This window comes from Aethalodelphis obliquidens, unplaced genomic scaffold (genome assembly GCF_003676395.1).
Source record: "Aethalodelphis obliquidens isolate GAN/ISIS:26980383/991018 unplaced genomic scaffold, ASM367639v1 scaffold12, whole genome shotgun sequence".
NCBI classification, from domain to species: Eukaryota; Metazoa; Chordata; class Mammalia; order Artiodactyla; family Delphinidae; genus Aethalodelphis; species Aethalodelphis obliquidens.
Genome location: NW_020837956.1, coordinates 17033417 through 17177595, shown reverse-complemented (window position 1 = coordinate 17177595; position 144179 = coordinate 17033417). Strand labels below are relative to the sequence as shown.

At 39.4% G+C, this 144179-nt stretch overlaps 1 protein-coding gene across 2 annotated transcripts; it reads left to right on the top strand.

The window, feature by feature from the left end:
- Positions 1-37877: 37877 nt before the first annotated feature.
- Positions 37878-141880, top strand: RASGRP3 (RAS guanyl releasing protein 3). 2 transcript variants are annotated; one of them, XM_027113412.1, is made up of 19 exons: positions 37878-38105; positions 65433-65667; positions 97855-97987; positions 100786-100977; positions 101991-102093; positions 103924-103986; positions 104524-104655; positions 106088-106235; positions 107693-107866; positions 108251-108367; positions 110349-110624; positions 117604-117681; positions 121058-121174; positions 127015-127130; positions 129705-129852; positions 134834-134870; positions 137351-137476; positions 137823-138187; positions 139752-141880. In XM_027113412.1, the coding sequence occupies exons 4-19, from the start codon at positions 100908-100910 to the stop codon at positions 139758-139760; spliced, it is 2079 nt and encodes a 692-aa protein (XP_026969213.1). In that variant the 5' UTR covers positions 37878-38105; positions 65433-65667; positions 97855-97987; positions 100786-100907; the 3' UTR covers positions 139761-141880. The 2 variants fall into 2 exon arrangements, with proteins under 2 accessions (XP_026969213.1, XP_026969212.1); XM_027113411.1 differs by lacking the exon at positions 65433-65667 and having other exon boundaries at positions 97855-97983.
- The last annotated feature ends 2299 nt before the right edge of the window (positions 141881-144179 follow it).

The window sequence follows — 144179 nt, the reverse complement described above, 5'->3', positions numbered from 1 at the left end:
CTCAAGAGTGGGAGAAAATATTTGCAAATGATGATCCCAACAAGGGCTTAATCTCTGAAATATACAAACAACCCATACAACTCAACAACAAGAAAACAAACAACCCAACTGAAAAATGGGCAGAAGACCTAAGTAGACATTTCTCCAAAGAAGAAATGCAAATGGCCAATAGACACATGAAAAGATGCTCAACATCACTAATTATTAGAGAAATGCAAATCAAAACTACAATGAGGTACCACCCACACTGGTCAGAATGGCCACCATTTAAAAAATCTATAAATAGCAAATGCTGGAGAGGATATGGAGAAAAGGGAACCCTCCTACACCGTTGGTTGGAATGTTAGTTGGTACAGCCACTATGGAAAACAGTAGGGAGGTTCCTCAGAAAACTAAAAACAGAATTACCATATGATCCAGCCATCCCACTCCTGGGCATATATCCAGACAAAACTCCAATCCAAAAAGATACATGCAGCCCTATGTTTATAGCAGCACTATTAACAATAGCCAAGACATGGAAACAACCTAAATGTCCATCAACAGAGGAATGGATAAAGAAGATGTGGTACGTATATATAATGGAATACTACTCAGCCATAAAAAGGAATGAAATAATGCCATTTGCAGCAACATGGATGCAACTAGAGATTATCATACTAAGTGAAGTAGGTCAGAAAGAGAAAGACAAAAACCATGTGATATCACTTATATGTGGACTCTAAAATATGACACAAATGAACCTATCTATGAAATAGAAACAGACTCATGGACATAGAGAACAGACTTGTGGTTGACAAGGGGGAGGGGGTTAGGGGAGGGGTGGAGTGGGATGTTGGGGTTAGCAGATGTAAGCTATTATCTATGGAATGAATAAACAAGGTCCTACTGTATAGCACAGAGAACTATATTCAGTTTCCTATGATAAACCACAATGGAAAATAATATTTAAAAAAGAAGTATATATATGTATAATTAAATCACTTGGCTGTACAGCAGAAATTAACACAACACTGTAAATCAACTATACTTCAATTTTAAAAAAAGATATAGGAGCACTTAAATACATAAAAATACTGACAGACATAAAAAGAGAAACTGATGAGAATACAATAACAGGAGACTTTAACACCTCACTGACATCAATGGACAGATCTTCCAGACAGAAAAAAATCAGAGAATACAATAACAGGAGACTTTAACACCTCACTGACATCAATGGACAGATCTTCCAGACAGAAAAAAATCAGTAAGGCAACAGAGATACTAAATGACAAAAGTTAGACTTAATTGGTATCTAAAGGACACTACATCCAAAAAAAGCAGAATACACATTCTTTTTAAGTGCACATGGAACACTCTCTGGGATAGACCACATCCTAGGACACAAAACGAACCTCAACAATTTAAGAGGATAGAAATCACTTCAAGCATCTTTTCTGACTACAACAGCATGAAACTAGAAATCAACGACAGAAAGAGAAACAAGAAAAAACAATAACATGGAGACTAAACATCCTACTTAAAAAAAAAAAAAAGGCTCAATGAGGAAACCAAAGAGGAAATTAAAAAATACTGAGACAAATGAAAATGAAAATACAACCAAAGTTTATGGGATGTAGCAAAAGCACTTCCTAGAGGGAAGTTCATAGTGATACAGGCCTTCCACAAAAAAGAAAAATCTCAAATAACCTAACCTGTCACCTAAAAGAAAAAGAACAAATAAAACCTAAAGTCAGCAGAAGGAAAGAAATAAAGATCAGAGAGGAAATAAATAAGAGGTTAAAAAATAGATAAAGTTAATAAAACCAAGAGCTGTTTTTGTTTGTTTGGTTTTGGGTTTTTTTTGCGGTATGCGGGCCTCTCACTGTTGTGGCCTCTCCCGTTGCGGAGCACAGGTTCCGGACGCACAGGCTCAGCGGCCATGGCTCACGGGCCCAGCCGCTCCGTGGCATGTGGGATCTTCCCGGACCGGGGCACAAACCCGTGTCCCCTGCATCGGCAGGCGGACTCTCAACCACTGCACCACCAGGGAAGCCCCAAGAGCTGGTTTTTTGAAAGGATAAACAAAAATCAACAAACCTCTGGCTAGGCTCACCAATGAAGAAAAGTGAGAGGACCCAAATATTGATATAAGAAATGAAAGGGGAGAAATAACAACTGATATGGCAGAAATACAAAAAAAATACTATGAACAGTTATATGCCAATAAAATGGACAACCTAGAAGAAAGAGATAAGTTTCTAGAAACATATAGCCTGCCATAACTGAATCAAGAAGAAACATAATTTGAACAGACTGATCACTAGAGTGAAATAGAATTGGTAATTAAAAAAAAAAAAAACTCCTGCAAGCAAAAGTCAAGGACCAGGGCTTCCCTGGTGGTGCAGTGGTTGAGAGTCCGCCTGCCGATGCAGGGGACACGGGTTCGTGCCCCGGTCTGGGAAGATCCCACATGCTGTGGAGCGGCTGGGCCTGTGAGCCCTGGCCGCTGGGCCTGCACGTCCAGAGCCTGTGCTCCACAATGGGAGAGGCCAGAACAGCGAAAGGCCCGTGTACTGCAAAAAAAAAAAAAAAATAGAAAAAAAGTACAGCAGTCCTAAACAGACATTTCTCCAAAGAAACATACAGATGGCCAAAAAGCACATGAAAATATGCTTGACACCACTATTTACTAGAGAAATGCAAATCAAAATTACAATGATTTATCATCTCACAATGGTCAGAATGGCCATCATCAAAAATAATAAATGCTGGAGAGAGTATGGAGAAAAGGGAACACTCCTACACTGTTGGTAGGAATGTAAATTGGTGCAGCCACTATGGAGAACAGTATGGAGGTTCCTTAAAAAACTCGAGTTACCACATGGGTCTGCCTATATAGGGTATTTTCAGTGGTAAATACCACAGTACTATACAATCAATGGTTGGTTGCATCCACAGATATGGAGGAACCACGGATATGGAGGGCCAACTATAAATTATAACTTAGATTTTTGACTGCCAGGAGGGTTGCACCCCTAACCCCTTCATTGCTCAATAGTCAACTGTACTCTTATGTGATATTATTCATAACCATGGCTCTACCACCTATAATGTTAGGCTGACTCCCAAACCGGCAACATGAATCCCAGCTTCTCGCCTGCTCTCTAAACCTTCTTTCTAACTGCTTATTTAATATCTTCACTTATACATCCCATAGTAATTTTAAACTCAGTATGTTCAAACAACTAATCCTCATCTTTCATCTAAAACCTTTTCCAGTGCATGGTTTCTCTTTTTTTGATCTTCCATAAAACAGGGCAACACAGAACACCATAACCTAGCTTCTTCTGCCTACCTTACCAGCCTCATCTCTAGTTTGTCCTGTGTGATCATGTTCTTGTCCAGTGTTCTGCAGGCTCCTTTTTAATTGAAGTATAGTTGATTTACAATGTTGTGTTAGTTTCAGGTGTACAGCAGAGTGATTCAGTTATACATATATATCTATTCTTTTTCAGATTCTTTTCTCTTATAGGTTATTACAAAATATTGAGTATAGTTCCCTGTGCTATACAGTAGGTCCTTGTTGGTTATTTTATATATAGTAACGTGTATATGTTAATCCCAAACCCCTAATTTATCTCTCCTCCACCTTTTCCCTTTGGTAACCACAAGTTTGTTTTCTATGTCTGTGGGTCTGTTTCTGTCTTGTATATAAGTTCATTTGCATCAATTTTTTTAGATTCCACATATAAGCAATATCATATGATATTTGTCTTTGTCTGGCTTATATCACTTAGTATGATAATCTCTAGGTCCATCCATGTTGCCGCAAATTGCATTATTTCATTCTTTTTATGGCTGTGTAATATTCCATTGTATGTCTGTTTACATACATACACACATACACACACCCCTTTATCTATTCATCTGTCAATGGAAATTTAGGTTGCTTCCACGTCTTGGCTATTGTGAACAGTGGGGTGCATGTATCTTTTTGAAGTATGATTTTCTCCAGACATATGCCTAGGAGTGCAATTGCAGGATCATATGGTAGCTCTATTTTTAGTTTAAGGAAACTCCATACTATTCTCCATAGTGGCTGTACCAATTTACATTCCCACCAACAGTGTAGGAGGGTTGCCTTTTCTCTACAACCTTTCCAGCATTTATCTGTAGACTTTTGGATGATGGCTATTCTGACTGGTGTGAGGTGATACCTCACTATAGTTTGTTTGTTTTTTTTTTAATAAATTTATTTATTTATTTTATCTTTGGCTGTGTTGGCTCTTCGTTGCTGCGCAGGCTTTCTCTAGTTGTGGCGAGTGGGGGCTACTCTTAGTTGCAGTGCGCGGGCTTCTCATTGCGGTGGCTTCTCTTGTTGTGGAGCATGGGCTCTAGGTGCACAGGCTTCAGTAGTTGTGGCAGGCAGGCTCAGTAGTTGTGGCTCACAGGCTCTAGAGCACAGGCTCAGTAGTTGTGGTGCACAGGCTTAGTTGCTGCGTGACCTGTGGGATCTTCCTGGACCAGGGCTCAAACCTGTGTCCCCGGCATTGGCAGGTGGATTCTTAACCACTGCACCACCAGGGAAGCCCCCTCATTATAGTTTTGATTTGCATTTCTCTAATAATTAGTGACGTTGAGCATCTTTTTATGTGCCTTTTGGCCATATGTCTTCTTTGGAGAAATGTCTATTCAGGTCTTCTAATCCATTTTTTGATTAGGTTTTTTTTTTTTGATATTGAGCTGCATGAGCTGTTTGTATATTTTGTAGATTAATCCCTTGTTGGTTACATCATTTGCAAATATTTTCTCTTATTCTGTAGGTTGTCTTTTCTTTTTGTTTATGATTTGCTGTGCAAAAGCTTTTAAGTTTAATTAGGTCCATTTGTTTATTTTTATTTCCATTAATCTAGGATCCAAAAAGATATTGCTGCGATTTATGTCCAAGAGTTTTCTGTCCCTCAGGCTCCTTTTTTTTTTTTTTTTTTTTTTTTTGCAGTATGCGGGCCTCTCACTGTTGTGGCCTCTCCCGTTGTGGAGCACAGGCTCCGGACCCGCAGGCTCAGCAGCCGTGGCTCACGGGCCCAGCCGCTCCGCGGCATGTGGGATCTTCCCAGACCGGGGCACGAACCCGTGTCCCCTGCATCGGCAGGCGGACTCTCAACCACTGCGCCACCAGGGAAGCTCCCAGGCTCCTTTTTGATAAACACTCTGATGGGGAGAGATTTCTACTTGTCCCAAGAGGCTCAATTTCTCCCTTTGTCTGCTTGTTTATCCTTAACATAGCTAAGATTTTTATTTAACTTAGCTTTTAAACAAGTTTTACTATGAAAATACCTTGTGCTTTCTAAAGTATAAAGATTTAAATCACAGACTGCCCATGCTCACCCCACCCCTTTTGGACCATCATGATCAATCGCAATCGTATTCCAGTTCCTTCCTCAACGTGCTGTGTGTTCCCCTACCCCCCCACCCCAATAACCTTTGCAGACCTTGTTACTTCTGCCTGGAATGCTTTGCCCTTCTTTGTGGCCAAGTGAATACCTACTTATTCTTTAGGACTCAGCTCCAGTGATACTGTATCCATAAGGATTTTTCCAGCCCTTTTCAGTCAAAGTTACATGTTCCTTTGTTCCTGCTCCCTTAGTCGCCCCCTCCCATGTTATCATAAAACACTGCTTTATAGTCGTTTTTCTTATAAGATGGCAAACTCCACATTTTAAAAATTTATCTTTATACACAGTGCTTAATGAATGGTAGGCCTTTAGTAATATTTCTTGAATTAATAAGAGACATTCTTAAGTGATGAACTCTGCACAAAAGGGGTACTGCTACTGGATTCCAAATTGCCATGCCCTCTATACCAGTGGTTGACAAGGCCAAGAGGCAATTACTCTGTAGAGGAGTAAACTATTTAGATTTAGAACCTGAGAAAACAAATTAATCTTCAGATGCTGGGAACTCCATTTTATATTTTTGGCCATGCCGCACGGCTTGCGGGATCTTAGTTCCCCAACCAAAGATCGAACCTGGGGCCCCTGTAGGGGCAGTATGAAGCCCTAACCATTAGACTGCCAGGGAATTCCCTGGGAACTCCATTTTAACCTCACAACCCTTGTGAACCACTTGGGTCTCTCACTGGTTGGTACACTGATGAGAGCACTTTTGGGTGCTTTTTGTACAGCTTTGTCATCCCCCCATACAATTGGAGAATAATTTGTTGGCCATAATAGTTATAATGCTTTTAACTCATGTATTTAAAAAAAACAATGAACAACAACAAAAAACCCCCCAGAGTTACCATATGATCCAACAATCCCACTCCTGGACATATATCCAGAAAAAATGAAAACTCAAAGATACCTGCACCCCTATGTTCACTGCAGAATTATTTAAAATAGCCAAGACATGGAAGCAAACTAAATGTCCATCAACAGATGAATGGATAAAGAAGATGAGATATATATATTATACATACACGCAAACAAAATGGACTATGACTTGGCCATAAAAATGAAATATTGCCATTTGAAGCAACATGAATGGACCTAGAGGTTATCATACTAAGTCAGACAAAGATAAATATATGATATCACTTGTAGGTGGAATCTAAAAATTACAAATAAACTTACTTACAAAATAGAAACAGATTCATAGAAAACAAAGTTTTGGTTACCAAAGGGGAAGGGGGGAGGAATAAATTAGGAGTATGGGATTAACAGATATACACTATTATATAAAACAGATGAACAACAAGGATTTACTGTATAGCACAAGGAACTATATTCAGTATCTTGTGATGACCTATAATGGAAAAGAATCTGAAAAAATACATGTAACTGAATCACTTTGCTGTACACCTGAAATAGTACTGTAAATCAACCATACTTCAAAAACAAAATGGGCAGAGGACCTGAATAGACATTTTTCCAAAGAGAAAATGCAGATGGCCAACTGGCACATGAAAAGATGCTCAACATCGCTGATCATCAGGGAAATGCAAATCAAAACCACTATGATATATCACCTCATATCCGTCAGAATGGCTGTCATCAAAAAGTCTACATATAATAAATGTTGGTGAGGATCTGGGGAAAAGGGACCCCTCATACTCTGTTGGTGGGAATGTAAATTGGTGCAGCCACTGTGGAAAACAGTATGAAGGTTTCTCAAAGCTAAAAATAAACCACCATATGACTCAGCAATTCCACTCCTGGATATATATCAAAAAAACAAAGAAAACACTAATTCAGAAAGATTCATGCACCCAATGTTCATAGCAGCATTATTTACAATGGCCAAGATATGGAAGCAACTTAACTGTCCATCAACAGATGAATGGATAAAGATGTGGTGTATATACAACGGAATATGACTTAGCCATAAAATAGAAGAAAATTTTGCCATTTGCAACAACATGGATGAACTTGGAGGTATTATGCTAAGTGAAATGTCAGGCAGAGAAAGAAATACTGTATGATGTCACTTATATGTGGAATCTAAAAATACAACAAACTAGTGAATATAACAACAAAGTAGCAGACTCACAGATATAGAGAACAAACTAGTGGTTACCAGTGGACAGGATTAAGAGGTACAAAGTATTGTGTATAAAATAAGCTACAAGGATATATTGTTCAACACAGGGAATATAGCCAATATTTTATAATCACTATAAATAGAGTATAACCTTTAAAAATTGTGAATCACTATATTGTACACCTATAACTTACATAATATTGTAAAACTAACTTTAAAAAATAGTTTAAAAAAGCAGATGTACAATATATGTTTGATAGGACACCAACAGCCTGTTTTACTTAGTATAAAATTCAAGTTAAGTCACGTGTAAGCGGAATGATTTTCCCATATATCAATATGTCAAAATTTCTTCTGTCAGTTCAAAACCCAAAGATTTTAGAAGGCTGAGAAATCTGTGCCTTTTTCTTTGACTCCTTATAGCCTCATTCAGCAAAAAGTTCAGTCAAAACTGTATTTTGGTCTGAGGTGTCCTTTCTCTTACTAGCAATCAGAGTATCATCCACATACTGGAGCAGGGCTCCCTCGTTTAGTCAAGGGTCCCTCAAATCTTTTGCCAGGATTTCTCCAAATATTGTGGAGGAATTTTTAAATCCTTGCAGTACTGTCTAGCAGTACTGTTGTTTAACTTTTGTATCTAGATCTTCACATTCGAAAGCAAACAACTCCTAGAATTCAAAACTGAAGGGTATACCAAAATAAAAGGTCGGGGGGGCATCCTTCAAATCCAATACGGTAAACCAACAAAAATCTCTGGACAGAGTAGTGAGCAGAGTGTATGGGTTAGGGACTACTGGATGAATATCTTCTAGAATTTGATTATTTGCTCTTAAGTCCTGCATAAACTGATATTCATCTGTGTCTGCTTTATGGACTGGTAAAATTGGAGTATTGCAAGGTGACCAGCAGGGGCATATTAAAACATATTCAAGCAAGTCTGTTAGCAGGGGTTGAACTCCATACTTTCCCTGCTCCTTTATGTTTGGAATTTTTGCCCCAGGGCCAAGACTAACCTTTATAGACATAGCCTCCTTGCTCTTGCTGGTGTCCCACCTACCCATACCTCTGGGCTCACCTTCTGTAGTATCTCTTCCAGAATGGTTGCTGGCCATTCTCTTTGGGTTTCGAGCAATAGAGTCTGCAATGCATAAGCCTGCTCTGGTGGTACTTCAATGTCCATTCGTCCAGGTGCAAATGTAATCTTGGCATTTAATTTAGTTAGTAAATTTCATCCCAGAAGAGGAATGGGGCATTCAGGCATGTATAGAAAGCTATGCTTCAAAAAAAAAAAAAAAAAAAAGCTATGCTTCAGATGGATCTCCCCTTTTGACAGTTTATCAACTGGAAAAAAGGGTTTTCCAAAATTTCTCTGGATACCCCAGTTACTAAGTCTCAGAAGAAAGTTTAGAAAGCCGGGTATTTAAAACCAAGTAAGTGGCCCCCCAATAGATCAGAAAGTCTAAAAGTTGATTTCCCACCAACATAGTCACCTGGGATTCCAATATTGATGTACTCAGTGGGATTTAAAGGAACCCCTGGGCCCCGTTGTCATTCACTGTCATTCTCATTTACATGGGCATCTGATGTGCCATCTGTTATTTACCTTCAAGAATCTTATTCAGGATGGGACAGTCTCTTTTCCAACGTCCCTCCTATTTGCAATATGCACATTGGCAGGTCCCTACTATCAGGTGCCTCATTCGAGTGGAAGGTAGGGGCTTGAGGCCTCCTACCTTTTGCTGAGTCCCTTGCTGGGGTGCTTCATTGGGCCTGGCTCTTCCCTGTATAAAGACAGCTTCAAGCAGAATAGCCTATTTCATTCTTTTTTTGTTCCTTTTTCCTGAACCTGGTCGCTGTCGTTAAAAACTTTGAAGGCAATTTCAACAAGTTGAGATGAGACAGGCTGGAACCTGGAACCCTTTGCTGCTGTGCTTCACCTGGACAAACGTATCCTCGAGCAACAGAATACAAAGAAATTATAAGGAACTAAAAATAACTGTGTGCAGTTGGGACAAATTATAGGCAACAAGATACAAAAAGACCAAAAGGACCCAACTGCCACTTCTGAAGAGCTGGGAGCAAAAGCAGGGTATCGAGCATGCTCCCTGTACACCCACCACAAAGGGCTGGGCAAAACACCTAAGCCACTCCTCCAGCCCAGCCCCTGGACACACCCCTACACTCACCCCATATAAGGAACCAGCTTGCCCCTCCTCGAGGAGTAACCAAGGGAACCTGTTACTTGCTTTTGCTCCCTTGTGCTGCAGCAGGAGCCCCAATAAAGCCTTGCCTGAATTTCTTGTCCAGCCTCTTATCAATTTCTATTGATTAAGGAGGCCAAGAACCCTGGTTGGTAACAGAGACATAGGCAGTCCTAAAGCCTCTTCCACCTTCTGCAATTTCTTCTGTGTATGGGGGCTCTCTGACCAATAAAAGCCATTAACCATATTTAAATTATCTGGTTGCCAAGTGGGGGTGGGGCAGGGGAGGGTTGGATTGGGAGTTTGGCACTAGCAGATGCAAACAATTGTATAGAAATGAGTAAACAACAAGGTCCCACTGTATAGCATGGGTAACTATATTCAATATCCTGTAATAAACCACAATGGAAAAGACAAAAATAAATTCTCTGGGCCTCAGGATGTAGATCTGTATATTGCTTCTAGGATTTAAAGACCTCTTCTAGAAATTCTGAAGGATCCTAATGCAGTTTCTGTTTTACCTCGTGTACTTCATTAGAATCCGCTGTTGGCACAGCTACTCTTGCAGCAGCCAGTACTGGGTTCCCAGGGGTTTCTTTATGAAGCCCACCTGCCTCTCTCCTAGCTTTATCCAGCACCATTCTACATTCTTCTCAAGTGAGGAGGTTATTTAATACATTTTGAACAGCTGCCTAGGTTGGGTTATGGGTTGCAGAAAAAAAAAAAAAAACTGATGAAAAGGATTTTCCATACTCTTTGGGTCATCTCTAAGTTGACATATTGTTCTTCCAACTAAATAAATCCAAAGTTGAAAAAGGGGAGTGGACCCAGATCAATCCCATCAGCTACCCAGTCTCAGCATTCACATCCCCAGTGGGGACTTGACTTAATGGAGATTGCTCCACCTGAGTTTGGGTAGCTCCCTGGCAGGTACGAGGGGGCAAGATCATTCCTATTTCTCCCTCTTCAGAGACAAGGGTGGGAGTCGGGGATGCTAAGCCTGTGGCTCAGGCCTTGGCAGCAAAGGAGCAGCGGCAGCATCTACGAAAGGTGGGAGAAGGAGCCTTCTGAGTGTCCAACTAAACAGCAAGTTGTCCTCCTTTTCATTAGAATCAAGAAAAACAGGTTTGCCTTTCCTTCCTGTTGGTTCATAATCTTATTTTCTTTGCACACATTTATTTTGATACAACATACAAGACGGTACATAGGTATTTCATCCCATTTTTCTCCCCATTTACAAAATACGTCTATTTGCAAAATTATATTGTAATTTAAGGGCCCATTTTCAGACCATTTTGCTCTGGAGTCTAAAAGCTATTATGGCCATGCAGTATTACCAAAAAATACCATCTTTTTCTTTTCCCCAGATTCATAATTGAATGTACCAGTTTTGGAGAATGCAGCAGAGAGGGCTGCAAGAGGGAATTGAATGAACGTTTCCCACCTTGAAGGGGCATTGCTTTCGAGGGTCACAGCAATGAAATCTTTCTGAGGGTCCTAGCCAAGAAGTTTAATCCCCAATAGCCAGTTTTTTTGTTGTTGTTTTTTGCGGTACGCAGGCCTCTCACTGCTGTGGCCTCTCCCGTTGCGGAGCACAGGCTCCAGACGCGCAGGCTCAGCGGCCATGGCTCACGGGCCCAGCCGCTCCGCGGCATGTGGGATCCTCCCGGACCGGGGCACGAACCCGTGTCCCCTGCATCGGCAGGCGGACTCTCAACCACTGCGCCACCAGGAAAGCCCCCCCACAGTAGCTAGCTCTTAACAATTAAGACAATCAGACGTAAATGGACATGGACAAACAAGATGAAAACAAAAACCAGAGCCCCAGGCCTTTAATCCAGGTAGTGAATATCTCAGCAGCTATAACTTTTTATACTGTCTGACAAAATCCAGACGAAACCAAACTGTTTTTGCCCAGCTGGGCCACCAACCCACTATCTGGTCAGCATTGCAAACACAATCTAGAAACGGGTGTGGTTCTTTATTGAAGTTACTCACCCAAAAGATGTCTTCCTAACCAAATCTCCAAAACCGTTTGTTTCTCCGCTGCAAAACTAAGCACTGAAGGTTGGCAGCACCTCACCGCGGAAAGCCAGGGATGGTGCCAGAGCTAATGGACGAGATGGCTGCTGGGACTTGTCCACAGGTTCTCAGTACCTGCATGGGGCTGAAGAGCCATGGGCAAATGGTCCATCCGGACTTCCCTCCTGGACTTGCCCTCAACAAATCTGTTACCAACTCAGGTTTGTTTTGCCTGACGCACAGCAAGCCAAAACACGGAGACGCAGAGGTTTGCAGCAAAGAGAAACCTTGCTCGCAAGGCAGCCAAGTGAGAAAACTGGAGAACAAATCTCAAATCCGCCTCCCAGAGGGCATGGGCTCCGAGTATTTGAGTTAAGGAATAAAGAGGCAGGCAGCGTAAGGAAACTGGTGGGGAGTGTTGGGAACGTGGGGGGCGTGGAAAGGCGTGGAGCCGTGATTGGAAAAAGGTGCGGGAATCATGGTAATCATCATTCTGCACAGGCGTAGCTAAACTACAGGTCTGTGTACTTTCAGGTCACCAGGTGGACACTTGCGCCTGCCCAGTTGAACAGTCAGTGGTCCCATCTTGTCTTAACCAGCTCAACTGAAATAGACACAGCTAACTCCAAGTTTCTGGAAGACACCTGGGCCAAACATCTTACTCTTTAAGTTACTTGCCCCTTGGAAGACATGTAAGTCTTCTGTGGCAACAATTAAAACGGCCTTGATAGGTCAAGGCAGGTTACAGGTGAATTGGATTTAACTAACGATTACCCTCCCCTTCATCACCAGCTTTCACCTATCTTTGAGAGTGTAGGACAGCCACTGTTGAAGGAGTAACAGTTATCTTCCAAGGCATTTGTGAAGAGGGTTTTTCTTTTTTATAGATGACTCTAAGCATAACTAGAACATGCAATGCTTTCTTGTGAACAAACACAGAATATTGAATAGGACTCTGATTATCCTGGTGCTTCCTCCCCACATGCTCCCCATGCCCACACATGTATTTACATAAGAATTCACTGCAGCCTGCATGAGAATTCCACCCCCTCCCCAAATACCCCTGAAGCCAGACACACTCAAAGTGTGGTCCTCAGACCAGCTGTATTTCCTGAGAAACCTTCAGAAATGCAGAATCTCTGGCCTACAAACAAGATTCCTCAGATGATTCCTCTGTATATTAAATTTTCAGAAGCATTGTTTTAAAGAAGTGGGTTTTGTTTAGCTGTGTATTGGAATCACTTGGGGAGCTTGAAAAACTGATGGCCCTATTTGCAGAAGTTCTGATTTAATTGGCCTGGGGTGCAGTGGAATTCTTAGAACTGTTACTCTTTGAACCATGTTCCTTATCTATAAAATAGGGACAATGATACCTGCCCTTACTACTTCACAGGAGTGTAGAAGGGATCAAAATAAGATCATATAGGAAAAGCTTTACAAACCAGGATTCATTGTGCGCAGATAAGGAATGATTATTCGTTGCCCCACGTCACTAAACACTTTAAAACCTTGACTCTTCTACATGATCCTTTTACTACAGCAAAGAATTAGTCTGGATTCCTTCTTCTCTCTTCCCTTCCCAGCTGCTTTCCTCCAAACCCGAGGCTTTGTTTTGATACACTTCCACTTAAACTCTCCACGTCTCCAGGATCTAGAGACCCTATTCCTTGCCCAGATACTGAAATAATTTTCTGGAGGAAATGGCTGCAATGGAGGATCAGAAACAAAAGATCTTGGAGGGTCAAACTAGAAAAGTTATATGTAAAATTTAGGAGTCATCTAAACCTTCTGACAAAAAGACATCGTATAGCACAGGGAACTCTGCTCAATATTCTGTAATAACCTAAATGGGAAAAGAATTTTTTTTTTTTCCAATACGCGGGCCTCCCACTGTTGTGGCCTCTCCCATTGTGGAGCACAGGCTCCGGACGCGCAGGCTCAGCGACCATGGCTCACGGGCCTAGTCGCTCCGTGGCATATGGGATCTTCCCGGACTGGGGCACGAACCCGCGTCCCCTGCATCGGCAGGTGGACTCTCAACCACTGCGCCACCAGGAAAGCCCCAGGAAAAGAATTTGAAAAAGAATAGATACAGGTATATGTATAACTGAGTCACTTTGCAGTACACCTGAAACTAGCATAACATTGTTAAAAACAAAAAAAAAAGCATGGGATTTTGGAGGCAGAATCTGTGTTAGAAGGTGTGGGAGAAAAAGGGAATTAATCAGAGAACAAAATGCCTTTAGCTGCACAGGCTGGTTAAGTGTCATTTGAGACACAGTTTAAAAGTATTCAATTTTCAAGGTCTTCTTGGATCCTCTCTTCTTTGGAGAAAAATGGCCACACTGACCCACATAATCTGAAGTGTACCTGAGGCTTTATTCTCCCACCCTGAACGGGATCGTGAGACATAGCCAGGGCCCTGGGAGGGAGGCCCTGCCATCAGTGTAGCCAGAGTCCTGCCATCACCAGAGTCCTGGTGATTCAGTGAGAATAGGCCAGAAACCTTCCACCACCATGTAGAGTGAGAGGCAAGCAATTCCTGGATAGCATGGTAGGCTCGGTCTGAGAACACCCAGCCTGTTTTCTTGGGACACCTTTCTTCCCAGCAAGGCCATGACATTGAGCTTGAGGACCAAGAAGCTGTGTGACCAAGAAACAATGTGTTGACCAGAAAAGCACTCAAATCATTGAGTGCAATTGCCATTCATGATTTTCAAGCTCTAATTGCAAAATTACTTAGCTGGACAAGGACCGGGACACCTTTGGACGACTTTCACCTTTGTTCACTAAATTGAAAACACTGCAGTTTCTGCAAATTGTCTGAGAGCACTTAAATGTCCTCCAAAATCTTCCCAGCCTGGTTGATGGGCCAGAAACTCACTTCCCGAGGGATATCACTCCTTCCCTCCTTTTCAAATCCTCCTTTGCATTCTCTTCATTAGTTCTCTGGACCAGTGCTGTCCCACAGAACTTCCTGCCATGATGGGAAGGTTCTATATCTGAGCTATCCTGTATGATAGCCACTAGCCACATGTGGCTATTGAGGACTTGAAAATTAGCTAGTGCAACTGAGGAACTGAGCTTTAGATTTCATCTACTTTTAGATAATTTTATCTAAATTTAAATAGGCACCTGTGGCTAGTGTGGACAGCACAGCCCTATGGTCTGACCGTACACTGGCCCTCACACTTCACGAGGATCCATTCTCTCCCAATTCCCTCCTCCAACCTGTGGCTCCCCAGTGAAGTACTAGGCAGAAAGTTGTTTATGGCAAAGGAAACAATGTCTTTGTGGCTACCACAGCCCTCCAAAGCAAATTTACAATCAATGTTGAAGAAAAACAACAAATGAACTCACATAAATCATCTTGTCTTACCTTCAGAGATCACTACACACATTTCACTTCTGCCAAATATAATCAATCATTTTTGGCATAGCAGCAAACAGGGGTAAAAGGAGGATTACGGAGCCCTGAACCCCAGAGAAAGAAAGCCAGAGATACCTGCCAAGACAGAGAAAACTCCATCTCTAGCTCCTCTGGCCGTCATTGCCATAACTCAGGTGTTCTCCAAGTGTGGGCCCCAAACAGCAACATCGGCATCACCTGGGAACTCATTAGAAATGCAAATTCTCAGCTCTACCCCAGACCTACTGGACCAGAAACTCCGGGGTTGCAGCCCAGAAATGTTTTAAGAAGCCCTCCAGAGAATTCTGATGCATGATAATGTTTGAGAATCGCTGCCATAAATAACCGTCTGTTTGGTGGGCAACAGGTGCCCACTAGGCTCCAGAAATCATGGGACTTCTTTCAAGAAGATCCTACACCCAATGAGCTCCCAGGCACAGATCTTGAGATAAAAGCTCAGTTTCATTCTCTTTTTCCTATTTCTGCCCCCCAACCCACCAGCTTTTCCTATTAACCAGCCTGAACTTCAACCCTCCAAGTGGGCCCAAAGTAAATGCCTTTTTTCTCCTTATCCAATAGTGCTGGATAGTATTTTATTTATTGATGGTCTACTAGAGCACTCCACTAATTATTTTTCATACATTTCACACTTAATCATCATAACAACCCTGTAACCTAAGTATTAAGAGGTGTTGCTGGAGCTGGCCGTTACCAGCTCATGAGAGCTAATCGTGCATATCTATTCCCAGCTCACTGGTGGCTGGAAACTGGCCATGTGAGAGTATTTACACCAAAGAAATTGGCAGATGGAGAGCAGATTATTAAACATTTACCAGTGCACCACTGAATGATCCTTTCTTATAAATGAGGGAAACAGGATCAATGAAGTTGAGTTGGCCAAGATTGCATATATAGGAATTTTAACCCAGGTCTTGTAACTCCCAAATCAGCCTGTTTTTGTTACAAGGCTCTCCTGGTGATACCTGAGTTTGTTTCAGTCAACTGGGGGGGCATCCAGAAGGCACTAGCCTCTGCCCTTGTGTAGGGCAGAAAGGGCTGTATCAGCTCAAACTGATAGAATTAGGTGGGGTGGAAGGGGAAATGTATTAATTGGATAACAATAAAGCCACGCCTTTGAGTACAGCCTTAACTATTTTTGAAATCATTCCCTTTTAAGAAGGTCTTTTATGTTTAAGGTTTTCTTGGCTCCTCTCTTGGAAAAATTGGCCACACTGACCTGCAGAAATCTCAAGTTTAACTGTGGATTTGTTCTCCCATCCTGAACAGGATCTTAAGACACAGACAGGGATTTTGATAGGGATTGCGCTGAATGTGTAGGTCAATTTGGAGAGCAATGCCATCTTAACAATATTAAGTCTTCCAAACCATGATCAATCTTTCCATTTACCTAAATCTTCTTTAATTTCTTTCAACAACTTTATGCAGTTTTCAGAATGTAAATTGTACATTGCTTGATTAAATTTATTCCTAAGTATTTTATTCTTTTTGGTGCTAATATAAATGGAATTGTTTTCTTAACTTCAATTTCAGTTTACTTATTGCTACTGTAGAGAAATACAGTAGTGTTCTACATATTGATCTTATGGGCCCCACTCACAGCAAAGCACTTTCTGCCACAGCTGCATTAACCATCCCTTTCTGTGCCATCTCTTTCTGGTCTCCTTTTCCAAACATTAAACCTGCTACTTATTGATCCCTTGTTCTGTGTCAAGCCTATCGTCTGATTTTCATGAGAACCTTACTCCATCTCCATATTATACATGAGGAACTGTGGCTTGGAGAGGTTAAAGAAAGGCCCAGGGTTCCACAAGGAATATTACCCAGAGCCTCAGCTGAGTTCCCAGCCCATACTCCCATCCATCATGTCTCAATTGCCCACAGTCTTGCATACTCTTGCTTAGGAAGAAAACATACACTCCTCAGTTTACATCAGGAAATTAAAATGGGTGTAGAGAATATTCTCCTGCAGAGTCTCTTAGGGCAAGTCTTTTATCAGACTCCTGGTTACTTAGCATTAATTAGCCCCAGGTCACAGAGGCTAAAGAACAATGTCAGGCTCAAGTGCATATATCTCCTCCCATTCATTCATTCCTTCATTCATTCCCTCAATAAAGATTTACTGAGTACTGCTATGTACTGGCTGGCATATGAGGTGCTAGGATCCAGCAGCAATCTTGTAAACAATAGTCCTGTCTTCATGGAACTTCCATTCTAGTGAGGGGGCAATAATAAGTATAACATCATGCTAGTAAAACCTCTCTAAAGTTAGATGGAGGGCGATGGAGACAGCTATTTCCTGTAATATCAGGGAAGGCATCTCCTGGGATTATATTTCAGCAAAGGCCTCAGTGAAGTAAGGGCATGAAAGGCCTGCAAATATCTTGGGGAAGGAACTGTTCTGTCTTAGAGGAAGTACAAAGAACCTCAGGTGGGGGTGTCTGGGGAACATTCGGGCCAGCAAGGCCGGTGTGGATGCAGTGGAAGGAGCACCGGGTAGAGCAGTAAGTGATGGCTTCAGAGAGGCAGAGGGAATCCTTCTCCTGTGAGGATTACGGGCCCGGGTAAGAAAGTTTTCCTACTTCTTAAGACTTGTTTTAAACGTTCCCCTTCAACCTTAGGCATCTCAACTTTTCATTCCATTTCCAGACTCAAATGTCCTTAAATGGTGAATCATTTTTCTGCTATTTGTAAGCAAACTCTGCTTCCTCGCCATAGGGGTGATCTCCGCTTGTTCCTTCCCTTGTGGCTTTTACAGTCCCCTACAGATTATTCTGGGCTATAAAGATCCCAGGGCATCCTACGGCATACAGAACAGGATGTCACGTTGCTCCTGAGCCTTAGGTGGCCAGCTCTTGGAAGAGAAAACAGCCCTTTCCTCTCACCATTTGGAAGCCCAAAGAGCAATTGCAAGGGGTGGTCACTAGGAAACACGCCCAGCAGGGTCCATTTCAGCTCCTTTCCTTTTAGACCCAGGAGTTCCTACCAGGTGGGATCCTTGGGGTGTTATGTACACCTTATCCACAGGTGGGCAGGGAGCAGAGGGAAAGTGGTTGAAAAGGGGGAAATGATTTGATTAGATTTTTCCCACATAGAACTGGATGGGCACTAATTAGCTTCTGCTGAGATTTTAAAGGCCAAAGAGAATTGTCATTATCTCATCTATCCAATAAACATGTGTTAAATGCTTATTTTACCAGGTATTGTGCTTGGCCCTGGGAACACAGAGATGAATAACTTGTAGTGTCTGACCCCACAGCTAGCTCAGAAAACAGATGTGAGCCCAACTAGCTGTACTACAACGAGGTAAGTAATTCAGTGGAAGCTAGAGCTCAGTGTTATGGAAACAAGGATGACACAATTGATTCTGCCTGGCTGCGGGGGTGGGGTGGGATGGGGTGGAAGCCCTAGGGAGAAGATGAGATGATTGAAATTGTATTGGACTTAAATTTCACTAGGAAAAAGAAAGCAACGTCACAGCCACTTCATCTGTCCTTCCTTAGAGCACCGAACTTGGCATCTTAGACTACCTACCTGGTCCTAATTTCTGGCTCTTCCACAGCCAGCTATGAGACCTTGAACAAGACCCTGTATCTCTTGTAACTTTGGTTTTTGATCAGTAACGTGAGCTCCGAAGTCCCTACCATGTCAAAAATTGTCTAATTCTTCGATTTCCTTTTATCGAAATGTCTTCTCTTTCCCAGCCTGATTTCTTAATCCTGTTAAGTGTGAGCACATACATGATTCCTTACTTTCGAATGGCTTAAGCAATCTCAGGAAAAATCTTTGGAAAGCTGGGTGTTTCTGTGTTCCACAGATGCATAAGAACAGGTGGTGAGTGCTCTAACAATACACTGCATTCTGCAGATTAGAGCTTCAACATTTGAAGGACTTGACATGAAAAACATTGATTAGACTCCAAACCCACTGGCATTATGACAAGAAATTTCAATTTTATATTTGCCAATGTGAAAAAGGAAGAACTTCTTTAAATATTCTTTTACATGTTTTAAATTTCTGAATGATTTTTAGAAGATTTAAAAATTTTTAGCCATCTATTTGTGCAAATTTTTCACTCAAGGTGACTGTTAAAGTCTGAGAGATCAAAGCAAAAGTCTTGATAAGAACTGCAGGTGGTCATTTAAAAGATAAAACATTAAAGTTTGCAGCTACAAGCTCGAGTTTCTCAATAAAACTTTAAAAGACATTTTATTAGGAAGGGTTAGGAAAATTGTCCCATACTTAATATTATACCTGCTGCTTTCATATTTTATCTTTCTTAAAAATGAGTATACGTATAATGTAAAGAAATTTTAATGAATTTTTTTCCTTCAAGCTCCATTTAGTGGCCTCAAATTTCCTCCCTCTTATCCCAGTGTGCCAAATAAATACCTGTGAAATAGGCTTTTTCCCATCATTTGAAAAACACTAGGAAGCATTATTTCAGGGTATTTTCCAGGCAATCGTTTTATTTAATAGTCATCCTTTACCCCACTGATCTGCAGTGACAGCTCTGACATAGATCAAGTTCCCACTATGCATGGTTCTACTTCTGAGCACTCTGTTCAATTCCATCACTTTTGGTTTATCTCTGAGTCTATACCATAGGTTTTTATTATTATAGCTTTTTCTTAAAGCTTTCATTTTTGGTAAGATCAATTCCTCCATCCCCCCCCCCTTTTTTGTTTTAAGGAGTATATTCACTATTGCTTTTGTTTTTTTTTTAATTAATAGACTTTGTTTGGGGGCAGCTTTATGTTTATTGAAAAATCGAGAGAAAGGACAGAGGGTTCTTGTCTACTGAGCTAGTTAAGACCTCCAGTACAATATTGAATTGTAGAGTGGTGAGAGCAGCCATCCTGATTTGAAAGAAAATCCTTTCACTGTCACCCTCTTTAATATGGTGTGTGCTTGTTTTCATGTATGCCTTTTATCTGGTGAATGTTCCTTCCTATTCCTAATTTGCTAGAGGGCTTAATATGAATATAAATGTTGAATTTTATTGAATTATTTTGCAGCTGAAGAAAATATTCCTTTTGGTTTTGTTGCCTACAGAAACCTCATGCAACTCAAGAATAAACCTTTAAGTCTGACATGCCTGAACTGGCCTCTGTTTGGGGGGAATACTCAGTGAGTCATCCAAGAAACCCAGGTCACATAGGATTATAAAAATGTTCATTGATCGATTGAGATAATAAAATCTTTTATTATTCTCCCTTTAAGCAGGCAACTAAGTTAGTCAATTACTGGAAATTATAACTTGACTTCTCAAACAGTATACAACTCTAAGTACATACATTGGTGCAAAATTAAAACCACGAGTGTATTGTATTTCCAGAGGGGCTTGTCTAGGAAGTCTTCAGTTCAGAGGCATAGAACAGTCAAATGCAGTGCCCTAGCATCTAGGAAGCACAGATTTACTTTATTTGCTCTGGCGGCATACATCCTCTCCACCCCATCCCCCAGTGTACCCATATTAAAGATGAAAGAGCCAACAATGTAGAGAGGAAGTAAGGAAGGGTGGAGTAAAAAACAGGAAGACAATAGCAATAATGAGATCTCCTAGTGAAAAGAGCATGGAGACACCAACATCAGAGCAAAGTGGATATTGTCCATCTAAGAGCCAGTGGAGGCATTGCTATGATGTTAGTGTCAAGGGTTTGCACTAGAATCCATTAATTTTTTTCTGCTGTTTACTGTATATAGTCGGCCCTCTATATCACAGGTTCTGCATTCTAAGATTCAAGAGTTGAATCCTCTGGGATATGGAACCTGCAGATACGGAGGGCCAATGGTCCTATGCCATTTTATCAATGTATGAGGCATCTGAGGATCTGTGGATGTCCTGGAACGAATCCCCCACGGATACGGAGGGATGACTGTACTAATATCCTGTGAAATATTTACTTTTACTATATGTATGAGTGTGAAATGGGCATTCTTTCACATTTATTTTCTTGCTGTGTGTTTTGTACCAAGTTTTTACTGACTCCTTTTGCAACCGTAGAAGAAACTGTTCTTATGTATTCTGTTTTGCTAGTTGATTTGTCTTAGCTTTTGTAAAAGTTTATTCAAATTTATCTCATGTTGTTATTAACTTTTGGTTTCCATTATTTGTTGGAAGAGTATATTGATATCTATTTATACAGAATTCCATGTGGGATATGGGATTTCACTTACCAGTGAATTTGTTTTGTTTTATAGCCTACTCAGTACCAAATGTCACTGATATATTTCTTTTTAACCATGTGAATTTATTTTTTTTCCAGGATTAGTAGAATATTCTTGCATAATCAAAACCAGTGATTTTCATCTGGACGTCTGTATATTGAATACTATATCTACAGAACCCCTTTAAAACTCTCTTTAAAACAAGTAAGATGAAAACTATTTCAATTTTTTCCTCCACCTTCCCATCTACCAAATTTCCTTGTAAAACTGGCATAAGTTATCTGCCAGTAAATACAATATATATTGACCTTTTATTGGATGCCAACTGCTTGCTTTGGTCTTTACATCCTTATGAATTATATAAGCAGAGCTTGCACAGCATTCTCTGGAGGTGGTTTGGGGTTTTTGTTGTTCTTGTTGTTTTGGTTTTGGTTTTTGGTCTGGGCCAGTCCCTGGAAGCCAGCTGCTCAAGCCACTAGATACAAGCAAAGCCCTGTGGTCTCCTGAGCCCCTACCCATTGGCATCTCTACAATGGACTACAAACCTGCAGGAGAAAGGAAACAGATCTGGGTGGTGTTTGTTTTTAGTGTCAAGGAATGACATCACTGCCAGAGATTATGGCATTGTACAAGCTGGTGTGTGGGCTTGGATTTATAGCACAGAAAGGTCAAACTTTGGTTAACAGGACACATCGTTAGTGCACAGAGAACACTATATGTGAATTTTAAAAGTAGGAAACATTAACGCTTTTATGAGCTTTGTGTAAACTGGATGGTGTTTGTCAAGGCCAAAAAGTGTGCTTTATATAAAACTTACATGATATGCTTGGGCCAATTTTTTTCTTTTATTCTAAATTTGGTGATAATTTTTTTTTTTTCTCCAGTAGGCAAAGGCTCTTGCTGGGTTAAAATTAATGAGTTGGACTTTGGCCAATTCCCTTTTTTATTTCCCTGGGTCTGAAATAGTCAATATAGGCGCTCACAGTTAAAATGTAGGCGCTCACAGATAAAAAATGACTTGGAAATGTCCAGTAGGGACTGAAAGGTGAATCAGTGATGTTCTCTCTCTCTAAGGGTGTGTAAATGGGCAGAGCTAGGGAGAACAGCGCAGGGGTTTGGGGTGTCATCAAGACAAGGGCTCTAATGGGCCAGATTCTCCCCACATTGAATAACTCTCAGAGTAAAGTGGTTGCTCTGGAAGCATATGATCTTCTTCAGGACCACAAGAGGACAAACTGAAGTCATTACTTTAAAATCAGAAAACCGTAATACAAATTTCATGGCAAGTTAGCATTGCAGTTTAGTCCCTAAGCTTGAATGAATGGCATTTGGGACTTTGCAGTGGAAAACAGAGATTAATGATGGGCTTTGAACCACCTTTATCTGAGAGCACCACCACTGGATGGCAGTAACAATCCTTGGAGTTCCCCCCCTCTTTTTTTTTTTCCCTTCTACTCATTAGCTAGTCCATCTTGTCCACTTACAAATGCCATGCTTTTAGAGTTAACTTCTACCAGAACACCTTAATGTGATATGCTTATGACTTGCTAGGCTAAAGTTCAAAAATAAAAAAAGGAAAGATAATTATGTGTACTGTGGTTAAAACAGGATACAGAAATTTGGATGCCCACAAAAGTCAGGCAATTTCTCCATCATTTAAGGTCAATACTCAGTCATTATGTCATTTAAAAATCAAATTAGGTCCAAAGAGATGAGATATTGTTTACACAAGGTCTCATAGGGACTTCAAACTTCTAAATGCTAGGGAGAATAATGGTCTCAAAAAAGGACACAGGAGTTATATCTTCACTTGTTACCTTCAGAATTGAGCAAAAGGTTATTCAGTCCCTAGAGTGGACTTTCAAAAGAGGACTCACAGGCACTCAAAGGTCTCCATATCCAAAATTGAACTCATTATCTTAACTTTCAAGGTTACTCATTAACTCATTCATTTACTCAATAAATATTTATCAAATACCTACAGACTGGAGCTGAGTGCTGGAAATATAATAACACCCAAGGGAATCAGAATCTCTGAGAATGGTATAAGGTCTAGTCATTTTACTTTGGTAATTTTTAATATTGATGTAAATTCAAACTTAAAAGTTGCAAGAAGTGTATAAATAACCTCCACAGTTTTTACCCACATTCGCCAATTGTTTCCATTTTGCCCTATTTTCTTCTTTTTGTCTGATCTTCCACCTCTCCATGTACAATTTTTTTCTAAATCATTTGAAATTAAGTTGCAGATATTGTGTGCCTTTATTCCTGTTTTTGTCAGTGTGTTTCCTAAGAACAAAAACATTCTCTTATATAAACACAATATATGATCAAAAATCAGGAAATTTAACATTGGTACAACCCCATTGTTTAAAAAAAGAGTCCATATTCAAATTTCATCAGGTGTCCCAGTGTTTTTGTAGTAGGGTGGGGTTCCCAGGAAGCAAAGTCTGGGATGGAGATCAGTGTGCAGAAATTTTTCTAGGGAGCACCCTCAGGATCAGGGAGAGAAGGAAGCAATAGAAGAAACTGCACTGTGATGTGGTCTCAGCAAAGGCTAGGCTAACCCTCTGGGGACCCTGAAGCTCTGATGTCCTTTAATGTCCTGAAATAAGGTGAGGGATTTGGGCCTTTATATTATACATTGACCAGTTATTAGATCTGAGCTGCCCTGGGGAAGGAAGCATGGGAACTTTGTGCAAGGCAGAACTCTCCAGCCTATAGTAATTTCTGAGGACTGTCAGCCAATGGTGCCCTTAATAGCTGGAGGAATAAGTCCTTCAGTCTTCGAGGAGACAGAGTGGCACATCACAGCTTCCACTATGGTCCACCATTTGCACTACTCAGATCCACTTCATATAAATTCTGGGAAGAGTTCCTCCAAGATTCTGTTGGATCTCTTTTCCTGGGGAATATGGATAAGAAGGTTAATAGATAAATTACACCCCTGGCTGTAAGCAGTTGGAGCCCAAACACTTGGGACCACAACTGATACTCATCATCTACTACCCATTCCAGATTGTCTCATTCTCAGCCACTGTTTTTGCCAAGTAGATGCTTTACCTGTTGGCAAGACCCAGATCTTCATTTCTGAGGCCTCTGAGCTCCTGATCTCCATGCCTTTCTTAAGTATTACTGCTGTGTTTATCCGTTTATCGTCAAGATGAGCAAGGAATTGTCAAGAGGCACTCCAGTGGATCAGAAGGATACCATCACATTCTTCTCTGTCCCATTATATAGAGCAGCCCTCCTCCTTCTGATGATCAGGGTCCTCACTGCTAGCTGGCTAGTCAGGTGGCAGCTTCAGAATCCCACATGAGCATCTGTTTTCTTGGACCACTCCTACCACTGTTGCAAGTTGAGTTTCCTGGGAAGCAGACTCATCACACAGGAATTGCATTAGGGAGTGTTTTTGGGAACGATGCTTGTAGAAGGGAAGAGAAGGAAGTGGTATTAGGTAGAAGAAGAAAATGGATTTTCAAAGTCAGCAGACTCTCCATCTCCTTACAATCTTGTAAAGTTCTACTGTTTAAAGGTTTTCATTAACACCAATCACATCGGTGGCATCAGGTAGTATCACTGGCACTTCTAGCCTCAATTTCTTCACTGAATTAGCTCCCCCAAAGAATGAAACATTGGATGAACACCACAGAGATGAACATCTCTGTCAGGGTTTCCAAAATCCTTGTATTCCTCTGCAGGAATACCTTTTATTCTTCGAATTCAGTGGTTACACTTCAATAGGTTTCCCATAAAAATATTGTTTTTATTTATGAAATCATTTATCACTGGGATATTCTTTGGTAGGATTTTTCAGTAAGATTTTTTAAATGCCTCACAAAAAAATCAGTTCTTTGGGAATGTAACTGTTGAAATAGAATCTAACAAGTACCATAGATGTAGACATGTTACAAACGTTTGTACTTTCACCCCAGTACATGGCCAATCTGTTCTAATATTTGTTTCTTCATATCTTCAGCAATGTTTTCTATGTGACTTCACCAAAAATGTGCTGACAAAGCAATGCTTTTGAGTTTGTTGGTCCTTTGTTTTATAATTACTTCAACCATCTTTTACTGTGGCAGGAAGAACCAGAGACACTGATGGTTCGTGGCTTTTGTTCCTTAATTGTAAACTGAAAAACCTCAAAAGAGGCTTCTAAGCAATTATCAGTAGGTTTCATGAGATTTGTCAAGAACTGGGTTTGTTCCACATAACTTTAAAAATCTCCAAAAAACTGCTGAAGTTCGTCTTCCTGTTCTGAATGCTTAGCTTTTAAATGTCTGGTTAATCACTGGAATTCATATTATTAATAGATAAGATCTCAAGACATAATATGCTAGCCAACTAGGGAGAATTTTATCATGAATGTATATGTCCATTAGTGTAAGTCGATGTAAATCCATATTTTAAATGGTCTTTTTGATAATTTTAGATTTGGAGGGACTCCTTCTTGCTGTTCTAATCGCATTATCATTCTTTTTTTTTTTTTTTTTTACCATAATGCAGCTGACTTGTACTCAGAGTAGAAAGGTTTGCTATGCCATTTTCTTTAAGTTCATTTTGCTGTTATCTTTCTTTCACCAGTTACTTTTTTGTAGAAAGCTTTTTAAACCATTTTTCCAAAATGAGTGTTAAACTAGTTAAAATGAGATATTATCTGAAAATCTCCTTACTGGGCACACGTTAATGGAATGTCTGAAGACTTGCTAGAAGCAGTCAATTGACTGAGCCAGGACTGTCATCTCTTTGGCACTTTTTCCTCCCTTGGATATCTTAAAACCACTGAGGCTTGGAAATTATAGCAATCAGCATACGCTGACTAATGTAACATCAACGACAAGTTTGAAAAGTATGGGATCCTGTTAAGCCATGTCTCCCCCTTCTGAATTTGTGCAACTGTTTTTTTTAACCTCAATGCAGAATTTTACCTTTGCTCCTATTAATTTCACTTTCTGTCATCTGTCCCTGTACTTTAGCCTGTCAAGATCTTTTGAGATTCTGATTCTGTCATTCAGTATGGTTGCTATCTCTTTCAAGTTTGCATACCCTCTACGTCTTTATTCACAACTTTAATATACATATTAAGAAGGATATCTCTTTAAGACAAAAATAAAACAATACAAAAAAACACAACTTCCTTCTGCTCCAGTTGCTCAGCCCCTTGTGTGGTGGACAATGGCAGGATGGTGTAGTCTGTACTCTCCACAGGGTTGCCTGCCAGGGCACTTCTGCATTTCAGAATCAGGCAACAGGAGTCAAACAACTCTTTGAATTTGTGTTCTCAAACTCCTCCTGCAGATCAGAGCTAGAGATCTTCAGAATTCTCTCCCCATGTTTCTAATCACCAGCCCCACCCCCCATTTGCTCATGATTCCCTTGTAAGAGAGACATTTGAATAAAAGTCTTTCCCAGATTTACCTTTCACTGATTTTTTTCCCAATTAGGCAACAAAATTTCATTTTATTCACTGATATGTCACATAGATTATCCAAGCAGTTTGAAGTCAGTAAGAGAGAGGAAAAAGGGAAGATTCTAGGATGACATCAGATTTCTGGTTTCAGTGGCTGCATTAAAGAAAGCTATTGCTTCTCACCTACTTCTCATGAGCAAAATTGAATGAAAAAGAAATGGAATCCAATCTTGAACATGATGAGTTTGAGATGCCCAGGAACATCCAAGTGGAGATGTTGAGATGCCATGAGATGAACCAGTCTAGAGCTTAAAAGGCCACTGGGATTAGTACTCTGCAATGTTCAGGTAGTAATTCTGAGGACACATTGAGTAAGTGCTCTCATAACTTCAGTCTCAAAGCAATTCTGGTCCTTGCAGTAAACATGGTGGGCCAGAAAGAGCCACGGGGCAAAAAAAATCCCTCTTTTCCAGGTGTGTCTTACTCTATGACCATAGGCAACACACATTAGGAATCATTTTGCAAGCTGCCTTTGGAATTCATCAACCCCAAATCTAGACAAATGGAGATTGCTACCTGAAGAGTTAGTTTCCGTCCTCAGCCTACACAACTCCAGGGGTGAACTGCAAGCCACAATAGCTGGTTATGGTCACCACTCTCTGCTGCCACCTCCAGGTGGGCACATAGCCATCCATGTATTGTGCTGGGGCACGTCACATATATGGGGACTGGTCTGAGCAGCACACATCTGCTACTGGGAAAATGAAGCTGGCCAGGCCCCACACACAGAGATCAGAACAATCAGTGCCCACCTCCAAGTTCAAGCCATAGTAGAATCAGAGGCTCCCAACAGCATCAAAATTTCCATGCATGACTTGGGGGTAGCAATTCAGCTGGGAGGGGGAGCTAAGGAGTCTGCCATTAAGCTGCTTTTGCATAACAAACATCCTATTTTTACTTACTTTGTATGCTTATTTGGGATGACTTTGGGTGTGGAGGCTAATGGATGTCATGGGAGCTAATGGCCCTCTTAAGACACCCTTTGGTGCTATGACTTGGACCACCAATTCTGCTATGAAAACCACGCCATAACTTAGGGATCCCAATAACCTATTAGCCAAAGAACTCTCAGACTTCCATATACCTCCCAGACTTCCTTGTTCCTTCTCAACCTTAGGATCCTTACCACATCTAATTCTTAGCAAGATGCTTTCATCATTGAGAAGAAAAATTGTGCCTCTGCACCAGGAGAGCATCTTCCTGTTACACAGCACTTGACCCATGTCCTTCCCCAGTAGGTAGTTATTGTTAGAATTTGAGGTGTAGATAGGGAAATTGATATTTAGATGGTTTAAAGCAGGGGTCCTCAAGCCCCCATCCGCGGCCTGTTAGGGACCGGGCCGCACATCAGGAGGTGAGTGGCGGGCGGGCAAGTGAAGCTTCATCTGCTGCTCTCCATCGCTCCCCATCGCTCGCATCACTGCCTGGACCATCCCCTCCCTTCCCCCGCCCCGCCCCACTGTGGAAAAATTGTCTTCCACAAAACCGGTCCCTGGTGCCAGAAAGGGTGGGAACCACTGGTTTAAAGGTCATCCGGATGGTAAGCGGCAGTAGAATTTGAAGTTGGGTGTGTCTGGCTTCAAAGTGTAGGCTCTTTCTACTTTTTCCATGCTTTCTTTCCTAGAGCATGGCTTGGATGAGCTTCAGAGCCACCCCAGCATACACAGCAGGAGAGGCGTCTAGTTCTCCAGATTGATTAGTTTAATGTCTTGGAGGAAACTTCATATAAGTTCTTGACTTCCTTCAGGCCATCTCCGCAGCCCTGTTGGATGATCCTGGCCTACTCAAAGCATTAACCATGGCCCTTCAGAACTTCTGATGGCTCTGTATTTCGAATGGTGCCTTTTGACACTTAATTCTAATGCCATCTGTGCCCAGAAAGCAGAGACCCACAATGCCCCACAGCCTGCCTCAAGCACTCCAGTCCTAGTAAACTATCACAGTGGGTTTTATCACAGATCTGCCCATCTCCCAAGTCTGCAGCAAATTTTGGAGGTGGTAAATATCCTTTATAATCCCCAGTCTTCATCTTCTGACCTCCTTCTCATCTACTTTCATCATAGTCATTTGTTCACCAAAGATGTAGGAAGATTATCTGATATGACAGTGGCTTACAGTTCTAATCTGGTTTCAGAGAGCACACCTCCCTGGCCTCCAACACGCACAGTCAGAAGGCCAAATTCTATCAACTCAGTTCTGGAAAATGCCTCTGCTTCTACATCCATCTGTCTTTGCTTTGCTCCTTCCTTCTGCTTTATGATCTCATTTCTTAACTCCAACCCCCAATTTTGGTGTTTAGACTCAACTCTCCTTGCTCTCTTTTTCTCAGACCTGACACTTTCTCATTGGATAGTGTTTTAAAAGTGGCTCCTTCATCTTAGAAACAGAAAGTAGCATGGTGGTTACCAAGGGCTTGGAGGAGGGTGGAAAGGGGGAGTTGTTGTTTTAAGGGTATAGAGTTTCAGTTTTGCAAGATAAAAAAGTTCTGGAGATCTGTTTCACAACAATGTGAATATACTTAACACTACTTAACTGTACTTAAAGTTTGTTAAGATTGCAAATTTTGTGTTAGGTGTTTTTTGCCACAATAAAAAAAATGCAGAAAAAAAATTTTTTTAGCACCCAGAAAAAAATAAATGGTCCCTCCATCCTGATTTTTTCTGAGAGACACAAATTAAATTTGCTACAAATTTGAACTTGTTTTAAGGGAAGTTTATGCTATAACATGTATTCCAATATGGAACCTTGATGTTGGCTACGGCTATAGTCAGAATTCATGCAGTAATTACATAACCTGATCCTTTGGATCACTCTCTTGTATTAGTTAAAAATATATGTTTTGACCCCTGGACCATGGGTTCTCAAACTTCAGTGTGTAATAACAATCACAGGCTTATTATATATGCATATTCCAAGGCTTACCCTATGCCTACAGAATTAGAAATCCTCTGAGTCTGAGGCCCAAAAATCTGCATGTTAAATAAACTCTATGTTATGTTGAAACAGGCTGTCATTGAACCACAGTTTGAGAAATTCTGTTTTAGAAGGTATGCTGTTTTTAAGGCAAGGACCAAATATTTAATTTTATTTTTTCTTCTATGGGCTCAATCTCAGAGATTTGTACTTAGTAAGGACTCCCATGTGGTTGAAAAAATACAGTAAAAAAAAAAAAAAAGCATTTTGCTGGACTTGTCCAAATAAAATACAATCTGTAGCATGTGGTTTATTTTAGAATTAATTGTGCATTAATATGTATTTGAGCAAGCCATATAATAAAGAGCTATAATGTGATGCTATCTCCAAAAATGTGGCTTTAGTGTTTAGTGTTTTGAAATCCAGACTCTGAGAGACTCTGATCTCATATAGCTCTAAAAATGTCATTTCCTTTTTGAACTTTTTATCCCGCTTCAGCCTCTAGATGGAAATGAAGCATTCCTAGTTTCAACCTGACTTGCAACTTTCAATGTGTTCTCAAGGAAGTATTGGAGAACATTTATAGCATTCATTTCATCGTGTAGTCTGTCCATACAAGAATAACTGTGAATATACTTTTAAATATCATATATTTTAGAATTTAACTTTTTGTCTGAAGAAAAAAAGTGTCATTTATCTAGTGAGCAAAGCAATTTGGAGTTGCCTCATTCAGATTAAATTCATAATTTTAATAGTCATTTACATTTATGATATCACAAGGATGTGCAATGACAGTCTTTTTACTTAGAAATTAATAAGACAATTTGTTCTTCATGTTCTGGAGGATTTTTGCCCATTAGATGGATGTTTAGATAAATGTCTGTGAAGGCTCTATCTAACCCTGAGAATCTGTGAATTTATACTGCCAAAGTAATTTTTGATACACTCAATATTACTTGGATGTAACGTGAAATGTAATTTGTTCCCCACGGAGAACATAGTTTTAGCCCAAAATTTGTCTGTACAAAGTGAATTGTCTAATAGTTTTATCTTCATGTATTTTTAGAATGATGTCATACTTTAGAAATATAAACATTCAAGTGGAAAATCAAACATTGGATCAGATAGTAACACCCCAACTGATTTGTCTTTTAAGTTTTCTAAGGGATTAAGCTTTTATATATGCTCTTCCCCACCCCCACCCCCATTTTAAGGTTTCAATAGTAACACAGTGGTCACCAAATGCATTGTATGAATACAGCCAGGATTTGTGACATTCCAAAATGTCTTGAGAGGCTTGAAGGGGCAGGTCCAAAGTCACAGAAGCTTAGAACTGAAAGGACCTCAGAGTTGGAGCAGAAGAACATTTAGGTTACTGAGTTGCTCAAGAGTCTATAATGGTGGAGAGATGACCTGCTTCTCTGTTGAGGCAGTGCACTTCCCACTGCTTTGAAGGAGGAAAAATTAAGTTGTTTTGTCTGTTCTGCCTGTGGATAACACTGTCCTCACTATCCTTTAGAAATCCACTTGGTATTATGTCTACTTGTTTCTTCTTTCTAGGTTGGTTACCCACTGTGGTAGACAAACTCTAGGGTGGCCACCATGATCCCCTGCCTCTTGGGATTCACACACTTTTATCCCCTTCCCCCCGAGTATAGGCAGGACCTATGACTTCCTGCTCACTAATAGAATGCAGCAAAGGTGATGGAATATACATGGTTATGTGTATATGATGACCTTACACATGACTATAAACCAACTTGATAGGAGACTCTCTTAGCCTGCCTGGCCAGACATGAAATAGCTGGGTCCACTGATTCAGAGTCTTACAAGGATGCAATCAAGTTATCAGCTGGGGCTTTGGTCTCATCTGAGGCTTGACTTGGGAAGGAGCTGTTTCCAGCTCATGTGGTTGTTGGCAGCGTCCAGTCCTTGCATGCTGCTGGATTGAAGGCCTCAGTTTCTTGCTGACTGTTGGAGGGAGGCTGTGTCAGTACCTTGCCACGTGGTGCTCTCCAGAAGCAGCTCACAACATGACAGCTTGCTTCTTCAAAGCCAGCAAGGGACAGTCTTTGGGTCACATTGGCTACAACCAGAAGACTCAGTTATTTTATTTTATCTTTTTTATTTTTTTAACATCTTTATTGGAGTATAATTGCTTTACAACAGTGTGTTAGTTTCTGCTTTATAACAAAGTGAATCAGCTATATATATACATATATGCCCATATCTCCTCCCTCTTGCGTCTCCCTCCCACCTCTCTAGGTGGTCACAAAGCATTGAGCTGATCTTCCTGTGCTATGCGACTGCCTCCCACTAGCTATCTATTTTACATTTGGTAGTATATATAAGTCCATGCCACTCTCTCACTTTGTCCCACCTTACCCTTCCACCTCCTTGTGCCCTCAAGTCCATTCCCTATGTCTGCTTCTTTATTCCTGTCCTGCCCCTAGGTTCTTCAGAACTGTTTTTTTTTTTTTTTTTTTTTTTTTTTCCATATATTTTTTTTTTTTTGTTTTTTTTTTTTTTTTTTTTTTTAGATTCCATATATATGTGTTATCATATGGTATTTATTTTTCTCTTTCTGACTTACTTCACTCTGTGTTACAGACTCTAGGTTCATCCACCTCACTACAAATAACTCAGTTTTGTACCTTTTTAGGGCTGAGTAATATTCCATTGTATATATGTGACACATCTTCTTTATCCATTCATCTGTGGATGGGCACCTAGGTTGCTTCCATGTCCCAGCCATTGTAAATAGAGCTGCAATGAACATTGTGGTACATGACTCTCTTTGAATTATGGTTTTCTCAGGGTATATGCCCAGTAGTGGGATCGCTGGGTCGTATGGTAGTTCTATTTGTAGTTTTTTAAGGAATCTCCATACTGTTCTCCATAGTGGCTGTATCAATTTACATTCCCACGAACAGTGCAAGAGGGTTCCCTTTTCTCCACACCCTCTCCAGAATTTATTGTTTGCAGATTTTTTGATGATGGCCATTCTGACTGGTGTGAGATGATACCTCATTGTAGTTTTGATTTGCATTTGTCTAATGATTAGTGATGTTGAGCATCCTTTCATGTGTGTTCGTTGGCAATCTGTACATCTTCTTTGGAGAAATGTCTATTTAGGTCTTCTGCCTATTTTTGGATTGGGTTGTTTGTTTTTTTGATATTGTGCTGCATGAGCTGCTTGTAAATTTTGGAGTTAATCCTTTGTCCACTGATGTGTTTGAAAATATTTTCTCCCATTGTCTTTTCATCTTGTTTATGGTTTCCTTTGCTGTGCAAAATCTTTTAAGTTTCATTATGTCCCATTTGTTTATTTTTGTTTCCATTTCTCTAGGAGGTGGGTCAAAAAGGATCTTGCTGTGATTTATGTCATACAGTGTTCTGTATATGTTTCCCTTGAAGAGTTTTATAGTGTCTGGCCTTACATTTAGGTCTTTAAATCAGACTCAGTTATTTTAACTTGCTGCATCTAACTGGTGTGAATTTGCACCCCGTAATTTTTTTTTTTTTTTTTTTCAGTACACGGGCCTCTCACTGTTGTGGCCTCTCCTGTTGCAGAGCACAGGCTCCGGACACGCAGGCTCAGCGGCCATGGCTCACGGGCCCAGCCGCTCTGCGGCATGTGGGATCTTCCTGGACCAGGGCACAAACCCGTGTCCCCTGCATCGGCAGGCAGACTCTCATCCACTGCGCCACCTGGGAAGCCCTGCACCCCGTAATTTATATTAGGATTCTAGAGCTTGTGATTGTGTTCACCTTGACAACATCAATATAAACTCAGTTTATAGTTTTTTCATTAATTGTATAGTCATATGTTTCAGGGGATTATGGAGTATATTGACTCTATTATGAATTCAAACTAATCTATTGTGTAAGCAAGGAACCTGTATGAACTATTAAATCAGCAACCAACCTACCTCTTGGCCTTCACTAGACTAGAGTGTCTGCCAAAGCAATAAATTTTACCTTAGGTAGGTAAATCAATTTCACTGCCATGTTCTCTCCCCTACTTCCTTCCCTTCTTTCCAAATGTTGCACCAAAATGTTATATTTGGGCACCAATGCTCTTGGAGCCCATGGCAATCTCCCTCTGTCTTCAGAAGTGTGCCATGCACTGTGCCTACAATGATCTGTTTTCTTTTCTGCATATTTTCCTCCCAGTGATGGTTTTGCTTCTTCTTGCCTCCACCAGTGATTAGCTTCACAAACCACCGTATGGTTGAGTCCAAAGGTTTTTCCCCAAAAGAACACACAACTGACAGAAACAATAAAATGAAAGTGTCCATGTTTTAAAATTAATAGAAAAACTTTTACTACAACACCAGTTAGAATTTCCTTTGGTTATTATGACATCAGATTTTAGTCTTGACAAAACTGATAAGCTCTAGACATTCATAACTGGAGAGTTTCAAGATCATTTTTTTTAAATCATCATTACACGGAAACTAGTGCTGTTTTATTTTAGGTACATGGCAAACTGACAGAATACTAATCCAGTCCAAAGCTAAATCCAGTGAGGGCAGTCTAATTTAGATTTCTCCACTGAATTTTAACCAAGGCTGGGCTTCTGCTGGGCGATACTGTGAACTGTTTCATTTGTGCCAGGATTACTGTAATTTTGCAAGGTAACTTTAACATTATCAGGCTAAGTAAAAAATAAACTACTGATGAACAAAATTTATGGAAATTAATGGAAAAGTTTCACCTTTATCCCACTAAGTCTTCTAATTCCTTCAAAGAGTTAACTTTTATATTTTATTTTTATAACATAGAGCTCATTCCTGACTTTCAACCAGCTTTTCAATGTTCCTGCTAAAATTTAGAGACCCATCCTTTACTGATGTCCTTTTGATTATTCATTCCAGCAGCTCTGATTTATTTTTATTAGTATGATACAACAATTCAAGTCAAAGGAACACAGTTCCCCACAATTTGGTAATACCTAGAACTTCTGCACTTTGTGAACGAAGACAGGCTTTTTAAAAAAATACCTGCAAGGCATACAGGCTCAGATACATGCAGTGCATTCAGGTCATTTGAGAAATAATATGCAGACTCCTTTCACATTTTCCTTGAGGACTTTTGCTTGGGTTTCCTTTATATTGTATACATTGAAATTCTTTGTAGATGACTGCAATAAAAAAGTGTATTTTCCTCCACTTGCAAAACCAAAGCAGTTGAAGAAATTTGCACATTACCTTTCCTTGCGAGGCCTTTGGCTTTTTCCCCTAATGCCTTTTAAGAGAGTCTATCGTTAATTTTAGATGAAGAGTACAGAGCCTTTCTGTTTCCATAAATGTTTTAATGCTTCGTTCCTAGAGATGGGCTATATGGGGAGCTCTGTGAAGTTGTTCTTTTTGAGAAGTAAAATATTTCCCCACAAAAAGAGAAGGAAAGTTTCCAGAGAACAATGAAAGCCTGGTAATTGTACTCGGAGTTTCTTAGAAGAGTTCATTCTTCGCACACGGGAGGGTGGTTTGCTCCCAGAAACTTATTACCCCGTTGCCAGTCATTTTTCTGCCAAAGTCAACTCATGTACCTTTTAGCCACTTCAGTACACTGCAGCTGTTATATCCTGACCACCGTGGACTTCCTTCTTCCTTTCTGCTGTTACAACGAGGTCATTCATTCCTTTCTCTCTCTCTCTCTCTCTCTTTTTTTTAAAAGAAATCTTTTCCTCCCCATCTGTGCCTGGGATGCAGATACTGTTGCTTTTCCCTCACCAGCTGGGGCTGCGCTCATTGTTCAACCTATTGTTTCTCAAAGAGAGGGCTTTGCATTAAGGCTAGGAATGGACAAAAAACGGCTGGCTCAGAAAACCGTCATCAAATTACTAAACAAAAATAGGGAGTGGAATATTTTGTCTGCATTTAGAGACTTTTCTTTTAATTTCTTCATATTTTCTTTGTTTTGCTTTATTTCAGGTAGCAACGATTTTCAAACATCCACATTAGTAAATTCTGCCTTGAATTCATCCTTTTTAATTACGATTAACCCCAAATGAGAGAGTGCTTTTGTCTCTCCCTTAAATACCATCAGCTTGCTCTTTCCACTGCTTTTGCCTTGCTTTAGCTTCCTCCTAAGTAACTGGGAAATTAGTATGTCTTCTTAACCTTTATGTGTAAGAACTCTTCTAACCTTCTAAACAGGAGTTACTGGCATTAAGTGTTTAAAGTTATCCTTATTTTTCCACAAAATAAAATCACTTGTCTCAAACCCTTTCATTTTCATTCATTTTTTGCTTATTTTAATTGAGGTATAATTGACATTTAACCTACCTAACCTACCTAATGGTTTGATATTTGTGTATATTGCGAAATGATCACCACTGTAAGTCTAGTTAACATCCCCACCATTCATAGTTACAAAAAATTTTCTTTCTTGTGATGAGGACTTTTAAGATTTCCTCTCTTAGTAACTTTCAAATATGCAGTATGGTATTATTAACCCTTGTCACCCAGCTGTGCTCTCAAATTCTTTTTAGAGGGTGGGATACTAATAAACAAACAAACAAAATAATTCTATAGGCTGGTGCTTCTCATACTTTAGTGAGCATGAGAACCATCTGGAGTTAAAATACAGATTGCTGGGCCCTGCCCTGGAGGCTCTGATCAAAGTGCTACTGATGCTATTGATCTGTGGACAGTGCTCTCAGTACTCAGCCCTTCCCCCGCAAAGAGATTCCTGGGTATTCCAGGGTTGCTTCTTAAAGCGTTACCCAATGTAAACCAATGAAAAGAAAAGCTTGTTGAGACGGTACGTGTATAATGATTGACAGATAGATGATGGATAATAAATAGATAATAGAATCCTATGAATCCTATGTTATTATTTATTACTTAAGTAATAACAGTTTTAAAAATTCTACCTTTTAATAAGTTTTTAAAGCATGGCATACACAGTATAAAAGTTAAAAGAGGGCTTCCCTGGTGGCACAGTGGTTGAGAGTCCGCCTGCCGTTGCAGGGGACACGGGTTCGTGCCCTGGTCCGGGAAGATCCCGCATGCCACGGAGCGGCTGGGCCCGTGAGCCATGGACGCTGAGCCTGCGCGTCCGGAGCCTGTGCTCCACAACGGGAGAGGCCACAACAGTGAGAGGCCCTCATACCGCATAAAAATAAATAAATAAAAAAGTTAAAAGAGCACAAAATATGTATATCAGAAACTAAACTGCTCCCCCTTTCTAGATCTCCACTCCCGCTTTGCAGAATCAAGCATGTTTAAGTATCTTGTTAGAGTATGTGCACTTAACATTTTGAAAGAGGTTGAGAATTGCCCTCTATCAAATAGTCTATGCCAGTTTACACCCCCATCTACTATTATACAGATGCTTATTTCTCCACACTTCAATGGTAGCAGACAATATCCCAAATTTTGATCTGCCATTCTGACATGTGAAAAATGACGTCTAATTTTTATTTTACTTTGTGTTGCATATAATTATAAGAGAAGTTAAACAACTTTGAGTAGCAAGACTGTGGACAACCTATTAATTTAGTACAAATAGCTGACTGGCTTATAAATTCGACGTCATACTTTCATCCAAGCAAAAGTATCTGCTTTTCTTGTTCACCTGATATTTTCCTTTTGTTGAATCTTGCTTCAAAAAGTACTGCTTCACCTCCTTTTGAATGAAAAGAAACAACTACGGGAACCCCCCTTGTCTGCCCCTTTCCTCAGTTCCCCCGGAAATTTTGATTTATTTGGCAATCCTTTGAAAAATGAAGGCTTAGATGTAGATTTTTTTATGGTCTGTAGAAAATAATAAGCTTTGCTTATGAGAAATGACAGCTTATAGCCAAACTGAGGTTATAGGAAATCAAAGAAAATATTGACTATGGTGCACACACCAAAGCTGAATTTTCCTTAACTTGTTTATTGGTGTTCACTTGAAAGAAACACACACACACACACACACACACACACACACACACCCCTAAGACTGCTTTTTGAAATCAAATGTATTTCCTGCCTTCTTCTTTCCTCCGGACTCTTACGACCAGCCTATTTATAGCCCAGGAAAGGAAAAAGCTCCGCTGGAGGCAGGAAAACTAAGTTCAGAAAGAATAGAAGGAAGTGTGCCTGCCATTTAGCCAAACAACCTTTAATTCAGTGAGCTCAAAGCTTAGCAGCTTCGCTGTCGTCGTTAGGCGTAAACAGCTTGCAAATTCGAATTTTTTACTCTCCCCATTTTTGAACTGGATTTGGGCAATGGAGGTGAACGCAGCATTTTAGAAGAGAGAACAGGAATCTCTAGGTGTTTAGATACGTGGAAGAGAAACTTGTAACGGGCTGGTGAAGCAGAAGAGAGGATTCAACAGAGGGATGCGCTTGAAATGATTCCACACCTGCGAGTTAAGGTAAGTGTCCTTTTTAAGACTGTCTATTGTTGTGTCTACATGCATATTATGCACTGTGGATATTAACCCCAGACGGTGCGTATAATTTGAGGGCGGTCACTCATGAAGAGCTCATAAGCTTTGCTTATATCTCTGAAAAAATGTGGAAATCAGCCTCACTTGTGACATCTTCGCTTTTTAACAATAATGTTTTTAAAGTAGTTGTTTCCTTAAGATAGCTTTATAGCCACTAAGTTTTCTTTGTTTCATTATCACCAGGGGATTAAACAGTATACATAATTTCATTGAAAATCATTTTTGAAAAATAATTTCTTGATATTTGTCTGTTTTTCTACCCTTTTCAAAGTGCTGATGAGTGATCCATATACCATTTTGGGGGTATCAATACTGGTTTAGAATACATTTAATAGAGAGGCCCTCAAGCAAAAGTGGTCTATTTTAGAAAAGCTATTTTAACTAAAAATTAAATTTTGTATAAAATTATGTGAAGATTAAATTTTTTTTAATACAGAGCTTCTCCTGAACATTCATCTTCAGACCAAGAAAAACCCTCTAGAAGCACAAAAAACAGCACTTAACAGCTCCAGTGATAGAAACTGTTCACAATAATTATTTACATTTAAGTTATTATTTCAAAACATTCATTCAACATATATTTTTGAGTGACCTGAAAAAATGTCCCTGGGTTTGGAAGTGGAAAGGTCAAAAGGGAATGGATTAAATCCAAGAGCAGTTGATGCTGCCCACAAACACTTGTAAAGCTCCTAGAGACATTCCAACTTCTGTTAACGTTCTTTGCCATCAAACAAGTACGTTTGTTTAGATGATGCACCGTATTTGCATTCACCGCTGATAATATCCACATTCGTGTCCTGGAGAAACGTGATTAATGTCACCATGATGTCAAACAAAGGAATAAGGTTCTGGTGGTTTATTGAAAAGGAAGAGCCAAAGGAAATGTGTTGCTGTTATTTTGGCTTATCCCAGTTTGAGACTGGTATGTTTAGAATCTGTCTTAAGAAGATAGCAAATCTGGAAGCCAGAAAAGCTGAGCCAGCCAGATTGCAACTAGTGCAGGAGGCCAAGGCTCAGTTCTGTCTCAATGTGGATCGCATTGGCTGTTCTCTTTCATGGAAGAATTTAAGGGTTATTTTCTTCTGATTAGAAAATTATAATTCATTCCATGGAAATATCAAAGTATAATATTCTTGAGTAGAAAGAGCGATATTTCTTAGTTAAAATTAGGTTGTAAAAAATAGAGTGAAATAAAATTAATCTGGACAAATATGATGGGTCTGAAGAAACAAATAAAATAAACTCTTAGCCCTTGTTTCCAGGACATTCCGGTGCTGCAAAGTCCTGAATTCAGTGCTGAATCCATTTTATTATTTCCACAAAGAAAAGTCTGAGGTAACCTAATTAATTGCTACTCCAGGTGGGTCAGCGATAGGGACATTGCTTACAGTGATCCTGATTTCTGTTCATGTTGAACCTTTCCTCTTATAATTTCAAAACAACATTCTCACTTGACACATTCATATGTTTACATGATGAGAATAAAAATGTTTTAAACACTATTGAAGGTTTAAATAATAGATAAAATAATGAGTTATGTATTTTATTCTAAGAATATGTATTTTTTCACTTTTAAAAGTCTTATTGTTGGTCATTGGTTTCTGGTTGCCCATAGATGCTTATAAATGTATCCATGAAATGCCAGTTATTTAAAATAGATTTCTTGGGAATGGCTTAATAGTTTCATAGCTTTCTTGATGTATTCTCAAGCTCCTGAGAATATGGTACGTTATTAGAGTTAGCTAATTCTGAAAAAAAAATTGCCAATTTTTAACTTCTCTATTAATTAAATAGTCATTTATTTCTTCATTTCCTGCATAACTCCTATAATCACTATATGTTTACAGGTTGCATAGTATAGCCACCCCGACTCTCACATAGAAATATAAGTGAAATCAGATTACTCTTCAGATAGAGTGGAGTTTTAAGAAATTTAGTCACCAATGTAATCCACAACTTGTAGGATGTATTGAAGGTGGGGTGTAGGAAGAAGCATGCCAAGGCCAGGCAGCCATACCCACCTGGCCTGATGCTATGGAAGGAGGGGGAATTGCAAATTGATTTTCGTGGGTCTATGAGCACCTTAAATCCAGATTAGTGGCCTCTGGATGTTCTCTTTCTCCTGTGCTCTCATCCTCTCACATCCTATATTACAGGTCAGCACAGCACCACACCACCAAAGCATATTTGTTAAGTTCTCCTACTTACAATAATACATTCTCTACCTTTGATAAACTCAACATTTACTTGGAGAGTGGGAGTTATACAGAACACAAGGCATACTATATATGGAACGAAATGAATGATGTAGATAATAAGCACAGATAAGGAAGGCCTGATCCAGGCAGTCTTCATGGAGGGAAGAGGCTGAGCTGAGCCTTGAAGGGCAGAGGGAGATCTCATGGGTACGGCAAGAGATAAGGGCATCCAAGACAAGAACGGAGCTGTGTGCATGGGAAGAGATAGGAATGTATTGATACTTGGGTTGCTGGATGAAATACAAGATTCCCACTGAAATATGAATTTCAGATAAACGACATATACTTTCTCTAGTAAGAGTATGTCCTATTTCACTGGTGTGTATGAGGCGTATTGCATGAGACATACTTATACAAAATATATTTGGTGTTTATCTGATTCACATTTAACTGAGTGTCCTGTGTTTTTTATTTCCTACTGGCAACCCTACCAGCGAACTCTGTGTCAACCAGCTTGATAGGAGCAGGGGCAATGCCCATACAGAACAAGAAGAAAGCATCTGGAGGAGGTTGAAGTCAGACTGCAGTGGGACAATAATGCCAGACTAAGGAATTTAGAATCTAATTTGAAGACACTGGGGAGTCACTGAGGATTTTGAGAAGGGAAATGACATCAATAAGACCTGCCCATTCAAGGCAGGACTTGCTGGGGCAAAGAGCAGGTCACTAAGGTCTGGGTGCTGGTGACAACAGAGACAAAGAAACCATCCCGATTGGGGACACATTAGAGAACATATCCCACATTTTTTGTAAACTGATTGGATATGGTTTTAGGAGGAGAAGAAGTGTTAGAGAGGATATTATGTTTTACTTAGAGTCCATTCAAAGAAATAGCCAAAGAGATAGAAGCAGGTCAGGGAGTTAGTGAGGGAAGCAAGGATTTTATTTTCAGACATATTGAATTTGAGGTGATGATGGGATAATCAAGTAGAAATAGTAAGTGGACAGCTGGAAATGGGAAACAGCTTAGGAGAAAGGTGAGGGCTGGAAATAATAACAACGGCCAACACTGATGGAGAATTTTCTATATGCCAAGCTTTTTAATATACATTCTCTTATTTCGTGCTCACAACCACCTATGGGCAGGTTCCATTGCTAGCCACATTGTATAAATGAGAAAACTAAGGCTCAGGGAGGTTAAGGGACTTGTCCTTAATTACCTAGCTAGAGACAGAAAATGGAAGCCAGGTGTGCATGAGCTCAAAGCCATGTACCCACTCATTCCCCTGGAGAATGTATCTGCTGTGGATTCACTTTCTCCATCTGCAAAGATCTAAGGGCACAATTGTTCATGCTGTAACCCAATTTTTAACCAGATGCCTGGTCTTTGTTCCTCACTACGGTAGCCCTCAGAATTCTGCACCTTTTGGTTAATCTCTCTGAGGAAACGGGAATAGTTTATACACAGAGATTTTCTTATTGATTTTACTTATTTGTATATTTATTACCTAAATTGTTTTTCCCTTCAGTGCCTCATTTTTAGATTTCTCCTCGGTTATCTTATGAAATAAAGATTATACCATACCGAAGAGAAAACAGGACCAAGAAAGGGGTTAAACACCTCTCCCTGTCCTTGGCTGCCCTCTAGTGGCAGAACCAGGTAACAATGCTCAGCCCAGGTCAGGGACAGTGCAGGCAGCCGCTAGAAGCAAGCTCTTTAGGAAACTAAGAGGTCACAGAATCACTGCAGAATCATCTGTGGGCTCCTGAAGGGTTTGGAGGCTAGTTGTGCTAAAAGATTCTGGAAAAGGACTTCGTGGAATTACTTAGACTTTTACAGCTGGCTGGCCCAAAGGCCATTTCGGATAGACCCGTTGTAGATTTATCTTAAACTTTGTAATCATTGAAAATATTTCACTTGTTTATCCTGTTAGGAAGGTACATATATCAAGCTCGGTTATTAAATTTTTAATGCACATCTGTGCCTTGATTGTTAAGGAATTTTCCTAGACATTTTATTCTAAATATTTATTTCAAAATACACAATATTTTTTCTACTAAAAAGTAAATAGTCTGGGGCTTCCCTGGTGGTGCAGTGGTTGAGAATCCGCCTGCCAATGCAGGGGACACAGGTTCGATCCCTGGTCCAGGAAGATCCCACATGCCGTGGAGCAACTAAGCCTGTGTGCCACAACTACTGAGTCTGTGCTCTAGAGCCCGTGAGCCACAACTACTGAGCCTGCGTGCTGCAACTACTGAAGCCTGTGCACCTAGAGCCCATGCTCCACAACAAGAAACCACCGCAATGAGAAGCCCGCGCATCGCAACAAAGAGTAGCCCCCGCTCACCCAACTAGAGAAAGCCCACGTGCAGCAACGAAGGCCCAACACAGCCAAAAATAAATAAATTTTAAAAATATATATATATGTACATAAAAAAGTAAATAGTCTATCTTTTAGGAATATATCCTAAGGAAATATTCATAGATTGAGGCAAAAATGTATGTAAAAGAAAGTTTATCTATTTGAAACAGACAAATTTTGGACAAATATACAAAATAAGGAAATTGCCAAATAATATCCCACAATATGAAATTACAAATAGCCATTAAACTACATTAAAATATTTAATGGCATTGGAAACTCTTTGTAGTAAATGTTAGGTGAAAAAGAGAAGACAAAAAATTATGTACATGGTGTGATCTCATTTTCTTAAAAATTATAAATGTATATATGAAAAAGAGTTAAGAACTAAAAATTCATACACCAAAATGTTAACAATAAGAATCTCTGGTCAGTGAGGTAATGGTGATTTTTATCTTCTACTTTGTCTCTGGGATAGCATGTACTACTTTTATTTTTTATTTAATTTGTATTGGAGTATAGTTACTTTACAGTGTTGTGTTAGTTTCTGTTGTACAGCCAAGTGAATCAGTTATACATATACATATAGCCCCTCTTTTTCAGATTTCCTTTCCATTTAGGTCATCACAGAGCATCGAGTAGAGTTCCCTGTGCTATACAGTAGGTTCTCATTAGTTATCTATTTTATACATAATAGTGTATATAAGTCAACCCCAGTCTCCCAATTCATCCCACTTCCCCCACCTTGGTATCCATAAGTTTGTTCTCTACAACTGTGTCTCTATTTCTGCTTTGCCAATAAGTTTATCTGTACCATTTTTCTAGATTCCACATATAAGCAATATTATACAATATTTGTTTTTCTCTTTCTGACTTACGTCACTCTGTATGACAGTCTCTAGGTCTATCCATATACTTTTATAATCAGGTACAAAAACCAGTATATTTTGAAAAAGTGGAAAACTAAGTCCCAGTGCTCTAATTTCTTGCTGTCATGGCTGACAGTCAGGTTTGTGCTAATTCAACCCCATTTTGGCTTCTTTGCCCAGTAAAGCACTGTATCCTGTTTGTGACAGCATAATTCATTGTAATGGAAAAGATTATGATGCACTAGTCTGGTCTATGACTTCACTGTATTCATGGGCAACAGGAAACAAAGACAGACACTTGTTTTTTTCATAATTGTTTTAGCAATAATTGACAATTGGAGGAAATGAATGGCAGAAAACAATTATGGGCAGACAAGATGGTCAGCAAATCAGACTGGGAAATGCAATGGAGCCTGTCTTAGTTCTATTAGTGCAACAATTTCAGAACATTACAAAGATATTATTGTTTTGCTTTCAATCTACTCCTGAAATCACTATTGTTTTTACCAGCAGTTACACAACTCTTTGCTGGCAGTAGTGACCCCCAATGTGTTTTTAATTCAGTAATCTGGTAATCCCACATCAGTGATTTGGGAATGAATTTTTATGTATGTTAATATTCAGTGTCAGTGTGAACTTCTCCACGTGCATGACGTGTCCAGTTATAATGCTGCTATAATAATAACTAGCCCCCTGTTGCCCGTACACAGAATCTTAAAAGTTTTATTTTCCATTAAATTTTTAAAAATCAAATTCACGTTTCTATTTTCTGTGAAAAGATCCCTTGTCTTCATTTTAACAGCAATGGTGGGGGAAACCAACAACAAAAAGTCAAAACAAGTGAATTCATGATTCCCTCTCTTGTTTCCGTGCTATGAAATGAGTACAGTTAACAACGACTGAGATGAAAAAGAAGGATGTGTTATCAACTGGGAAAGAGCTAAGTAAGGCAGGTACTACGTGCACTGCAGTGACATTTATCAGTATCTCAACCAGTGACTTGTGTCCTTAGACATGACTTAACTGTCCTGTTGGGTATTATTAAAATGCTTTGGTTGGGAAAACTAAACATGAGAGGCTGCTTTAATCTTTACTCCTGGTCATATTCTCCTCTGATTAGCCCAATTTGGAATAAAATTCTGCAGCGGCTCTGACTTCCAATCTGAAAGACTAATTACTGGTCATGCAATTTATTGTGGAGGCCTCTAGACCAAGCACTGTCCAGTAGAAATATAAAGTGAGCCACAAATGTCATTTAATATTTTCTAGTGGCCACATTAAGGAAGTAAAGAGACAGGTAAAAATTAGTTTTAAGAATCTCATTTGTTGAACCCAATATATCCAAAACATTATCATTTTGACGTGCAATCGATATAAAAGATTGTTAATGAGATATCTTACCTTCTTCTTTGGTCCAAGTCTTTGAAATCCAGGGTGTATTTTATGCCTGCTACATATCTCAGTTCACGGGCCTCATTTCATGTGCTCAGTGGCTTGAGGTGCCTAGTGGCTACTGGAGTGGGCAGTGCAAATCTCAACAGCAGAACTGCAGTGCTATGCAGTTACATGAATGGCATGTGAAGTTTGGGCTGAGAGATTCTGCTGTCTGTTCAGGACTCACAGTCTTCTTTCTGATGTACTCAGCAGGCCACTCTTACATGTATCAAATAAAACTGAATCACTGAAAGGCAAGCAAAGGATTGAGAGTTTCTAAGTTTTGGCCTCTTAGAACAGTCCAACTGTTCGTTGGATCAACTGGAATGCTGAGAGTAACGATGGATTTTTCAGTTGAGAATAAGGGTAATAGAGGTTTTAAAAAACTCTCAATTTTTGAAATCTGGGTTATATGATTATAAGAAACTTTATTTTATCATGATGTTTCCAAGTGAATTTAGACATGGTAACAGATATTACACAGCCTAAAATGAACTTCTAGAAAGCATTATAGATGTTGTGCTCTTAATAATGCATAAAACTTAGTACAAAGAAATCTTTAGCAATTCACTCACACACACACACACACACACACACACACACACACACACACACTTCTTCTACCATTGTGACCATTTCTGATGTCTTTTCTGCAGTCTGCATTGTCTTATTTGAAGGGTAGGAAGTATGCTTCAATAATCTTGTATAACTACTATGCCCTGGGGACTCTCATGCCAGTCAGCTGGAGTGACAAAGATAGTTCTGTGTGCTAAGTATGGAGATACAAAAATAGAACCAATGGAAGTGGATAAAACTAAAAGACACTGTAGGTTCTTAAGGCCCCGCCAATAGCAAGAGACCTGGAAACAAGGGCTTCTGAAGTCCTGGCAAGGAGTCACAGCCAACTGAAATGATCATATTTTGGGTTCATTTCTTATTCCATGAAGGTTTGGTTACGGAGCTAGATTTAAAGCAATCAGAAAATTCTAAAATCAAAATAAAAGTTAAAGACATTTAAAATATAAATAATGACCATCCATTGCATGATATACAGATTGGAAGTGTTCCAAAAGCTTGTTTTTAAGAATGTTCTTGGCCCTCTGAATAAACTTTTCATTTTTCCCATAGAAGCAAAGTTGTAGAGTGACTGGTGTTTAGGTGCACCTAAAATATCATATCTCATATACTTACAATGAAATCATTACAGTGTATCTACAACGTATTCACAATGTATTACATTAAATTATTATGCTTAAATCATTATAATTATTATAAATGTGTATTAATTATTCCAATGCATTTACAATGAAATATAACTATTAATGTATCATTTCTACATTAATACATTATACCATGCACTAATACTATGTTAATAACTACATTACATTTATACGTTAATAATACATGAATAATTAACCTAAACAGAAAAATAATATATTGAATCAACTTACAATCTCCATCTACCCAAAGCAAAAGCACTGATAGAGAATCTAGGAAGTGCCAGGTGCTCTATCAGATGCCGGGACAAGCATAAAAGATAAATTGTATTTATCTTGTTTGCTAATGTCAGTAGGAAAGCAACTTCACTGGAGAAGAATGAGGAAATAGATGGAATTCTTTTCTCAGGAGACGGCCTTATTATCTGCGTGAAGCCTAGGTGGAGAAGGCCTTTTCATTTGTGTCTAATTTTAACTTCTAAACTTTGGATTCTCCTCCCCCCCCCCCCCCCCCCCCCCCCCCCCCCCCCCCCCCCCGCCCCGTCCTTAGGACCGAGTACCTCTAACGCTGCTCTTCAGGGTGTAGCCATAACTAGGAGCTTTTTTTGGTAAATAGGGCGTGATTTTCCTAAGTCACATTTGGCAGAGAGGTTAGAAGAGAAGAAGGTAGAGAAAGGTTGCAGTGAAAGTGAATGTAGGGACACGTAAGAGAATTCTACAAGCTTGCTCCGTCCTTCTGGGGGCGTGGACGGGCGTGGGGAGGCAGAGCACGGGGGAACCAGGACTTGGGTCATTCTCTGAATTTTCCTGTGCAGCTTCCAGAAGGGGAAAAAGGAGGGGAGGGAGGCGGCGTGTGCAACTGACCTTTGCGTGTGGAGTGTGCTTTCCGAGTCAGTCTTTCATACCTTCGTGAGCGCCATTAGCTGTTGGATCCTGCAGATACTACTGCTGCTTTTCCTTATCACTAGTAAACGAGGAGCAGGTGGCAAGATTAGGCACTAACTGGTCTTTAGGCAAGGTCAAGAAGTCTGAGTTGAGTGGGGCCACTGATTGATTTCACAAATCAGCAAGAGAATTCAGGGACATACAGGTGAGTTGAGATTATCCCATTCCTCCTTTACCGTCACTATTGCTTCTATGTTTGCTCCTTTTCCCCTTATTCAAGGACTCACTCCACCTGATTTCCTTCCCTCAGGGTCCCCCCTCCCCACACATTCAACTCTCCACACGCCTGGGAGCAGATTCGTCCCTTAGTATTCTCTATCCACAGGGATTGGTTCCAAGACCCTTGCTGGTATGAAAATCCTCAGATGCTCAAGTCCCTTACATAAGATGGCATAGTGTTTGCGTTTAAACTACACATACTATACTTTAAATCACCATCTCAGATTATGTGTAATACCTAAAACAATGGAAGTGCTATGGAAATAGTTGCTAGCGCATGGCAAATTCAAGTTTTGCTTTTTGGGATCTTCCGAAAAAAAAATTTTTTGAACCCACGGATACAGAAGAACTGACCAACTGTAATCTGTCTTGGGGGTTGTTGTGACTTCGTTGAATTAACATTTGTTAAGGAGAGCCCCAGGTGTAGGATGGTGAGCAAAACAAAAGACCACAAGAGAAACTGAAATGGAGAGGTTTATCCTGGGGGAAGTACTCAGCAGCCCTGGAGGGGGAGGTCAAGGCAGGGACAGGACATGGGGCACACGCTTATATTAGGGTAGAATCCGTGGGTGGAATGCTTTGGGGTTCCTGAGCTAAGGCTCAATTCAAACCAAAAGGAGCAGGGTTTTGGTAAGCTCCACGGGGCTCCTAACAAAGGGACACAGGGCTCTTGGAGGTAGGGGAGACTTTGATCACGAGGGTTCTTGGGGAAGTCATAGCAGGAAGTTAACTGTGATTCTTCTGGCTGTTTTCTAGGGCATGCCCTTGTATGAGGGGCGAGGGTCAGTTTAAGGCACCCAGACGGCCACTTAGCCGAACAAAATGGATGCCGAGGCCGCAAAAAAAAATGGAGTCGCTTAGCTAAACGCTCGGCAGCCAAACTGCTTGGGATCTTAGCCAAGTTGCAATGAATGGAAATACATTCAAAGTAGCTATAGTGGTTATAAGAGAAAAAGTGTATCTCACAGAAGCACAAGTAATGAAGCTGAGACTGGCAGGGGCCTCCCTCCAGAAACCAGCTGATAAAGGGTCTGAGACCTGACTGGAGAACTTGATGGTTCCTTACCTCCACTCCTCCTGGGAAGTTCTGCTTCTCTCTCTCTCTCTGTCTCTCTCTCTCTCCATCTTTCCCTGCTTCACCATGACAGGGAGAAAGAGGATGTCCATTAGCTCCTGTTTGTCCTTTTTGTTCACGCTCTAAATTCCAAATTCTCTTGAGAAAGAATCTAATTATCCAGTTGACCTATACTTGCCTCAGGTGTCAATACCTTGTCTAGTCATTTATGGCCTTGGGAGTGGGGGGTCACTATACTAATCCTGCAGATGGGGGCAGTTTTCAGCAAAGAGGGGCTTGAGCTGAGACCGCCAAAGTCTCCCTCCAGACTTTCCTGTGCTGATCTGGCCAGCTAGAGTTATGCCACCCGCCTCCTTTCTCTCAATTCAAAGCCTGCATATGCTTCCAGATGCAGCACAGATGTGCTCTCTTTGATAAAACCATTGCTAGTCTTCTGTAACATCACCTCTTCTGAAATACTATAACACACTAATTGTCTAATATATTTAATCACATGATGTTTGGTGGTATTTCTTTCATTTATTCAGCCATTATTTGCCTATATAGTTAATTTTCCAGGAGTTCCTTCTCTCATCGACCTAATTATGAATTCTTTGAGGTATGAGCCATGTTTTGTGCTTTGAAAAACTCCCTCTGGAGTAGGTCAGTGTTCATAGAAGCATTATTCACAATAGCCAAAGAGTGGAAACAATCCAAGTGTCCATCAACAGATGAGTGGATAAACAAATAATGGTATATACATATGATGGAATGTTCTTTAGCCATAGAAAGGAATGAAGTTCTGATATATTCTACAACATGGATGTGTCTTGTAAGTGAAATAATCCAGACACAAAAGGAGAAAAATTGTGTAATTCCACTTATGTTAAATAACTTGAATAGGCAAATCATAGAGATAGAAAGCAAGTTAGATGTTATTGAAGGCTGGGGGCAGGGATGAGTGGAGAATTCTTCATTAATGGTTATAGAATTTCTAATCTGGGTGGTAAAAAACTTTTGGAAATAATGGTAATGCTTGCACAATATTGTGAATGTAACATCCTTATGAATTGTAAACTTACAAACGGTCAAAGTAGTAATTTTTTGTTACATATATCTTACCACATTTTAAAAATAATAATAATGTAATATACCCAAACCAATGAATTGTATGGTATGTGAATTATGTCCCAATAAAGCTATTTTTTAAAAATTCCCTCTGGGAACCAGATACTATGTATAATAAGTGTGTAAGTAATACTTTTATCATTTGTTGTGAGTCATCACGACATTATAATTGGTAATGAGATTCGTTAAGACACAAATTTAAATGTGATAGAGGAGCAGATATGTTTTCTCAGTTATATATACAAGGTATAACATGATTACTCTGCACTTGGTGCTAAGGTAGGTGTTGAGACACATGTCAAGTGCTGCCCAGGTATGATTTGAGATCCTAAATTCTGTCAATCATTTTTATCTTTTGTGGAGTACCTGCTATAAAGTATTACACACCAATATACTAATTTTATGTTTGGTGAAAGAATGAATAAAAATATTAATAAGGTATACAGAATTTCTACTCATATATGTATTTTTTTCTGCCACCAACTTACCATCACTGGGGTTTCATTCTTTAGGACTGAGACATTGTTTTCCAAATATCTGCTCTTAAGACATAATATATTAAAAGAGAAGTTGATTTGTAAACTAGATTCCTGCTTCTCCATTCTCTGGCCATTAAATAAAGCTTTATGCTCTTTCAGTCTCAAAAAAAAGACATAATATAATATACTATGTAAGTAAGATGGAACATTGTGCAGCCATGGGACAAATCATGTTTCAGAGGAATATTTGATGACATTGGAATCTTTGAGAATATTTATTGACATTGGAAATATTTATGATAAATTAAAAAGGTAGACTGAAAATCTATATGCCCATTTTAAATTTTATAAAAGATAGGAAAGATATTTATTAGTTACCTATTTCTGTGTAACAAGTCATTCCCAAACTAAGTGCCTTTAAAGAGTGGGTTGCAATCAGGTGTCAGGTGGTGTTTCAGTCATCTGAAGACTTGATCTGAAGTAGGGACTTGAAGACCTACTTTTGAAGCACATCATGCTCATGGCTGGCAGGTCAGTGTTGGCTGTTGGCTGGGACCCCCAGTTCCTCTCCTCTTGGATTTCTCTGTAGGCTGCTTGAATATCTTCATGACATGACATCTGACTTCCTTCCGAGTGAGAGATCCTTGACTAAGATGAAAGCTGGAATGCTTTTTATGACCTTGCCTTGGGAGTTACACACCACTGCTGCTCTTGTATTCCAGTAGTCATGCAGGGCCAGCCCTGGGTCAGCCTTTAGTCAGCAAGGACAACACAGGGCATGTGAGGATCACTGGGGACCATTGGCAGGTGACCACAAATATACACTGAAATAAGAATTTTAAGAACAGTATGATTAGAGCTGATCTTATTTTTCTTTGTGCTTTTCTATACTTTTCTTTTTTTTTATGGTGAACATACATGATTTTTGGAATCACACACAGTTTATTTTTGTGTATGGTGTTAGGGAGTGTTCTAATTTCATTCTTTTACATGGAGCTGTCCAGTTTTCCCAGCACCTCTTATTGAAGATGCTGTCTTTTCTCCATTGTATATTCTTGCCTCCTTTATGAAAGATAAGGTGACCATATGTGCATGGGTTTATTTCTGGGCTTTCTATCCTGTTCCATTGATCTATGTTTCTGTTTTTGTGCCAGTACCATATTGTCTTGATTGCTGTCACTTTGTAGTATAGTCTGAAATCAGGGAGTCTGATTCCTCCCCCTTCATTTTTTTCCTGCAACATTGCTTTGGCTATTCGGGGTCTTTTGTGTCTCCATACAAATTTTGAGATTTTTTGTTCTAGTTCTGTAAAAATTGCCATTGGTAATTTGGTAAGGATTGCATTGAATCTGTAGATTGCTTTGGGTATCCTTCAATTAGTTTTAAGGCTTCAGAAAAATAGTTAAAAGAAGTTGAGTCAGGGAGCATTATCTGATCCTCTTATCTGTGTGTGTGAACACACACACATACACTCATATACACATACTCTTACACTCATACACACACATATCCTACACCTGTGGAACTGAATGGATTAAAAATGGATCCATCTTTTTTGTTTGTTATTTAATGATAGTCTTTGCATTTTAATGGTGAATTCAGACAATCAACACTGTGGTTGTTGAGGTATTTTTTATTTTCTATTTTCCATTCTTTTTCTCTCCTCTCCAGCTTTCTTTTGGATTTTTCAAGTTTTCTGTATTCCAATTTCTCCACTCTAGTGTTTTGGAAGTTATGTAATCTATTTCTTTTCTTTTATTAGTTATACTTAAAAATTTTAAATACATATTTGATTTAGTAAAGCCTAATGTTAATATCTTCATATTAACATCTTCCAAATAACATAAAGAAATCTTCTTCTGAATAACATAAAGATCTTAGAAACCTTTAATTCCAATCTCAGGCTCCCATCTTTTATGTTCTTACAGTTGCAAATTTTAGCTCCACTTTTTATAAACAATTTTGTTGAGGTGTAATTGTCATATAATAAATGGCATATAATAAAAATACACAATTTGATGTCTTGACATATGTATACATCCATACGTATCACCACAATAAACATAGCAATCAACCCCTTAAAAAAAATACTGATTGAGTTCACACACGAACATACCTGATTGCATGTAAACTTGTTTTATTTAAGGGGTTCTGTTGCTTCTGGACAGAAGTAACTATGATAATCACCATTCATCCAAGCCCGCTAGGCATTCTGCTAAGTGCTTTACATTAATTATTCTCATTTCTTTATTTATTGTCTTTCATTTTTAATTATAAATGCACTGCGAGTTTATTATAAGTGAATGTACTCAATATCAAAATGAATAGTATAAAAGAGGAAAGACTTGCAATCCTCTTTCTTTTTTCTTCAGAGTAGATACATGTTTATTGCTTGTTGTCACTGCAGATATTTTCTATGCATTTGACAACATAAACGATTGTAATAAAAATGGGGCTAGATACATTGGGGGGTTGTTTCTTGGCTTAAAACAATAATCATTTTTGCTTACTGTTTTTTGCAGCTTGCTTTTTTCACTTATTACATCAAAGCCATCTTCCCATCCATCCTTCTCATGACTGCATGATTTATTCAGCATTGATAATACATTGTGATTATTTTGATCAATCTCCCTTAATTTTAGGTTGTTTCCTTTTTATTGTTGTTATTACAAGTGTTGTATTGAACTTGTCTTATGTATATCCTTGTGCATTTATTGAATATTTTTAATAGGCTAGAAGTCTGAAATGCAACGCAATGCATTATTTCCAAACCATACAGCCACACTTTGAGTCAGATATTATCATTTCCCTTTTGCAGTTGAGGAATCTTACACAGATCTTCCTCTACTTACAAGGGGGTTATGTTCCAATATGTCCATCATAAGTTGAGAATATCGTTAAGTGGAAAATGGATTTAATACACCAAACCTACTGAATATCATCGCTTAGCCTAGCCTACCTTAAATATACTCAGAACACTTACATTAGCCTATAGTCAGGCAAGATTATCTAACACAAAGCCTATTTTATAACCAAGTGTTGAGTATCCCATGTAATTGATTGAATACTGTACTGAAAGCGAAAAACAGAATGATTGTAGGGGTTCAGAATGGTCGTTAAGTGTATGGGTTGTTTCCCCTTGTGATTGTGGGGCTGACTGGGAGGTGCAGCTTGCTCAGCATCTACAGAGTATCGGAGTGCACACTGCTAGCCTGGGAAGAGATCAGAATTCAGAATTCAAAGTACGGTTTCTACTGAATGCATATAGCTTTCACAGCACCATAAGGTCAAAAATTTGTAAGTCGAACCATGGTAAATCGGGGACCGTCTGTACTTAAAGGATTAAGTGACTTAGCTAGTGAGAGGCTGATGAGGGTATGAGAATCCTGATTTCCCAGTTCTCCAATGTGCCAACATCCTCACCACTCACTGCTCAGCCTGTCCTACTAGTTTGGAAAATGGTTAAAAAAGGAAAAGTTTATTAATGTTGGAATTGTCAGGAAGATTACTGGGGATTTTCAGCTAATAGTAGTCCTATGGAATTAGAATGCAGGGGACATATTTCAGACAATTTATAGTTTCACTTGGCCCTGAAGTTGAGGACACGAATATAAGAGTTGAGGGGCTATTTTTAGCAGGTTACTTTTAAGCATCCCTGGAGGGGTTGTGAAATAGCCTGTCTACCACAGGATGCTAGGAATTGCTTGCCTAATTTTTTGTTCTGAAGGAAAGGACACAGACCATCTAGGCCAGTAAGTTGGGTCCAAAACCGGACTCATGTTTATTTTACTTAATAAATGTGTTCTTGAATAATATGAGTTGAATTTTGGTTGGTCGAATGCCATTTTTAATGCACCAGGGGTACACATATTTCTTGTAATCCTGCAATGAGTGGCTTTCTAAAACAAAGAATGCTTTGGTAATGTGAACAATTTTCCCTTAATTTATGTTGAATATAACTTTTTTTTTTCCTGAAGGCAGGGAACCCTATGCTCAGTCGCTTGTGTCTTAGAATGTGTTGGCTGGTATAGCCATATTAGTTAATGGTAATGTGGAATATATATGCTGTTAAATTACAGACTAATATAGTCCAAACTCTCACTCCAAAGTCCCAAAGCAAACGACATGGTGAAAGCATATAAATCAGAAGAGGTGGTTTGTGATAAACACCCCACGCCAGGAGGAGTGTAGTTGCAGACCTTGGGTGCTCCTATCCTTATGTTTGGATTGTGGGCCCCATTCCTGCCTCACTGAGATGGCACATGGAAGAGGTGTCTCTTCAGTTACTACAGCCACAGTCCAGAAAATAAGATAGAAACAAGTGAGGGTGCGTGAGACCCCTTTTCACACTAGTACCATTGCATGCTTTGAAAGTATAGTCCAAAATTTCTAGTCCAACCTTAACATTTTTGTTCTTTCTATCAGTTCACATTTGCTCATACATTTTTAAAAATCAATCAGCAGTTGATTTTACAATTGGAATGGCCTTTAGAGTTCATGGAATTTTTGGTGTATGCAGATAATAAGGATTAGCCAGAGAGAAATAGACTCCAGCTTTTAACTTTGGCCAATTTTAGTCAATTTGTCTTAAGATGCTTTGTTTTTTTTAAAAAAAATATTATTCTACATGAAAAGCAGGCAAATATCTTCAATACAAGTGATTTAGTTAATATGCCTGGTAGGATAGGATTCAGAAAAATGAATAATGAATAATCTTGATGCTCTAAGTTGACATTTATCAGTCTTTTAAAGGCCATGACTCTTGCATTGCTTTTAGTTTAGTCTTGGGAAAATAAATGAGAATGCATAGTAAAATGAATAACTTTGCAATCCCAATAATCCCAGTTTTGGAGATCTATACTCTGGAAATAAGAGCACCAGAAACTAAGATATATGTGCTATAATGTTTAGTGTAACACTGCTTACAGAGGCAAAACACTGGGAGCATCTTTAGTGTTCAGCAATAAGGTGAATTAACTATAATATAACTACACTGTGAAGGAGTATGAAACTATTAAAAAGAATAAATTAAATCTGTATTCTTGATCTTGGAGCCAATATATATAACCATGATACACTGTTATGGGGGAAAATCAAATTACAGATTAATTTTTTAATGGAAAAATAGAACCCTACCTGTGTGTGTATGTATGAGATACATTTCTCATAGGTGTGTGCTATCTCAGTGAGAAAGAGGGGTTCCATAATAATATATTTTCTTTATGTGTATCTCTGTATTGTTTGACTTGCTACAATGAGCATTATTGCTTTTTAAGTTTAAATATCTTATAAATTAAAAAACACACAAGCATCCTGTTTTTCTTATTTTGTAAAGGGAAACAAGACCATTCTTCCAAGTGATAATGTAGTTTTTCTGACCACTAAAATATAGATTTAAAAAGAATTTATAGGCATTCAAATACCTATTGAAGCCTCACCATTTAGGTTACTTTTCAGCTGTTTTAGCCCATGCTCTCCTGCATTGATCTCTCACTACCATGTGTTTATTTCCACCAGCCAAGAAGCTTTGGCTGACCTTCTTACTTCCTATGGTTGTATTAAGGAAACAGCACCCACCTCTCAGCTCTGACCCCTCCCCTGCGCTTGCCTTTCAATTTGAGAGTTTTACCACAACATAAATGGATCTACTGCCTTTCACTGATAAGAATGGCAATCACCAAGAAAAACCCTGAGAACAAACACTGCTTGTTTAATTAAAACATGAAGGAAAACTAGAAATGTCCCTACCACTTTTTTATGTGCTTCTAAAAGGGCTTTCTTAGTTTATTCCCTGTGATCTGCAAATAAGAAAACCCTGTAGCAAAATATTAGATCCTCATTCCTTGGCAGGTTCCCACTCTGATTGTGGTTGCCTTTGTGTTTTGCCAGGAAGTCATAAAAAAGAATATCTTATCCAAAGGCTTTCTACACACAAAGAGTATAAGTAAGCCTGAGATGCAGCCAAAAGTTTCAGCAAATAAAGTGCAAGTAAACCATGGCGATATTTAACCAAGTGTATGATAAAGACAGTGATACCTTAGGAAAAGATATGGAAATGGGGTTAGAAGCTCAGGCCTCACAGATTTATTACCTACAGGTGGTGATGGTTGGATTAAAACTTGAGCAAGTAGTTTGGCACTAAAGACTGGAAAACAGTGTGGAGAAAAGCGAACCCTCTTGCACTGGTGGTGGGAATGTAAATTGATACAGCCACTATGGAGAACAGTATGGAGGTTCCTTAAAAAACTACAGATAGAACTACCATACGACCCAGCAATCCCATTACTGGGCATATACCCTGAGAAAACCATAATTCAAAAAGAGTCATGGGGCTTCCCTGGTGGTGCAGTGGTTGAGAGTCCACCTGCCGATGCAGGGGACACGGGTTCGTGCCCCAGTCTGGGAGGATCCCACATGCCGCGGAGCGGCTGGGTCCGTGAGCCATGGCCGCTGAGCCTGCGCGTCTGGAGCCTGTGCTCCGCAACGGGAGAGGCCACAACAGTGAGAGGCCCGCGTACTGCAAAAAAAAAAAAAAAGATGCTAAAAAAAAAAAAAGACTGGAAAACAGGACTTGTAGTCAGCTGTGGGTTTGGATAATATGGTATAATGAAGAGCAAATGTGATTAAGTAGAACATTGACATCGTTTAGAACTATGCACAATTTTGAGCAATTGGATTTGGTATCAAAATATTGTGGCTATTTATAAGTATAACCATGGTGTAAACATAAATTCATTCATTCAGGAAGTGTCCACTGAGCATCATCCTGCAGTTCAGGCCAGTGGGCTGTGGTGTGAACCCAGGACAGCTTAGCTGACTCAGAAGGAGGCCAGTGTCTAACAGGAGCAAAACAGCAATGAGAGGATGGGGAGAAGTGAGGCCGAGGGGGCCTATAGTTTGCATATGAGAATTAGAGGGTTCGGAGTTTCTCTCTACTCTTTTCCTATGATTCCTAGGAAGATCAAATTGTGCCCCACCTCTTGCACTTAGCTATCACACATTTCAAGAAAAAAAATAAATTTAAATATTTTCTTTGCCTCATTTATCACTGAATCAGATTTGTATTTTATGCTTTGAAATAGCAATGATGCTGACCCTTAAATAGAAAGGAAACCGTAAATCTGAAAACTCCCCTCCTATTATTTTCTACACACTAAATGATTCTCAGAAAAATGCACAGAGGTGGCCTCAGGGATTTTATTTATTTATTTATTTATTTATTACTCTAAGCAGCCTTTTTCAAGAACTAAAATAATTGTGGAAACAGCAGTGGCATTTTAGAAGATTTAGATTTAGTTTAACTTTACCACGAGTCTGTGGTTTCTAGGGGTGAGATCTTCAAAGACCGATGAAATTTGCTGTCAAGTCAGGGTTTTGAAATAAAACTATTGGGGGAAAAGTTATTATGTAAGTAATTATGCTAAGTAAGGTGTTTTATGCCGTGAACGCGTAATTCTCCTTCCTGGGTTATTGAATACAGCTTCAGCTAGAAATCTAGCGTAGTCTAAGAAGCTATGCTAAGAAGTCTAAGAAGCTTAGATGGAGGGAAAAATGTTGCCATAAAGATAAATTTAAATGAATTAGATTGAATAAATGCAACTATACTAATATGTAATGTGTTTTTAAGAAGTAAATGAAATTTTATAAAAAAGGAAGAAGAAAAGAGAAGAGATAGGCAGGAAAAAGAAAGAGACTGAAAGTGGAAGCCTATTTTTAATCTGGACTGATTTGTCCAGAAATTTGCGAGTTTCTTCAGGGGTGGTGCATAAAAGGGAGGCGTAGAGGATGGGGTGTGAGGGTATCTTCTGCTGAGGCATCCTCTGGTGAAGACTGTCCTCCTTATTCATTCTCCTCTGTATTTTTCTACAGCCGGTCTCCAATTTATGAAAGGCTTCGGTTCCAAAGTTTCACTTCTGAATCAGTTATTTGGAACTCAAGATGTTTTTAACGCATAGAAGCAGTATCCACAGAAGCAATGTTATAAATGCCACTCAGTCTACCAGGCCACCTCACGACTACTTAACCAATATCACTGGCTGAAACAGCGTACATTTGCAATGGATAATAGCAGCAAACTACTGTGGTGATGCCAGTAGTTAGCCCCCAAAGTGCAATACAATTGACTTGGCTGTTGTGCTTGAGGATAAGCAGGTTTAACTAGAAAAGGACAAGCAAGTCTACGAAAACTTCTATGACTACTAAATCATTTTGTGGGGTAAATGTGCAGGGTTTGGAGTCAGACAGGCAGTCACAACCAAATGTCTCCTTTGCTGCTTACTAGCTGTGGGCAGGCTAGTTAATCTCATTAAAGGTCATCTGGGGATAATAACAGCATCTCCATAGAGCATTGCTGTGAGAATTAAAGGAGCATTTTGCAAAGATGTTAGCTTGTTATATACTATTAACAATATTTTAATATAGTATAATATCGGTTAGGCCAAAAAGTTTGTGCGGGTTTTTCTGTATGATGAAAAACCTGAACGAACTTTTTGGCCAACCCAATACTGATAGATACTGATTGTTATGATATATAATTATCATTATTCCTATATATGGCTTTCTACATGTTCCACTTTTCTTCCAGAGACATTATAAGCCTTGAGAGCAGAGATTTTTGTCACGTACTTTGGTGAATCCCTAAATGCAATGCACATTAAACACAAGACACTGTATTTTCTCATTTATTGACAATGATTTACTTTGTTCAAGGGCTTTGGAGATTAAAAGCTCTACTCTGATTCTTTCACAATTTTTTTCTTTCTATTTGTTACAGGCATGTAGCCAGCACAGCTCTTATAATTGATGGTGATTTGGTATTTATTTTGGTTCACACATGGTTCAAGGGGTAGAAAAAGGGAAGAACAAGAGGGGTAGAGAAAATTCCCCATGATTTTTAGACAAATGTTGGACAAAAAAGAGACAGAGAGAAAGGACCCCAAAAGTATATGTATCTGAGAAAGAAATGATCAGGTAGAATTTACTGAATTCAAAAAATAAGAGAGTAATGTTGCCTACAATGTCCCCTGAAAAGAAGGTGGGAGTGGGGATGCAGCATGGAATTAGTACCTCAAGTTGACCAGCAGGTGGTGTGTCACCAACTTGGAGCAGCTTGTTTGGAGTTTGGCACAAAGTAGATGGCTGGCTGGGCAGCTTTAGGAGGGGGCAGCTGGCAGGGCTTGGTTCATGCTACCTGATCATGCGTGCATGGGATGGATACCATTTGGGAAATTCTGCTTATGGGAATGCCTCTGATGGGCACAAAGGCCCATCAGGACGTCTCTGAGAAACTGAATCCAAGGTGTTCAAGCCAGACCGCATTTCCCTCTTCTTCCTGCATCCTTTGAACCTGGTAGTTCCACCACTTCAGTGATTTGCAATATTTATTGCATCCAGGACCAGCAGTTTAGAGAATAGAGACTTAGTTGAGAGGAAGTGTCTGGCTTTGTTAATGGATGGTGAGGCTTTCCTGGTCTTGGTCCTTTTTTCTTGATCATATTTCTTGTCAATGGCTTTCTCTTTGCGTAGATGATTAAAGTACTTACGTAGAGTTATAGGTCTATATCTTTTTCCTTTTTTTTTTTTTTTTTTTTTTTGTGGTACGCGGGCCTCTCACTGCGTGGCCCCTCCCGTTGCGGAGCACAGGCTCCGGACGCGCAGGCTCAGCGGCCATGGCTCACGGGCCCAGCCGCTCTGCGGCATGTGGGATCCTCCCGGACCTGGGCACGAACCCGTGTCCCCTACATCAGCAGGCGGACTCTCAACCACTGCACCACCAGGGAAGCCCTATATCTTTTTTCTTATATAAAAAAGATCTCATTTGAAAATGAACAACTGATACACATTTGTCATGGAAACAGTAGAAAAAAAGCTGATAAGCATAAAGAAGGGGGGAAAATTGCATGTGACCCCAACTCCCAAAGATAACCACTATTAAAAATTTGATATCTAAAGTTTCAGACTTCTACATGTTCACATCTTTTCTTAGAAAAATGAAATCATACTGAATAAATTGTTTTGTAACTTGTGTTTTTCACTTAATCTATGCCAAATATTTTTCCACGTTAATATATTTCAACATTATTTTATAATGATTCCATAGTGCTACCTCTTATGAATGTGTTATGATTTATTCTACTACTTCTGGCACATAGATTGTTTCAAATTTTTCGCTAGTATAAACAATGCTGTGAGAAACACCATTATATATGAAAATCCATATTATATTTTTGGGATATATCTCTAGAACAGGAACTGAAGAATTAAATATTATACATATTTTTTAAAGTTTTGCTACATATTACAAAATTATCTTCCTCAAATGTTGTAACAATTTATACTCTTGCCAGCAGACTATGTTAGTGCCATTTTCCAGACCTCCCGCCAACATTGGGAAGTATCAATTTTCGATCTTTGTCAAGCTTATAGGTAATAAATGGTATCCTATTATTGTCTAATTTGTACTCATTTTTAGGAAACTGAGTATTTTTCAGATGTATATTGGTCATTTATATTTCTTCCCTTGTGAACTTTTTATAATATCCTTTGCCTAGTTGTTAATTACAAATGCTATTCATATGTTAAGGCTCTTAAACCTTTAACATAAAGGTTTCATTTTTTAATCTCATTTTGTCATTTGTGATTTAATTTTGGCTATGGTGGGATTATTTCTGACATACACAAATTTTACATTTTATTCATTTAAATAGTAATTTTTTCTTTATGGTTTCTGCTTTTATGATCATAGAATAATTTTCATGATAAAAATATTTAATCATGATTAAATATTTCTTCTTCATTTTCTTCAAGTTTGTGGTTTTATTCTCACATTTTACTCTTCGGTTCACTAGGCATTTACTTTGTGTATGATGTGAGGTAATAATGGATCTTTATGTTTCCTAATAATTAACTATTCAAAAAGTTACTGAATAATTTTTCCCCACTGGGTTTAAATACTGTATTTAACAAATAAACATTTTATTATAGTACTTGTATTTATATTTCTGGGCTTTCTGTTCTGTTCTATTGCTCTGCCTCTCTTGGCATCAGTATCAATCTTCTAATTCTTGATTTTTTTAGCCTATTTAATACCTAGGACCACTCCCCTGTTGTTTTCTAAAAATTTCTTTACCATTCTGTTTTTTATTCTTTCAGATAAACTTCAGGATTTCTTTTTTAAGCAGTTCAAAAAACCTCTTTGGGATTTTAACCAAAAATTAATTATGTTTATAAATTAAATAGGGGAGAATTGACATCTTGACAATGTTGAGTCTTCCAGTCCCAGAAAACTGTATAACTCTCCATTTATTGAAATATTTTCTATTTTCTCAATAGAGTTTTATAAAATTTTTAAATTTGTTATTCACTTTTTTTTGTCATTCCTAGAAATTTTGTTGTTGTTGTTACTATTATGAATGAGGTTTTTTTTCCCCCATTATGTTTCCTATCAGGTTTTGGCTGTTATGTGGAAAATTCTATTAATTTCATGTATTTATTTTTTAACTGTTCACCCCACTGATATTTCCAATTATTTAAAAAGTTGATTCTGTTGAGTAAATGATTATAACAAATACAAGCTGGGTAATTTTGTCTCCTGCTCTCTCATAATTCTTTTTTAGCTTCTTTTTCTTATCTGGTCCAGAATAGTATGCTAAATGATGGTAGTGACAATGAGCATCCTTTTCTTGTTTGTTTCTGATTTTAATGTTAATACTTCTAGTATTACACCTTTAGGTATGATGCCTGTGTTTGGTTTGAGATACACAATCTTTACCATGCTAAGAAAAATTCTCCTATTTTATTTTTTAAAAATTGATATTTAATTTTATCAAAAGACTTAAGATTACCTATTGTGCTAAACTGAAAGCTTTTTTCCATTGATATACTTATGTTACTATGCTAGTGCATTCTTTAATATTGAGTTTTTTTTTTTCATCTTAAGAGTAAACTATGTTTATACAGGAGGTTAGTCTGTGGTTTCCTTTATTATGTTTTATCAGTTTGTTTGTTTAAGTCAAGGGTATTATGTTAGCTTTCTGTTAGTTTTGTCCACTTGAACATTTTATATAGCCTGGGAATTATCTGTGGCTTCAAGCCCCAAGAGAACTTGATTGTGTAAGTAATTTGGACCAAAAAGTTTTCTTGGAAACAAGTTCTCAATAACTTTTGCTTTTTTCCATGATTATTGAGCTATTGTTTTTCAGGTTCTTTTTGAGTCAGTTTGCCTCTAATTAACTGTTTTGGCTTTGTGCACACTTTTTGGTATGTGGTGTTCTCATTATTGAATTCTTCTAAGCATTCTATAGATGTTTTTTTCTTCTTTACCAGTCAATGATTTTTTTAAAGAAGAGTTATAAAAATTTTCCAAGAGCTTGGCTCCTTTCTAACTTACACTTTTGTAATTGTTTTATAGTTTTACTATAGCATGGTCATAGAATGTGGACAAAATAATTTCTTTTGGGGGGAAATTGCTTAGGATGGTTTGATGACCTAATATAAAATGTTTTTGCACACTTTAAAAATTATCTTTTCTTAAAGGAGTAGGCAGAAAATCCTTCTCTTTAATCATTCATTTATTCATTCAGCATGGTTTCAGCCACGTGTCTCCTATATGTCAGGCATTGTGTTAGGCGTTGCAGGCTATAAAATGAATAAGTCATACGCTATTTCTAAGGTAGTCAACGTTTAGATGCAACATAGACACATGAAGACCTAATTATAATACAGAGTGAGAAATGCAACAGCAGCAGAAAATACAAGAGAAAAATTCAAGCCCAGTCATAGGTTCTGGGAATATGAAGGTACCAAAGACACCACCATGGTCCCTGAGAGGCTTTCATTCTAAAAGTGTAAAAATAAATAAATAAATTGAAGGCAGAGACAGGCTTTTGGAGGCAAAGCGACTAATTAGGAAACCACTATAGTCATTCAGTAATAAATTAAGACATATGAGAGATGTAAGAAAACACGAAGAAAAGTGGGGATTTTCACACTTAAGGGGCAAGTAGAAGAAAAGTCCATATAGGAGGCTGAAGGAGGTAGGAGTAAAATTCTACGGTAGTCTCAGGAGAACATTTGAAACAGTTGGGTCAAATGCAGCTGAGAAGTCGAGTAAAATAAAAGCAGAGCCAATAGCCTTGGTGGTTGGTGACTTGCGGAAGGCAGTTTCACTGAAATGGATGGCAGGAGCCAGACTGTAAGCAGGTTGAGACTTAACTGGGATGCGAGATGATGGAGACATGGAGTATTTCCCCAGAAGCTTAGTTGTGAAGGGAATGAGTGGGTTAGGGCAGGAATTAAAGAAGCAAAGGATCCCTTTTTTAGGAAATAGAAAACCGTGAGCATATTTAGATAATTAGGAGGATGAGCAGACAGGGAATGAAGGCACGGCTGTTGGCAAAAACATCCTAAACATTCAGGAGTTGCAGAATTAGACACAAACCCAGGGGGTGGATGGCCTCTGATCGGAGGAGGGCGACTTTTTTTAAGTTGAAGGAAATGATTGGTACCTGTAGACAGTATGGGCAGGGAGGTGGGATCTCCCCATTTCTTCACGAGGCTGGAAGGTGTCATTGTAGAACCTTCTATTACATTCCTGGACCCGGGAAGTTCCCGGGTCTTGGTCTGCAGTTGACAGTTTGCTTCCTAGGTATGATTCAGGATCCATCCCTTCCTCTCTGCCAAAAGGAGAAAGGCATTTCTGTGTTTACCGTTTCCTGAGTTTGTTTTTTTTTCTATTGGTTATTGAAGGGTTTCTCTCTTTTGCTAACGATGTGGTATGCAATAGATCCTCAGAACAATGAACAAGTCAATTGCAAATAAAGTAACTGATGGATGTCATAAGGTCACAAAAGTTTCTGTAGTTACAAAGTAAAAATAAATCAAAGTAATATTTTAAATCTTCAATAGGCCTCCTTTTCTGTTTCTGATTAATGATTGTCATATCAACATACAAGGAAAAAATGTTTATGAAGCTGACATGTATTTTAGCACATTGTATGTTGATGTCTTATTTCTATTACTAACTTTGAACCCTTAAAAAGGGATACAGTTTGAAGCTTGTAAAAAAAATTTCATTTGTACTTTGGGCTCTCACATGATGTTAACAAGTGAATCCCCTGAAAGACTGGTAAGACTGAGGGGTTTTTAGTCCTTTGCTGTTATTCTGGAAAAATAGTCTATCTTCCGTATGGAGGGAAACTTCTGGTTTGATTAACACTGTAAATAATTATGAGACAAAATTGAGATATGAAAAATTGCCCACACAGGCTCTTCTATTGAGTAAGATCTCACTTATTAAAAATCAAAGTTGAAAGTTTAACAGGCTCATTATGGTTCAGAAATCCCCTGGGACATTTTAACCTTTTAAAATCTTTTTTGGATGTTCAGTTTGCCCAAAGGGCTTACTCTCTCTGTCATATCTCCACTCTACCCTGCTTGGGCACTGATTTGGGGAAGTGTCACTCTTACTACACCAAGAGGTCAGATACCCAAGGTTAGATACCACCCAAAGTCAGATAGTTTAAGGGCTTTCTTTGGAGAGAGGGACGAATAGGAAGTGGGGGGTGAAGGGGTTGGGAAGAGCAGCCCAGGTGAGAAGCATGAATTCAACAAAGCATTCATGATGGTTTGCCACTTTTGTGAGCAACACAGGAAACAGCAGGCTGGTCCCATTTCCTAGCATACCAAAGGGGGCAGCAGCACATCTGTAAAGTGCTTTGTAAATTTCTATAATTTCTGTTTCCACTCTCATTCCCTGGCTGGTAATTTCAACAGTGCCCCCAAATGTTGACACAATCCAACAGATAACTATGCGGAAGTTTGGTCTTCGGCTGCCTGAAATCATTTCCATTAGCTCTTTAGATAAAGCTGCGTTTTTGATATTCCTCATTAACCCCACACACATCTGGCCCTCAGCATCACTGGGCACAGCAGCCCTGTCCTTTGAAACTAAACCTAAGCATCCTTAGGCTGCTAGTCTGCCCTCCTCAGAAGAGTCCACTTAGTCCGTGGCTCTTCCAACAAACTGGAGGCTGGGATGCTGAGAAAACGAAACCAAGATGGAGCAAAGTAAGTGGCAGATTGATGTAGTCTAGGGGCACCTGGAAAGAAGAGCTGCTGCCACCTGCTGTACTGCCTGGGGTTCCTTCTTCCTGCTGTTCACGTGTCCCAATGAAAACCTGCGGGAGATAAGAGAGCAGACGGACTGCCAGCCCATCCCTCCCAACACCCTCCCCAATACAAACACATCAACTTTCCACTTGCAGTGACCTGCTCTCCAGGGTGACCTAACAGCTGTTTGGGTTTTGTCACTAAAAGAAAACAAATTATGGAATGTACTGCTTTACAGGCTAATGAAATGGCTGAGCCAGCACAAGGGTTACGAGAAGGTTTGTGAATTAGGAGAATAATGATATTCAGTTTCTGACCTCCTGGCATGCAGCGGCATTTATCAGGAGGTGCATGTGACTGGTTAAGACACAGAGCCCCAGCATGAAGGAAACAGCTGCTCGCAGAGTGCTCTGGCACTTGGCAGCTGAACAGGCAGGGTGCTGATGTGAGGAATACCGCGCCCAACCGCCCCAGTAAGTAACTGGAGAACTTTCTTCTGTGTGCGTGTGCGTGTGCGTGGTGTGTGTGTGTGTGTGCGTGCGTGCGTGTGCACACGTGTTTTGCAAGCCACTGACAATTTTTAATTTTTATTTCCTTCTGGCACTAAAGGAGGTATTTTATTTGTTCCTGTTCCTAATAACCATTTGTCTTTTTACTGATTTTTTTTTTTTTTTTAGAAACTGTTCTTTTCAGCAATGTTGTTTTCTAACTTTAAGGATTAGTGAGGCATATTGCTTGATTCCTATCTAGGAAACAGCGAGTTTATTTCCTGGTATTCGGAATTTTTATGGTCCATGGTGTTTAGGTTCAAAGCCAAGATTCAGGTTACGAAGTAGAGACTATTGAAGTGAGTTGATGACTAGATTTGATTTTAGTCAGTTTTATCACTGAAACTTTTTTTCTTTTAACCATTGAAAATGTTTTTTGAGAAATAGCTTGTGAATCAATTGTAGGTCTGACTGGACCATTCCTGGTCAATTTTGAAGACTGTCTCATTTAACTATGTGTAAAAATCTGCAATACAGAAAGCTAACAAAATATTTAGATTAGCAATTATATTTAGATTTTAGGCATGCTTTCTAATTCTTTGAAAGATATACTTTATAATTCTTTTCTTCTCATCTTCATTACTTTACAGCTTTTCTAACTCACTTTCATCACTTTACAGCTAACATTTTTAGTTGTCCCTGGTCTTCCTTCTTTTAGATACGGGAAAGCTCATGTTTTTATGATGGGCAGAGTCTTCCTTCCTTGTTTATGACCTGGATCATGAAAGTGTTGTCTGAAGCCAATTATCAGCTCTAGGGTGTGTGTGTGGGGGGGTGTCCTGGCATCCAAAACTGAGAGGACTTGTTCTTTCTTTGGTTCATTCGGCAGTCATGGAGCTTTCTCTTGGGAAAGCAGCGAAGCAGGCACAACCCTGGAACAAAGCTGTTGTTCACAGGCTTTTGTCCTTCCATGGTTGTCACCAGACAGAATGTTTAAGAAGAAAGGAAAAGGGGAAAGGGAGAGGGCAGAGCCCTGCATCAATGATATGAACCTCTGAAAGCGACAGGCCTCTGAATCAGACCAATGGGGGCAGGTAACCAAACAAGTTCGTTTTTCTGGACTGCCTGGACATTAAAGAGGGGGGCAGAGAGTGGTGTTTTGATTTGAATTCTGGCCAAACAGTTATTTTGCTTGTGAGAAACCCAGGGTACCCTGAAGTGTGCTTGTTTCCCCAAGTGACTGACAGATGGTCACACAGGCTCAAGCTATACAGTTTGCTTGCAATTTCTGCCTGCTACACGGAGGGAGCACTGCTCTCCCTGCACCCCTGCCACCTCTCCTCGTATATGGAGGATGGATTGAAAATGACACGCTGGTTCTATCCAAGTTTCCCTCAGCATGGTTGGTCTTGAGTTGCCACATCAGCCAAAGATCTGGGATGGAAGCAGATTCAGATGCCTGGCTAGTCTGGCATTGGGAGGTTTTTCTCCTTCTTTCCCTTAAAATGTAGGATTCACAAAACCTAGAATGTCCAATGAGAAAATAATATTTGCAACTCTTGTTCCTCTTTATGCCAGTTGGGTGAGGTCCTTGGGTCAGCCTGTGGCCACGTGGCCAGTGAGTTCCCTGTCTGACTGCAGGGCACCGGCTGCCCAAGGGGCCATTCTTTAGGGAGTTTGCTTCTGGTATAGTTAGTTTCCCTTTTTCTGAAGGCTGATAGTGGAAAGGAACTCTCAGGTGAAATTGTGTCTCCAGAATCAGAGTCACACACCATAAAACCGAGAGGGTCTTAATGGCAATCTGAGTATCCTTTGAATTATAAAGAGTGTTGCATTTTTGAAAGCCCACAGATTATTTTGAAAAACCCAATGATATCTTGACTTTCAAAATATTAATATCAGAATAACAGAGATAATTATTTTACATGCAGATAGTATGTCCATAGAACCAAAGCTTTTAATTCTAGGATAGGAATTATAGAACATGCAACTTAATACCTTCACTTCAAAGATGAGGAAGTTGTAGAACATTTTTCTGGGTCCCAGTGCTAGTGAGTGGTAGAGCTTGAAAAGAGCTCAAGGCTTCTGCTACTACTACCATCATAATATTAACAGTAATAGTTATAACTTACATTTACTGTGCACTTTGCCAAATGATGTGCTGTACAAGTGTATTTATATTCATATAATCCTCACAGCAAGTCTATGTGCTTTATATAATTATTACAGTTTTATAGCTAGAGAAACTGAAGTTCAGAGACTGTAGCCACTCAGCTATACATGACACAGGCAGAAGTGACACCGAGATCAGACTCCAGAACCTGCACACATTAAACAAATAAAAGTGGAGCTCATATGCTAATCTCACACATTGAAGCTTAAAAGCTCATGAAATGCAAATGAGACTATTTCAGCACAATACAATTAGACACACAATGTGTGTTACGGCCCTTTCGAACTCTCCATGGCAGGAAGGGTGAGGTTTCCCCTTGGGACAGTCCAAGCCCAGGCTATGTAGCAGCACTGACCCGCAGCGTGTTTTTCTCCAGTGAGAGTAGTTCACTGATGGCCCTCACATTGGTCAGAACAGCAATTGAGAGCTTTTTTATTTCCCAAGAATGCACTGCTCTCGCTGCCCCTGCTGGCCTTTGCCTCGTTTTTTCCTGTCACTCCTTTCCTTTGGAGGACAGCCACTCCACCCATGCCCCACCCCAAACAGCTGGCTTAGTGGTGATAACACTAGTGTCAGTCCTGTTCATTGTGTGATTCAACCTGGAAGGTTGGTTGTCCAAAGAGGTTGTTGTTGTTTAGGACTTAGAAGCCATGCAATCCTTCCCTCTCTTTGCTCCGTTTGTTCCTGGCTGTGAGAGAGGGTCGCTGGCCAGGGGACGGGGTGGGGGTGGGGGGGGGGGTGGGGGGGGGGGGGGGGTGGGGGGAGGTGGGGGAGAGGAGAGATGTGCTTTTCTCTGCTGACTGGGAGGCTACCTGCACCTGCATTTTTCTGGGTGCACACTCCTCCCCCCACCTGCCCCATAGCTGAAGACTGACCTTCTCACTTGTGGGCCATGAACCTGTGGCTTGCCTGGGTCATCAACCAGAGACAGAGCCCTGAGAAAAACCTACTTCTCAAACTCTTCTAAAAATTTAATTTAACTCTCTGTATTCCTCCATGTGGTTAAATGTCAAAATGAGGGCTGGCGATGAGAAAGAGCACTGAGTAAGTAGCAGAACTTTTGGTTAATCAGGAGGAAAGTTTAGTAAGCAGAGCATTCAGGCATGTCTTTGAGAAAGTCTTCAATGTTTTTTCAAGGCTGTTATAACAAGATTACACATTTTGAAGACCAAGCTCTTTGTAAAAAGAAGAGGGAATTTTTCATCTACTTCTCACCTGCCTGTTGCTTCTAAACCTAAGCCCAATTCAAGAGCAGCCAGCAATACAGTCTGCTAACCCAAAGCCACTGGAAATTACCTCCAATTCTTAGCAATTGGTGTGCTGCGGTGGGTGTTATGTGGGGACTTGTGAGATGGATTCAGAATCGCAGCAGAATCCACAAGTCATACTCCAGACCTGGTTTGAAGTAAAATAAAGTGATTATTTTCGTGGGATCTTTTATAAGGAAACAAATTTTGTGATGCAGTGCTTGTTTTATTTATTTATTTTTTTTGCCAGCTCGTGTTCCAAAGAACCTGTTCCCAAAGAGTTAACTCCCTTGGGTCTCACTTTCTCTTTGTACTGGTTGCTCATGCGCCCCCGCTGGAGTTGTTTAGCTGTTTGTGTGTCACATTCCCATTGTTTTATGGATTTGAAAGTTTGGGTTTCTTGCTTTCAAATGATCACAGTAGGGTACCTCTGGAGTCTGCGGTGTGTATCTGAGTTCGCTGTGCTTTCATCTTTTTTGAGCCCATCAACTCTATCGAGAAGACAAACTCCTGCATTTTTATGGAACTCTTCCAGTATTAGACACTTTTTTGCACGTTGCCACAATCCTATGAAAGAGAGGAGACACTGTTACCATTGTTTACAGTGAGGAAACTGAGAATGAGAGAAAGTGAGTGACTTATCCATGGTCATGGGACCAAGCCCAACTAAATCCCCAGTTTTCAGATTCTGAATAATATCCACGGAATTGTTCTTTGTGATCATAGGGCTATGATTTGTGTTATCTTCTCATGGGTGAAAGGTAAATGGATGATTGATTCATGATGTGCCATCTCACACATGTCAATGATGATGTTTCCAAAGCCTTTGGATATTTGGCTTCAGAAACAGGGTCAGCTTAGTTACAGACACAATAATATTTGCTTTGGTAATATTTGTGAAGGAACTTAGTGGTCATTTTCCTACCCTGCAGGCCCAATGTGGTTAAGTTGGAGTCATATCGACCTTGGCATGATGTAACATTCAGCTTTTAGAAGGGATCTTGTTGTTTTTTGAGATTAAAAAGTATAGTCTGATGTCCACTATGCACTCCCCTTACCCAACAAAACCATCAGCATTCTTGGAAGTTCTGCCTGGTTTAGTACCCTTATTCCCATGGGAAAATAGTGTACTCTGACCACCAGGAAGAGAGTCCCTGCCACCATTTCCCTCTGCAAAGTTATCTGCCCACAACTGAGAGAGTCTTAGCTTGCTAGACTAGTTGAGAATCTTCACTACTAGTCAATTTTCTGTTATAGCAATCCAGTCCATTGTATAACAGCATAATCAGTACATTGGCAAGGTCCTAAAAATGACAGGGTGTGTTGCCTGATGATTTTACAGTGCAGCTGCACGTTACGATGGCTAGGGCTTAGAGGCAGAGGATGGGCGAAACAAGTGAACAGCTTTATCACAATAACAGCTATTATGTTTTTTCTTTCTAAAGTAGCTTTTTAAAAATATGCATGTGAAAAATATCCTTCTTCAAATTTAAAAACTCCTGAATAATATTTAATTCATAAAATGACTCAAAGAGCATTTTTCCTTAGTGATTACAGTGTAATAATCAGAACTTTCTGCGCCTGTCAAAGAAAAAAAAAAAAGAAAAGAAAAAGATGAAATAGTGGGTTAAAGGCTTACCTTCCTGTGTTATAGTCTGTGGAACCTGAAGTAATATAAACTTAATGCCCCTATTGTAAGTGGAAAATTCAACTCAATATATGAATGACTTACACTGCAAATATCCCAACATCTTTTAGGTTTCTCTGTGATCAAACTGGTAATTTTGTTTTCTGAAGCCTTCTCTATTTGCCAGTTGCTGCCCTATCTTTGCACTTCACTTAGTGTTGGTTTAGGTGAACCTGTCCCTACCTCACAAAATGTTCCAAGACCCTTGCATAGATCATTATGCCATTGGCTTACTTTAGTATTATAAGCGTACTCAGAGTTTCGTCTTTGAATGTGTTCCAGGTACAATGTTTGATCGAGAACTAATAAGGAGGGAAAATATCAATAACATGGAAAGATTAAGTTCATAGTTAATCACAGAATTTCATTTTAGTCACCACTTTGCTGATGCTTAATTGTTGCAAAAGTCACAGACAAGTAACTACATTGGAATGTGTCTAAGTGATTTTAATTGCTTCTCTTTTCCCCCTCTGAGGTATTTGTGGCAGAGACTTTAGCAATTGATGAGCTGGCTAAATGGAAGGAGAACTCAGGCAAAGGGTCCATCAATCAGCCATGGAATCAGACTCCATAGTTTTTAAAAACAGAAAAGAAAAAGGGACTATTTAGTCACTCCTCTGATTTGTTTTGAGAAAGTAATATTTTTCCTGTCATCCAACAACTCAAAATGGGCTGAACCAAGTTTCCTTAGAGTCTTTTACTTAAGTTCACTTTGGGAATGTTCCACCTAGGGATTCCTTTTTAGGAATTGACACACTGTAAAACCACCCTGGTTTTGCAGAACTCTTTAGACCTAGGATCAAGGAGCTAGGAAGGACTAATGTTGTTTTCCAGCCACACTAACAACTTGCCCTGTAACTATGAAGAATGAACGTTCCCAAATCTCTAGTTAATATAGATTTCTGGAGCTCATAAACTATGCAAGAATTTAAAACAGTCTTAAAATAGAAGAACTGAGTATAATTTCCATATTTGGTTCTAGAAAACTAATACCATGAGTTCAATTTGACTAAACTTTGGATTCTGCTCCACTTAACAGTTCTGCTTTTTAGAAGCAGATAGAATTTCATTTATGCATGGAACGACTGCCATTCAAAATCCTATAAGTTGACAGAATATTTTAGAGATCGCTATTTTTTTATGGCTAGGACAGAGCTCAATGTGAATGGTGGTGCTCGAGATTTCTCTGTGGTCTCTTTCTGTCCCCGGTCACATCACTCTGATTTTAAGATGAATCTGTCTCTTTCTATTTTCCTTCTGTAGTAGGCATTTAAACTGAATCTGCTGCTGGGAGAGGAAAGAAACTGGTGTTTATTTTTACAACACCCAGTGGCAGACGCTACTGTGACACTTACAGAAGAAAAACTAAATTTCAGGGAGAATGAGGGCCTTGCCCAAGGTCACAAGGCAGTGAGTAGTAAAGCCAGAATTCTGGCCCTGGTCTTCATAGAAGCAAAGTGCATGCCTTTTCTATTCTATCACACTGTCTATATCATTATGTTTATGTTAAAAACTGATGCTCACTATGGAAAAGGCAGCCATTCTGTGGAGTCTGGATTCTGCTGTTCTTGTCATGCCCAATGCATAGCGATATCCATTAGAAGCATGCTGCAAGACAAAGAAACATACTAGGAATCTGGATTCAAGATTGGATTCTGCAGTATCATCCTGTTTCCATTGTTGAGGTGTTCCCTCAACTGTGGTGCTCTGTACACTGGCCAGGGCACCCCTGCAGAGCTAAGCCTCTGGCAACACTCAAAAATTATTATACTGTCTCAGATGATGACAGGTATAAAAAAGATCATGACTCTAGGACCTGGCTGATTAACCAGCAGTGACAGTTTTCTTTACATTATGTTTGGTTTTTACAAGAAATGACACAATATTGGCACCAAGATGGCAATTACATTCATTCCATGAATTGATTCTTGGGACCATAGTTACCAGTAGATAGAAGGGCTGAGCAGAACTTGAAGCAGGACCAGTGGAACATATTTCACCTTATTTTATTTCTCCATGTTTTAGAAGAAATACTTTCAAACTCTTTGGAAGATGCAAGAACTTTGATTGACTTAAGCCACTGATGGTGTTATTGTGTAAGAATTAAGGCTTTATCTTTTTAGCTACAAGGATGACTGAGTAGCATGCATAGCATGTCATTTTATGACATGCATAAAATTCTGCAACTATTTGGAATACTGTCTCACATCAAGTTTGTGGAAGAGGCTAAGATATTTGAAAAATGGTTTAGCGTTGTAATCCTCATATTTGGAAACTTCACTCAACCAGAAGTTATCAAAACCTCACTAAGTACATTCTAGTTTATGGGACCTCTTACATGGAAGTCAGAATTCACATTTGGGTGACAAAAGTAAAAGAAAAATCCAAACTATATTTTCCTATGATTCATTTGGCAAGCATTTTTAAACATATGCTTTGCACTGCATATTGCACAAACATAAATAATGGCACAGACTTTACAGGACATTACCACTTAGTTAAGCACATTGATATTTTAAAAAATTATTACATCAAACATCTTACAAATATTTTTCTATAAACGAGGTTTGTACAGTGTTCTATAGATGTCTGGGGAAAGGAGATGACTATATTAGGGTGAGTCAGGGAAGGTTCCTTAGGGTTGGTGACATTTGAACTGGGTATAAAAGGATAAGTAGTCATTGTTCAAGAAGAAAAAACTATATTTTGAAAGATTCCTTTCCAGAAGTAACATGTAACTTGGTAGAGCTGAATCATAGGGTACATGTTGGAGGAGGAACTGGATAAAAGGCTCAAAGATAAGGTAGTTCCAGATGGTTAAGGGTACTGTTTGCCCTTCTGAAGCATTTAGATATTTTTGAGAACAATTTAAAGTTAAAAAATATTTTTATTATAGAAAATTTCCAACATACACAAAAGTAGGTAAAATTATATAATGAGACCCCATGTGTTCATTACCTGACCTTAACAATTTTCAATAGCCAATCTTGTTTCATTTATATCCCCACCCATGTTCTCTCTGTCCCATATTAGTTTTGAAACAAATGCCAGAAATTTCATCATTCTACCTGTAAATATTTTAGTATACATTTCTAAAAGATAAGTTCTCTTTTGAAAAATCCATAGTACCATTAATAAATGTAAAATAATTAACAATAGTTCTTAATGATTATTGAAGCTTGTCAAGTAAAGGAGTGATATGAATATATTTGCATTTTGGAAAGAAAACTCTGGAGGCAATGAGGAAGACAGGTTGGAGAGAAAAAATGCCAAAGACCAATAGACGACTCCAGAGATGAATATGAATCAAGCCAGTGGTGAGGATGGAAGAATTTTCAGAATGTTTAAAAAGTAAAGTTGATAGTTCTTGAGAGCAATTGGATATGCAGATGAAGGAGAGGAGGGAGTTGAGAAAATTTTAACTTGTGTTAAACTTGTGTTAACTTGGAGATTTTAAACTTGTGTGGTCAGCATATGAATATGCCAATAACTGATGTAGTGTAGGGATTCCGTGAAGAGAAATTTAGCCTGATTCTTCATTAGCCAGAGACTATTGGAAACAAATCCAAAAATATTTTCTTATTACCCTCAAACAAAACTTTGAGACTTGGACTATTTGGAGTAAGTTTGATTGCTCCACCTTAGGAAAGTCATTAGCAAAAATTGGAAAACATCCAGAGAATAGCATCTAAAATTCTCCAGGGTAGAAAGGAGCCACTTGGACAGCCTCATAACTGACACCTCTTTGGTTTACATATGACTGATAGTTATAAAATCATAAAGGCTAATGAACGTGACTTATTCACCAAATCCCCAAACACTAAAAGTTTGAAAGATGTAAATTTAAAATGATGACAGGACCCAACAGATAAAAGTCCAGGACCAGATGGCTTTGCAGGTGAATTCTACCAAACATTTGAAGAGGAGTTAACACCTATCCCTCTCAAACTATTCCCAAAAATTGCAGAGGAAGGAATACTTCAGACTCATTCTATGAGGCCAGATTCATCGTGATACCAAAACCAGACAAAGATACCACACACACACATACAAAATTAAAGGCCAGTATCACTGATGAACACAGATGCAAAAATCCTCAACAAAATATTAGCAAACTGAATTCAACAATACATTAAAAGGATCATACACCACAATCAAGTGGGATTTATCCTAGGGATGCAAGGGTTCTTCAATATCTACAAATCAATCAATGTGATATACCACATTAACAAATTGAAGAATGAAAACCATATAATCATCTCTATAGATGAAGAAAAAGCTTTTGACAAATTTCAACATTCATTTATGATAAAAAAAAAAAACTCTCCTGAAAGTGGGCATAGAAGGAACATACCTCAATAAAGGTCATCTAAACACCCATATATAACACACCTCAGCTAACATCATATTCCACAGTGAAAAGCTGAAAGCAATTCCTCTAAGATCAGGAACAAGACAAGGATGCCCACTCCAGCCAATTTTATTCAACATAGTATTGGAAATCCTAGCCATAGCATTCAGACAAGAAAAAGAAATAAAAGGAATCCAAATTGGAAAGGAAAAAGTAAAACTGTCACTGTTTGCAGATGACATGATACCATACATAGAAAATCTAATGATGCCACCAGAAAGCTACAAGAGCTCATCAATGAATTCGGTAAAGTTGCAGGATACAAAATTAATATACAGAAATCTGTTGCATTTCTATACAGTAACAACAAGCTATCAGAAAGAAAAATTAAGGAAACAATTCCATTTAGCATCACATCAAAAAGAATAAAATACCTAGAATAAACCTACCTAAGGAGGTAAAAGACCTGCACTTGGAATACTATAAGACATGTCTGAAGGAAATCAAAGATGACACAAACAGATGGAAAGATATACAGTGTTCTTGGATTGGAAGAATTAATATTGTTAAAATGACCTTATTATCCAAGGCAATATACAGGTTCAGTTCAATCCCTATCAAAATACCAATGGCGCTTTTTTACAGAACTACAACAAATAATTTAAAAATTTGTATGGAAACACAAAAGACTATTGGTGGGAATGTAAACTGGTACAGCCATTGTGGAAAACAGTATGGAGGTTTCTCAAAAAATTAAAAATAGAACTACCTTATGACCCAGAAATTCTACTCCTGGGTATATATCAAAAAAAAACACCCCAAAAACACTAATTAGAAAAGATACATGCACCCCAATGTGCATAGCAGCATTATTTATAATTGTCAAGATATGGAAGCAACCTAAGTATCCATCAACAGATGAATGGATAGAGAAGATGTGGTATGTGTGTGTGTGTATGTATATGCATATATATAGTGGAATATTACTCAGCCATAAAGAGGAATGAAATTTTGCCATTTTGCAGCAACACAGATGGACTTGGAGGATATTATGCTAAGTGAAATAAGTCAGACAGATAAAGATATGATATCACTTATATGTAGAATCTAAAAAATACAACAAACTAGTGAATATAACAAAAAAGGAGCAGACTCAGAGATATAGAAAACAAACTAGTGGTTACCAATGGGGAGAGAGAAGCTGGGAGGGGCAATATAAGGGTAGGGGATTAACAGGTATAAACTATTATGTATAAAATAAGCTACAAGGATATATTGTACAACATGGGGAATAAAGCCAATATTTTTAATAACTATAAATAGAGTATAACCTTTAAAAAATTGTGATTCACTACATTGTACACCTGTAACATATAATATTATACACCAACTATACTTCAATTTAAAAAAGATTAGTTGACTGTAAAAAACATAAAAATAAGATATAAAATAATGGAAGGAATTTTTCACACTTTATGATGAAAATGTTCAAACAAGAAGAAGTTGAAAGAATTGTATAGTGAATATCCATCTACTGCCAATTCAATTTTACCATTAATAATTTACTATGTTTGCTTTTGCACATATCTATCCATTTATTCATTCCTCTATCCATCCATTGGTCCATATTTTTTTTCAGTATTAGTTGTAGACAGCAGTACACTGCATTCCTCAACATTTCATCATACATATCATTAACTGGAGTTCAATATTTGTTTATGCAGAATTTATATATTACACGAGAGATTAAATTTATACATTTGTTTTGCCAAAAGGAAAGGCTGTGTTTCAAGAAAGATTAACAAAATTCATGGCTGCTTGTTACTGGGTCATTTATGAAAACGAAAAGCTGTTTGAGAACCTCTTGATCCTCAAAAGTTGTTGCCATGTGGAGCAGACACACCCTCCCACAAAACAGCCTTTGAGGCACTGTCAAGTATTGACTTGGCCAAACTACCTGCCTCTCAGTAAATGTTAATTGGATTTGAATGTGAAAAAAATGAGACCCAGAAGCATAAGCTATTTGCCAGTAAGTGATAGAGCTGGTAGGAGAATAAATCACCTCTAATAGTTTCACATTGAGCATCACTCCCTGCCTGGAACAACTCTGCAGAGTAACAAGGGAACAGAGTGGATGATTTATAAGTGAAAACTGTAATACAGGCAATGCATTCTATATAGAATCATCCTGAGATTATTCAAGGGGAGCCAGTATTTGGACAATGGGAAAGGAAGTGAACTGTTCTCGCAAAATAGGATTCTTTATTCACATATTGAAAAAAAATGCCTCTGTTCATAAATATTTATCATCTGATATCATCCAAAAGGGATTAAAACAGCTTATGATAAACAGCAAAAATAAAATAAAATGAAACTCCAAATCATTAACATAGGAATAAAACAAGCATCAAAATATGCCAGTTAGTAGAGTGAGGAACAAGTTTAGACTTAGAAAGCTTTGAATTGTTGTAAATTGAATCAAATTCTGCCATGTTAAATCTTGCCAGTTGGTTCAAGAATTGAAACTCAAGCTGAGATAATGTCTAGAAGATGTGTTTGTTCAAATGTTTGTTGTTGCTGAAGATCTCTAAGATTCATTTGAAAACTGAAAAATTCAAATAGTCAGACATTTGTCTACACAAAAAGCAGACATTCTGATACTAGAAAAAAATTTTAAGTGTTTGATTGACTTTTTCAGTTTCCATTTTGATGTTATGACATCTGTCTATATCAATGGTTCCTAACTAGGAGCAGTTTTACCCTCCACGGGACATTGGGCGATGTCTGCCGGTTTAGGGCTGTCCCTATTGGGGGTGGGAGTGGAATGCTCCTGGCACCTCGTGGGTAGAGGCCAAAGGTGCTGCTAAACATCCTACAATGCACAGGCTGGACCCCTGCAGCAAAGGATTATCCAGCTGAAGTATCAATCGTACCAAATTTGAGAAACCCTGATCCATATGAGTCAGTTACAAATCTTACTCTAACATGCCTTCAAAAAACTTTAGATTATTTACAGACGACATTTCTTCTCCGTAACTGCTGTCGAACAGTAAGTAGTGACAACCTAATACTCTTAATGAAATGCTACTGCATCATCACCAGGGCAAAAATAAGATGTAAAATGACTAGTCATTCAGAATAAGGTTCACGAAAAGCCAAGCTGAGTGGTTCACAACACAAGCTGACAGCACTCTTTGGTGTGCAAGAGCATCAAATGTTGTCTGGCAAGAATACAGATATTTAACTAACAGTATTTTTACTGTTAGTTGTTAATAGTACAACAGTATTCCAAGGAATTAGGGCCACATTTTTTACTGGAGCAGGAAAAAGGATCATTAGATCCTAAGTCATGGGACGGTTCATCCTAGGACATCTCCCTCTGGGACTTGGGGAGTTCATTTCTCTCTTCATTTGCTCCTTTTCAAAAACTCAGGAAGGAGATCTGAGGGTATTGGAAGCAGGTAGATTAGATAAACTCCTGCTGCCAACCTGATGATTATATGCCTCTGATTGATGTTATTCTCCTTCCTCTTACCCTTACCAATTGTATATACTCTACCTGTGTTTGCAACCATGTTCTCCTTCTTTCTTCATTCTTGTTACAACTGGCACCCATGCCTTCATCTTCAATTATCTCTTCCTCCTTCTGAATCTTTAACGTCTTCCTCTCTACTAGATCATCCCCATCAGCATCCCGGTATGTTCCAGCAACTCTCATCTTATAAAAATCCCCCTGATCCCCACATCATCTGCCAATTTCTCTTCATTCTAATCCTAGACAAACTCAATAAACTCACATTCTACACATGCTGTCTTTGTTTCTTTATCCCCCATTCACTCTTCAACTTACACTAACGTGACTTCTGCCAACAGCTCCGCTAAAGCTGCTCTTGTCAGGGTTACCAGTGATCTCCTTGTAGCAAAAATTTTAAAGCAGATAGTTTTCCATCCTTCTCCTATTTGACCTCTCAGTAGCATTCAACATAGTTGATTGTTTTAACTTCCACGAGTATGTTCTTCTCTTGGCCTCATGGCACAAAATGATTTAAGTTTTCCTTCTACCCCTCTGACAACTGCCCCTTAAGATGCTTTGCTGCTTTGCCTCTTCTCTCTGACCTTTAGATGTTGGAATGCCTGAGGCTTAAGCCTGGACTCTTTCGTCCTTTCTCTTTATACTTTCTTCCTAAGGAATCTGAACCATTCTTATGGCTTTAAATGCTGTTCACATGGGGTTAACTCCCAATTTTAAATTCCATCTCAGAACTTTTCTTGGAGCTCCGTATTTGTATAAATAATAGCTTCTTGAGACCTGCACACAGGAGTTTCACAGGCGTGTTAACATTAAGGCATCTTAAGCATTGGATTTCTTCCAGTATATATACCCACTCTCTCCATCCAGTCAACCTTCTCCAACTTGGCAATTGTAATTATGATCCAGCCAGTTTTTCAAGCCTTTCTTTCCCTCACATCTTTCTCTAAATTAATCTCCGAGTTTTGGCTCTTGGCTTAAGTATTATCTTTTCAAAGAGATCTTTACTTATCACTCACCTAGAATAATCCCTCTTATTCTCTAGTTTACCATCTGGTTTGGATTTTCATTCATAGCTTTTATAAAAATTTGTAATGATATGCCAACTTGTCTGTCTATTTGTTTGATGTTGGTTTCCCTCGGTAAATTGTACAGTCCACTGGACAGGGACCTGATGTGTTTTATTCACCACTGGATACCCTGGCCCTGGCATAATGTCTGGAAGGTAGAGGTATGTGCTCAGTTGATATTTGTTGAAACAATAAAAGACCCGGGATTGGGATACTGAACATAAAACAGACTCTTTTTTTTTTTTTTTTCCTGAGAAGGTAAGGATCAGGTCCTTTGCTGTTAGAATTATATTTTTAATTATATTAAAAGGTAGCATTTAAACATCACCCAGAGGGGGAAAAAAAAGAGAAAAAAACAAGTTATTTAATAAATGCCTGTTGATTGATGCATAGATTAACCAATTGAATATTTACTTAATTCCTTTAATTCCCATTTAGTTATAACATAGAAATAATACTATTAATTCTCTTTTCCAGAATTATTTTATAGGGCAAAGTTAGATTATTGCCCTTTAATCTCCTTTGAAGAAAGACATTAAACACACACAAAGTCCCGTTTGAGATGGTGCAGAGATTACACATACTATCAATTTCTTTAGTCTGAGAACTGCACTGCACTAATGTCTGAACTCCTGTGGTTTGTGAGCCAACAAAATGTCATCAGTCTAAATCGTTATACGCCCTATTTGAAAGGACACCATTTGACAGTGTTTTTGTGGAGTGGCTAGAATTATCATTGTCGATGCAGCCTCAGAGCACTCCTCTCGGCTGCCCTGCCCTGTGGGAAGTGTCTTATGAAGCTGGTGGACCACACAGAACAGTGCCTACCCCCCACTTCCCTGGCTGATGGTGTCTGACCAAGGTACTGAAGGGTAATGGAGGTGAATGAAGTGGTATGAAGGAAGCAACTTCACAGGGAGGAGTAGGGGTAGTATTTCTAGACCTTGACAGGGGCATAGATGCCTCTGCAAAAAGGAAACCTTATGTTTTTTAATTGGATATTAAGTCTAAGGTGGCTCATGGACTCTTGGGAGGGTGTGAAAATTTCTGTATCTCAAATTTTTGTGACTCTAAAAAGCTGGTGGTGAGAATCAGGGAATAATGTTGTGTTTCCTCTCCTTCTGCATTAGGCAACTTTATCTGTTTTAAGATATAAAAAAATGACATCAGATGGTGCAACCTCAGGGAATACGGATTTTCCTGTGTCTTCTGAAATCCTCTAGGGCAATCATTCTCTGTGTGTTTGAGCAGTGGTTCTTTAACTTTTATTGATCACAGGCCCCTTTGAGACCCTCTCTCCAGAAAGAAGTTCATGGGCACAAAAAAAAATTCTGCATATGATGTCAGGGGTTTTACAAATCTCTGATTCTTGGTTAAAAGCCTTGGTGTGGACTGAATTGTGTGCTCCCAAATTCATATGTTAAAGCTTTAACTCTCAATGTAACTGTATTTGGAGATAGGGCCTATTAAGGAGGTAATTAAGGTTAAATGAATCCTTAGGCATGGGGGCCTAATCCAATAGGGCTGTGCCCTTATAGGAAGAGACACCAGAGCTCTTGCTCTCCACCATGTGAGGACACAGCAAGAAGGTTGAAAGCCAGGAAGAGAGTCTCACCAGGTACTGAATTGGCAGCACCTTGATCTTGAACTTCCTAGCTTCTAGAACTATGAGAAATTTCTATTAAGCCACCCAGTCTGTGATATCTTGTCATAGCAGTAGGAGCAAACTAATACAAGCCTCTATCCTAGAAACTGCTCTTCCCCTCAAAGTAGCAATGTTTATGGTCACTGATTCCTGAAGGAGTGGAGCTGGGGAAGGGGCTCCCCAGTGAGCAAACTCTGCGTGTGGGAGAACTGCCCTGAGGGGTGTGTGGGAGCCTGGAAGCACAGGGACAAGATCAGCTGGCAGCACCAGGCCTGGCTCTGTGTCTGCCCTGGGCTTCATGAGTCCATACTACAGAGCAAAGTATGAAGGCCATGCAGAAGGATGATGTGCTCTTATGCTGGGCTTGGACATTTTCTATAGGTTCTCCTTCATTTCACTGGGCAGTTTGTCCATCTGAGCCCAGAAACCTCCTTGAATTTCTTTCAAATATTTAATAAGAGGCAGGTTCCTCCTGAATACAAAAATCCCTTTTTGTAAAGTAGAGAAATCCTTTCCCCCGGAGTTAAGATTGGAGCCACCTGAGCCAAAAACAAATTGCTGGGAATGTGGGAAGTATTTGCTACATCATTATCCCTCTTGAAAAAGCTGCTGCTGTCTGATGTGAATGGAATTTGAGGACAAGGACAATGAGAGCTGCAATTCGTAGACTATTTGGTCCCCAACCTGGGAGAGCAGGAACAGAGTCTCAAAGCCCGTAGCGGTGTTGAAGAAGCGAGTTTAGACTGGGGGAGTGGAGCATGTGCAGCTCTTTTCTAGAAGACTTAAAAAGAGAAGTCAAAGTTTGAGTGACCAAAGGTAACCAAGAAAATATGTGGGGTTCCACGTGATAAGAGTAAATGACTGGACAGGGTTTAGGATCCAAGCATCAGAGCCAGAGAGCCAGATGTGCCAAGATGAATTTTGAGTTCCAAGGCTCTACCTTCTCATTTCACCTTCACTACACGTCTTTACTCATCTCAGAGGTACCCAGAACTGCTTCTGATGCCCAGCATCCACCAACCAGGGATTTAAAACCTCCGTTATCATTTTAGACCCCTGAATACAAAAATTATTTTGACGAAGGGAGATGATTAGGTTGGAATAGTTTTTGCAAAATCAGAGAGTCAAATTCCCTTGAAATCAGACTGGTGAATAGAAATTCCACATCATCAGTGCTGATTCATTTCTCCATATCTAAATGGCAAAAGAGCTGCTTCGTATCAGAAAACTCACACTTTCTTAAGCAGATGGATTAGTTCAAAATCAGCCTCTGAAACATGCACTTTTTATGTCCCAGGGACCCCACCCAGTATGAGCCTGGATTCTATGGTAGCTCTACTGTGATGGCATATTTTCCTTTCTCCCATTAACTCACTGTTTAAACTTGGGCAGATTATGTTATCTTTTTGGTCCTGGGCTTCTCCTTTATAAAGTGAGGCTGTTAACCAGATAAACAAAAGGTCCCCTTGAAAAGTGGAAAAACATCTCTCTGTCTCTCCTGTACCACAAGCTGTTTTTCTATTAGAACTACAGAGTTTCTCTGAATAGACAAAAAAAGCTCCATCAGAAGACTTGAATGAGCAAAATGATGAAATCAGGTGTTTAGAGGCTAATCCTTGCAGCTGCACTGACTAGTAAATAACCCTCCCCTGATTGCTGGTTTCTTTCTTTACAATCATAAACAACAACAAAGGAAGAATACCAGCTTAACTTGTGTAGTCCCTAGTCATCCAACTGACTCATTGTCTAAGTGCTGGAAATGATCTTGGGAATTATCCACAGGAAATTATCCTGAGAAGTCCATAGTACCTCTGAGTTACTTGAATCTGACAGGGAAGAATAAGCTGTCACTAATTGTAGTCAACAAATCCAAAGCAGCAGAGAGAGGAAGTGGGAGAGAGTGAAACTAGATACTTACTGTAGTGTGAGGAATCTGAAAATGTATTTGCCTCTAAGCATGAGTAGGTACATATTTGTTGTATAGCTATCCCAGTATACATTCTATTTTCCCATAATCTTTCCAGAATCTACAAAGTAAAGTGTTGAGAGGGCATTGGCACCAAGTCCCATGCTCTTTGGGAATCGTTAGTGAACATCTGTTTTGTTGATTATGAGAACTTTTCTTTCTTTTTTCTTTTGGCTGTGCTGTGCAACTTGCAGGATCTTAGTTCCCTGACCAGGGATGGAGCCAGGGCCCCCTGCAGTGGAAGCATGGAGTGCTAACCACTGGACCACCAGGGAATTCCCCAAGAACTTTTCTGTAAAAGAAAAACATAGAAATCTGTGGAAATTGCAAAAGTTGGAGGTCATCTGGACATTTTAAACTTATTGTAAGTGGAAATAAATAAGAATTTATTAGCCTGATCAGCCTTGACAAATGCTATAGAAATCCCCAAACTTACTTTCTTGCTTGGGCAAGGGTTTGTCTTGAAGTTTGAACCTACTCTTTTAATGGAAATAGGTCAGAAGGCATAGTAGTGGGCTTGTGACTCTTCCTTGTCTAATCCAAAAATAGGAACATTGTGAAGAGTCCTCCTTAGCATCTGTGATGTCAGGGGGCAGCCTGGTGGGCCTGAGGTAGAGGCTTGCAAAGGCAAATGTTTGCAGGGCCAAGAAGATACCGGAATAAGTGATGTGGATTAGGGATAAAAAGAATTCTCTTTGGGACAAGTGATATTTCACTTTCCTCTTAAATGTACTAAAAAAGAAAAGGCACATAGTGGGATGATAAATGGCCATGACACTTGGCCTCAGATTGGGGAGACAATAGAGGGTAGTGGAGACTTTGGGGAACTGGGAGGCAGTTGCTACTCAGTTCCAAACACATGTTGCCTCGTGAGAATGCAGCCCTAAAGCCGGTAGATCTGATGTTTCCACAAGAATCTAGAAAACTGGATTGTTTCAAGTGGAAGTCTGGGTTTGTACATTTTTGCAACTTTTGTGAGAGCCAATCCTGTGTGAGCCTAACAAAAAAGTACATCTATGAGTTAGATCTCTGTTTAGGAGGTCACTATTTTATAACCTGCAGATGCTGAGTGAGGAAGAACTTGTTAACATACACCCTCTTCACTTTGGAGAAAAAGCTAACACTTGTGGTTTATTATTTGTATGTCTTTAAGTAGGCTTTCTCAGATAAAGGGAAAAATGCAAAAGAGAAGGGCATTTGAGAACAGTGTTTATAATGTGTATACAGCCACTAATACTTTCATATCTAATTGCTGTAACATCAGAGCTAGAGTCCTTGGGTTATTACAGAAATCATGATTTTGTGTTAAGACCCACAAGCATATCTATGTGGGATGTTGCTGATGTCAAGCATGACATCTGTTCAGTCACCTTGGTGTGAATATGGTTCTCAATAAACAAAACCCAAAAAAACTCATTGGAAAGACTCAGGTTGTTCCATATTATAATGAAGAGATGGAGGTTTGGATACATTATAAAACAGATGTTTGGCACTTTATAGACAACACATTATTGAATTTAAAACTCCTTATCCAAAATCAAAATTAGATTTTAGGAAAGAACCTATAATTACTGAAAAACAGAAACACTTTTACAAAACCTGGACTCCCTTCACATTACTTTAGATGCATGAAGGTACTATATTTTGGTCTTGAGCCTTCTTTGATTTTTCAGTGAGATACTGCTTCAGATATTCCAGTACTTTTTGCTAGTCATTGATGTTTTTATGGTGGGTTTTTGCCTTTATCTCCCAAACCAAGTTTTACTACATTATTATGGAGTGGTAAGTTAATGATTGATTTAAACATTTTCTTTTGTATTTTTCTGTTTTTAAAATGCCATTACTAATTTGTGTTGCATTTAGTAGTGAGGAAGTATCTTTTTACCAAGTTCTTGGTGAATACCTTCAAGTTTTATGTGATTAATAGTTAAAGAGGGTCTAAGGTAAATAAATAAATACATGTCCAATCTCCTGGACTAGAAATTAGAAGCAATTGTTGAAAAGAAGTCACTGAAGATAAGATATTGTGGTGAGATAAAGATTGGCAAGGGTATAAAACTGTGTGAACGTGTAGACTTGTGAAATCCCCACAAATTACCACAGAAGCCGATGAGGTTCTTGTTCTAATTTTAGCACACAGCTAGGTTTCACTTACTATTTCAACTCTTCAACATCTTTCTTGTGACAAGTAAATCCATCAGCAAAACTTCTGGTGGAAATGTTTTTGTGTAATACCCACTCTCAAGAATTGTTTTTGAGGATATTATTAAGCTGACATTTATTTCCATTCTGCAGAGGAATGAATGCAGTGTCAGGACTGGGATCCCATTCATGACTCATTGGTACACACGAGATACTGCTGGCATTTCTATATGTATTTACTGAACTCTCCTGGTCTCTTTGAGGGCATGTATGTGTCTTTGTATCCCCTTAAGTACATATCTTATGTGCTTGATAAATATTTCTTTAAAAAAATAGACTGTAACTGACAATAAAAATATAATAGGTTGGGTTGTATGTCTAGAGACAACTAGGTCTATCCTTCCAAAATAATGAATATTAGAGTAGGTAGCTGATTACAGAATCTTCATTTAAAAAATTTTGGGGACTAAGCCACAGTTGGTAGAAATGGAATTTAAACTAGTTCTCATTTCATTACTCAAATTTCCGGCCTATGCTTCCTTTCCCCCTTTTTTTCTTTCTCTCTCTCCCTTTCTCTTTTTCTTTCTTCCTTCCTTCTTCTCTCCCTCCTCCCCTCCTTCCTTCCCTCTCTTCTTTCTTTCCTTCCTTCCTCTCTCCTTATCACTCTCTCTCTTGCAAAATGTGTATATATAGGTAAGATATATGTGACTTATGAGTTTGAGAGAGATGACATATATAGGAATCATTTTATCCCATAAGTTGAAGGCAGTTTTTGGTTACTTGCCAGGAAAATAATAAAAGTAGCTAACATTTATGAGAATATACTATGTGCCAGTGAATAAGCACTTTAATTGTATTAACCCATTTAATTCTCATAACAACCCTCCAACAGAGATACCGCTATTATCCTACCATATAGAGAAAGATACAGAGTTTGCTAAAGGGCACAAAGCTAGAAAGCACAAGAGTTGAATTAGATCCCAATTGTCTGGCTCTAGAATCCAGGCTCTTAACCATTAAACTATACTCAGAAATCATTAAATTAGTAAAATGTGTGAAGCCTACACAGACCCACAGGAAAAGGCTACATTGGATTACATCACATAGACCATCACAGAGGCCTTTTTAATTAATTTTTATGGGAGTATGGTTGCTTTACAATGTTGGTTAATTTCTTGCTGTACAGCACAGTGAATCAGTCATACATATACATATATCCACTCTTTTTAAGATTTTGTTCCCGTTTTGGTCACCACAAAGCACTGAGTAGAGTTCCCTGTGCTATACAGTAGGTTCTCATTAGTTATCCATTTTACACAGAGTAGTGTATATATGTCAGTCCCAGTCTCCCAATTCATCCCACCAGAGGCTTTTAGTTCTGATCTTTAGAACATGGTAGTCTCTCTCCCTCTCTCTCCATGTTTGTTGAGTAAGTAAATAAACACATAGGTACTTTAAGTCCAGTTTTAAGACCTCACCATTCTGTTGGCATTCCTGCTTTTCCACACCTATCTGCTTTTTTCAGTGTCATTTTCTTTCCAACGTTTTCTTTTCAGTGCTCTTTTCTCTGCTCAGTGCAACCTCACTCATGCTTCAAGGCACAGCTCAATTCTGTGAGTCAGAACTTGTTTTTACTTCTCTCATGACTCTTTCATAATGCCCTGTGTCATAATTTCTGTTCATGTGTGTCGCCTCTTTAGACCCTAAGGTCTCTGAGATCAAAATCTGTACCTGATATATACTTGTACCTCTGCCATGGTGTTAATCGCACTGTCTGACACAGAAATAAGTATTTATTAAATAGATGAGAAAATGACTGGAAGAAGTATTTGGCGTATTTTTATTCTCTCTAACATAAATCTGTGCTACTACAAATCTGGAGGCATGTCTTGAAATTCCATTATGGACATGTTAATATAAAAGAAGTAAATTCATTCAATAATCAAAAGAAAAAGTTTGAGACAAGAATAAGGTTAAAGATGAAAATTGGAGAAGAAACAAATTTGAAGTTTGAAGACCATGTTGGAAGAATAAGATGGCAGAGAAAGATAACCATATAAAGATAACAGACATACTTCAGTGTTGGGGGCTAGAAAGACAAGAGACAGGTTCTAGTTCTTAAGAACTGTCTCTGGGGAGACAGAACCATTCAGTAACATAAATCATACAAAGCCTAAAGGAAGTCAATACGTTGAGTGCAAAAGTCTGCCTGGAAGAATTGGGAGGGAGGAGGAGAATTCAAGTAGGCATTTGAGAAGTGAGTATGTGATTGCCATGCAGACATACTTGGGGGAGGAGAGGCATTCTAAAAAAAAAGAAAGAATATGTGCAAAGCATGATGTCTTAGTTCAGCCTTCTATAACAACAGTATCATAGAATGGGTGGCTTAAAAAACAAACCACCTTCATGAGTTAATTACCTCCCAAAGACCCCATCTCCAAATAACATCACATTGGGGATTAGGGTTTCAACATATGAATATGGGGGGGACTCAAACATTCAGTCCCTATCACATGGGCACTATAAAAAAGAAGTTCATTTTACAGCAATAGGTAAAGCAAGGGTGAAGAAAGAAGAGTGAGGGTATGGGTGGACAGAGTGAGGGTCATTCATGAAAGGCTTTGTATGCCAAGCAAAGACTTTAGATTGAGTCGATAGGGGATGGTGAAGAATTTTGGATAGGGAAGTTATGTGATCAATCTGATAATTTGGAAAGACTGATTTGGCACCAATAGAGAGGAGAGATAAACAGGAGGTAAGAGTCAATCTGGAAGCCTGACAACTAAGCATTGCAGTGGGCCAGGGGAAAGGTAAGGACAGCTTAAACCCAGGAGTGGCAGTGGAGAGGAAAAGAAGTGGAGGTATATGAGAAACTCTCCACGGACAGATAATCAGACTTGGACATGGAGGGATGATGAAAGAAGGCATCAGAAAATCTAGGGTGAGTCCCAAGTTTCTGGCATGGAATATTGGGAGAAAGGTTGAGCCATAAACCAAGGAAGGAAATATAGGAGATGTAGTAGTTTAGGAAAATGAAGAGGGCATATTTTTTAATTAATTAAAAATTAATTGGTATAACTCACATACCATTAGAATCTACATTTTTAAAGTGTATAGTTCAGTGATTTTGAGTATATTAACAAGGTTGTACAACTATCACAACCCAATTCCAGAACATTTTCGTCACCCCCAAAAAGAAACCCTGAACTCTTTGCAGTCACTCCCTATTCCTCCTTTCCCTCAGCCCCTGGCAACTGCTAGTTTACTTTCTGTCTCTACCTATTGGATTTACCTATTCTGGACATTTCATATAAATGGAATTTACAGTGTATGGCCTTTTGTGTCTGACTTTCTTAGCATAACTTTTAGAAGGTTTATCCTTATTAAAACATGTGTCAGTACTTCATTTCTTTCTATGGCTAAATAATATTCCATTGTATAGATATACCTCATTTTGTTTTTCCATTGATCAGTTCATGGACATTTGGGTTGTTTCTACTTTTGGGCTATTATGAATATCAATGCTATGAATATTCACATACAAGTTTTTTGTGGACATAAGTTTTCAATTCTCTTGGGTATATACCTAGGAGTGAATTTTCTTGACCATATGGTAACTCTATGTTTAAGATTTGAGGAACAGCCAAACTGTTTCCCAAAGTGGCCGTCTCATTTTACGTTTCCACTAGCAATGCATGATGGTAAGATATGAAAACTTACCCAAAAGTTAAGTAAAACTCATCCAAAGTCACTCATTAGTAAAGAGCAGAGCTCAAACATGCCTCTCTCCAGAGCCCACTCTGTCCTCTACAGCACACCACACAGCTGGAGTCCAACACAGAGGTGGTGGTTGAATCTGTGGTTGTGGATGAGTTTACATGGAGGGTCTGAGGCAAAAGGAAAAGGCGTAGAGACCTGCGAGCCCTCAGCAGTAGGAGAAAGATCTGCATATCAGACTGGAAACGTGTGACCTGAGGCACAGGAGGAAAATGAGGGAAGAGAAGATGCCAGGAAAACCATCCAAGGGGAGAATTTTAGGCAGAGTGTGGTCAAGAGGTAACACATGGCTGCTGAGGCTTAATCTAACTTCTGACAAAATGCAGTGACCTCTACCAGAGTCTTTTTGGAGAGGTGTGCGGGTGCGGAGTGGAGGGAGAATTGATTTTGGTGGTCCGAAGAGGGGATGAAATAAGCCAATTCTACTTGGCTGTGAAGGATGGGAAGACAGGAGAGATGGCCAGTGGAGAGCTTGCATTCTTTGTTTTTGCCTGAGGCCAGGAAAGACACCTCCTGTTTACTTAAACTGCTAACAATTTAGTGCCAGTTCATCAGTTCCTCCCTTGTTTTACAACTGTGCCAACAAAATCCTTGTTCCCATTTCTTTGCCCCCTCTAACTCTTTAACAGTGACTTTGTGAAAAGCTATTTTCCTCTCCCTCTATCTTTCTTTCTCCTCCTTTGCCTCTCTAGATCTAAAAATACCCATTAGTTTCATGCTTCTAGGAGTTACACAATTTCTAAAGGGTAATTTGGCATATAGGGAACCAGTGCTGTCAACCTCTGAACTTCTTGGGAATTCCAAAAGTTCTTTTCAGTATTTTTGACAAGTCTCCACCGACCTCCTTGTCCTCCGTGTGTAAACCTACTAGTAATCCATTTATAATATTGTCCTAATGGGGAAATATATTCTAAATTTTGAATAATGACTTTTCAAATATAGTTTGGGACATTTCGTAATTTTAGGGCTTCCTTTTTTTTTTTTTTTTTTTTTTTGCGGTACGCGGGCCTCTCACTGTTGTGGCCTCTCCCGCTGCAGAGCACAGGCTCCGGACGCGCAAGCTCAGCGGCCATGGCTCACGGGCCCAGCCGCTCCGCGGCATGTGGGATCTTCCCGGACCGGGGCACGAACCCGTGTCCCCTGCATAGGGGGGCGGACTGTCAACCACTGCGCCACCAGGGAAGCCCTAGGGCTTCCTTTTTTTTGTTGTGTTAAATGCCTTTAAAACCTTTTCAAGTGAAGTTTTTTTGTTGTTGTTCTGATGTGGAAGGCAGAGTAATGTTATTTCTCTCGTGTTAGGGATGATGAGAGTGAACCTTAGAGAAAGGAAGGTGAAAATAGTTAATGTCCTAGATGGGAGGAAGAGAGATATCACCATCTCTTGAGATTTGTTTTTCTTTTAGAGAAAGGAAGAAATGTTTTCTGTAGGAGAAAAATCTGAAATAAAAGAGAATGACAGAGTCATTAAGTGGCACCTTCTAATTATGGGCTTCAAGCTGTGTAAATTTAATTGAGAATACAGAAATAATTTAAAAAGCATTTTGGGGGGGTTACTATATTTTACTTTTAATTGGTTCCAATAAAAAGTGTAGCTCCAAATCCTTGATTCAGAAGTAATTTCAAACTAAGAATTTACTATACCATAAAAGAATGCTATAAACATACTAGTTTCTGAACAAGAGCCAAATGTTTTCACTTAGATGATAACACTGTACGGTTTCACTGGATAAGGAGAAATTACTATTACAACTTCAAGTAGGTCTGTATCTATGTATATAGAAATTGGCATCAAAATGACATAAGAAATCTAGTTTTTAAAGCCTATCAGTGTCAGTAGTAAAATTAGATAAAATAAATAATAATGATGGTGATAATAAAGCATTGTACAGTCCCTTTTTGTGCTGCATTCATTTACTTATGCTTTTTTTTTTAAGCCAAAAACAGTTCAGAACTCAACGCATACCTACCCAATCCCAATCATTTTACTCTCACCAGCTCTTATTCTAATATTGTCTTATGTGTATTCTTATTCTTTTTTTATGTGATGAAAAGTTTTGATAGCAGGTTGGTAATATCTATCCTATGCCCAATTCTAAAATCATACTCAGATATTTCTAGCCACTTTGCTGTCTGACACAAGTGAATTTAGCTTGTATTTTTTGTTTTAGTTCTGTGATCCATAAAACTTAACACTCTCAGGTGTCTCCTCTTTGAGGACATCTTCCTAGATCTGTTTGGTTGAATTTGGTCCAATTCCTATGCTCCTACAACATCTTGGGCATGTGTCTCTGACACTGGATTTAACAGGCTTATTGTTTTATAATAACCAGTTTATAATGTGTCTCCCACACAGGGATTTGGGTCCTTGTGAATAGCTCTTTACGTCTTCAGCTCATAACACAGTGCTGAACATTTAATAGGTATTCAATAATCATCGGCCTTTTAGCTCAATCAAACAAACGCCTTTCTCTCAGAGCTTGGAGATACTTTTGAAAACAATCTTTCATTATATTAGTGCTTCTTGCTGCATTCCTGTGTAGCAACTTAGAACTCAGGTTTTAAAATCCTTTATTGGGGGTTTCCCTGGTGGCGCAGTGGTTGAGAGTCCGCCTGCCGATGCAGGGGACGCGGGTTCGTGCCCCGGTCCGGGAAGATCCCACATGCCGCGGAGCGGCTGGGCCCGTGAGCCATGGCCGCTGAGCCTGCGTGTCCGGAGCCTGTGCTCCGCAACGGGAGGGGCCCCAACAGTGAGAGGCCCGCGTACCGCAAAAAAAAAAAAAAAAACCTTTCTTGGTATCTTCAGAGACAGGCAGCTTCCACTCCCAGCTCCAAGTGGTGATATGTGAGCGAGAGATTTTGTCCTCCAGGCTGTGTCTTCTGTTCACATTCTCTTGCTTCTTAGAGGTTTTCTGTGTAGTGTCTTCATTCTCTTGGAGCCTCCTTTGTGTAGATTCTGTCCCCTGAGATTGTCATCTGGTCCCAGTGGGAGGATCCCAAGTTTTACTTAACCCATGCCAAGTACTGAGAATGCCCTCCTGCTCATGGTGGGCACATAGGCATGAGGGTGCTAGTGCTGATACTAAGTACTAAATGGAAGTCAATAACTAGCTCAGAGCTCATCTCACAAAGCCTCCTTGCATTTTTTTTTTTTTTGGTAACAATTAAATAGCAAAGTTTAGCTGCATTTTATTTATCGCTGAATTTCTGGGGTGGGGCCTAGCCTTCCAAAGTTCATTGGGTACAGTGCTCAGCACAGTGACTAGATAGGAGCACTGAGTAAGATGACTTCCTCCTTCTCCTTCTCCTTCCTCATCATCACCATCATCATCATCATCATCATCAAACTCACTCGGAAGTAAATGAATAATCAAATGTTAAGGGAACATGACTTTATTTCAAGGCGTTTGGAACCAGGTCCTCCAAAGTATTAGTGCCACAAACAGGATTGTTATGAATATAATATTGGCATCTTCAGGAGAAGAAAATATTGATCTTAAAAAAAACAAACAAATCTATTTTCCCAAAGTTTAAAATGTTAACTTCTGAGCTAAGCCTTTCCTAGTTATGGGCCTTATTTGGGGGATATTATTTACAACTTGAACGCTGGAGTTGCCGTAGTAGCCATAACCCTTCCGTGTGGTTGAACGTGTCCATCTGGAAACCATCTGATTGCAAATGCCTCATATGTGTATATGTCAGTTCTCTTCCATGTTCGGCTACAGCCAAATGCCAGGAAAACACCTCCTTGGCTGGACTTTAGAATTCCATTGTATTTATTACTAGAGCTTCTTCAAGACTTTAATTTCTCATTCAACTCATGTCAGGTGGCTGTAAATGTGTTAGTTTGGTTTCCAATACTAGATACTGTTAACCAAGAAAAAAATAAATAAAATGCAGTTTAACCTTGTTACTTGTTACCAAAAAATGCAATGAGGCCTTATGAGATGCGCTCTGAGCTGGTTATTGACTTCTGTTCAGTGTCTGGTACCAGTTAGTCCCTGAATTGTCAGGCTTGCTGTACTAATGACGGTTATTCATTTGCAGACAATAGGGCCAGTGATAGAATGCCTAGAAGCTAAGCAAAGGGAATAGTAAACATTTGTTCTAGACAATGCCTAGAAATTGATCTAATAGGCAGCCTTAACAACAGCTAACATTTGTCTGGGTAGTGGAAAAAAATATAAATTTTTGGAGTCAGATGGGCCTAGCTTTGCAACTTACATGGTAATATGATATGGACAAATAATTTAACCTCTCTAGGCCTCAATTTCCTCCTGTATGAAATGGTGAGACTAGCACTTAGCTTTCAGGGTGTTATAAGATTTAAACATAATATAGGTAATTTTCCCAACATCATGTGTATCACATTATATGCCACCAACAAGTAATATTTGTAGAAATTATTGTTTTCTAAAATCCAGGACAATGTTGATTATTAATGCTCCATTAATTTAGTAAAAGCTTTTCGTAGGGAAAAATTAATAAACAACAAGAGCTAACAATTTAAAACCCAGAAAAACCTCATGGTTACATTAATTACACCCGTCTAAGGCAAGAATGAAAAAATTACTTTTAGATTTGAGAAATTCAGTATTATGCATGGCTATTCCCTCCTGTCAGCCTTAAATAAACTTCAGGGATATTGCTCCACTATCCATAAATGTGGGATACTTTCCTCTATGGGTCACCATTATGGCCCATTTAGAATGTTTTAACTTTGCTGTAAGCACTGGGCTCATTTTTTAAGTTCATACTATCCCAGTTGCTTTGTGATGGAATCAACCTTGATAGTGCTGGCAATGAGACTATGACAGAGCACTCTAGGAAAAGTAACTGATTGAAGGAAATAAAGTAGGAAGATAAATTCAAAGAACTGAGAGGTGAAGTTGAAAGAAATGAGAAAGAAGATTAAAACAAGACCAGTGTAGAAGTACCCAAAGAATGCATGAAGAGTGAACAACAGTAATGTATCTTGTGATTTATGACATTTGAAAAGTAACAGATAACGAGGGCATTGGAGACTGTGCATGGTGAGACAGAGATACAGAAATATTGGCTGGGAGGGTAGAGAACATGGGAATAGTGGCTGAGGTTGAAGTTGCCAGAATGAAATATTCTGGAGCAAGTCAAAGGATGGGAGGTAAATTATTTCTTTATTATAATTTCCGTTCCAATAGTATCTTCTTCCACGTTTCAAGCAAAGCTAAGTGAGACTGGAGCAGGGACTCATGCCCTCATTTGGAAGTCACCTAGAAAATGCCAACCATGCTTCAGCTCTGAGGTTCATACTTACAGAAACTTATACGACTAGACTCTAACAACAGAAACTCAGAACTGCCTGGTCCATACAGGAGAAACTTGCCATGTGACTTGTTCCAGAAAATTTACCTTAAATAATTTCAGAAACATGACACAAGTGAGTGATGTCACCCTAGGAACAAGGAACACTAAACTTCCTCTCAAAACAAACTCCAGAAGAAGAGAAACATCAGCCTTCTACTCTGGATGGAAATAACCCCAATACTTCTGGTTTCTTTCTTCTGCTCTTCACAGCATCTTTTGTTTATTTTCTCCTCTGGATAAATCTCAGATCTGTTTCCATCAGACCTTCCAGTGGATGACCTTATCTCCTCCTTTTTAGAGTAAATAGAAGTCACCAGACAGGAACCTCCTTGACTTCCTGCTATCAAAAGGATGAATATACCTGTATCTATACCCATTTTTTTCCTCTTTCGTGCTGTCACATTGAAAGAGGTGACCCTCAGCTTTATCCAAGGTAAATCCCTCCACCTGTGCATGGTCTATCACTCCTGTCCTCCCAGAGACCTTGTTATATAAATTCTCTTTCTCCTGCCCCTTAAATTTCCCTTTCCACTGATGCTTAGCACTTAAACATGATCATGTAACAGATATCCAGAAGCTAACTCAACATTCCCCTTAAGAGGTCTCAGACATCTCTAACTAAACACATCCAAAAGTGAATTCATCCTTTGCTGCCCCCTCCATGAACTTAACTACCCCTACCCCCATCCCTCAATTTCTCAATCTCAGGGAAATGGCTCCATAACCCAACCAAATGTCTAGCTGGAAATCTGCAAATTATCCCTGATTCCTCCTTTCTGCTGATTTCCCCATAGCCAATAGATCAACAAATCTCATTGGACCTATCTTCAAAATATATTCTGTGACCAACCACTTCTCTCCATCTCCATTTCCACACATTGGTTTCTCTTTCATGGATGGTTATAATTGACCACCAGCTGATTTCCCCATCATCAGTGTAGGTCTTAACTAATCTCTCCTCCATACTGCAGATGGAAGGATCTTTAAAAAATCCAGATATGATCATGCCATTCTCCTACTCACCTTTAAAACAATGGTTTCTCATTGCCCTTCAGATAAAGTCCATACTCCTTAATATAGCTTACAATACTATTTATGAGCTATTCCTACCGACCTTTTGGTCTCATCTCTTGTCTCATTCAATACTTCAGTCATTCTAAATGTCTTTTAACTTTTCTTGATTACCATTTTCCCACCCACACTTGGCCTAGCTAAAACTCCTCTGGCTCCTAGACTGTATTAGTGCCCTGCAACTTCATAGGATACTTTATGGTAATTACTTGTTTTATTCTTTGCTGGAGTGTAAGAGCAAGAATCGTGTTTGTCCTGCTCACCAATTTATCCTTCTCTTTGCTTATCTGCAACTTCCTCTACCAGTCACTCTAGTAGCTTGCTTGGTATCTGGTGTCTAATAGATCCTCAGTAAGTATTTGTCAAATAAATTCTGTCTTTCATAGTTTTGTCATTTCTCTTACTGAACTCAATAATCTTGATTCTCCTGTGGAGTCTCAGAGAATATAACGACAGCACTTTTAAAATCTCATGTCTGTGGTAAGAAAGGAAGATTAAGCTTGAGTGTTGCCAGAATAACAAATGCTATGACACCCTTGTTGTTAATCCTTAAAGTGTAAAGATTTGTAATAATTACCACTCATTTTATCAAAGGATTTAGGCATTTGGAGAAACCCCATGTCTCCATATGAAGGTCATATGAGTGTAAGAACATACACATGGTTATTTATCTCTAAAGACAATATCTGCCATTAGGAGGGAAAAGTATTCAAGAGTTTTTGTTTGTTTTTTCTTACAACAGAGATAGTGCTATAGACAAGACTATCTTTGGAAGTTCTAATATGGCCAATAAAATTTCAAAACTATTTCTTGAATAGATATAATATTTCACCTTATACATTTTGCAATCCTAGAGCCAGGAGCAAACTTTGCTGTTATTTTGGTGTGTTTCCTAGACACTGTCTGGGAATTTAGTCTACAACATCTCTGACAGTCATTACCTTACTTTGGCTTGAGCACTTTCGGGAATGGGATTCCATTGCTGATGAGGCCACCTGCCCCACTACTAGATGCCCTAGTGTCACAGTATTTTTTCTCCTATTTCCTTCTCCCTTCTCTAAACTAACATCTCTCTTTCTGTCACTTCTAAATGTTGATCTTCTACTTCACCTTAAGTCCTCAACTTAAAAGCCTTTAAATACTGGAAGAGAAGAGGAAGTGTGGACAAAGGGAGACACCTTCCTGAGCACCCAGTGTTTTGCAGGATTGACAGTGGGTACATTTATGTTACCTCACTAACTTCTTAAACAATCTAGTAAAGTAAGTAGCGTTAATGGCGTTTTACTCAAAGTAGTAAAATTCTCCCCATTTGTCTATCTAATGTTGAAATCCAATTTTTAAAAACTTCTAAATGTTCTGAGTCAAGAGCCTGGGATGCTAATTAAGATCTGTCCGTGTATAGTTGCATGGAATTGGCTCCTTTTCACTATTTCTAACATTGAAAGCATAGTTCTTATTGTCCTAGGCAACCTCACAATGTTTTTGAGTCTTCACCAGTCACGTTAATGGTCTTTTTTGCTGCATGAAGACATCATGGCCTTTGGAAATCACACCAAACAGAACTCTATTGCCCTTCTGAAGTGAGACCTTCTCTCTTAGAAATAATTCAAGCCCTGGGGAAATTTTGGCTTATTGCGTCCTTTTCAGATTTGTGAGAAAATGTTTATGCTGAGGAGCAATAATTTTCAGTGCAGCCAGAGCATACCTATCAACACAAAAGCAACTCCTAAGCCATCAAGAGACTAAACAACCTGGACTAAAATAACATTGACATTCTTGTTGAGACAGTCAGGAGTGATTTATAGTCAGAGCTTGGTGATCACCACAACAAATTGTTTTAGAGATTTATTAACATTCCAAAGTCAGTGTTTGGAAATCCACCCATAGAAGTATATTTGGACTAAAATAGTATTTTACACTATGTGTATAAATTTTGGTTTGGTCACACATCATTTTTAATAGGCTGAATGTTTTAAAAACAATTTGATCTTAAAAGTATCATGGCACCAAATAACTACTTCAAATGTATTCTCTTTTTAACTAATGTTGTGGGTGACATTTAGACAAAAACCACTTATAATTGAAGGGTTTTGGAAATGCTTTAAAACAATGTGGATTATTCAGTGTTTCTATTATTTAACTCTGGGGATTTCTTTCTGTTCTTTTATCAGGTTCTCCAAAGTACTTATTATTCGAATTGGGTAAACCAGTTCAGCAGACTGAGTCCCCAATGCATTTTCCAGTGATGATAACTGCCCTTAAAATTCTTTCAGACCTGTATATCTACCTGTGTGAGACCAGTAAGTAAGTGTTTCTTTAAACCATTTTAGATTATGTAAGAAACTCACCAAAATAATTATGCCAGAAAAACTAAGAGAAACATATCGTAGTATTAACAAGAGTCCTTTGGATGATGAGATTATGGGTAAACTCTTTTTCTTTCCTTTTTCATTACTGTCGTATTTTAAATGATGAATGTATATTGCCTTTGCAATAAAGAAGCTTTACTTTTGAAAAAGCAGTTGTAGATACAATAATATCCACACATATGAAATGAGATCTCAGGTACATATGCAGATGACAGAATGCTAAGCAGAGACACAGACACATCTACTGATTGAAGAAACAGATTGCAACTGGAGAGGCCCACTTGGCTCTCAGGTACTGGCTTCTTTACAGATCACAAATATAACTCCAAACATGGTGACAGGTGTTTGGTGCGAGGTTATTTCTAACCTCTTGTGGAAAGTCAATATCTTCCCCAAACAAATTAGCTGAATAATTTTGGGTTTGACCTAAGAATTAGTTTAGTTAATCTAGGTTGTTTGGTTCTAAGTAATACATTTACTATTCAGTAACAAGAATTAACAAGATAAAAAACCTTCCTGTTTATACAGGAAGGTAATCAAACCTGTCAATTGTCCATTGTTGACTTTTCTTGGGATTGACAGAATTTACGTTAAGGAAATCAGAGAAATGCTGCCCCAAAATGTCCTGGAAGAGGTACCAAGTTCTTATTATGAATAGAGTATAGGCAGATCCTATCACATCTAGAAGGCTAGCAGAAAGTCTAGAAAACTTCTGTCCCAGTGATGTTTACTAAAAGCTAGTTTAAATAAGTAAAACAAACTAAAAAACAATCCCTTAAAATTTTATAGTATCCACTCGTACAAATATATACATATTCAAAGACAAACTTTTTACCATTTTTATTTTATTCTTTCTTTATCCATCCATCCACTCATTCATGAGTTTAGCAAATTCTTTTTTGGGTGTCTTCTATATGAGAGGCAAAAATCTTAGCAGCTGGGCAGTACACCAGAGAACTAACACAAAAATTCCTGCATTCATGGAGCTTACGTTCATAGTGCTAGAAAGATTAAAAAGTAAATAAACAAGTAAAATATGGAGTATGTCAAATGGGGATACGTGTTATGAGGAAAAATAAATCCAGTAAGAGAGGTAGGGCATGCCAATTGGGAGGTGGGCTTGGAGGGAGAGTGTTGTTTTAAATTATGGTGGTCGGGAAAGGCCTTACCAATAAGGTGACTTGGTTAAGAGATGTAAGAGTTGGTTCTAGACAGCTTTAATATTCCCATTCCAGAAGTGGGACAGCATTGACCCAGTGTTTCCGTTATTTTTATGACACATGAAATAATCCTTCTTTTGATGCTCTAAGAGTAGTACCTTTTGCACAAGAGTATGTTTCCACCTGATTTATACAGCTGGTGAACAGACTCATTCAGATGTCACTCTTCAGTGGTACCACTAAACTAATACAGCCACACATATGGACCTTAGTTTTTTTTTCCGATTCATTCACGTGTTTGCCTTCTGAAGTTGACTATGAGCCCATTGAAGGCAGGGATAAGACAATGATATGTTCATCTTGGCAGCCTCAATGCCTTGCCTAGTGCCTAGCAATTGTCAGGTGCTCCATGACTACCAGTTGAACAAATAAACTTTGAGAGTAAAATCGACTTTAAACAGTTCATGAGTGAATTCCCAATGGCCACGTTTACCTCCTAAACTATCCACAGTGGGTAACTGTCTTACATCATGATGACCTCTCAATTTCTCTAAGCCTTATATGGAGCTGGCATCAAGGACTTGCTCTGTAAAATAAAATGATGGTATGTTCCCAACAGGGATACTTTCGGTATAAGCATCTCTTAGAGGTTGTTTCTAATCCCACTTTCCCCATGACAGTGCTATAAAATGGGACAGCTGTCATGCCAACATTTTTCTACTACCTCTGTAACAGATAATCTGGTTTATATCCTTTTTCTGAGGTGGTGTGGAGTGCCATTTTTCACACAAGATTAGGGGGCAAAATTATGACAGCCTTATGATATCCCCACTTGGGAGAGCAATAAAAGGGAAAAAGGGAAACCAAAAACTTTATTTTATAATGGAGTCCTGATTCAAGGCCATAATAATTGTATGGTTTTGGACCAGTTGCTAAATCTGTGTGAATCTCATGACCTTGTCTGTAAACTGGAAATAATAATCTACCTTACAATATTGTTATGAAGATCAAGTTGTATAATATATGCAAAGCATTTGGTGTAGTGCCTGGTACATAATGTGGATGTTCAATAGATTATTGTTAATATTTTACTACTATTAATAATACTGTTACTGTTAGAGAAGTTATGCAAATAAGATTTTTTTTTACCAGTTGTTGAACGTTTACATGATCCCTGAGGATAACGCTCATCAATATATTTGCTCTTTAAAGTTATCTCCCTCTATATACTTGTAATAATATTAAACCAAGTAACGCTTATAACAATGTACTCTTGAACGTCTTTATCACTTAAGAATATGAAGTGTAACATGTTGTATCAAAAAAATTTTTCAGCTGCTAAATGGGATGGTATTTAATAGGGAACGTTTCCATGGTTTCAGAGCATCATACATGCTAAGGAACAGATTAGCAGGCATTTCACCATCATGGTGGTTCACACAATCTCTGTCACTTTGATGCTTTTCTTGCAGAAATATAGTCAGTGAAAGTCATTATCTTTTCAGGTAGGAAAGTCATGCTTTAACGGATAGCAGAACTCTAGTCTGATATTTTTTTCTTCTTGTTTCTTTAGAGTCTTGAGACTCTAGGACAGAGACCACCACTAGGCACAAACATCACCTGTTTGCATGATTATGGAGATGGTCTACATGATGTTGAAAATGCCCCTAGTTTTTTGACAACGGCTAAATAACCATGGGGTCAAGTGGACTTGGGAAAGCGGCAACATTAGATGAACTGCTGAGCACTTGCATTGAGATGTTTGGTATGAGCCTTTTCTCCCTTCTGTACATCTTGCTACTCTTACTTCCCCCTGTTTAGATGTAGGTGTTGCCGTGGAACAGAACTCAATCTCCATACCTTGGTATTTAAGGCCTTTTTGATTGACCCCAATCTGTCTCCCCAGTATCACTGCCCTCTGCATTTCCTTCCCTTTACTGCCCACAGCTGATACCCCAGCCATACTGTTCACTTAATGTTTCTGGAACATTCCCTACATCTTTCTACCTCCATGCCTCTATCATATTACTTCACTGAAATTCTACTTCAGAGCTCATTTCAAATGTCACCCTAGATGTTCATAATATCATTCCTAATCTCCCCTGTCAGGAATGCTGATTGCTTCCTCCACTCTCCCACAGCCCTTTATGACTTTCTTATGATATGTGGTATATGCTGCTGTGATAATTTCTTGGTCTTTTGGCTTAGACAAGAGTGAGTTGCCCAAGCTCCTGCATTCTGTCTTTGTGTATATGTCTTGTATCTCCTACTAGGTTGTAGACCTTACAGTTATATGCCTTTTATGTTGTTCATCTACCTCAGCATTTTGGATTATTCCTTGCACAAACAGAGTCACAGAGGAGTTGTTTGTTGAACTGATTGTTATAGGAAGAGTTAAACCAGACAGAAAAGGGTTGCCAGATAAAATACAGGATGCTCAGTTAAATTTGAATTGCAGATGACCCACATTTTTAGTATAAGTATGTCCTAAATAGTGCATGGGACATACATATACTAAAAAATTATTTGTGGTTTACTTAATTCAAATTTAACTGTGTCATGTATTTTTATTTGTGAAATTTGGCAACCTTACATCAGAGGAAGGGTGAGACCTACCCACTTAATTTGCAAGGAAATACCAGCAGAAGTAGGAGGAAAATGATAATGGGGTCTACAAGAAAATTTTGACACTGATGTTTCTCTACTGATATTAGAAAAAGAGAAGAGTAGTATGTACTGTCGTCTCCTCACCTCTCATTTTATTTTATTTTTTAACAGATGACAATGGAGAGCTGAATAATAGTTATTTGCCAAGAATAGTTCTACTTATGCACCGATGGTATTTATCTTCCACTGAGTTGGCAGAAAAACTTCTCTGCATATATCTTTTCAACTACTGTGTAATTTTTACAATCATAAATCAAGTTCTGTATTTAGATAGAGTGTCTAACCACAGCCAGTAAATGAAGATGCATAAACAGTCTTCAGTCGGTTATCCAGCTGTTTTGTGAATATATATACATGTCTAGACAAAACATCTGGATGATTGACCAAATAGTTAACTATCCATCTGGATGTGTTGGCTCTGCTTGGAAATAATCACTAGATATAAAATGAAACAGGAGCTGTAGACTGAATGTTTCTAACTTGTCTTAAATATTTCTGCTGTTAGTATAATGAAAGAATATTTAACACTGATTCAAGAGCTAACTTATTCCTTTTAGGAATGCAGAATGGTGGACCTAGAGGATACAGTTTAGACATATGGAAATGCCAGCCAAAATAATATGATCTGGCTCAGGCATAAACACCACCTAAATTTTCACACTTCCCTTGCTGGCAAGACACAAGGAATATTCTAGCAGGTTTATTACAATTTGTTAATTGATATTAATTTTAAATTTTCTTCTGATATAAAAGCAAAAAAAGAATCCATAGTTAGAAATCCCATTCTATAATAAGGGCTTTTAGCAGTCCACCACTTTTGTACACGGTACAGTCCTAAAAGGTAGTTAAAGGCCAAATGACTGAAAATGGCTACAAAATAGTCACACATTTATACGGAGGTTTTATTCCCCGAGATCTAATGTTTATTATATAACCACTAATGTTGGTTCCTACAGTCTTTGCCGGCTGCAAGCCCAGGGGTCCTGCAGATGAGTGAGAAGCTTTTCAGGACAAGGGGAGCCTCAGAGGGAGAGGGTCCATTGAGTACTATTAGGGCCAGCGTGGCTTCCATCTGCTTACTTCAAGCTTCCTCCATTTTCTACTTCTTTCTTCCAACATGCCCCCAACCTCGGGGCAGAAGGGGATGTTAGAGAAGATAAGGGGACATTCACCCTGAACAGAGGTCCCTGGAAGTGAGCAAGATACTAGTACCCAGTGGTCCAAGGATTCCACAGGTCCCACTACTGAAAGGCAGTACATAGAGAAGGATGGAGGGAACTGACTCAGTCTGGTCCATCCTGCCTCAGGATCCAAACAGTGTCCAGAAATGTGCCCACAAGCAGCACCCTCATCATTAGTAGGTCTGCTGCTGTATGAAACACAAATAGAAAGGGATATTTAGGCACAGTAAAGTTTAATATCTGAAAGTACAGATTGTATGAAAGTTGAAACTGCCTATGAATTAACATTTCTTTAGATATTCCTCCCTTTGGATTCCTTGCTCACTGCATATCCATGGTGCCTGGCATATAGTAGGAGCTCAATATATGTTAGTTAAAAAGAGTATGACTAAATAGACTTGAAACTAAATCACAACACAACATGTGTATTAATATACCCAAAAATGACATTTTCAAATACTAAAGAAATTAGAGTACTTATATAAAGCATTAATCCTATATATAAAATCTTTTTGGCTAAAATGGTGCTTTTATGTACTATTGATTTTAAATCATCTATAGTTGGTAGTATATTTGTAATTACAGCTGACAGTCATCACTTGGTAAGTGCTCAGAAAGGTAAAACTAATTTTATAAATGGCTTCTCTTCCAGACCAAAACAATACATCCCAGAGCAATAATACATTGTGTCAATTATTTAGCACTGATGTCATCAGAACACACTTTTCTCTCCATTTGAAGGTACACATAACCCTAATATTCCTAGTACGGCCCTCTTATTAGTAATTCATGTAAATTGATCAAACAGCTGCAGGTCTGTGCAAAGGAAACAACGTGCAAGGATTTTTCTTTAACTAGTGTACGTATCGAAATGCCAGTGGAGAAAGCTGTGATGAATTTCGATTAAAGATCTGTTACTTCATGAGGTAAATATTTACGAATTTAATTGTCTTGTGGTTTCTAGTTCTGCGATTGTTGACAGTTTCCTTTTCACCATACAACAGACCTAGTCTGACAATAGAATCGACTCAAGTCCCCCTTTTATTGATTTTATTAAAACTGTTCCTGGGAGTAGAATTCATCTTTCTTTTGGACTGTAGATCAAGCAGTGGTCAATGTGATTAGGGAATGAAAGCAGCTCTTAGAAAGAGTACATTCATTTTTTTTCTACTCCCTCACCATACACATTCCCACCTACTTGCCATGAATTGGGATAAGGGTTTCTTCTCAGCAGTGGTTCTGAAGAGAGAGAAAGAAAGGCTCAGGGTGGGAGTAGTGGATTTGAGTCCTTGATTAAAGGAGGGAAGAGGGAGATTCAATGTGATGGATAAGGGATGGGAGATTGCTAATTTGGCATGTGGTCTTGATGCATTGTTAAATGTAATCTGTAAAATGATACCATGGTTTCCATAGAGGTCTAGCTTGAAATCTTCCAGTTGTCAAAAATACTTGATGCCTTTCAGGTACTGGATTCTGAAGTTTCCCGCAGAGTTTAATTTGGACCTCGGTTTGATCCGTATGACTGAGGAATTCCGGGAAGTAGCTAGTCAACTAGGATATGAGAAACACGTCAGCCTCATCGACATATCCAGCATGTAAGAGTGGCACAAGCTTCTTTCAAACAAGATGAGTCCACTGTTTGAGGGAGGGGGTAGTGATGACCCCACTTGACCTCCATCCATACCATTTCAGAATCAAGGTGTGCTTCTCTGAGGAAAGCTTTGATGCAATGAGCACAGTCCCATCGGACAGAGTTTCTCTCTCCAAGCTTCAATTTCTGTATTTGTAGAATGGGGATTGTACTTTCTCATGGGGTATTATGAGCATCCAATGAATACCTGAGATAATATGTGAACGCATTTGGCACATAACAGATGCTCAGTACTCGGTTACTGAATCTAGTCTCCTATACCCTTGCCACTCACAGTGTGGTCTGTGGGTCAGCAACATTGGCATCACCTGGGAGCTCAACAGAAGTGCAGAATCTCAGGCCCCACCCTAAACCTGCTGAACTGGAAACTGCATTGTAATAAGATCCCCAGCTGATTCATATGATCATTCAAGTTTGAGATGCTCTGAGGTCAGCCTGAGGCTGTACAAATGTTGACCATAGTTGTGCCATGAACTCGTTAGCTCAGGGATTAGGAACTTGGTGCTAATTAGGCTAGCATTTTATATTGACTAGCTAACTTTGTAGACAAAACTATTTTAGGCCTGTGAGTATGGTTAGCCATATTGCAAATATGTGCTCTTGTGTCCTAGGCATTCATACTCTAGTCTCTTTTCCTAGAATACTTCTTCAAGAGTGATCAACGGTGAGTGATCCAGGAGTTATTAGGGATGTTGTTAAAAATAAGGATTATTCAGCCTGACTCCTCTACTTACTAGCTGTGTGATCTTGGGTAAAATTTTAATCTCTCTGTGCCTATATTTTCTCATCTATAAAATGGGAGTAATAGTAGTAATACCTGGTAGAGTTGTTGTGAAGATCTAATGAGTTAATACTTGTGATTATAGTGGTGCCTGGGACATCTAAGAGTTTGATAAATGTTTATACTAAAAAATACAGATTATTCAGATTATTCATTCCTAGTAAATCAGAATCTCTGGTAGTGAGGTCTAGGTCTCTGTCTTTATAACAAGCTTTTCAAAAAATCCATATGTTGCTGAAGTGTGAGAACCAGCTTTTGATGGTTTCCATCACCACCTATATATTGATAAACTCCAAAATTTATATACCTAGCCCTAACCTCTCCCTCATGATCCAAACCTTACTGGTCACAGGAGAGACCAAGTAAGGGATTCTGGATGAATCAGTGCAAACCTACCCTGTATGGAAAAACAACTCGAAGTTTATATTCTATTGGCAATGGGTCAGTGGTTTTCTCTTCAAATATGAAGGACTGGGCGTGTATTTTGCACAAGCCCCTGGAAGCAGGCCAAGAGTTACACAGTCAGTAGGTTAATAACTTCCATCGAGTGAAATGAGCTTTCAGCACATTGACCAGACTCACTCTTCTTTTATAGTCCTTCCTATGACTGGATGAGAAGAGTCACACAGAGGAAAAAAGTATCCAAGAAGGGAAAAGCCTGTCTGCTCTTTGACCATCTGGAGCCCATTGAATTGGCTGAGCACCTCACTTTTCTGGAGCATAAATCTTTTAGAAGGATCTCAGTAAGAAACTGGACACTTATTCTTCCAAGGATAACAACCACCATGCCAACTTTACCAAGAGCTGCATTTTCATACTCTGAAGTGTTGGCAGCCTCTGTCACTGTGCTCCACTGGAAAAGTGCCCTTAACTCACAGGAACAATCCCTTTTAACCAAAGATAAATATTATCCTGTCTTTATTTTATGGCTCAGGAGCTATATTTCTGTTGCTATTTTCAATGTCTCCTTTCATAGGATTAAAGCATGATTTTCTAAATATTCAGTGGAGATTTAACCATTCAAGGTTTATTTAGCTCTGTTGACTTCTCCCAAGTGAACATGTTTAGCTGGGCCCTTCATTTTGGGAGAAGAAATATTTATTTAGGTTGGGATATGTATAAATACCTGATTATGGATATAGGTTGAAAATAGGAATTGTAAGCTTTCAGGAGAATCTCAACATCAGGTTGTTTCTTTCGCAGGGATGGATATCCTGGATTAAATTTTTCTTTCCTACTCTGTCTTGATAGAGTTCTTCCTCTGCATCCCTTTTCTTCCCCCTGACTGTGATCTCTTCCTAGCCACCTACTCACTATCCATTTGTTATGATATTTCCACAATGGTTCACAAACAGCCTTTGTCTTTGTCTAACCAAGCTCTGGGGAAGTCACTCCTTCTTTTCCAAGATGCCAAAGAATGAATTACGTTATTGCTTGCAAAGAAGAACATGAGGTTAGAAGTATGGATTTCTGAAAGACTGATTCTTTTCACTAAGTAACCCTACTTGGAGAGGACCTTTTGATTCCCCACAGGCAGGCCATGAGAGGGAATCCCCTGCTCTGTTTCTATGGTAGGAGGCTCATATGTATCTGATGACATCCATGCTGACTTCCTGAAAATGTGTCAGTTTTGCCAAAGAGCAGCCTTACTCAATTTCTGTTTTTTCTCTTTTCTTCTTGAAAACACATTGCAAACTTATTCTGACTTGAAATTATAATATTTATATTCATTTCCTCTTCTTTAATGTATGCCATTGTATCTCGAACTTGCCTGACCATTGGAATCACCAGTAGTGGGTGAAAAATGGAGATTCTTAGGTTATTCCTCTGGAACAGTGATCCTTTAGGTCTGACATGTTCCCCCAAACCAGTATTTTTGCAAATGCCCCAGGTGGATCTTATAATCCAGCAAATTTTGGACTCACTGGAATATGACTTTGAGTCTTGTCCCTTCCTCCTCCCATCAACACTGTGGTGTGTAATAAGTGTGCATCTGGGTGTGGAAGAGTGAAATGCAGCAAAATAACATGTTAAAGATGCAGATATATTCAAACTTGTAAGATGCCATTATAAATGTGAAATGAAAGAAATCGTTAAGCTGTTGTGAAACATTATCTCACCCCTTCCATGCAACATTCTAATTTATAATTTTTTCAAAGACTCCATTATAATTCAGAGTCTCTGAATCTTCCTTTACTAGTTCACTGATTACCAAAGCTATGTCATCCATGGCTGCCTGGAGAATAACCCAACCTTGGAGAGATCTATTGCTTTATTTAATGGAATCTCTAAGTGGGTCCAGTTGATGGTTCTAAGCAAACCAACCCCTCAGCAAAGGGCAGAAGTCATCACAAAGTTTATCAATGTTGCCAAGGTATGTATGTCTGTTAATTAGACTGGGATTCTCAAAGGATTCTAGATATTCATTCTCTCTACTGAGAAAAGTCGTTGAAAAAATTTGGGGTTCACAATATAAAAGCCAATTAAAATACCCATAAATGTCTAATGAGCAAATATACTTCTCTCATGCAAGAAGGTTGCTTTTAATTGGCCGTATTTGGAAGCATTTAATGTAGCTATTTTTCTGTGTAATGATTGATATATTTTTCTAGTGGATTTCATTTGTACTTCATTTTGAATTGATACTATTTTCCCTACATCCTTGTTGTTAAATTGTAGGACTTCATCTGTACCTCAAAAAGGTCAGAATAATTCAAAAATTGTTACTAAGTATTGAAGTTAACCTTTTCTATTGCAGAAGCTCCTTCAGCTCAAAAATTTTAACACCCTGATGGCAGTGGTAGGAGGCCTTAGTCATAGTTCCATTTCCCGGCTCAAAGAGACCCATTCTCATCTTTCTTCAGAAGTTACAAAGGTACAGTGGATCAGATCATAACCCAAGTAGAAAGTTTGTTTGTAAATTGTTTGGGGGTAGGATGATCCTAACAAATGTCACTCAGAAGGGGAAAGTTTTCTTCTTAGACAATAGGAGGTTACAGCCATACCACCTGGAAAAACAGATTAGAGGTGGCAACAAGTGTCCTAATAGGAATGCTTTGAACACTGTTAACATACTGCAGTTGTAAATATTCAAAAAATATGTGTTTGGTGCTTACTATGTGATAGGCATTGTGAAATACATGGGGGTTACAAGGCAAATATGACAGAAATCATTCCTACCGTCCCGTCCTCAAATGAAGTCATTGAACACCTGCTCTCTTCATAGTACTGTGTTCAACACGGTGGAAGACACAAAGGAAGGGGAGGCAGAAAGAAATCTTTTGTATAGAAAGCCCTCAGATTTATAGCTCAGTTTTCAGGGATTAAAAAAAAAAATTTAAGCAATGATTGTTTCCCAAACTGAACTTTTTCTGCCATATTTATTTCCAGACTACAATAATATTTTTCCTTATTGAGCAAAAAAGAACATTTCGTCCTTATGAAAAGATTTCCTTGTAAGCGTGTACTTTGTTATATCAGTAAGGACACTTTCAGCTGTAAGTTAAAAAAAAAAAATCTTGGAATTGCTTAAACAATAAGGAAATGGATCGTCTCACATACCTGAAAGTCCAGAGGCAAGACCAAGTCCAGGCATGGTCTGATCAGAGCTCTGGCTCAGTTGCTCTGTATTCCTCTGAGTATGAGGTTTTTGTTTTAGTTTTTGTTTTTCATCGGATTGGTTTCCCTCCTGATTGGGCTGTCTGCAGCAACGGGAAAATTATGCTTTCTTGTTTATGGAAGTTGGAGATAGGGAAAACCTCTCTTCAGCTCTGCACCCATGGAATAAAAGACCTTCTTTTTTAGACAGATTGGACCATCTCAAATCACATGCCCACCCCTGGGCCAATAACAGTATCCAGAGGAATACAATGTACTGATTGGCTTAACTCTGTGTTCCTGAACCAATCACAAACCAGAGGGATGGAATTATGAAGATGGTAGATCAGAACCCATCCTTGGATCTGGGCACGGAAACAGCGTCATCCGAGACACACGGGAAAGAGTAGACTGATCAAAAGTAGACACATGGGTCTATTAGGAAGGTATGGCTGCCGTTAGGCAACCAACAATAGCTTGTGCATATAAACAGGAGAATATAAACCACAGAAGCACTGCTGAGTGACCTCAAACACTGCACCCTTTCCAAGTATAATGGGGCTCATTATGTGTTTCATTTTCCTTTAGATTAGTAATGAATTTCCAGTAAAGAGCAAAACATATTTTAAATGTTGTAAAGAATAAGAATTCAGTGGAGGCTCATAGAAGCTTGCAACCACCAGTGTGTCTTCACAAATTATTTATTTGAACTCCCCTTTCTTACAGAAAAGAAAACTGAGGTCCCCAAAAGTGAAGTGACTTGCTTAAGGTCACCCTCCTAGTTAGTGGCAGAGTCCAAAACCACAGCTATCTCACACATCAGTATGACTGTTCCTACCCCATACTGGCCCCTTCAAGTTATATCTTGAATGCAACTTTCTTGGAACAACTAGGAAATTTTAATATACTACATACTTCAATACAATACATGCTTGTATTTGTGGATTGTAATATTTCCATGAATTACAAAATACTTATATATACATGATGCTATTTAACATCTCAACACCCCTAGTAGGTAGGCAGAGTTGTGGGCTATTTCTCTTTTGACGCAGAATGGAACAGGCTGTCCAACTCATAGCCAAGCCTAGCACATTTTTCTAACTTTCTTTTCCCTGGTTAATATTTCCCTGCATCAACGTTGGTGCAATTGATACTTCTTTCAGTAGGCGAGGAATTTCCTAGCCACACACTGTTGGGCCTGAGGGTGGGCAGAAGGGAAGGCTGTTTGAAAATACTACTTTTCCATCTGTTCCCAGAACTGGAATGAAATGACGGAGCTGGTCTCCTCCAATGGCAATTACTGTAATTACCGCAAGGCCTTTGCCGACTGTGATGGCTTCAAAATCCCAATCCTTGGCGTCCACTTGAAAGACTTGATAGCAGTCCATGTCATTTTCCCAGACTGGATGGAGGAGAACAAAGTGAACATTGTGAAAATGCACCAGCTCTCCGTTACCTTGAGTGAACTGGTCTCCCTACAGAATGCCTCTCACCACTTGGAACCCAACCTGGATTTGATCAACTTGCTCACGGTGAGTCCAACGGACTTGAGTTTGTGCTAATAACTCTCCTGCACCTCACTTCCCAGGGTATGCAGGAAGATCCATGCCAGCAATTCACAATGGGGGTGGGGGAGGTATTGAATTCAGGGTCAGTAGATGGGAAGAAATCTCAAAGGATGAAGGGAGGGAGACACACCTGTAACCCAAGTGACTTGAGACACCAATCTCCGAGCAAAGAAAGTTCCCTTTGCTTTGAGGGTCCCAGTCTCAGCCTCCACGGCTCTGGCTTCTGCAGTTCTTAGAGAGGCCCTCCAGCCCTGTCCTCAGTGCCTCATCACACTCATCTAATTCATCACCTCCTTCTCTATGCCCTCAACTCATCGGCTTCTCTTGATCCTCACTGCACTGCTGTAGTTGAAGCCTGGAGTAATGCGGGGACCTCCTCTGAGATCTCCCTCCCCATTACCCCCACCAACCTCCGCAAGCCACCAGATACAGGTCCCAGTCTGCCACTGGAGCCCTTCACGACTTGTTTTCTGACTATCAGTTTCTCCTCGTTTGTCATCACCTGATCCCGCATTACACCTGCCTTTGAGGAATGTGGGACTTATACTTTCCACCACAAATTGCTGCCTTCTACTTTCTGGCTTTGCATTTTCTTGGAAAATTCCTTCCTTACCCACCCCCCAACCCCACCATGACTAGCTTAAATTCAAAAGCCTCTATCTTTCTGGAGCATTCTCTGTTTCCTTCCAAAGCAGTAAGGCATCTGTCACATGTGTTGCCCTTGTACTTTCTTATCTATAGGAGGTATCACTTGACATTAGATTTTTTTTCTATTTACCTGCCTTATACATCGCCCGTCCCCAGTACCTCTCATAGTAATCTCATAGTATTGCATAACATCTTAACGGAAAAACCTGAAATAACTTTTTGGCCCACCCAATACCTGGCATATTTAGGAACTCAGCAGATGAACTGGGTGCTGTATTTAGGAGTGGGTTGGAAGAAATTCACCTACTGCTCATACGTTTTGGCCTTGGCGGCACGCACCATTAACTGGTCTCTAGGTCCTAGCACTTTTAGACACACAGGTGTATAGTAGAGAACATTTCCCATTGGCTGCTTCTTTGTCAGGGGGAAAGAGGCATAAGCAAATTCTCTCACCCTTGCTTAAACAAGTGGAGGAGCAACGTCCTTGTTTGGGTTTTTGACACTGTAGCATCTGAAACTTGGCTGCAATACCGAATTGACTACTTTCCTCCAGCAGCCATGGGGAATGAAAACAAGAAGCCCTCTGGAACTCCAAAGAGCTAAATCCTCTAGGACTGCTGCATTGGGATAAGAGTGCAGTTCCTAGACCTTCTCACAAACTGTTCCTAGAACACAGAATTGTTTACCAAGGAAGAGAACCCCTAGGTGTAGGCAATAATGGTAGCTGCATTCTTAGTATAAAGCAGAAGTAGCCAACACACAGAAGCACAAATCTCTTGGGGTTGAGTTTGTGTAACAAATAGTAAATACCCAGACATTCTCTGTTAGGGTGGGGGAACCTCACAATAATCCAGGCAGCTGCCTTTATTAACCATTTGCCATGTAAATCTGTTTCCATGAATAAGTGACCAGAGTTGCAGCCCCAATCAGACTGTAACCCCACAGCCACAGGTGATGTCTGAAGACCAGTCTCAGGGGGTAGCCTAGGCTCCAAGTGTCTGTGCTCAGGCTGCCTGCATGAGCTGGGGGAGAACTTCATGAGCAGCTGCCTATGCTGGGCAATTCCTCATCTGGATAAAAAATAATGATGGAGTAGGGAAAAGAAATTTGAATTGTAAATGCAGCAGGCAACATCAGGACAGATATTTGAGAAATACTAAAGGATTTGGAATGAAATTTTGGGGCTGCAAATGGAAAATCTGAACTCCAGAAGTAAAAGCTAAGAAATAATTCATTTTTGCTGGAAACAAAAGAAAAAAGAAAAAGACTCAATCTCTCAGTCTCTCTGTGTATCTCTCTCTCTCTCTCTCTCTCTCTCTCTCTCTCTCTCTCAGGAATTGAAGGAAAATTTAGAAGCCACCAAGCACCATATTTAGTCACAGCAGCATTGTATAGTATAGTGTAATATAATGGCAAGAGTCTCAGATGGGAGACATAACTTTTTGTCCTGCCTCTGCAGTTACTTAGCTTTGTCTCCTTGCTAACTAGTCTTGACTTTGGATTTTTCCTAAAGGGTTTTGTGCTCATTTGTAAGATCTCATCCAGCTCTAAACTTCTGTGGTGCTAGATGTAAGGAATGGTGGAGCCTTGGGACTAAGGAACCAAATGTCAACCTAATTCTGTGGTTCCGGCCCAGTGGCTCATCAGGATAGCACAGTTCCGCAGATGAGCACAATTGTCAAGCCAGTTTCTATTTAAAGCCAAAAGCCTTCCTCTCTCCCCACAACCAAGGAGAAAGTTCGGTGCATTCATTCTTCCTGGCCCTAGGCAGATTAATCTCCTCAGAATGAGGATGGAGGAGACTCCCAGGAGGTGTTCACTGGAGCCCAGTGAGCATTTCATGAACCACATACATGTTGAGATTAGAACCATACGTTGACTGCAGCTGCCCAAATGCATGTGAGGTCATTCTTATTAAGCACAGCATTGAAGGGATGATCCTTTTTGCTCCAAGACTCTAGGTCAAGTTTCTGCCTGAAGTGACTGCTTCTAAACATGGTCCCAGGTGAGGAAGCTGATATATGATTGAGAGCCCTGGAAGAAAGAAAATGAGAACTCTTAAGTTAATGAACAATTGCTAAATGCCTGCTCTGTGCAGTAGGCTGTATAGCAATGCTTGAACTTTCTGTAATAGTTGATTACAGTTTTCACAGCACTTTTCACATACATTTCCTCAGTAGATTCTCACACACACACCCTGTGATGTAGCCTGGGCAGGTCAGAGGGTGTAACATCACCCCTGCCCCTTCCTATTTTAGAAATGAAGAAGCTGCGATTCATAACGGACAAAAGGCTTGCAAATAGCCAACTTCTGAATCCCAGTTTGTGTGTGTCTCTCTTTCTCTCTCTGATGGACATTTACTCTGTAATGTGGGAATATTGCTGACATTTACTTTATTTTGCATCTGTGAAAATTAAATAATCTCTCTCCCTCTTCATGGGTGTGTAAAGAAAGAGTTAATTACAAAATGAAATCTATGCGAGCAGGGACTATGTTTGCCATTTTTATCATTGTAATCTGAGCCCCCTGAACAGTACTGGGCACATGAAGGAAAGAGGACCACACCGCCAAACTGTTGGGATTTGTATTGTTCCCCTTTTTAGGGAAGATCTGGAGAAAACATTTTCCACTGTGATCCCAATTCATGTAACCAGGAGCTTTTAAACTGATGCTTCTTGTTTCATGGTATACAAAATAGTCTGATTTTTTTCATAGTATTTTTAGATCTATCAGTTACATTTACCATTCTGAGTATATGCAAATTACTGGAAAGCCCCTGTATTTTTACAATCGAAGAAGAAGAAGAAGAAAGAAGAAAGAAGAAGAGGAGGAGGAAGAGGAAGAATTGCAAAAATGGTGAATGGAGATAGTTTGATGACCAAGTGTGTGTTATTTTACAATTCTCCAGTCAAGACAATGTCGGTCCTGAGGTGCAGACTAAATCCACAGCCATCTTTGCTGATAGGCTTGGATGTAAAAGCAACAACCTGAAACAGTGACTCAGAACATTTTTTAGAAACAAACAAGCTTAAGATATGTTAGACACAAATAAATATTTTTGAAACCCCATTGACAAGCTGCCTATATTATTTAAAAGGTGTGTAGGAAGTAGAACAGATCACTTTGTGCAGGGCCGTAAGGCCCAGAGGAGATCCGAGAAAGCAAGTAGGATCGCAGCTTGGAAAGCAGAGAGATGGCTAGAGTTAACCCAGAAGGTGGCTCTGCACTCGTGGATGAGCACAGTGGCATTTGGCTGCTGCACTGATTGGGAGCCAAACCCTGCAGTTCCCATCTGTGTGGCCCTCTAAACAAATCCCATTGGACACCATTAGCTCATTTAATCCTCACAACAATCCTGGGAGGGAGCTATTATTGATGATTCCCATTTTACAGCTCAAGAGACAGACTCAAGAAGATTAATGACTTGCCTAGGTTCATTTGACCACTAATAAATGGAGAGCAAACATTGGGAGACAACAAAAATATTTCCATCATAGTGTCAGATATCTGTCCATGTGACGTATGAAAATACTCAGGGATGTTCTGTGTCTTTTGAAAGAGCATCTCCCCTATTTAGTGTGTGGCTTATTTGGGTTTCTGGTTGGATGTTCTTGCACTGCTGGCATCTCCTTTCCAGCAGATGCCAGTGCTGTCATCAGAGGAAGAGTCAGGAGGACAAGAACATACTCATCAAAGCCCAGATTAACTCCTGACAACAAGGAAGTCAAAAGGAAGAAGTCAGTCAGTTTTCTGTCTATGTCACATTCACAGTGCAAGATAGCAAACTAGGACTGGGATTATAGAGGTGGGATTACAAATGTACTGTCTCCTTTTATGAAGCTTAGAGACCAGTAAAGTCTTCTGTTGTGGAATTTACAAAACAGTGGGCAACTGCCCATGGCAGATGTGTTTTATTTGGCCCACATGGAATCATAAAAAAAAATCTGTTATTAGTTGCCAGTGCTTAAAAATGAGGATTTTTTATATAAAACTCTAGATTTCTGACTTCTCTTGACAAATTAGATGTGGCAATTGTCATCAAACTGACAACAATTTGCCTTAGATGAGTAGTGGCTATCTCCCATTTATCAGTGATCACACCTTCCCCTATTGCTTCCCTAACCCAGAGATCCAGTGTCAAATTCCACTTATCAGCACAAATTTTTCTTATTGTTGAGCTATGAGGAGAGATCCCCAAGTTAATCATATCTGCAAAACTCTTTTACCAAATACATTGTTATACCAATGTCTCTATCACAATATCCCTTTCATGCATCTCCCTTCACTCTTTTATATGGTGGACTGGTTCCTCAAAGCATTTGTTTGTGACGTGGGGACAGTTCCTCTCCTGAAAAAAGGCAGGGCCCCGGACGTAGAAGTGACTGCTGTTCAGAGGAAGGTGGATACAGTGTGCATTCTTTGTGAGCATGATTTTCATGATCTGAAATGATACTGGGGCAATTTTATAGTAAAGTCAATTTTATTATGCTTAAAAAAACCTTTAGATGACAAAGTCTAGATAATGCAATACATGACCAGATATGTGAAATCCTTAATTTAACTGCTGTATTTAGTAGCTAGAATAGTGACTACAATGGTCCCCACCATATATTAGGTGACCAATAAATATTTGTTGAATGAATGATGCAAAAATGACAGTTTATAATGCCAGTTTCTTTTTTAAAAAAATGAGATAGAACAGCAAGATAAATCCTTGAAAGACATCCTGTGCCTCTGAGTTTTCTCTTGCTCCTAAGCACCAGGCCCTGAGCTGGAGATAAGGGATCCTTGATGTTACAGGCTAGGACCAGGGACAGGTGTATAAAAGAAGACTTGGAAATGGAATAAAGCCTCTCACATTAAGCCTTTATCTTTAGACAAAATATGTCAAAGGAAAATTTTCATGCTTAAAATGGTCAGAGAAAGGGCAGGGCACCTGGTTCTCTTCCCTGTTGATAAAATGGTATGATTCATCAGGTTCTTAACATTGAAGGGCACGTGTGGGAATTATCCAGGCTTATTTTAAATCTTATGACTTCTGTTTTAGGTAAGTGGGACCATGCATTTTAAGGTTTTGCAGATTTTATCCACGCAGTTTAATCTTCATTTACATTCTTATCCTTGCCTACCCTAATCTTTCTCTCTGTCTTTATTTCTCCAAGTCCTCCCAGTTAGGTCCCAGTTCACAAGTTCCTCTGTGAATCCATCCTGATCATTTCTGTCCTCAGTGGCCCCCACACATAATAATAAAAGTAGTTGTAACAGCTATAATAATAACAATAACATCAACAACACCAGATTACATTTCCTGAGATTTCACTGTGTACTAGGTCCTGTGTAAAGTACTTTACATGCATTATTTCATTTGATCCTGATAAAAATCCAATTAGATAGGGACTTTTGCGATCATTTTACAGAAGTGGAAACTGAGTGTCAGAGAGGAAATAACTGGCTCAAGGCCACAGAGCTAACCAGTGGCAGGCTCAGAATTTGAACGCAAACCCACCGGTCTCCAAAACCTCTCCCTCATGCTTTACACGCTGCCTCCCTGAAAAATTCCTATAGCACTTAGAGTGGGGCAACTTCCTTCACATTTAGCATGTGTTGCCTTTTGTTGATGTGAATATATCTTTTTGTGTTCAGGTTCTATTTAGTCAAATAAGGTGTCTGGCCCTTGAGGGCAGGAATGATTTTATACCATTTTATATCACCAGAATTTAGCACAATGCCCTGACATAATAGAAACCTATTCATTGCTCTTTCATTTCTGCAGTTCTTTAGTCAAACCTCCAAGACACCATTTATTCCATTTCCAAGTCTTATTTTATACACCTGTCCCCAGTCCTAGCCTGTAACATCAAGGATCCCTTACCTCCAGCTCAGTGCTTGGTGCTTAGGAGCTACTCAATAATTATCAAGAAAAATTGAGTCAATGGTTCTTGTTGATGCTGATGACCACACTAGGCTTAACTTTTTTCTTTTTAAAATTTCGTTTTCTGGGACTTCCCTGGCGGCCCGGTAGTTAAGACTCCACGCTTCCAATGCAGGGGGCGTGGGTTTGCTCCTTGGTTGAGGAACTAAGATCCCACATCCTGCGTGGCCAAAAAATAAAATATTAAAACTTCTTTAAAAAAAATTTCATTTTCCACCTCTGCATGCTATCTTTTTAACGTTCTACATTCACTCAAGTTATTAGACATTGAGCTTAAGCATTCAGTTTGGAAAAATTTCAGTAATGTAAATAAGTAAATAAATGATTCAACATCCTTATTTATCCCTTCTAATTTGTTGTAGCTTTCTCTGGACCTCTATCACACAGAAGATGATATTTACAAACTATCACTGGTGCTGGAGCCTAGAAATTCTAAATCGGTGAGTATTGTTTTCTCTCTCAGGTTCAGTGACAAACACCATTATTTTATATTTACAATAATTGACCATTACAGTAGTGCTTTGTGATCTAAAGATTGAAGAATTAAAAAATCTATATTCTTCCCATTTTACCAATGGAACAGCTTAGCCCTGACAGATAATTATTTCTTCACATTAGAAGCTAACAAAGAAGAACATCATTTCCAGTTACTCTGTTTTATTGTTGATCTTCCATGTTCCCTCTGAGAACCTGCCCCGCCCCCAAAAAAGAAGGAACAATAATTTGAATGACCATTCTAGGCTTTTTTTAAAAAAACTGATTCTACATAAAATTAGAATTAATAAATTTTAAATACCCTAATCATAATTCACAAATTTCTCTACTAATGATTCATCCAGCTCAGAATTTCAGTATCACATTGGATAGAGTCTCACTTAATTGATAGCTGAGTCTTAGTAAAGAAACATTATATAATGAGTTGAAGAAACTGAATTACTGAATGTACACTGCTCATTACTCTTATCAAGTGGACTGTAGCTCAGATATGCTTTGCACTAGTAAAAAAACAAATATCTGGGTGAATATGAAATTTACAATGAGGATGAGGTTTGCATGTTGAAAAAAAATTTCTGTCTGCTTCTTATATCCTGAGATCTGTTTTCTTATGAAGGTCTCATTCATTACCTCCGTACCAGTTGAGTTCTGTGGCACATTACCAGCAACCCTAGGGCCTAAGTCTGTCCATCTATTAATACCTACTACCATTCTGAACCATCGAACTGAAAGAGGCAGAATGACTGTGAATGCTGTTCACAGTAAAGGCCAGGTGGGAGACTATGAACTTGAGTCTGAGTCAGTTGACCTGGTAGCATCTGTTCTTAAAATAATGTCTGTGATGGTCCATCACCATGTTCCCCTCCCTGCCAACTCCAAGAAGCCCATCTCCTGGGGACACTGCAGAAGGCAGCCATATGGGAAGATACAGCACAGGCAAAGGGAGGGGTTAGGACCAGACTCTTCAAAGTTCGCGTGATGAAGAGAGAGCTAGAAAGAAAAGTAATGTTACTGAAAAAAAGGAATTCGTAAGCTCCTCCCTCATTCCATAGCTTTGGTGTGATGAAGCTGTCCTGTACATGCACACACAGCATTGCCACCTCCTGACGCCTTCCTTTACCTATAACTAGGCACCTTAATTGCCACCTGTTGGTTGTTGGATGCCTGGCAGGTCATAATATATATGTTATCTCATTAACTCTGTTAAGGAAACAGAGTCTGGTGAGCATAGGTGTCTTACACAGACCACAGAGCCAGTCAGTAGGAGAATTTGGACTGGTCTCAGGAGTCTGCCTTCACCGCCTGTGCTTTTTCTACAGCGTGATGCTGCCCATTATTTTCCCACCACCCCTTGTTCAGAAACAGGGTAAGAATGACCATTTTAGCACACATGCCTGATCTGTGCCTTTTAGATTTACTTTGGTTTATTTTCAGGATCAAGGTTTACCAATTTTAGGAGACATTTCCATCCAACATAAAAAAGTCTTTTTATCTCTTGTAAAAGCAGAAGCTTTCAAAGCCCCTTCCAAGTGCTAAAATCCCATGAATCTATGAAAACACATTTCCCAATCCCTTTCTGTCTCTTCTCTAAGTGGAATGTCACCTTATTTTGTATTTAGTGTTCGACGCATACTGGTAACTAAGAACAATTTCCCGTCAGGATTATATGCCTGAGAGCCTGTAGCTTTAATGTGCTTACAGTTAGCACTGGCCAACCTCACCTAGTTAGTCCCAGAGCTTCTCAACCGTATTCTGTTCATGGCACCCTTAGTGCCTCATAATTGTTTGTGTTTTAATTCATGTCTCAGTTTTTTCATGCTCCCTCTAGGTCAGAAGAAATACCTAACAGTTTCACTTACAGAATAGTTAGGTCCAAGCAACTAAATATGTATAAACATTGATGTTCTAATGGCTTATTACCTGCCTGAAAAAATAATACACACAGATTGAAAACAATAACATTTTTATTTCATTCTTAAATAACCACAATTACTAATGGATATGTGTGCCTGTTGGGCATGGTACAATTTCTTAAATCTTGGAATCAGATTGGATACTGTCACCTTTATTGCTTGTTCCACATTGATTTTTTGCTTCTCAAGGACATGATATCATTGATAGAAATGTGGCATGAGCTGATGGGTGAATTGTGAACTATTTCAAGCTGGTAGTTCATGTGCTATTGACAGATATTGAGTATTGCTGTATTTCCCTCAGAAGTTTGAAATATCTTTCGGTAACCCTCTGAGTTCGTCGCAGCGCTCCAGAGGAGGGGTGTGCCTTGCTGTATAGTTTGGGAACCAAGGGTCTAATCCTTTATTATATCAACAAGATGAAAGGCTTTTGTGTGTGCATGTGTGTGTGTGAGAGAGAGAGAGAGAAACTGTGTGTGAGAGTGACCATATTCAGATGGCAGATAATTTTTTGTCCTGTTTGTAGCTCACAGCAGCACCCACCTCACAACATTGGTAGAAGCTTAAATCTTTACAGTTACGCCTCAACTCCTCTTGCAAAAATGGTTATCCCCAACTCGGTATCAAATTTAAAAACAACCTGCTAATACAGGTTTGTATGCATGCACCAGCAAAAATATTTCATCATATGAGATCCCTAGGGAGAGGATACAAAGTGCACAGCACTCTTGGCTCCCAATAGGATTGTGTTTCACACTTGTGTTGTGTTAACGAGTTATACATTATTGCTACCATCTTCTCCACATTATTAAGTGAAAATGTCTTGCACGAATGTGGAAGAACCTGTGGAGGAAACAAGTTCACCAAAGCGGGGCTCGAGAGAGCTAATGATTAGCCAAACCGTCAAGAACTGATTAAGCATATTGAGAGATGCTGGTAAGATGACATAAACTTGGCTGTGCACTGCTGGCCACTTACTGCACACACCTAATTTATCACTAGCACTGACTATTAAGGAATTAGATAACTGGTGTTTTATGTGCTTTGTATTATACAAGCAAAAAATTGTATGGATTGTTACAGAGATGTTTAAGGGTGTTTTAGTAGTATCTGGGGAACTTGGATAGGATTTTTGGGTGAGCTGGGAGAGCAATATTTTTTTCCACCTAAAATAATACAATCTAGGCTGCTGTTAAACAAAATATGTATTTAGTTACAGATTAGATTCTACAGACAAAGTATTGCATTAACAAAATTTTCACTGATGTTTTCAAAATATTTAAGTACTACGTAAACAGAAGTTTTTACTGATATTAATATGCAAAACTTATATGGCTTTCTCAGTGTCCCTGGTCCAAATTGCTCGAGGCCCCAGATAAAGTTGAAAAATGTGTGTGTTTTCTGTCAGCAGCCTACCTCCCCTACGACGCCCACCAAGCCCGTGGTGCCCCTGGAGTGGGCCTCAGGCGTCATGCCAAAGCCAGATCCTACAGTCATCAACAAGCACATAAGGAAATTAGTTGAGGTAAGTGGTTGAGGGACAGTTAAATGTGAGCAGTTAAAAGGAGGCCCCTTTCTCTTTCCAGAATATTCTCTGGTTGCCCAGGAATCAGATGGAGTCCATGAAAACAGCCCTCTAGCAAGTAAGAGCAATTCAGCAGACACTTAGCTCTACCTGGCACTGGCTTCTGGGGAAGAACCTCCCAGGAAGTCCCCCTTTCCCCTTCCTGTCTGTCAGTTCTCACTTGCCCAAATACTCTCAGCTACTTAGAACCCCTCACTTCCCCAGGCATTTGACACTTCTGTCATTGTTCCTGCAACCCAAGGGACTGTTTGAGGATTAGAATCTACTCATTAAAACCCACATGGGGGGCTTCCCTGGTGGTGCAGTGGTTAAGAATCTGCCTGTCAATTCAGGGGATACGGGTTTGAGCCCTGGTCCAGGAAGGTCCCACATGTCGCTGAGCAACTAAGCCCGTGCGCCACAACTACTGAGCCTACGCTCTAGAACCCACAAGCCACAACTACTGAGCCTGCGTGCCACAACTACTGAAGCCCACATGCCATAACTACTGAGGCCCACGCACCTAGAGTCCATGCTCCACAATAAGAGAAGCCACCCAATGAGAAGCCCGTGCACCGCAACAAAGAGTAGCCCCTGCTCACCGCAACTAGAAAAAGCCCTCAGGCAGCAACAAAGAACCAATGGAGCCAAGAATAAGTAAATAAATAAATAAGTTTATAAAAAAAAAAACCCACATGGGTCACCATAAAATGCTGGATAAATTGGTTACCTGAGGGTAGGAAACAGCTGTATATATTTGGGGGTCTGTGACACCGCAGCGCAACAGCATTTAGGTCAGAAACATCACTTAATGAAGGGCAAGATTGCATCAGAATTTTCCATATTAAAAACAAAAAAAAAAGAGTAGATGCACCAATGTGGGAAAGATGGAAATATCTCAGACACTAGAAATTGTGATTGTTGATTAAACATCTCCCTTCATGGACTAGTACATCCTCAGATGCAATAGGAACAAGTCTTTGGAATATTATGTGCTCTTTGCTGGGAAAGGACGTTTACAGAAAAAGAATGTTCTATATCTTGGATTATCCATGGAACTATGAAGTGCTGAAAGAAAAGTTGCATGGGGCATGGGAGTCAGGAAGGGGAGATTAGAAAGGGTGAGGGAAGGGGATGAGACAGCCATAAGGTCCAGTGGAGAGCATGTGAGGATGTGGTAGTGACAGACCCAACTTGGAGCCAGGGAAGGTGGGCAAAGGATCTGGGTGCATGGAGTTGCAGCTCAGGAAGGTCTAGAATCAGGAAATGAATGAAGTATTTTTTCTCCTACTCTCTCCTCTACTTTTCTCTGAATGCTCACTCCATTCTCTGCAGACAGACTTTCCTTGCTCCACACGAGGAGCCTCTTTCTCCCCCACCCCTTTGTACCTTACCTCTTTTCTCCAATTCCAGTTTCATGGGGGAAGGTTGGCCCAGTTTGGTTAGATTGAGTACTATTAATTTAATTGAATAAATGGCTGGGTATCATTTGAATTTCCATAATGAATTTTATTCCAAAAAAATCTTGTACTCTCAGTATAAATACGGGTATTAAACTATAAATCGTAAGCACTCCATAATAGTTCATTTTTAAGCAATTTTGATTATGGATAAGCATTGATAGTGAGACTTGCAAAAAAATTCAGTTATTTATGGATAAACTTGCAATGGGTGCTAAACAATCATATTTTTAATTAAGTAATTTGTTCATTTATACTTTGCCTACTTCCCAAAATACTCCTGGAGCAGTTGTGCCCTAAGGCAATATAGATAATATATAACAGAAACCACAGGGGAATTGCCAACAAACACATGAAAGAATGTTCAACATCACTAATCATTAGAGAAATGCAAATCAAAACTACAATGAGGTATCACCTCACACCAGTCAGAATGGCCATCATCAAAATATCTACAAACAATAAATGCTGGAGAGGGTGTGGAGAAAAGGGAACCCTCTTGCGCTGTTGGTGGGAGTGTAAATTGATACAGCCACTATGGAGAACAGTATGGAGGTTCCTTAAAAAACTACAAATAGAACTACCATACGACCCAGCAATCCCACTACTGGGCATATACCCTGAGAAAACCATAATTCAAAAAGAGTCATGTACCACAATGTTCATTGCAGCTCTATTTACAAAAGCCAGGGCATGGAAGCAACCTAAGTGTCCATCAACAGATGAATGGATAAAGAAGATGTGGCACATATATACAATGGAATATTACTCAGCCATAAAAAGAAACGAAATTGAGTTATTTGTAGTTCGGTGGATGGACCTAGAGTCTGTCATATGGAGTGAAGTCAGAAAGATAAAGACAAATACCATATGCTAACACATATATATGGAATCTTAAAAAAACAAAATACAGTTCTGAAGAACCTAGGGGCAGGACAGGAATAAAGACGCAGACATAGAGGATGGACTTGAGGACACGGGGAGGGGGAAGGGTAATCTGGGACGAAGTGAGAGAGTGGCATGGACTTATATATTCTACCAAGTGTAAAATAGATAGCTAGTGGGAAGCAGCTGCATAGCACAGGGAGATCAGCTCGGTGCTTTGTGTCCACCTGGGAGGGTGGGAGGGAGATGCAAGAGGGAGGAGATTTGGGGATATATATGTATATATAGCTGATTCACTTTGTTATAAAGTAGAAACTAACACACCATTATAAAGCAATTATACTCCAATAAAGATGTTAAAAAAAAAAAGAAATCACAGGGGAAAGAGAGATTGCTTCATTATAACTGGACTCTAAGTCAAATGTTTGCATGCATGTGTTTGCAGGGAGAACTTACAAACTTTTTGAAAATCCAATTTAGCAGAGGGCAATGGAAAAATCTTTTTTCTTTTTTTTTTTGCGGTACACAGGCCTCTCACTGTTGTGGCCTCTCCCGTTGCAGAGCACAGGCTCTGGACGCGCAGGCTCAGCGGCCATGGCTCACGGGCCCAGCCGCTCTGTGGCATGTGGGATCCTCCCAGACCAGGGCACGAACCCGTGTCCCCTGCATCGGCAGGCGGACTCTCAACCACTGCGCCACCAGGGAAGCCTGGAAAAATCTTTCTTATTTTTCTCTGATTATAAAGAAAGCCAGGGCAGTCCACTGGTTAGGACTCAGCACTTTCACTGACATGGCCCCAGGTTCAATCCCTGGTTGGGGAATTAAGATCCCGCAAGCCACGTGGTGCAGCAAAAAAATTAAAAAATTAAAAAGCTGAATATTAAAACATTTCAGAAATAGAAAGTTTTACTTTCAGGACTTGATGTCTCTTCTGTCTAGGGTTAATCACTGGTAAATTGTAGATCATCTTGTATGATTTTATTCTCCCCCCCCATACACACACACATATATACATGTATATCTTTGAGAAAGCTTGTTCAGTTATTTCCTTAGAACAATTCCTAGAAGTGGAATTGCTGTGTCAGAGTAAGCACTGATTGTCCTCCAGAAAGATTGTGGCTATTTGCTTTACCAGCTTGATAAGAGAGTGCCTATTTTCTCATAACCCTAGGAAATTATCAATTGTTTTAATGTTTTCCAATTTGAGAGATAAAAAAAATTTCATTAGTATTTCCATAATTACTAGCAGAATTGAATGTCTTTCCATGAATGTATTGTCCATTTGTATTTTTACTTTGGTGATCCTCTGTTTTCCTTTTGTGTCCTCTCGTAAGTGTTGCAAATGATTTTCTCTGTCATTTATATTTAAATTTGTTAATTGAGCTTTTTTGATTCAGATATTTTGCATTTTATTGTAATGAAATACTTTTGTTTATGACCTCTGACTTGGATGTCGTCCTAAGAAAGGTCTTTCCTACTCAAAGATAATAAAACATGAAAAATATTTTTATCTATTTACCTTTGGGTTTTTATAACTTAATTTTTACATTAAAATATTTAAGGCATCTGGAATTTAGTTTGGGGGCAATTTATTTTATAAGATTATCAGCCATTTAACTCAACAGCAATTATTAGGTAACCCATAATTTCCCTGTGGATTTGAATAGATACTTTTGGATATTCTGAATTCTTACATACATATGGATCTGTTTCTGGACTGTACTCTCTGCAGTAAGTTGTAATACCATGTTGTTTTGACTAATGTATCTTTGATTTCTGATAGGGCACATTGCCCCTCATTACCCGTCGTTGTTTTAGTTAAAATATTCTAGGTGTTCTAGGTGCACAACATAGTGATTCAATATTTCTACACATTACAAAATGATCACCACAATAAGTCTAGTTACCATCTGTCACCATACAATGATATTAAAATATTACTGACTATATTACCCATGCTGTACTTTCCATCCCGTGACTCGTTTATTTTATAACTGGAAGTTTGCACCTCTTAATTTCCCTCACCTATTCATTCATCCTCCCACTCCTCTCACCTCTGGCAACCACATGTTTGTTCTCTGTATCTATGAATCTGTTTCTGGTTTTTTTTTGTTTGTTCATTTGTTTTTTAGATCCCACATACAAGTGAAATCCTATGATATTTGTCTTTCTCCACCTGACTTATTTCACTTAGGGCAATACCCTAAGGTCTATCTATGTTGTCAAAAAATGGCAAGATTTCATTCTTTTTTATGGCTGAGTCATATTCCATTTTATTTATATACCACATTTTTATCTATTCATCTATTGATGAACACTTATGTTGCTTCCATATCTTGGCTATTGTAAATAACGCTGGAATGAACACAGGGATGTATATATCTTTCAAATTAGTGTTTTTGATTTCTTTGGAAAAAATACCCAGAAGTGGAATTACTGGATTGTATGATAGCTCTGTTTTTAATTTTTTGAGGAACTTCTATACTGTTTTCCATAGTAGCAGCACCAATTTGTAATCCCAACAACAGTACATGAGGGTTCCCTTTTCTCCTCACCCTCACCGACACTTGTTATTTGTTGTCTTTTTGATCATAGCCGTTCTGACAGGTGTGAGGTGGTATCTCTGTGTGGTCTTGATTTGCATTTCCCTGAGATGAGTGATAAGTGATGTTGAACATCTTTTCATGTGTCTGTTGGCCATCTGTAAGTCTTCTTTGGAAAAATGTTTATTCAGGTCCTCTACCTATTTTTTAATTGGGTTGTTTGTTTTTTGATATTGAGTTGTATGAGTTCTTTGTATATTTTGAATATTATCCCCTTATCAGAGATATCATTTGCAAGTATCTTCTGCTATTCAGTAGGTGGCCTTTTCATTTTGTTGATAGTTTCCTTCCCTGTGCAAAAGCTTTTTAGTTTGATATAGTCCCAGTTGTTTGATTTTGCTTTTGTTTCCCTTGCCTGAGATCATTACTCCTCATCTTAAACAAACAATTTTAGGTTATTCTCAACATGTTCACTTCTATAGGAACTTTAGAATCAATTTGTTCATTTCAAACGAATTCCCACCGGGATTTTGACTGCAATTACATTAAATGTATACTTTGATTTTTGAGATAATTTAACATTTTAAAGTTTCATTTTCTATTGTCATGGTATTGGCATTTGTGAATTCACCAAGCCTTACTCCTACTCAACCCTGAGGTCTCAGTTGAGACCTTGCTTTCTCCAGGAAACATTTTAAAATCTCCCTTCCCCCTCCCCCAGCACTCTGTCTTTATCCTCAGCGTTGCACTTATCTCATTATACCATAAAGGCATCTCAATTTTGTTATCTCCTACTAGATTCCAAGCTCCTTGATAGAAAGAATAATATGCTAGTTATCATTGCTTTCCCAGTAACAATTCAGAGGCTGATTCGTAAATAGTCATTCAATAAATATTTGCCTTTCCTTTGCAGTCTGTGTTTAGAAATTATGACCATGACCAGGATGGGTACATCTCCCAAGAGGACTTTGAAAGTATAGCTGCCAATTTTCCCTTCTTGGATTCCTTTTGTGTGCTGGACAAAGATCAGTAAGTTTAATTTTGTTTTATTGTAATGCAACTGTCCCGAAGCAGAAAATTACTACGAAAGGAGAGCAGGGAAACCTTTAATTTATGTCTTGACAGAGTTGATCCTAGTGTATTGATGAAAGGTGTCTAAGGTGTCTTTTCACTGATTTTTTTCTTGGTGTCCACAAACATGACTGGCTGGATGGAATCACAGGGCAGACCACATCATCGGTGTTAAGTACAAGTGCTCACTTACAAATTAGCCTAGCTCTCCATTTCCGATTATTACTGCTGCAACTTAGCTAGTTCATCAACCCCAAAACCTCCATCAAAAAAGAATAGAGACTAAATATAGTTAGATCTAGCATGGTGGAGTCCTCAGCATCAGTGCACCCAGGGGCAATCTTAAAAGTCATCAAGTAAGTAAGATCTTTTTTTACATTACTTACGATCTTCAGGAGAGCCGGTGATGGCTGCAGATAGCCAAGAAGTGTTTATGCTTTGTTTTTTCATTTGCTAGTTCAGAGGTTGTCTTGAGAAACAAAGGAAAAAATATATTTCTCTTTAGCTTCAAATGATTCATGGGAGATTAAATAACTTCAGAGGCTAAAACCTGGATCATTAAAAAATTATAATGATTAAAAAAAAATTTGCCAAGAAACCCTGGCATTAATAATTTTATCACTTCATTTTTAGTTATGAGATCAGTTCCTAGTTTAAAAATCATCTGTAATGAAATGCTGGATTTTATATTGGTTAAATGTCCAAGTTATATCACATTAAAATTCTCTAATATTTTTGTTGGTGTGAGAATTAAACGAAAATTAAAGCCTTGGTACTTTATCATAAACATCTTAAAACCTTAATCCATCTTCATTGTATAACAGAGAATACTTTTAAAATAAAATTAAGTTATTAGAAACATACACTTCCTTTATAAAATAAAACTTAAGTTTTATTTTATAAAACTTACTTCCCACTAACTACCCACTTCTTCCCTCAGTTTGTTTCTGTCAGTGACATGTTCGTAGAACATGAACTTAAAATCACTTCCCAGTCTTCATTTTGTTTCTCTGCCGGTTCTTGTTTGGAACAGAGAGTGTCCCAGCAGATATATTTTTTTTCCTAAAAAAACTTTTTTCCCCTAAAAATGAAGGTTTAAAGTATTCATAGCTTACATGATTTCTTTTGTCAGACAGGCTTAGATATGTTGATTTTGAGAGAAGAATGGACCATCCAGGAGAAGAGTCTAACAAGTTGTCAAAGATATGGCGCCAAGATTCAGTAGAATGGTTAGGGCAAGAGACGTAGATTGTTAGGTCTTCAGCCCAGTCGTGTTAGCTGGAGTTCCAGGAGTGTGAGCACAGTCTGATGGGAAAGTTTAGAGGAACATGAGCACGGGGACCTGAGGAATGCAGCTTCAGGGACTCCTCTCCCCACGTGCAGCAACTGAAAGGAAGACGTGGATCCTGCAGAAGAGCTGGCAAAGGAGGCGCATAAGAGGCAGGAGGGAAACCAGGGCCACATGGAATCACAGGGGACTGTGGAGGAGGGAGTGTCAAAAAGGAGTAAACCTGTCCCATGTCACATGCTGCCAGGAGGTCAAGTTCAAGGAATGAGAAAAGGCTGCTGAGGATGTCACTGTGACAGTTTCAGTAGAATGGTGGGTTAGAAACCTGGTTATATGGAGGAAAGAGTAATTGAAAGAAATGGAAAAAATCTCTAACGAGTACTCTTCTTGAAAACTGCAGGAGTAAGAGAAGAAAAAGGGAAAAGACAAATGTTGGAAATGGAGGCAGGATTGAGGAAAGACATTTGTAAGGAGGGGAAGTCCTGCGTGTATTTGTAAACAGAGGAAAGAGTGGGTGACAAGATGCAGCAGGAGAAACATGGTCCTGGAGAGGCTGGAGAGTGGGGGAGGGGAGAATGACCCCCCAAGAGAGGACCAACGAGATATAAAGGAATTCTGAACTGGCATGGAAGGGTATGGAGAGAAGGCAATATGCAGCTCCCTTACGCCAATGGATTTGATCTTTTTTGGTAAACAAGAAGTCAGGGTGTGTGGTGGTAGATGCAACCAGAGTTTCTATGTGGAGAAGATCTGGAAGAATCACTCTAGTGAATGATCTGTGAGCCAGTAAGACATGAATGAAAAGATTACCAGTGGTAGTGGCCTGGATGACATCAGGCAGAATGAATATGAGAATGGTAGGTCCAGTTTTCACAGTTTTCTGCCTTTCTCTAGCAACCTGATTCTTGCAAACTCTATTGTGAGGCAAAGGCTAGAAAGGAGATGTCTTTCTGGAAGCTACTACTTGGTAATGAAGAAGACTTTCTGTGCTGCAGTGTACAAGCCACACACACACACACACACACGCACACACACACATATCTTCTGCTTGCTAAGAAAGACTTTGACACTGAAAGCTGTCCTTTGAGTTTCTCTCTTTTCAGATGTGACAGGAAAGTGAACATTCCCCACCCCCCACCCCCCGCTTTTGTCCAGAAAGGTTTGGGAGGTGAGTGATTTAAGTGTGGCAATTACTTAGCAACATGGCATTCAAAGATCCCTCTCTTCTTTGATTCTCTTCACAGGGATGGTCTAATTAGTAAGGATGAAATGATGGCTTACTTCCTGAGAGCTAAGTCCCAACTACACTGTAAAATGGGACCGGGATTTGTCCATAATTTTCAGGAGATGACCTATCTCAAGCCAACCTTCTGTGAACACTGTGCAGGATTTGTAAGTCTGTTTTCCATTGCTTTCTCTTCTATGTAGTGATTTGGGCAGTATTCTGAGAATGTGGGAAAATGATACATGAACAGAGTCCATTGTCTGCCTTAGATCCAAAGTAAAACATGATGGCTCCCTGAAATTAAACATGCAATTAAAAACGAAAGCAAGATCTACAGATTTAGCTATGTTCTTTCTAGGAATGCAGGGCTGGAGAAGACAGGGAAGGCTGGCGAGGCGTATTAACTCAGGAGAGCAGTTTGTCTGTTAATACCTGCCAGGGAAAAGTTCTGCCCAATGAGCCATGGCACCCATCACTGAGTGCAGTTAAGTGGTATATTTATTATAGCCGGTTCCTCTCAGTTCTTGTCTCATATGGTGTCAGTCACTAGAAATCTATCATGATATGGCTCCATAATTCATAACTCAGAAAGGAAAAAAAATCTTTTCGAAGAGAAGATGGTTATAATAATAAATAACATTTACTTGGCATTTGACAGTAATAAAATATTTCCTGAGGCATTAGTGTAATTAATCCTCATAACTAGCCCATAAGGTGGGCCTTTTACTCTCCCCATTTGCATATGAATGTAGAGAGGTCCAGAGAGGATAACTCAAGTTTCCCAGGTTTTCACAGCCAGTAATGACTAGAGCCAGGACTCAAACTCTAGTGTTCTGGCTCTACCTACACCACCGCAACAAATGAAGGTTGTACACCTCACTTCCCCACATCTGATGATCCTTTAGCAACTAAGGTCATGTTTGGCCCTGGTGTTAAACAAAGACCCTCGAGCTCTGAACATCTTCTAGTTGATATCCAAGTAATGTAAGATGGAAAATGTAGTACTCTACACAAGGGTAGCCCAGCAGCCAGGTGAGTGGCATTTGTCCAGATGCCAGCTCAGTTTTGTTAGCTTCATTCAGCAGTCATGTCCCCCTGTGGACCCGTATGGAATTCGTAGCTGATATCATATACGCTCCCATTAAATTACATTTTTCGCTTTCAGTCTTGAATAACTGGCTTTGGGGAGCCAAAGGGCAGGCGTTTGAATTCAAGCACACACCCCGCTGAGAACAGGTAAATTAGAGGCAGTGGTTACCTCAAAGATGGCCCCCCGTGATCATAGAAGCTGCTGTGATCAAGGGGCAAGGCAGCCTAACCAGTTCTCTTAGCCCACCCCAGGGAAGGAGAGGTTCTCCTACCAGCTACACCACTGGGATTGCATCACCTGACCATTTTATCATCAAACAAATACTTTTCCTTCTTCATGTATCTCTCTTCTGATGGGAATGTTTGCCTGTATCTAGACCTGAAAAATGCTCAAGTGGTACAGAGCCATGTGTAACTCTCTCCTGCAGAGTGAGGCCCAGGGAATCTGTTTGGCCCTGGCCTGGTACAGCCAAAAGTCAGGCTGAGACATCTGACCCATGGTGTGGTGTGAGAGTTGGTAGGTCCTTATCAAATCTCAAGGTCTTGTCTCTGCTCTCCAGTCCTTCTGGATGTCTCTCCCTTCCATGGAGGCTCTGTTTCTATAGAAGCAGCAAGGTAGGCTTTCTTGGGAGCTTCCACACACTTCCCTCCCCAACTCATCAGAGCGGATTTGCTGGCGCTAGGTTTTTGATGCAGCTGTGATCAGGTCGAAAGCTCTGGACTTGGAGTCCAGAACTCTGACCTTGAATCTCAATTCTGCCCCTTATTAATCTATGTCCTTGACCAAATTATTGATCATCTCTGAGTCACTGTTTTCCTATCTGTAAGAGGGGGTTAAGACTTACCTGCCATGTTGTTGTGGTATTAAATGATATCAGACATGTTGCATACCACAGAGCTCAGAGTGAATCTTTCTCTTTTTTTAGTGTTCCTTTATGCTTTTGGAGTTTTATCGAAATTAACTCATTCAGAGTTTTAATATCCCTTTTTATTTTTCAAAATATACTTAATTTCCTTGCTATAATTTGAATTGATCTTTACTCACACACCTTTTTAAAAAAACTCTTTGGTTTTCTAAGGGATTTATAAATACCATGCTCTAGCTGGGTCATTGAAAGGAACTGTGGGGGAATAGAAGGAACTATTTTTTAGTGCTTGGACCACCTGCTTTTGAAATAAATTCCATTTTAAGGGTAAGGAAGACAAATAGACACTGCTTGAAATACATTGATTTTAGAATTAGAATTCCAGAGCTGAAAGAATTTTGCTAATTCCCTTATTTTGAGCTCTGGAGAAGTTAAGTGACTTCCCTAAGGTCACATGGATCACTAGCAGCAGAACCATGACTCATGTTTAGTTCTCCTTACACCCAGTCGAGTGCTCCTCCCACCACAGTCACTCCAAGTCTTACAGCAGCCTCAGGTCTCTAAATCAGAGACTGTGGGAAGTACCCTCTCCTGTCCTTGGCGGGCACGCTGACCCAGAGCCTCTTCGTGCCTCGTGTTGTCTCCCGCTTCTTTTTTTTTTTTTTTTTTTTTTTGCGGTACGCGGGCCTCTCACTGTCGTGGCCTCTCCCGTTGCGGAGCACAGGCTCCGGACGCGCAGGCTCAGCGGCCATGGCTCACGGGCCCAGCCGATCCGCGGCATGTGGGATCTTCCCGGACCGGGGCACGAACCCGTGTCCCCTGCATCGGCAGGCGGACTCTCAACCACTGCGCCAGCAGGGAAGACCCCTGCTTCTTAAGTAAGCATTAGCAAGCAACGCCCTGACTTGCCCGCCTCATGGGACTCATGCTTGACTTTATCTTCTTCAGCAGTTTCTGCAGCTATGCTAATAACGTGCCATAGCCAGAGATTTGGATGCTTCTTAAACCTTATCCTTTCTTGTCCTAGATCAGCGGCTTTTGTTCTGATCACACACAAAACTCCCAGGAGCAATGGCTTCCTCTCTTTCCCTGAAGTGACATACTCTTCACATTCTTCTTTTCCTATTTTCCTACTTACTAGCTATGAGATCTTGCCAAATGACTTCACCTCTCTGTAGCTTAGTCTCCTCATCTGTAAAAATGAGAAAATTATTATTACCTATCTCATAAGGATATTGTGAGCATTAAATGAATTGCTACATGGGACTTCCCTGGTGGTGCAGTGGTTAAGAATCTGCCTGCCAATGCAGGGGACATGGGTTCGATCCCTGGTCCGGGAAGATTCCACATGCCACGGAACAACTAAGCCCATGTGCCACAACTACTGACCCTGCGCTCTGGAGCACGCGAGCCACAACTACTGAGCCCACGTGCCACAATTACTGAAGCCTGCACTCTAGAGCCCATGCTCTGCAACAAGGGAAACCACCACAATGAGAAGCCCGTGCACCGCAACGAAGAGTAGTCCCCGCCCGCCACAACTAGAGAAAGACTGCGCGCAGCAATGAGGACCCAACACAGCCAAAAATATATAAATAAATAAATTAATTAATTAATTTAAAAAATGACTTGCTACACATAGCTTAAAACTGTGCCTTTCACATAGCAAGAGTTCATTAAATGTTAGCTATCATTGTTATTTTTGTTATTACTATTACCAAGGGCTCTGTGAGGAAACGATTTCTCATCGCTACAAAGTTTCCCAGATGTGGGACCTTGCAAATTATTTAACTTCCTGCATCATCACACTCACCTTTTATAAAAGGGAAGCAAACTGGATTATCGTTAAGATCCTTATAGCTCTGACAGATGTGATTGGCCTACCCACCCACTTTCCTTTTCCGTACTGACACCTCCCCATCCCTTTTCCAGTCATCCTAGGCACCTGAGGCCTCGCTTCCAGTTAGTTGTCTTAATAATCCTTCCTGTCTCCAAGGCAAAGTGTTGCCCTGTCCCAAGAGACATTTGCATTTTAATAATGTTTTCTGGAGGACCAAATAACTTTTAAGGCTCAAAGGAATCACTCTCCACTGATGGAATTTCCTTGTCAGAAAGAGAGTAAGGAGCAACTTTCCCAAAGCCTTGAATCCCTTCACATCAGTAGCTACTCTCCTAGGGCCATGATTCCCACACTCAGGGCATTGTTCTGCTATAACACATTGTGAACAACACTCCCATCAATGCCAGTAGCCCACCAGCCCTCTTTCTTTCAAAATTATTTTATTAGGTAGATATCAGCCACTTAGCCTAACCACTCAAAGTGTAGAAATGGAGCTTCTCCAACTTGAGCTAAGGCCGTTTAATTCATCAGCACTGTATGTTCCTGATGCCCCTGGTTCCCATATGCAAGTGCTGCAGGAGGCCTGGGAAAGAATGTGGGAAGTTCCCTTCTTCACAGAGATTACAGTGTGGCAGAGGTTTGTGAAGACACCACCACCAGGATGATGCCCCTGAACCGCCTGGGCAAACACTCCCTTGTTAAACTGTAGGCCCTCACATCTCTCCTGAGACTCTCGTCACTTCCTACATCCTACTCCTTACTTGCTTGGCAGAATCTGAGCCTTTTCTGCATCTCCCACAGCCCCAGCACAGGCCAAACACGCAGCAAATGCAGAGAATAAATACACAAACAAATGCAAAATCTTTTCCTCTTCTGTATTCTTTCAAGGTAGAAATGCTTCTCAGAAGAGAATCAAGCAAAATCCAAATGCTTTAGTGGGATGCATTGCTTGGGTCGCTTAATTTACCGTAGGGGGCGCCAAGAGCAGCTAGTGTGATTTTAAAAAAAAGCAGAGGGAGCCAGGGGCTATCAAAGGCAGAGTGACAGAGTCTCCCTGTGAGTTTTGCTGAGAGCGCATTATGCCAAAGTCCAATAAATGCACCAACGTCAGTTTCCCATCCCAGCTCCCGTTTGGCTCCCAGAAAGAAAAGGGAAGCAAAACTCCTGTTATTGCCCCAGCTGCGGTGGGCTGGGAGAGGGTCCTTCTATCTGACAGGAAGGGTGTCAGGAGCAGCTACATCCTGTTTGTGCTCTACCAGGCATCACGTTTCCCAGGGCTTCCTTCTCTGTGGCCTTGTTTTCTTTCCAGATTTCTCTCCAGATTCCCTGACATTACTTTGTCTTTTGTTACAGCTCTGGGGCATAATCAAGCAAGGATACAAATGCAAAGGTAAATGTTACTTTGTTAAAATTTTTATTTTATTTTATTTTTTAAATTAATTTGTATTGGAGTATAGTTGCTTTACAATGTTGTGTTAGTTTCTGCTGTACAGAAATGTGAATCAGTTATACATATACATATATCCCCTCTTTTTTAGATTCCCTTCCCATTTAGGTCACCACAGAGCATTGAGTAGAGTTCCCCGTGCTATACAGTAGGTTCTCATTAGTTATCTATTTTATACATAGTAGTGTATATATGTCGATCCCAATCTCCCATTGTTAAAATTTTTAAATGTGACTTTTGGGGCAGGAATCATATTTGTCTGAGGGAAACTTTTTTTTTTTTTGCCGTATGCGGGTCTCTCACTGCTGTGGCCCCTCCCACCGTGGAGCACAGGCCCTGGACGCGCAGGCCCAGTGGCCACAGCTCATGGGCCCAGCCGCTCCACAGCATGTGGGATCCTCCCGGACCGGGGCACGAACCCGTGTCCCCTGCATCGGCAGGCGGACTCTCAACCACTGCGCCACCAGGGAAGCCCTCTGAGGGAAACTTTAAAGCTCTTGGCATCACAGAGAAATTGGGGCTTTGGGGCTACTGGCAACTGAAGAGTTAACGGTCCAGTAAAGGACTCCCTGAAGTTTTGGAGATCCCAGGCTGGAATTTTACCGCTTGTTACAAAGAGCAAGGAAACCACACTTATTATCCCACACACATCTAACCCCTATCTCTAAGATGTCTTGCCCATCGTCAGCACACATTTAAGGTGGGAATTCTGAGGAGGGCAAGCCTAATGGAAATACTGTATATAAGAACTTTGTCCTTCAAGGGAAAAAAAACCCCATGCTCATTTCTGTAATACATATGCGTTTCTTTCTACTCTCACATAGCTATTCCTTTCTCTACTAAATCACAGATGATGATGAGAAAAGAGGAGATACATTTGCCCCTTTCAATGAATTTGTTCATATACTTCCCCCATTTAATTGAAATTTATAGCAATTGAATAAATATATATTTGATAAATGCAATAGGAATGTTTGGCTACTTGTAGATATATGATTATTACACATTATTGGTGTTCAGAAAACTGCTGGATATTTTATGCAGACTGTTTATACTGGTTCTTTTAAGAATCTGATAATGCTCTTGAAAAATATAATAAAGCCACAAAATGAAATATCTTAATCACAGAATGCCTTCAGATTAATAATGTTCCCTTGTGATGCCTTTTTTCTCTAGCTGTCTTTCAGTATTTGGCCCTCATTTTACATGGACAGGGAACTTCCTTGAACCTCTATGGGAGCCACCTTTTAGTGCTCAAAAAACAAACAAAAAAACCCTTCCCTTTTGTTCTCTGAATCAGTTGACTTAGTCTAACTTGAATTTTTACTTTCAAGCAGCAGAGATACTGGTTTCTGCCCCTTATCCCCTAGACACACACAGACACAGACAAACACACACACACAATTTTGTGAAGATGAAAATCAATTAAACCCTAGGATCTCTGTTCAGATGGTATTTCTCTTAAAGACATATAGAGTGAAAAGTCTAATTAAAATAGACCAGACATGTCATTGCAATTTGATCTTTCCCTGATGTTATTAAAAAACCATTTGAAACAAGACCATTTAGGGGAAAACGGGTATTGGAAATAATGAGAAAATTCCTCTTTGATGGTGAGAGAAATATACCCTATAAAATGATCATATCTGTTCAGTGATTTCAGAGAAATGTAGGACCCTCATCGTATGAAGTAATTGTGTTGCTATCTTCCAAAGTGGCCAAAATTTTGTACCCCAAGTAGCAATTAATATCTACTTTCTTAACTAAAGCATCAAATGGGAAGGCCACAGAATCTGCTGCATGCCATTTCCAAGCCATAGTCAAATCTGAGACATGTTTATTGAGCATATGCTCACCTTGTCTTCTGCTTCTATGCCAAGAAAGGAAGCAAAAGATATAATCACTTGCTCTGGAAAAGGTTTTGGGAAATGAAGAAGAATAGAAAATGCAGACAAATACTGAATGGAGGGACAGCTTGCTGTAAATATTTAGAGGCAACTGTAGGTCCTGGGAGAGACTAGATGCTGAGGCTTCTCACCCTCATTCTGGCTCAGGGAGCCTCTTTGTGGGGAATCCATCTTGGTCTGGAGAAGAACCCCAGTTCCATGTAATTTGCATTTAGTTTTGGGCAAAGGCAACTCCCCATTTAGGCTGCCCCTGCTTGTTGCTCCCCAGCACTTCAGTGAACTGTGTAGAAGAAGCAGCTGAACAAATACAAGAGAGAACTTTAGGAACCCCAGGAAGGGAAGAGAGTCCCACTGGCCCTTTTACTAGACCTAGACACACCCTGTGGACCTGAGATTAAACACAGAAACAAGGGTGGGGGAAGGGAGGCGTGAGAGCCCAAACGCCAACCTGGAAGCCTGATCAGCACCTGACATGTGGTTCACACTAATCACCTGTGATACTTTTGGTTGTTTCAGACTGTGGAGCCAACTGTCATAAACAGTGCAAAGACCTCCTGGTTCTGGCCTGCCGGAGATTTGCCCGGGCGCCCTCCTTAGGCAGCGGTCATGGGTCACTGCCTGGAAGTCCTTCGTTGCCTCCAGGTAATGTCCTCAACTTTCTTTCCTACTGCAATTTCTCTCTGCTCACCTTCCATGCCTGCACTTTGGTTGGGTTCTGGATCTAAAGCTAGTCAGAGCCATTATAAACATAAAGGTCTTCAGGGTAAGCAGCAGTGGCTAAAGACCCTTGAACCCTACATGCTCCTTTTGGCTTTTGGGTCTCAATAACATGCAGTTCACCTGAGGTCAATTTCATTTCACCTCTGGTCTGTTCCTCTAGGACCTTACCCGTAAGACTCCTGTTGTTTGCACCCACTTTGACGGTTTGCTGTGAAGCAGTCAGATGTATGATTAATCACAATAATCACAGTAATCTTTCCCCTTCCAGTGCAGGATGAGGTTTTCGAGTTCCCTGGCGTCGCAGCTGGACACCGAGACCTGGACAGCAGAGCCATCACACTGGTCACAGGCTCCTCTCGCAAGATCTCCGTGCGGCTGCAGCGGGCCACCACCAGCCAGGCCACCCAGACCGAGCCTGTGTGGTCAGAGGCTGGCTGGGGGGACTCAGGGTCCCACACCTTCCCCAAAATGAAGTCCAAGTTCCATGACAAAGCAGCAAAGGACAAAGGCTTTGCCAAGTGGGAAAATGAGAAGCCCAGGGTGCAGGCTGGTGTGGATGTTGTTGACCGAGGCACTGCGTTCGAACCAGACCAGGATGAAGCTGACATGGTTGAGACCAGACAGGACGGTGAGGTCAGTGCTGGTCAAACCACAAATAAAATCAGAAGAGGGAGGCTGAAAGCAGCTGAGATGAGTGTTATAGTGAGTCCACAAGGCAGCCTGGTAGTTTTGAAAGCAAAATGGTTGGGAATCAAGACATACCACTTTTAGTCTTGTCTTTGGCTAGTTATGTGACTCTGGACAAATGGTCTCTTCTCCTTGGACATCAGTTTTATGATGTATAAAACTGAACCGAATGGGTTCTAAAACTCAGTGAAGGTTTCTGTGTCTGTATACTGACATGATGTCCAGGGACCCTTGACTGTTGCTTGTATCCAATATAACAGTACGCTATACCCATCAGCTTAGTTTTCCAAGCTAGAATCAGGGTCCAAACTCAGAGGAGGCAGTGAAAGCAAAAGACATGTAGATAGAGAAGGAGCGCTGGAAACTCTTGCCCCTACTTAAAAAATAATTAAAAAAAGGCTTTTGACAGCATCATGGAGGAGAGGGTGGTGAATATCAGAGACATGGGGACCTCAGCGTTCTATGTGTCAGGCTTTTCCTCCACGCAAAAAGTATGTTCAAATCATCCAAAGCAAATTGGGAAACATATGGAATTTGTTAGAACAAGCTGAAAATATAAATTGATTCAAGATGGACTTAGATAAATTTATTAGTCAACAGTCCATAGTGTATTAAGAAAAAGGATTTGGGGAAATTGGTGTCACATTCCTAACCTAAAAGTAATGTCATGGAGGGAAGCCATTGCCTCCCTACTGAATCATTTTCATAAACAGAATATTAGGTTAGGTAGAGACCCTACTGGATCAAGCCAGTGCTCTTTTTTCTCATGACTGGTCCTCCACATTCCACCTGTCCTCAGGAGATCTAAGCGCACAATCTCCATAGTTTCCTATGATGAGAAAATCGCCAATGACCTTTAACCAAAATTTCTCTAGTTCCTTCCTCATCGAAGACAATTAGTAAGGATGCCGCACATGGTCTTCAGTAGTATGAAGTTTATCGTAAGTTCCTTCTGAGCCATTGTTTCCTTTCTTTTAACACCAACTTTTTTTGTGTGTGTGTGGTACACGGGCCTCTCACTGTTGTGGCCTCTCCCGTTACGGAGCACAGGCTCTGGACGCGCAGGCTCAGCGGCCATGGCTCATGGGCCCAGCCACTCCGCGGCATGTGGGATCTTCCCGGACGGGGTCACGAACCCGTGTCCCTTGCATTGGCAGGTGGACTCTAAACCACTGCGCCACCAGGGAAGCCCTAACACCAACTTTTAAAACAGCTTTATTGAGATATAATTTATGTACTATAAAATTTTCCCATTTAAAGTGTATAATTCAATGGTTTTTAGTATATTCACTGAGTTGCACAACCACCACTACAATCTAATTTCAGAACATTTACATCATGTGCTGCGTGGACTACATGGTCTTTTATTTCCCTCTATGAATCTTGAGTATACAAGGCACTGATCATTTGAGATGTTCCCTTGAAATTATCTGATAAACTGCTTTCTAGGAGTAGTCTTATTTTTTTAAATGAGATGCAGCCATACAACAGGTTCTGATTCGTATTGCAGGAAGGCTGACTTCAGGCTGAGGACACTGAAGGCAACTGTGTTGGCATTTGGAAGGAGCAAGATGAGACGCTCTGAAGAACACTCCAAAACTCAGGAAGTTATCTGAAAAGATATCTGGACATTTACTGCCTTGTGACACTGTGGGATCTCCCTGATTGAACTATGGGACAGAGGACTTACCCTATGAACTATTTATTTCCTCCTTCCCTGCTCCTAGTGAGGTGCCACAAAGACTGTGTTATGTAGTTGGTAGTTTTCTCTCCTATCTTTCTCTAGAGCCATTTATATACGGGTGAAATGAAAGCTTTTGTGCATGTACTTGATATTCATTCTCTAAACTCAGACTTTGCTTTTTCTGTGAGAATGTTATTTCAGTATTTTTATAAACTTTTGAGGGGGGTGTTTAACGAGGAGTCGATTTAGGGGTCTTTTTGTGGGCTTTTTGGACGGGACCAGGACTTACTTTTTTGAGGGACAAGGAAGCTCTTCCAGACTTGGAAGGCAGTGGTTCTTCTAATGATGATCTGCTGCAAGGAGAAGCTGTTTACATTGTTCTTACCATACAGTTGCTATTATAATGTGTAACAAGTCACACTTCTATAATCATATAAGTCTTGCCAATTCTGTATCACTAGGTAGCTACGACACAGTCATGAAAACTATCCTAATATTTATCATTGCCATGGGGGGAAATTAACTAAATACATGTCCCATCTCACTAGGTTTAGCCATCTTTCATAAGACTGCTATTAAGAAGTATGAATAACAATTAAAAAAATCAATTCAAGTTTTGGGGAATAAAATTCAGGAGAAAAACAAACCATCCCTCAAACCCCTTACTGAAATACAATTTTTAAAATTCAACCAGCGATTTTTAAAACCTCAAAATAGTTTTGAGAATTTTGTTTGTTATAAAAGAAAACTTTCTGGTTGTGAAAGAGAGCTCTCATGCTCTTCCTCAGAAATTGCCATCATGATTAAGAAGAGTCATAGAAAGCAAATCATCACAAACCACCTTTGATTAACATTTCATTTAAACTTTTAAAGTATCAATATTTTGAATATCTTCCTTTGACCCAACATTACTAGACGTGGGTCTGTTTCTTACATGATGAGAGAAGAAAGAACTTGGTTGAAGACGTTCAAAAATAGAGATGGGTTTGAGCCTATGGCTGAGGAGAATGACCTGCTACCAAGTGCCCAGTCAGAAACTGGACCCACAGAGGCGCATTGGTCTGCATTTGGTAGTTTAAGTATATATAATCCACATAAGACTGAATTTGTTTCTTTTGGGGCAGTCGCTTCAATAAAAAAATGCCTTTCTTCTCATTTTCCATTAGGTAAATGAAGACAGTTCTGTTCAACAAACACTTGAGTACCTGCTCTGGGCAGGTCCTGTGTTAGATGCACGAAGAAGAACAACTCTTCGTCTCTGCCCTTGGGAGCTGAGAGCCCTTGGGCATTTAAGGCAAGATGACCCCTTAAAATAGAGTTTCAAATTAGGTAGAACTGACTTAATCATGCCAAACAGATTCAGAGATCAATTTGCAGAGATATTGCAAGTTAAATGAAGTTATTAGGTGAGGGAGTTGTGATTAAGCTCAAAAATGTAAGAACTCACCATTTGCGAGCACCTCAGGAAGCAAATAGCCATCCCCAGTGTTGGTTCCATGTATATATACCCTCTATTCCTATTCATAAACGCAATGAAATACATGTTAACAAAATTAAAAAGAGAAAACGGCAATTTAAGTACAAGAAACCCTTCTTGTGTGTGTGTTTTTTTTGTTAATGAATGTTAAGACTATTCTTTTTCTTCTCAAAGCAGTTATTTCACTTGCCACTTAGTTTGGGTTATTTTTGATTTTTCACATATGAGAAGAGTTTTATAGGATCAGCCTTCCTGTTACAACGATACTAAATGAACCTCGAGTAAAAACAAACCAAAAAAATAATAAAACTAACATATTATGTGTATATATGTACGTAAACTATTTTTGTATATGTGTGTATATATGTGTTTATATGTATACACAGGCATGCAAACACACACACATACACACACATACTACTATTATTACTTTGCTGAAGAGGAATTCGAGTCCATAATAAAGCTGCTTTATAATTTTGATTATATCATTTACTCATAACCAATGGTGGCTCTGATGTTTCCAATATGTCAATTTCCCATAATCAATAAAATAAGTAAATTAGGCAAACCCATGGTGGAGCAAAAAGAACTATGATGGTTGGTTCCTCCAGACCTTCCTTTTGTAGGTTTGATGATCACTGTCAAAGCAAAAACAAAACCAAAATCTTAACAGTGAATATTGGGAGTTCCCCGGTGCTCTAGTGGTTAGGATTCTGGGCTTTCACTGCTGTGGCCCGGGTTCAATCCATGGTCAGGGAACTGAGATCCCACAAGCTGAATGGCACAGCAAAAAAAAAAAAAAAAATTAATAATATTAGATACCAAGAGAGGAAATGTTAGATACTGCAACTGGGTCTTCATTGAAGGATGTGCTAATTGTATTGATGCTTTTTGAGATCTGCCTAAATCAAAGAGTGATCCTAACCGGTATTTGAACATTTTATGTTGAGTGGTGTTTCCTGAAGCAATAATGTCCCCAGATTTCCATGGTAAAACAGCCTCTCCAAAAGACAGAGAGGTTTGCTGTTTAACAATGAAGGCAGGACTCCTACAGAAGGAAGTACCAAACTGTTATTGATGGCAAGAAGCTTAAGCATTCCTAAGATAAACACCTTGATTTTTGACTGAGGAGGTAAATTCAGTCAAATGAGATTCCCACAGCATATCTTTGGCATGCAATCCACAGCCAGATTTAAATCCCATCTATGCTAGTTGTAGTCATGAGATCCTGGGCAAGTCATATACATCTATTTGAGCCTCAATTTTCACATTTGAGAAGGAGAGATTTTACAACCTTCTTCATAGAGTTGTTGTAAGGATCAAGTCTAATAGTACATGTAGAAGTACTTTGTAAAGACCTTATAAATTAATATTATTTTACAGTTAAACAAGGTTCTTCTCTACAATTGTCTTCAGACTACATGTTTACATGGTTGTGTTCTTTGGAGGCTCTAAATCCAACATTTAACTAAATTTTGTGTCAAAGAATTAAAAAAAAATATTCACAGGGGTTTTTCTTACGCCTGGCACTGTGTGTGTATAGGGTCAGTTCTGCTCTGCTTTCTAACATTAGCTATTCTCACTCTGTTTGAAAATAGGTAGACAAGATTAAGAAACCAAATGGGTAAAATGTAAATAAGCTTAGAGAAAAATAGGTCAAAGTATAAATGTGCTTAAATTTATTTTACTACAGGGAGACGAGGAAAATAAAAATTAACTTTTCAAATAAAAAGGACTCCATTTATTTGACAACTAGAATGTATTTTATAGCGATTGAAGGTGGTAATGATAGGAAACTACTTGGAATTTAAGGCTCATTCAGGAAATATCTTCCTCCATGCTTCATCCAAAACTTGCTTGCTGAAGTTTAGAGAGTACTCAGACCTCAAACAACAATATTTATTCTCTTTTTAAAATGTTAATGGCAAGCACGTTGGAATTCACATCTATTTGAGTGACTTGCAGTTTACACATAATAGCATAAGGAAAGCATCACATGGGGCATTCTATAAGGCAGTTGACCTGAATGCTTCAAAAATAAAATGTCTTAAAAAAAAAAAAGGAAAAAGGATGAAAGGAGCAGTTATGGATCAAACAAAACACAACAACAGAATGCAGTGTTGTAAACCTTGATTGGATTCTGAACCAAAGAATAAATAAAGCAGACATTTTTGGAGGGCAACTGTGGAAATTTAAATGTGAACTACATATTAAATGACATGGAATGAATGTTAATTCACTCCAGTATGATAATGATTTTATGGTTATGTAGGAGAATGTCTTTATTTTTAGGAGATGGCTGGTGAAGTAGTTAGGGCTATTACAAGTTAATCACTAAAGGGATGTTCCCTATCAGCTTAAATTATACATCACGGCCCATCTCTGGGAAACCTGCCTCCCAGGTAATGAGCCTTAAGCTAAAATACCTTTGTTTAGCTCACAGGAAACATCCTGACCAGGCCCACCTGTGAATGACTGCAGGCAGGAAGAAGTTAACACACCCCTTCCGGAGGCTGACCAGAACCAGGAAATGTTTGACTTTACTCCCGCCCCTTTTAGTATAAAAGAAGCCTGAATTCTAACTCAGGCAAGATGGTTCTTTGGGACGCGGGTCTACCATCTTCTCGGTCTGCTGGCTTTCTGAATAAAGTCGCTATTCCTTGCCCCAGCAAGTCTCTTGATTTATTGGCCTGTCGTGCAGTGATCAGTATGAGCTTGGACTTGGTAACAAATTTTGGTGCAGTCAGCCAGGAGTCTTGCTGCTTGTGGCTAGCCAG

Bases quoted from the DNA above. Each gene is read 5' to 3' on its own strand.
- RASGRP3 (XM_027113411.1), top strand. From the start codon at position 100,908: ATGGGGTCAAGTGGACTTGGGAAAGCGGCAACATTAGATGAACTGCTG. The intron at 107,867-108,250 runs GTATGTATGTCT...TTTCTATTGCAG, and splicing joins AGTTTATCAATGTTGCCAAG to AAGCTCCTTCAGCTCAAAAA. The intron at 134,871-137,350 runs GTAAATGTTACT...TGGTTGTTTCAG, and splicing joins GCAAGGATACAAATGCAAAG to ACTGTGGAGCCAACTGTCAT.